This window comes from Drosophila arizonae, chromosome 2 (assembly GCF_054131065.1).
Source record: "Drosophila arizonae isolate 15081-1271.41 chromosome 2, UAZ_ARI_1.0, whole genome shotgun sequence".
NCBI lineage: Eukaryota > Metazoa > Arthropoda > Insecta > Diptera > Drosophilidae > Drosophila > Drosophila arizonae.
In genome coordinates this window covers 5,210,965-5,355,143 of record NC_142922.1, presented here as the reverse complement: position 1 = coordinate 5,355,143, position 144,179 = coordinate 5,210,965, and the positions used below count along the sequence as shown (strand labels likewise).

General features: G+C 39.2%; 6 protein-coding genes across 8 annotated transcripts in view; 2 read left to right on the top strand and 4 right to left on the bottom strand.

Annotated features, from left to right (window-relative positions):
* The window catches only part of LOC149270231 (uricase-like), a 1,233-nt gene extending 350 nt beyond the window's left edge, over positions 1–883 (top strand). The window contains exons 1-2 of the mRNA XM_089468382.1: positions 1–188; positions 250–883. The exon at positions 1–188 is cut by the window's left edge and continues 350 nt beyond it. Coding sequence (XP_089324508.1) covers positions 1–188; positions 250–734 — 673 coding nt within the window. The 3' untranslated portion in view covers positions 735–883. The remainder of the gene's footprint in view (positions 189–249) is intronic.
* A 12,217-nt stretch (positions 884–13,100) lies between these two features.
* Positions 13,101–14,210, bottom strand: LOC108610103 (uncharacterized). The gene is made up of 2 exons (XM_018001949.2): positions 13,947–14,210; positions 13,101–13,892 (listed from the first exon to the last, which is right to left on the bottom strand). Exons 1-2 carry the CDS (start codon positions 14,071–14,073, stop codon positions 13,336–13,338), a joined length of 684 nt encoding a protein of 227 aa, XP_017857438.1. The 5' UTR covers positions 14,074–14,210; the 3' UTR covers positions 13,101–13,335.
* Positions 14,211–17,255: 3,045 nt separating this feature from the next.
* On the bottom strand, positions 17,256–18,278 carry LOC108610268 (uncharacterized). 2 transcript variants are annotated; one of them, XM_089469617.1, is made up of 4 exons: positions 18,143–18,278; positions 17,962–18,083; positions 17,720–17,899; positions 17,256–17,648 (listed from the first exon to the last, which is right to left on the bottom strand). In XM_089469617.1, exons 2-4 carry the CDS (start codon positions 18,028–18,030, stop codon positions 17,376–17,378), a joined length of 522 nt encoding a protein of 173 aa, XP_089325743.1. In that variant the 5' UTR covers positions 18,031–18,083; positions 18,143–18,278; the 3' UTR covers positions 17,256–17,375. The 2 variants fall into 2 exon arrangements, with proteins under 2 accessions (XP_089325743.1, XP_017857756.1); XM_018002267.2 differs by lacking the exon at positions 18,143–18,278 and having other exon boundaries at positions 17,962–18,127.
* A 32,384-nt stretch (positions 18,279–50,662) lies between these two features.
* Positions 50,663–143,261, bottom strand: timeout (circadian regulator timeout). The gene is made up of 18 exons (XM_018000229.2): positions 143,022–143,261; positions 142,627–142,950; positions 137,620–137,877; positions 137,222–137,541; positions 131,465–131,650; positions 126,840–126,963; positions 125,020–125,186; positions 116,471–116,648; positions 112,427–112,560; positions 112,267–112,347; positions 106,044–106,144; positions 57,715–57,801; positions 57,561–57,609; positions 56,820–56,961; positions 54,145–54,350; positions 53,741–53,829; positions 52,435–52,638; positions 50,663–52,376 (listed from the first exon to the last, which is right to left on the bottom strand). The coding sequence occupies exons 1-18, from the start codon at positions 143,121–143,123 to the stop codon at positions 50,740–50,742; spliced, it is 4,389 nt and encodes a 1,462-aa protein (XP_017855718.1). The 5' UTR covers positions 143,124–143,261; the 3' UTR covers positions 50,663–50,739.
* Positions 61,969–96,646, top strand: 2mit (leucine-rich repeat-containing protein 2mit). The gene is made up of 4 exons (XM_089462768.1): positions 61,969–62,168; positions 62,661–63,204; positions 83,094–84,773; positions 89,469–96,646. The coding sequence occupies exons 3-4, from the start codon at positions 83,871–83,873 to the stop codon at positions 91,917–91,919; spliced, it is 3,354 nt and encodes a 1,117-aa protein (XP_089318894.1). The 5' UTR covers positions 61,969–62,168; positions 62,661–63,204; positions 83,094–83,870; the 3' UTR covers positions 91,920–96,646.
* Positions 141,855–142,767, bottom strand: LOC149270230 (E3 ubiquitin-protein ligase RNF170). Of its 2 annotated transcripts, none has more exons than XM_089462769.1 (2): positions 142,627–142,767; positions 141,855–142,566 (listed from the first exon to the last, which is right to left on the bottom strand). In XM_089462769.1, the coding sequence occupies exon 2, from the start codon at positions 142,528–142,530 to the stop codon at positions 141,964–141,966; it is 567 nt and encodes a 188-aa protein (XP_089318895.1). In that variant the 5' UTR covers positions 142,531–142,566; positions 142,627–142,767; the 3' UTR covers positions 141,855–141,963. The 2 variants fall into 2 exon arrangements, with proteins under 2 accessions (XP_089318895.1, XP_089318896.1); XM_089462770.1 differs by having other exon boundaries at positions 141,855–142,538; positions 142,611–142,731.
* Positions 143,262–144,179: the final 918 nt, after the last annotated feature.

Sequence of the window (144,179 nt, the reverse complement as noted above, 5' to 3'; positions counted from 1 at the left end):
AACCTATTCTCACGTGGAGCAGGCTCACGTGCATGTCGAGGCGTATCCATGGCAGCGCATGGAACAGGAACACTGTCAAGTGAAGGACGGCGATTCACAGTCGAATTGCAGACGCCAGCTACACAACCACGCCTTCATCTTTACGCCCACGGCGATGCATTACTGCGATGTGATTATGTCCCAAAATGGTAGGCACACTTGACACACCCAAAGCGAAGATGAGCTCCTCTAAAACACTTTTTATTCCAGATCCCAAGCCAACTGTCATGAGTGGTATCAAGGACCTGCGCGTCCTGAAGACGACCCAATCCTCATTCGTGAACTTCGTGGACGACGAGTTCCGCACACTGGCAGATCAGCACGATCGCATCTTCAGCACCGTCGTGGAATGCTCCTGGGAGTATTCGGAGACGCAGTCCGTCGACTTTCTGCGCGCCTGGCAGAAGGTCAAGGACATTGTGCTGAGGAACTTTGCCGGCGATCCCAGCGTGGGCATCCCCTCGCCATCGGTCCAGCACACGCTGTATCTCAGCGAGAAGCAGGTGCTGGACGTGCTGCCACATGTGTCTGTGATCTCAATGACCATGCCCAACAAGCACTACTTCAACTTCGACACGAAACCCTTTCAAAAGCTGGTGCCAGGCGAGAACAACGAGGTCTTCATACCGATCGACAAGCCCCATGGCACCATCTATGCTCAGCTCTCGCGCAAGGACCTCAAAAGTCATCTGTGAAGGACATGTGAATTTGGCTAGAATACCAAAGAATGTGCTACTGTGAATTTATCTTCTATATTGTATATATCTTCTTCTATTTGTATATTTGTTATAACTGTTAACTGTGAAGCTATTAAATTTAATCACCAGCAATTGCTGCAATTGAATTTATTCAAATATTATACATAGACTATCAGCTATTCCATAAGAGAGTCATGGGATCGTATGACTATTCACATATGGATATTTAATGTATAAACTTTATGCAAATTTTGGTGATCGGCAAAAGTAGGCACTGCAGACTTTAAAAGTTATACAGTCGAGTTACGATAATTCAAAATGGCTGAATTTAAAATAATTAAATTGAATTTAATTAACTATACAATTTAAATAAACTAATAGCCACATCCATCCGTTCGTCTGTTTTATTCAACTGCAGAAGGACCAAGTAGTCGAGGTAGTCGCATGAGCAGGACGAGATATTAGGTAAATAACAGAGGAAGAGATGAAGAAATATAGAGTTTTAGTACATATATATTTATCCTCAGCATCCTGTATCTCAATATATCTTTACGAATATATATAAAAAAAAAAAAAAAAAAAAAAAAAAAACAAGTCAGAAGGCTCCAGTCGAGACTGCTCGACTAGGAGATACCCTGAGCCCTCCAAGCTGATATTCTAATCATTCTGCACTTCTTCTATGTAGACATGCACTTATAAGCACGCGCTCTGCTAACTGCGCAGTAAGCAGCGGCTGCGCTTGGGCTGCGCTGCTATGTGGGCAATATTATGACAATTTATTTGTTGAATAATTTCTTTTGTAGACGTACGATCTTTATGAAACTTTTCAGAACGTAATCATAACACAAGTCTTTAGTACTTGAAATGCGTTTTTTACAAATTGTGGGCGAAGGGGGCGTGGTATCCAAAATCTGTAAATTACAAAATCTTTGTGTCTATTAACTCTATATACTCTAAGTCTACAGGCTTAAAAGTGTTCAAACTAGGCTGAAAGAACCAAGTCGATTTTTCGATTATTCTCGATAAAACAAGTTATCGGACGAGTTATCGAACAAATAAAGCAAACTCGTACTTCCTATGGTATACACGAGTACGCATGCCAAATTACAGCTCTCTAGCTCTTATATCTTCTGAGATCCTTTTGCGGACGGACGGACGGACGGACGGAAGACGGACGGAAGACGGACAGGGCTATATCGACTCAGCTCTTTGTCCTGATCAAGAATATATATACTTTATGGGGTCTGCGATGATTCCTTCTACCTGTTACATACTTTTCACAAAACCATTCCTGATTCCTGATTCCATTTTGATTCCATCTACTAGACTAGAATAGAGTTGTTGTCAAGATCTCATATAAAGTTTTATTACAATTCATATATTAAGAATGTTATTTAAAAGTGTTAGTAAAACCTAAACTCTTCTTATTGTGTTTATTTCCAAAAATACATTTTCCTTAAAATGTTTGCTAAGCGTGTGCGTTAAGTAAATAAAATCTTACAGGGCATTCAACTCGAAAGGCATTCCAACACTCGCCTACAAAATACCCCATAAAATTGAGTTAGAAATTTTTAAAGATAAACTGTCTCTAGATTCAGTTTAAATATTTTAATCTCAGTTGAGAGATCAGTTGAGTACTTTATTACTTTAGTACCTTATCTACCCCTTGGCCATACCCCAACAAATATTTTTTTTTTCTCTTCCTATCTCTACGACATACTAAACTAACAAATACAAAAGTCCGGGTTCGTATTACCGTGCATTACTCACGGAGCGGTTTCCCAAAACATATTTTGCCCGAGTTGCTGAGAAATTATAAATTGCCCAGCAGCTGGAGCTGATAAGGTTAAGCCTATGAGTAACACCTCGTATTTCGTTTGGTTCTCAGAACTCTCACTGGGCATTGAAATCTCGTTGTTTGTTCTGTGAAATTAAAGACGACTATGATTTTGCTCTGATTGAATGCATAACATGAAAAGAAAAGCTTTCAGGTATTTTACCTAATTTTTTTTTAAATTTATTTTTCATTTCTTTTTTTGATTCAGTGAAAAGTTTGCGCCTCGCATTTTACCATAAATCTCCTAGGGGTCTGCCGGAGCAGCATATGTAGTGCGAGCGCCAGCACAAATCATATAAAAATGCAAATGTTGAGCTCACAATTTTGCTTCGATCTTTCGTTTAGGGGCATATAAAAGCCAGCAGTAAATTTCAAAAGTCAACTTCATGACCCGGAAAATTGCAAAATAAGCCAAAAGCTACCCTTCATTGTGGGGCCAGCGGGTTAGTGGGGTGCCGAGGCGAGCAGCTACCTGACCCACTGCCTCTAGTTTCCATTGACTACACATACATAAACATACACATACCCATGCATACGTTTATTTGAAATTCATCAAATTTTCATCATCATTGGTCGGGCCCAGGAAGTGCTGTCCAATCAGCAAAGGCAATCAACACTATTATTGTATCTAATCAAGGCACAGCCACAGAATTTGCAACTGTCGATTAGCTGGGTCCACTTGCACCCTATACAGTGAGCACTCCCCCACTCGTTGATATCTCCATTACGGATGTCAGCCACAAAACGAGCATCACGTAATCATGGGCATTTGTGTAAATGTGTGATTGAAGCTTGAGAATCTTTTCGAAATGACCTGAAGAATTTCTCTCTTTGATTATATATTGTATATTGGGATTTATCAACAAATATAGGCATAACCATAAACTGATGTGTTTATAGAGATTTTATGACTTATTTTATATTATTTATGAATTTGAAATTGAATTTTGAGAAAAAAAAAACTGGTTTTCTATTCGCGTTGTTCATTTAGTAGAGAGCTGAATAAAATACAAATTTGAAGGGGAATTTTTTGATGAGCTGGAATAATACTTTAATATATGTATTATTAACATTAATGTTTATATACATTGGATATTAAACCCATTTAATTTTACAAATTCTTCAAAATGTATATTTTTTTTTTTTTTTTTTTTTTTTTTTTTTTTTTTTGTATCTTAAAAGTATAAATTTAAAATATTTAAATGGATATTTCAAATTGAATTGAAAGTGGTTTCTGTGGGTCTCAAAAAATCTTTGGCCTAGCTTGCCTTTATTTGAATATGTATAGAAATTTAATGCAAAATTTAATTGAATACAAAATACGCAAAGGAATATTTTTATTTAACTAAATTTAACTATTGTTGTCCATTAGTTTTTTTTTTTTATATATTTTATATATCATAAATTATAATTTTTAATATTATATTATTATTATTATATGATATATATATTACTTTATTTATATATTATTTTAATTATTATATTTATAATGTTTTCTTCTACTATTTTTATATGTGTCACTCACCTTAGATTGATTTATTCTCAAAGAAATTAATTTAAATGTTAGGGTTAGCCCTACCCACACGCTAACCACATCTGTTTCGTTTCACTTCTCTTCACATGTTCTTGAACCATATAGATAACATTTATGATGTTTTATGAATGGGCTGGTATGCTTCTGTTGTTTATAAAACAAATTCCAAGCCCATTAAAAAATATATATAAATACGCCTGCGCAAGCTATGTTTATCAATTGTCTGTCGGCAGTCTACATAGCCTATTAAAACTATCTTGATCTCGTCTGTATTATAATAATACTTATGAGAGGTTATACAAAATAATATACATAATATTCATTCGGTGCTACTCAAATGGATTTTATTTATGTTATTATCCTATGTAAATGTAATAGCGAAATGTTTTTAAAAACTTTACAGAGAGTGGGCACAACTTTGCTGTTGTTAGCTTTCATATTCAAGACTTTTCCATTTCCCATTTTCCATTTGCGATTGCCGTCTGTTGCTGCTGCGAGTGGCCACAGTTTACGCACAAATAGCCAAGGCATCTCTTCCGAGCCAGCTACGAGTGCTGTATATATAATCAGTGTTTACTTTCTATCTGGGCCAGGAGCTCGCATAAAACTTGGAAGTTAGTTAATGTGCCTTACCTTCGAGTTGATCTATGTAACGGAACTCAAGGGTCACACAAAACTACACTCGGGCAGAGTTCTGGGACAGGTTTAGTTGTTGGTTTGTTTATGCGCTGCTGGCAGTAAATTCCACTTGAAGGCCAAGCCAGCTCAGCTGGCAGTCGTTGGCAATACAGTAAACACGTGTATCATACAGAGGCACATTTTAGCTATCGTTCATATGTTAATGTTTGTGCATTAGGCTAGAAAGGTGGAGCCTCTTTAGCTGCCTCTAATTAAAAGCCGCAAACGAACCCATACACACACACACACACGCACACAGGTGTATGTTGTACAATTTAACACTGTCACGCATCGTTTCGTGTGGGCTTTTGTGCTTCGACCTTTTTGGCCAAAAGGTAAGGCTAATCACTGAGGGATCCAGGCATTCACTTAACGACTGCTCACATAACCCTCAGCACTCAGCTCTCGGCCCTCAGTCCTCAGTGTCGTCCCCTCCACAATAGCTACAATTAGACTAATGAAAACCGCATTGGAGCTCTGTAATTTGATGTCTAGCTTTCGCAGAGTCTGAGACATCTCAACCCACTCCCTCTCCCGTCGTTTTTTGGGGCCATTTGTTTATTCTCTGTCGGAGTTTGGCTTTTGCCAATTAAAATAAATTATTATACAATTTACTCAGAGAAGGCAATGCCTGACGAGAACTTAACACAATTACGCACAGATTTATAGCGTTTTTAGACAGCAACAATAACAAATGCAAAAAAAAAGAAAAGAGAAAAAAGAAAAGAGAAAACATTTTCCACGGCAATGGCCACAAATTCCGCTGTTGCTCTTGCCTTCTGGGACAGGCAAATTGTGAAATACGAAATGCGAAATATAATGAAATGCTTTCAGCAATCGATGACAGACAGACGGACAGACATGCAGACATACACACACACACACACACACACAGACTGATAGACAAACGATTGTCTGTCTCCTGTGCTGTCTGCCATTTGCGAAATGCATTGCATTTGGCTTTCAAATATTTTTCCATACCCTGTGCACACACAGCTGAAATAAATGTAATATTGTAGAGGCATACCTGATGTAGACCGAATATTGAGCAGTCTGATAAACTCGTAAAAACATAAATATTTTCGCGAGTAGGTTCATTTCTCTCATTTTCTCTGTCAATCGAAGTGGGTGGAGCCTTTCATTTAGTGTTGATGAATTTATCGATAACTTTTGCTTTTATATATTGAATTTGTAATTGAATTTATGGTGGTCGTTTGAGTACGCTTTCAGTTTAATTAATTTAAATTTTATTAATTGAATCCTGCTTTACTTTTTTATAATTGAATTTTAGGTGCTTGAGAATGCTTTCTAATGAATAACTGTAAGCCTCGTTAAAATCAATTTATTTTAATTTTAATAATAGATTTTGATTTAGCTCTTGAATATGTGTAAGAGTAAACACATTGAGTTATATTTTAATTTTTATAATGAAAGAGTTTTTTTTTTTGACTCGACTTTCTATTTAAAAAATTTGTTTGTCTAACTATATTTTTTTTTCCTTTTTATACCCTGAACCCATTGAAAATGGGAAATCAGGGTATAATGGTTTTGTTGAAATGTATGTAACAGGCAGAAGGAGGCGTGGCAGACCCCACAAAGTATATATATTCTTGATCAGGGTGACGAGCTGAGTTGATTTGGCCCTGTCCGTCTGTCTGTCTGTCCGTCTGTCCGTCTGTCCGTCTGTCCGTCTGTCCGTCTGTCCGTATGTTTGAACGCGTCGATTTCCGAAGATATAAGAGCTAGAGACTTCAAATTTTTTGTAAAATGTTCGTAATTACAGCGCGGATATCGAGTTTATCATTAAAATTCGATAACTCATCCCGATCTTTTTTTATCGATGAAAAACCTTATCGAAAACCAGTTATAAAATTATATCTTCTACACCATTATTGCTAGAGTCTCCAAATTTTTAATGTATGCTTATATGCAATTTATACAATTTCGGTTTTTGTTAAAATTTACCCCCCACCTCTAAATTCACCCCCTCACCCCCACTTTTGTAAAACGCGTATTTCAAATACTAGAGACTTGTGCTTTGGCAATTAAATGCATATTCATGTTATAATCATAATCTGAAAGTTTCATGAAGATCGTACGTCCACAAAAAAAGTTATTAAACAATTAAGTTCTCATAGTAAGCGCACACTGCAGCCCATGCGTGTTTATGCGTGGGTGCTTGTATGTGTATGTGTTTGTGTATGTGTGTGTGTTTCTTGTGTAAGCTGAAAGACGCGAAAAATTATTGAAATAGCTAGCACTCCAAGGGTTCAGGGGATCTCGTAGTCGAGCAGTCTCGACTAGAGCTTTCTTACTTGTTTCAATTTTGTTTATTTTAATTCTTAAGAATTATTTACTCATTTGCGACAATGTTTATTATACATTTTTAGATCACAGGCTATTGCTCTATTATAGACTAGAGGGTATTTACCAATCTAGCAGTTTTAAGTGTCTTAACTGAGCACTTCATCTTCTCTTTTGCTGCTTAAAACATTTGAAAACATTTTGTACTCATTGCCTGCGACAATGATGCCCATTTTGATGGATTAAAAGTTAAATAGCTCTCGCAGACACCCCGGGGAGTACGAAAAATCGAGACAATGGACCAGACGCCCGTTGCTTGATTTCCATGCGAAAAAAAAGAAAAGAAACAAAAAAAAAAAAAAAAAAAAAAACAAATAAGTTGACCCAGCAAATTTTGTTGAAAGCTCAACTCGTTTGCCATTCAAGGTCAAGTTGAAATAAAGAGAAGCAGCTGTCACAAGCAGGCGAAAAAATTAAATGAGAATATTTAAACATAAATAAATGTGTATGTACATATATATGTGGCATAGTGCTAAAGCATTGGGTCAATATTTAAATATATATGTATGCCAGTGCTAGCACATGTTACTCTGAAGCGTGCAGAGTTTGCTTTAGGATTGTTTGGCTCTTTGTGGACCTCAATTGCCTGTGGATGCGTGTCTGCTCAACTGTTTTGGGGCGGGGCTCAGTGGCCATGGCTAATGTACGCTGTGCAATGACTTTTGGCCATGGCCAATGGCCATGTTGCAGTGGCTCAGAGTTGGCATTGTCCTCGAGTGCGTGCGTATGCGGGCAGCCATTGACTGTGGCGCCGGCCAGTTTTAATTGGATAACACGAGCTGCGTTGACTGGCGGCTAATTGCTGAGCATTAGGCTGCACATTGGGCCGGCGGCGGCAGCGCCAGGGTCTCGCCTGGCCCTGTCAGTTAGCCCTGTCATTAGCCCTATTGCCAATTGAGGCAGTCAAGTTTTGGCAGAACAGCAGCAGCAGCAGCGGCAGCAGCTGCTCTCGGACAATATGCAAACATTTTTAAGAGTTTAAAGCAATGCGCGCTGGCTGCAAAGTTTAAGCACTGTCAACGCTGCAGCCCAACTCGGCAAAGTGACAAAAACTTTTGCGGTGATAAGCGTCAAGTTGCGCTGCTGACTCCCAGAGTCGCTCGCTGTTATGCCCATAACTGTAGGGTCTATCCTGCATACAAGCATGCAACAGTATTCGTTTTTTTTTAAATACCCTGCAGACAATGGAATCGAAAGGGTGTACAAAAATTGTTGCCTTAAACATATTATATATGGAGAAATTAAATAAATAAATAAATAACAGACTACTGTTTAAGAGTATAGATTTATCGATTATTGATTGATCGATATATATCGATACATTTACCTTATAGATTACAAGCTTCAGTAGTAAATAATATAATATAGTGAACATTAAATGAAGTTTTGCGTAATAATGCATGTAAATAATCGATCGATTTACTTTAAATGTTATCGATTATTATTGTGTAAAAGTACCTATCGATTTGTTTATCTTATAATGACGATCTTTTTTGTTTGTATTATTCGGTAAGAAAATAAATGTGGGTATATATTGAAATGTATGAGGTTAATCGATAAATATCGATATAGCATTCGAAATTTTTGTTTACATTTTGCGGTTTACATAAGCTAAAAAAAAATAAATAAATGTTCGATTCATTGTTTATAAATCGCAAATTAAATATAAGTTCACTATAATTTGGTGTATATCGATAAACATTGATTTAACACCGCACACATGAGACTTTAGAAAGCATTAGACTTTATAAGCTTCTGCTGTCGAATGTTGTATTCATGCTTACAAGTCCCACATAGCAGTATTTATTAGATGGTTATCGATATAGCGTAACAAGCACTTGGACACATTTTACATCTCCCTTATCATACTTGTTTGTAGTCCATTCACAAACTTATAGACAGTAGAGCTCTTTCTTCACAGCCATACATCCAGGGCATATCTTAGTCGATTATCATGCTGCTTGATTTTCCTTTGTTGCCATACTTTGTTTCTTTTACATTTATTTTAGCTTCCGCATTTGAGCCAACTTGTTACTCAACTAGTACTTACAAGGATGCGACTCGACGTCATTGTCAACGTCATAGTTTTGCCAGCTACTCTCTCGCTCGCTCCCCCTCTCTCTCTCTCTCTCTTGTTCGCTCTGTCTGTCTGCCTCTAACCATTGGCATGTCGACGGCCCTTCGTTGCTGGCTTTTGCATCTGTTTTTGTCGTCATATCAGTTTTCGTCTGAATAGACACGTTATCTATACACAATATGGCTTAAAGTGAGCCGGCTGGCCGCACTAAGGTGTCAGCTCTGTGCCCAGAAATGCGAGCTGAGCGCTGAGAGTTGAGAGCTCCAACTTGTTTGTATGTAGGTGTATGTAGGTGTGTGTGTGTGTGTTGGTGTGAGTGTATATACACCAGATTTTGCATGTTTTGAATGATATACTCAGCCGCAGCTCGTTAGCCGAGTGTGCGAGTGTGTGAGTGTGTGAGTGTGTGAGTGTGTGGCATGCATTGTGGCACAATTCTTTTGTATTTTCTTGCTCAGACGTACATTGTGTCGACACAATCTATTGCATTTCTTCGGCTCCTGCGACTCGCAGGGCCACGGACTCCTGCTGCTGCCTGGGGCTTTCGTTTTTTTCTTTTTGTGTGCCATTTGAGGCATCAACTTTTGCTCGCTTGCCTTTTGCCACAGCAATTATCAAGCAGCAAGTTTATAGACTCTTGCGGCTGCTCGTTAGCCACATTTGTTTGCATGAGCCGAGGCAAATCTAAATTAAAGCACTTAACACCTGTATAACGCAATTTAATTGAAATTGCACAGCCCCACTCGACTAGAGCAATTTATTATTGCCAAATGGCAGCAACAACAGCAACAGCAGCTTCGACTATAAATTTGATTTGCAGCCAGCAATTGGAGAGAATTGCTGCTGCTCACAGTTCAAGTTGAAAGTTGCAAGTTTCCAGTCTCATTGGGCACTTGGTACTGTACTCACACAGAGGCATAAATAATGCATGTCTGATAAATTAAACAATATATAGTGGAGCAGCCATTAGTTATGCATAATGTATACGCCATGTGCGCCAGACTTCAACACCCGCAGAGGATGCGGCAGAGGACGGGACGGACGACAAGCGACAAATGCCACGCCCGAAAAGCGGAAACGGAAACGTGCATAGTGCATGGCAGTTGCACAAATGCCACAGCACAGTGCAGGATACATTATAAAATGGCTGCCAATAGCTGCTTTTTGAGCTATTAGAAAAAAAAAAAAACAAAAAATACTTTAAAGATGTTCGGCAACCAGTTGAGGCAGTGGTGGCTCGTCATGGAACTGCAAATCAAATAGTCTTGTATACAAAGTATAATGCCTGCTATCACACTTAACTGATCTAATTACAGTTGGCAGCAGCTCCGCCTCCGCTTTAGCACCGCCAGCGCTTCATAACCGAGGCAGACAATGGCTCGTCATTAGGGGTAGCCAGCATAGGAAACCGCCCCTGGTGGTTCGGTGGCGCAGTGCAAACACAACTGTAATTATGTAATGCATAAAGGCCACATTTACCGTTGCGCCAGCCAGCCATCTGCCATTCGGTCCATCCGCTGCCCCCGGCCTTCCCTCGTCTACTCGGTCCACTTGCAAAATGTCGACAGATGCTATAATTGAAATGAAAATTACTGCAGCTGCCAAAGTCAAAATGTTGCAGTTGACAGCAGCTAAGCTGTCGCTTCCCATGGAAGTGGGCGTGGCATTGGCTATGGCAAATGGTCTGGTGAATGCGACAAGATGTTGCATGATATTGCTGCGAGCCCCTGCTCCCCTCCCAGATGATGCAGCAGTCGAGCAGCCGAGCAGCCGAGGCGGGACAACTTTGACTGTAATTACGCATACGTCACGTTGCCAAACTGCATAACTTGGGCAAAAATGGCTGTCAAAGCTCATGTAATTTTCGACTTAAAAATTGCCAAACATACTCACACACACACTTGGACCTTCACACACACACACACTCTCTTCAGTTCTGGTAAAGCAATTTGCTTGCGCTTTGTTGTGCAGCCAGCGGAAGATTTTAATGACGTTTGCTGCTGCTCTTGCTCCTGCTGCTGTTGCTGCAGCTCGTGTTGCTGCTGCTGCTGTTGATAGTGGAGAGGAGCTCACTTAATTTTCTCATTGACTGCTTAAATTTTAAGTTGAAATTGCCAAAACTTGCTATCAAGTGGCATATCAAGACGTTGCTTAATTATAAAATTATAGACAATTACAGTTATATTTATATATGATATATTTTCTCTCATTCTCTTATATATAGTAGTATATAAGCTGATTCATATTTATATAGAGAAATATTTTCATTCACGACAACAATTTTCATTTTTGTTTTTAAGTCTTGGCAACTTTATTATTATCGCTCAAGCTGTGGAGCCCACCTGAAAGCAGCAGGCGAGCAAACTTAAAGATAACCCAATTTGCATCCTTTATGAAAACTTTTAGCTGAGCATAAGGCTGGCCATTCTTACTAACATGTGGTTGCCATTGTGGGTGGGGAGGTGGTGGAGCGGTTGCATGATTGGTGTTACGGCTTAAGTTCCGATAAATTTAATGGAATTTAAAAGTCGTCAATCAGCAGAGGCGAAGCCGAAGCCGCAGCCTGGGCAAGTGCTCATTTTTAATGCATTTCATACACAGGCACACACACCTTACACCTCACACACACACACACGCATACATGGGCACAGTTAAGCTGCAACAATGAAAGTGAAAAAAACAGCCTCGCAGGACGCAGCCTTCGCCGAGTGACTTTGCACTGGCCGCCAGCAAGGATTTCATAGCATTCCTATAATTAATGATAAATATCGCACGGAGAGCACATGCCGTTCCATTGCCGTCAGACGGCAGACGGATCGAGTCGCCGCCAAAAGGATTCACACTGGAATGACAAATGGTGGACGCCACCGGCCGCATATTAATTGTTAACCGCGACTGCCATTCGCAGGGATGAACGACTAATTACACAGCCTGTTAACAGCTGCCCAGCTGAAAGTAACTCAATTCGATTCTCTTAAGCCGAAAGCCAAAGTTCATTGATTAAGTATTGTCTACAAATCAATTTGATTTGATTCGATTATATAGATATCAATTTTGGCTTAAAAGTTGTATGAACATAAAGTTATAGCATATGTATTTCAAAGGTAGAAAATATATTTTACATTCTCTTTAAATGTCTCTTTAAATGTCTGCAAATGCATATCATATATTGTATATATCTGTTCAGCATAATAGCAATGTATGTTTTCAGATTGATTAAAATGAATAAAATAGGCTGAATTTTTGTTGGAAAATGTGATTTCAGTCTTTCTTTTCTGAAGAATATAATAATATCTGGGCTTAACAGAATTTATTAAATTTAATCACGATTGTCTCTGATCTCTACTCTCTATTCTCGCTCTCTCTCTCTCTCTCTCTCTCTCTAAAACTTCTTTTTCTCTCTTACTCTCTCTTTCTCTCTATCTATCTCTCTTTCTTTCTTTAATAAAAGGACATAACTATCTCTGTTTAGTTATTTCTTGGTTCTTTACTCCGTCCTTTATGTCTTTTGCATCAACTGTCTCTACCCTTCTCTTTCTCTCTTGCTCACTATCTCTTTCATTTTAACAATCTGGTTACTCATCTTCCATCTTCCATCTTGTTCGTTAATATCTCTCTTCTCACCTCTCGTCTTCCCTCTTTGATTATTAATCTATTCGCTTTTTCTCCCTCCCTGTTTATTAAGCTTATCTCTCTTCATCTCTCTCCCTCTCTCTCTCTCACCCTCTCTCTCCCTCTCTCACCCTCTCTCTCACTCTCTTTCTCTCTATTTCTTGCTCCCACTGTGTCTCTTCTTGTCTTTTTCTGTCTTTCCCTCACTGAATCTCCCTCAAAGTAAAATTCTAAGCCTTAATCCGTTATACAATTTGACAATTTTTTTTTTTTTTTTTTAACCAATATGCGTTTATTTTTATACTCCAAACTATTCACAATATATTTAGCTAAACAAAGTAAAACAATAATATTTTGGAACAACCCACAGAATTCGCCTAACGATTTGAATTTATGAGGAGTTTTGGCCAGAGCCCTAGTAAAAACCATTTAACAAGCTCAAATATTTCGATGCAGAGCCCCCCACACAAGCAGTAGATGCGACCCAGCCGAGTGCCTAATCCGTGCTGGGTGATATGCACGTCCAGAGGTACAGCATGCCAGCGGCGCAGGCTAGTTGGAACCACTGCAGATACTTGATCCACGACATGGACCGGCGATACTCGAGGTGCATGCGCTGCACGGTCACCGCGAGGTTGCGCTCGACCACGCGCAGGCCGGCGAAGCGCACCTCCTCGAAGTTGTGCACGGCGAACCAAATGGGATAGTGCTGGTGCTCGAGATAGAGGCCCGAGGGGCGGGCCACGTCGCCCGGCTGGGCGACGATGTTGGCATCGTCCGCGCCGGCGTTGGGCCCCTCGCCCAGAAACGGAATGATGTCCTCGTGCAGCAGCAGCCGGCGCATGCAGCACGGACAACGGGACAGCACGCGGCTGTGCAGATCGCCCCAGAGGCAGGTCCAGCAGAAGAGGTGTCCGCAAATGGTAATCACCCCAGCGCGCACATAGTCCTGGCACACATTGCAGAAGTACGGGGCCAACAGGTGATTCCTGCGCCGCCGGCGTATTTCTGGAATGGTTGCCACCTGCTGCTCATCCTCGGGATTGGGCTCGTCTGCTTGGAGTACAGAGGATTGGAGTCTGAGTGGCAAGGCCTAACGTGTCTCACCTGCATCTCCTGCCGTCGAGTCGGCGTCGTCTGTGCGCGCCAAATCAAAGTTATCGTAGAAGAAGTCCACAAAATTCTGTTCATTTTCCATCCAGTTGGCCACATCGTCTCGTTCTTGAAAATCCATTTTGTTTCGACTTTTTCGATTTCGTTACACCTATCCGCAGACTCGGAGTAAAATGTGTAAAAATTGATTTTGTTGTATATGAACTTGTGTGTAAATAAAGTAAAACTACTTGGATGGAAGAATCTACAAAACACAAGGAAACTAAGTGGGAGACTCGATTGATTGATATGCATACTACGTGAGGGTTGTCGCATTCCATCAAGTGTAGTCCGTGCTTGCTGGGGCTGCCTTGGCTCACAGTCAGCTGCAATTAGACAGGAGCCGTCGCTGTCGCCGTCAGGCCTCATAAATTGCAGCCTCCTGCCCGCTGCTGCTTGACAGGACGCGCGTCCTTTTGGAGGAGGCGCAAAAATCGGAGCTCAGCTCGGACACTGTCTGACATATGGCAGTGTAATTTATGCATACAATGAACCAATGCAATGCGCTGGCTGTGGCAAATGCCACAGATTCATTTTGCATTCCCATCGGCGGCCTCGCAGTTGACCCTTTGTAGCTGCGTTCAAATTTACGCGCTGCGGCTGCCAATTTCGTTTGTCTCTCTCTATCTGTGTGTGTGTGTGTGTGTGTGTAAATTGTGCTTGTTGGCATTGAATGGCCGTGGTTATTGCACTGTCGAATCGATTGCCTCAGCAAACCATCCATACACACATTATTGACCCACATCGCATGTTCGTTTTACATCATTTAAATAAATAAAACATCGAAATTAACAGTGCGTGCAAACAATCATTAAACTCTTCTCCCTCACAACAATGGCTGTGCACTCAACTGTGGCTTTACAACTATTTATATGTTAGCATAAGGGCATTCAGTTTCCTCACAGTTGGCGTACAAATATATAAGAAATTTACAGAAAAAATAATATATATATATATAAAGAGGGTAAACTTAAGCAAAAATTACTTTAAGTTTAACTACTATTTATGTAAGATTTATTTTCTATTTTTGTACTCAATTGAGTTGTATATTTACTTAGTGTAAAAATGAATGTTCAACTTTAAGTTTTTGTTTATATGTACAAGAAAGTGTATGAATACTTGCATTACCTCTTAAATGGGTAGATATAATTAACTAGAAATAATAATTTAATTTTATGCAATTGAATTATTTGTTTCATTTCATCATCAAATGGAAATTCAATTAAAATCCATAAATGTTTTTAGCACTTTCAATTTTATTTAATTAATTAACTTATTTCACTTCATTTTTAGCATTCTCAATTTTAGTTAATAAATAAATTTAATTAATTAATTTATTTATTTTTTATTTATTTTTTTTTTTTTTTTTCAATTAACTTCATTAAAAATATGTTTTCTTGTTTTCAAACAAATATAAAAAACAAATTTTTTATTTTTTATTTTTTCCCGATATGAAAAAATAATATTTATAGAGCATTATATACATTTATTCCTTTTAATTCCTATATATATAGAAATTGAATTGCATTGACATTAAATATGTATATGTATTTTATTCTCTTTTAATATATAAAAAAAAAAAAAATTATTAAAGTGTTTTCTCGATTTGTTTTCTTTGAATTTACTTTTTTATTTTAATTAGTATTATGAAGATAATTCCCACATAAAGAGCAAAAAACTGTATCGTCATTTGACATTTAATTACCTTGCCATAAATCGTTTGAAATGCACAAATATTTGCATTCATTTGAATTATGAAATTTTAAATTGCATTTAATTTAAATGAAATCAAAATTTGTATTTAATAAAAGCAAGTGTAATTATAACGTGTTAATGCGCGGAGCATAATTAAAAATGTTATCAGTTACCGTGGCATGACTTTTCACGGCATTTGGCAGGTGGTCGCGGATAGAGTTGAGTGTGGTGCGCCGTGGTGCACTGTGGTGCGGTGTGGTGCCGGCAGCTGTGCACGCCAGTGGCTAGTGGCACTCGCTGTTAGTTTTTATTGGCTTCATTTGGCATTTGATGGCCAACGAGCACTGAACACCGAGCGTCCAACCAACCAGCCGGTCATATGTGGTGCAGTCAGCTTGATGGTTGTTTTTGTGGTTGCGGGTGTGTGTGTGTGTTGCTAGACGAGTGAAGACTCGTTATTTGCATACAAATGGCATTTAGACTCGTAATACACTGCGTATACGCAATAAAAGTGTTAAGCACTAAAGCAGCAACAACAAAAACAAGAACAACAACAGGGACAACCGCATGGGCTGCCCATTAAATGCAACAATAAATTGCGTATACGCAACGAATGGGTCCGCGACTCGACATCCGGAATCGACTGTCATGGCATGCCCGAAATTTAATTAGTTGGCATTTAACATTCAGCATTTTGCAGCTGATGTTTTTATAGATGTTGCTGTTGTTGTTGTTGCTCATTTTCCGTCCAATGGCATTCGCTGCTTTTGGGCATTTCATTCATTCGACTTGTGTTGTTGTTTTCATTTCTTTCCCTTTTTATTTTTATTTTTCAGTTAATTAAACGCACGCAAACATTTCGACGTTCTAAATTATACGCAATTAAATTTGAAATTACTTTCGAGTGAGTTCTGCTCGCGGCAATAACTTAACTGGAAATTTAACTGCAAGCCCCGCTGCCGCTGCTGCCGCTGCTGCTGCTGCTGCTGCTGCCAAATGTCACATTTGATGTGGCCCCTTTCCGAGAAGTCAGTCGACCATTTGCGTAATTGGCCAACGCCTATGGCAACTTGCCTTTAACTTTTCCGGCTGGCAAGTTTCAGGTATCTTTAAGTTGATATTCTGCACCGTAACCTTGTTTGTCTCGCTATGAGAATTGCACTGTCTGCGCACTTCATTATGCATTAGACGAAAAACAAGGCAAGTGAAAACATTGCAGTCGAGCTTAAGCAACTGCACAATACTCTAGCACAGGTCTAGAGTCAGCTGTGAGACCTGGCGATTCTAGCACATAGATAATAATATTTACAAGCCATATATATAAAGGAAATATACCTGTTTCGCATGCCCAGCGAATGGTTAATAACAATTCCTGTACTTCCAATACTTTTTTCTTAAGCTACCTTAACCTTGTACTTACTCCAATGAGTTTGATTAGAAAATTGACTAAGATGACTAGATAAATGTTGCAGATAGCTGGACATATAATATAGAAATATCATATACCTAATATGCAGTACATATTGCTCAACGAGCCGTCAAGGCCAGAGCTGGAGTCATGTTAATGTAGTCTTATATATGGAATATATTCAAATCTTCAGCACAGTCTTTTTTATGCTCAAACGATATGAAAATACTTATACATATATATGTATATGCTTAACAATCAATTTGTAATAGGCGCCCATTCTACGGTAGGGATACTTTGCTGGGCTCTTGGGTAAAATCGGGCAAGTTATTGATTGCAAGAGCGATCAGCATCACTAAAACCAAGGCGACTGTTAGCAATACAATTGTTAACACAAAAGACACCAGTGTTATCATGCGACACTTGAGTTCGAAGGGTGTATATAGGTCTAGGATGTTGACCGACTCCTCTCCGGCTACCATGTACTGCGTCTTGATCACCGTCGAGAGCGCAATGATATTGGCCAGAATCAGGAAGATGAGCATGGAAATGAGCTAAATGAATGCAAGTCAAGTGAAGGTATACTAAAATGGCGATCTCTGGAAGTTGATATTCGAGTACAAACCACATAGCGTATGTGCCGCCTGGGCACCGCAAAGTGCGAATTAAATAGCCAAGGACTCAGTCCGTAGAGGATGCAAGTGTAGCCGGTGCTCGCGCTGATGGACTGCCGCACCAGCTGCTCAAAGCTCGATGAAGTGGGCAACACGTGGCCAAACACTGCTGCATTCAGTATGCAGATCACCTGTCGGCTATAACGATGAGTATTGGGAGCAACTACATAGAGATATGGTTAGGCAGACCCACCGCTGTTATAAGCAAAACAATCCCCACCACATGCTTCTTGGTGAGCGTATTCAGAAGCCGATGGGCCATTGACCGTGAATTTAGTTCTTTTTAATATTTATGTAAATATATTATTTTAACATCTAAAAGAGTGAAAAGTCGAAGTAATAATTGCCAATGAATATATTCGAAATATACATACATATATATAAAGGAAAGCGAATCAAGGAGTGATTACCCGCTTGGTATGTGAGAACTCGCAGAATGACGGTGGATCTTCGATAGTTACATTAATGCTGGAAAGTATTCTATATAATATAATTCTATATAATATAATATATCTTGAATCTTTGGCATATTAAACATTGAACTTTGAGTTTTTATAGCTTTGAGAAAGTTTATGGGTGGATGATAGGATATATGTGCATATAGACCATCTTTAGAAAGGCGTATATCAGCTGTATATAGTATCTATGTCATGTGCTACATTAATAAAGAAGAGCCTTTATCTAAATAAGCCTAGGAGTACTAACAGCACTTACTCAGAAATCAGTTTCATAGCAATATTTAGCAATATTTGCTATGTTTATATCAATCTTCGATTCATCTGCATTCAATTTGTGCTAATGAAATACAGGCTACATGTACATATATATTTGAAGTTTTCCGCTTTCTCTATGGGTAGATTTGATGGCATTTCATTCGATTTGATGCCCCTCTTATCTTATCGTGCCATATAAATGAGTTCTATTCAGAGTTTTGCTATTTGTGCAACTATTATTGAAAACTGTGAAGCTCGAGCGAGCCGTGGCCAGCCTACTCTATTGGCTGGTATTTATATAATCATTCAAAGCAAATTGAAATTTTCTTTTTGGCATTGAGGGCACTTATCTAACGGGCGCAGGCATGCTGGCTCCAGCTCTTGCTGCTGCAGCTCAGACTGTGGCTATGGCTGTTGCTGTTGCTGTGGCTCTGGCCTCATCCGCATGAGGAGCGATGCCGGCAACCAGCGCTAATTCATCAACAGTAAAGGCAATTTAGATACTCATCTAACCGGATATCGACAGGCAGTCAGGCAACCGGAGAGCGAGACAGCCGGGAAGACAGAACGAGACAGCTGGAGACAGAGAGCGGAGCTGGGAGTGCTCCACTGGCAGCAGGAGGCCAAGTGAGCTGATACCGATACTGATACCCTTGTCCTTGTTTGCGGCGGCAACGAGGCGAGATGAGGCGAGGTGAGGCGAGGCGGGGTCTGGGCTCTGTGAGTCCTGCAGACAGAGTTTCATAAAATATTGATAGACGTGAAGTTGGCAGCGCATACTCGCTTCCTGTTCGTGTCTGCCGCAGCCATAAATAATTTGCTGTAAATGCAATCGTGGGGTTACATGGCGCGTAACCGAAACAGAAGTGTGGGTGCAGGTGAGCGAGCAGGCAGCAGCCAGCAGGAAGAAGGAGGCAAGCAGGAGGCTGCCTGGCTGCCTGGCTGCCTGGCTGCCTAGCTGCCTGGCTGCCTAGCTGGCTGGCTAGCTGGCTGTAACAACGTGATGCTAATGGGAAGGCGGCGCTCGGTGCGAAAGTGTTTTATATGAATTATTCGCTGGGAGCCAATTGGGAGCCACGTTTACGAGCACAATTGAAACTCAACACCGTCGTTGGCCATCGAACGGGCGCTCCTCGATTTGCTGCCTGTCGAAATGCTGTAATTTGTTGTAACTGAATGTGGGTGGCACCGCAAGTGCGTGTGTGTGTGTGGGTGTGTGTGTGTGTTGGTGTGTATCTCTGCTGGCGCTTTTTAATAGCTGCTCGCTCGCTGCGCTGCCAGCGACTGTTGCTGCTTATTATTGCTGCTGTTATTGTATCGAGTACAGCCAACCGCCCCCCGCCACCCCTTGTCGCCCACGGCTGAGCGTGCTGCATGGTAATGTGTATTTAATGACGCCATATCATGTACAAGCTGGAGCATAATGCTGGCCATAACTGGAACCCGGGCCCGCTATCCTCAATGGCCCCCACCTCCACAGCCCAAAAAGCTAATGTCCAGCTGCTTCTCACACTCCTGCGACTCCTGCGACTCCTGCCACCCCGGTTACTCTGGCCGGCTGGTGCCAATAAAGCAGGCGGGTGCGCCTGCTGCTACGCATTTCGAATTTTTCACTTTTATACATCTCGTTTTTAATATTTTTTCAAGTGGCCCCCATTAAACGCGGAGCGCTGGCTTAATCGACGCTTCGCTCCACTGTCATATTTACCTGATGTAACGACGCTAATAGCATTAAGGGATTATTTATAGCTGCCCCAACGAGTCTTCTACATCAAGTAATCCCATCTAATTGTGGTCAAGTCTGCATGCAGTTCGCTCTCTACTGAAGTGCTGCATTATTTACATAGAGCTCTCGCCTTAACGAGTTGATGTTTGCTTTCGATTTGTGTGGCTTACGTCGCCCCCTCAGCTGTGCCTGGCCAATTATACAAAATTTTTAAGGCAACAATCGTTTTTAATGGCCATCGGAACTGTGGGTGGCCCTGCTGGCGGTTGGGGAGAGCATAGAAAATAGCATGGGTTGCATGCCTGATTGCCTTGCGGCAGGATACTTGACTTGGCCTGGACGCTTAAGCAGATTGAAACAATCTCCGGTGTGTTTAAGTGTGTGTGTGGGGGAGGGAGGTGTCAGCTGAAAGCTTTAGCTGCTGTTAAAGCGAAGAGGAAATGCTTTTTCTTATGCGCTCGTCGTCGACTACGCCCCCACTTCACTTGTCAGCCGGATAATTTATAATGAAACTTCCTTATTGACATTGGCAGGCGGTGCAAAATGGCGGCTCTGGCACTTCCGCTGCATTGATTTTTGGCTGTCATGCATGCAGCTTGGCTGACAATTGGCATAAATTATGAACAGCAGCAGCAGCAGGAGCAGCAGCATCAGGAGCAGGAGGAGATTTTGCCGCTGAAATTGAAAATTACGGGGCAGGCTAAGTGGAGCGGGCAGCGGACGTCGCTTGAGTCAAGTAAATAACAATCAAAATCACTTTCGACCCCCAGACGATTTATTTGGAGGGACTGAGACAGTATTAGAGCAGCACAGGAGGCAGAGTCGCCGGAGACATCTGAAGGCATCTGGAATCACAACTATGAGGCCTTAATCGCTAGGGCCAGCCTCATCGCCGTCGTCAGATCGTCAGAGGTTTTGATTTATTGCTATTTTATTTGCGCATATCCTTATTTGCCTTGTGTCGACTTAGGAAACAGCCATGCCTGCCTTCAGTCCGCAGTTCGCAGTCCTTAGCCGCTCGTCTGTCAGCTGCGACGGCCTAAGGCTATTTTATTGTTCGATAAGTTATCAGCGGTCGAGCAAACAAGCAGCCGAGCAAAAGCAAACGTTGCGGCTAAAACTTGACTGAGTCGACATGCCGGACTCCGACTCTTACTCCGACTCTTACTCCGACTCTAACTCTGACTCTGACTCTTGGGCAGGCATTGGGACTCGAGCTGGGACTGGGACTGGCTCTCACGATATCATAATTTCACTCGCTCTGAAAGTAACTATGTTTATGTTTTGTACGAGCTGCCTGCCTGTCACAATGCTCTGCGGCGCATAAATCTAAATTAAATGCCTTTTGAGCACAGCAAAAAAATGAGAGAATTGATCGGACAGACAACGAATAGTAGTTACCCTTTGGATAGAGTAAATGTAAGCTGTATGGAAAAGTGCAGAGGTCGAGGTTAAAAGTGTTAGAAATAGACAGAGAAGAAATAAGAGAGGAGAGAATGAGGTGCGATAGGAGTAGAGAAGAGAGCTAAGATAAGATGTTAAACATGACCGCATGCGGATGGGGCAGGAATCGAAACGCCAGCTGAGCTTCATGAACTAAGCTTACATACGATTACTGCAAAAGAATTATAAAGCGGAATTAATATATCAAATGAAATTTTATAATCATCGCAATATAGTAGATATATATATTTATAAAAATTATATATATGTATTTATATATATGTCAAATATCAACTATGTATAATATTTTGCCAGCCTTTACTCTCATATATTACCATCTAAAACATTTTGCTTTATATATGTGCTCTTCTTACAACTCTCTCAAACCACAATACCCCACACAAGTGCCCCACAGACTGTAGAGTATCTGTGAAAGCCTTCAGCACGTTGTCACTCGCTGTGTGAAAAAGGACATGGACTTGGTCTCTGACTCGGACTCCGAGTTGGACTCGCAGTCGGAGTCGAAGGCGGCCACACCCACGCGTGATGGGCAGTGTTTGGGCGCGGGCAGCGCAAATAAATATTAATCATTGTGTAATAATTTTCTGCTGTCAGCTAAATTTAAGCAAAGTATTCATAATCCACAAGTGAAAAACCACTTTTGACAAATCGTTTTGTGCGTCTTCCGCATGCTTAGGGCAACAGCAGCTGGTCGAAGAAGCGAAAAGGAAAAATAAGGAAGAAAAAGGAAAGTAAAAGAAAATACACTTTTAAAGTTGGCAAAGCTGATTTGATTGCCCGAATTGTATTTCACACATTTGGAAAGGACCCCTTGGCAGCAGCAGGAGCAGCAACAGGAGCACGAGCAGGAGCAAGTCCTTTGCGGCGGTTGCCAAGCAAATGGGTTTGCAATAATGAAAATGTATTAAAGGCCGATACCTTTGTGCGCAGCGACGTCTCTCTAACTCGTTTGGGTCAAACGAATATGTTGTGTTTATGCAGGACGACGGTCGATGGGGGCGTGGCTGGGCAGGCCAGACATTGTCCGTGCGGTTGCCGCTGGCTGTTGGCATTCGATGCACGTAGCGCATTGTTTGAATTTCATGGCGACTTTATGAGTTTTGTAATCAAACAAAGCCACGCACACACACGTTGATGACGTTGTTATTGCTGCTGCCACTGCTGCTGCTGTTGTTGTTGTTAATGCTGCTGTTGTTGTTGTTGTTGTTGTTGGCTTAACCTGCACATTAATATGTCAGCTGCTTGCAGACGGCATATTTGGGCCAGCTTGGCGCTTGTTAATGCTAATGAGGTACGCCGAGCAATCAAATATTAATGCCAGAGACTTGGCAACGCCGTCGACTTTAGTTGCAGCAGCAGCAGGAGCAGAGACAAGAGCAGCAGCAGCAGAGATAGCAGCAGGAGCAGCAGGAGCAGAGGCGGTAGCAGCAGCCGCCACTTACGGTGTCTGCTGGAAATATTTTATTGCATACTTTTGGGCGCAGACATTACCTGCGCGAGGTAGGCGTGGCACACGCAAAAAGAAGAAGTAAAACAACAACTAAGCAAACGTCGGTCGACAATGTGATTTATTTGTGCTGCAGCACTTAAAAACTAGACGTACACACAATGCCGGCCACACCCCCATCGACACGGCGTGTGGGCGTTCGACTGGAGTTCGTAAATTGAAAGGCATTGCCGGAGTGCCGTTCCAGGACTTAGTCAACAGACGTGCGGGCAAACAAAGGCTGCCCTGGCCAGAAATTAACTAAGCAACAGTCGCTGGCCACTATGAAAAAAAGAGAAAGAGAAGGGGAATGAGAAGGGGGAAAAAACTAACAGAAATAAAGAGAAAATAGAGAAAAGGAAAACATTTTCAGCCACTCCAACCCGTCCCACAGAGAGAAAGAGAGAGAGAGTGCAAATAGCTGGATGGATGGTCCTTTGCATGCCGGCAAGGAGCATGTCCTGCGGCTCTATCGGTGACCATCTATTGAAGGCCTGCTCAAAAGCATTAAATAAATATTTGCTTGCCTCTGCAGGAATTTTTACAGCACGTACCCACTAAACGCATAAAGCACAACAATGCTGAGCATAACACGCAACACACCCACACACACACACACATACACAAAAACATTGATATATGTATATTTTGTAAATATCATATCATCAGCAGTTTTCTATAGAGTCCTCATTGGTCGGCTTTTTGGGGTTGACTCTCCGTTGGACAGTTCAGTGTTTACCATTTATTTTTGATTTGGGTATTTAAGGTGCGGACGGACAGGACTGTAATATATGTGCGCGTGTGTGTGTGTGTGTGGGTGCGAGCGTGCGTAAGGCACGCTGAGCGCGTTGGCCGTGTGTATTCAGGGCAGGGTATTCACCAGGGTGTTGACAGCTTAAGTGACATTTGGCAGCTCGAGCATATCTAATATCTAATAAATTGTGACAAGCCAAATGTAGAAAAATGTTGGCCAAGCACAAATCAATATGCAGTTAAGCAAATAGCCAAGGCTCTAAAGCATTCTTGGATAGCTAACATAGATGGTGTGAATGGAAGTACATTGGCATATATATGTATGTATATATACATATATAGCAAATATAATTGTCACACAACGTTTTATCGATATCTATATACATATGTGTGAAAGTCAGTGTTGTATAATTCGCTTGAGTGGGATCTTAGGCAACACTAAAGTGGAGCTCGATGAGCGTGATGGACTGACGTGGCAGGAATAAAAACCCATATTGAGAGAAATTAATACTGACATTAATACTGACTTTTAATACTGACATGAAATGATCTACTTTAAAAACTTAAAAGAAAATCTTTACTAAGCACTTTATATAGGGCTGTCCATATTGAACGGACCTATCTGGCAACAATACAAGGTTGCCCATATAGGACGGGACCATGTTTTTTTTTTAAGTCAAAATACAACACAATATTTCTTTGTTGACTAGAAAATCATTTTAAATGGTTCAAGTAGTGTTCAGGCACTAACATAAGGATTGCAAGCATGATCAATTCGTCAAGAATACTAACAATTATCAAATTTGTATTTGTACATGTGCGATATGTATGGACTCTCAAGATAGACAGATGAACTGTGGCCCTTGCAATCGTAGCAATAAGGATTTAAGGGTTCAGCCCTTATATACTTGAGTCTGGGTATAAATCAAATACAAAACTAAACATAGTTAAGTGTTTTCGTTCAAGTAGATTTATTGACATCACTTTTTGAATGTGATATCTCTCAAATAGCCGCCTTGAGTCTGTGCGGGTATTGTGTCCTTCTCTGTCAAAAGATACAGGTTTACCAGAAGAGTTCGTCGAATATGGACAGCACTGCATATACATTTTTATTTATTACACGTTTACTTAACAATTTCATATTTTTTATATCACCACTGCTCTATGCATACATGCCAAAACCAAAATATACCAAAGTTATTATGCAAGAATTTTAAATAAGATGCGTCACTCTTGGGATCAACTCCCAATTCAGCATTTCAATCATCACAGTAAAATGTATGCTGTCTGTCCATGCAGTAATTTGCTAAATTATTGCCACTAAAAGTAGTTTTAATTTCCAACACCTCATTTATTTAATAATCTATTATTCAATTTGCGTGATAATTGTTTCGTTTATGCGAATCGCAGTTGGGTTTTACAGTCAGCAAAAACGTGAGGACAAAAGCATTTGAAATTGATGTTATTATATACATAATTGGCAAAGCATATCTAATCAATACCAGCACACATACATGGATGCAGTCACATAAATATATATCTATAAACATATGTCGCAACAATAACAAAATGGTCTCGGCGTGCCAAACATTTGAATTTGAAATAATTAACTCGCATGCTAATTAGTTGCATTATCAATATAAAGCGCATTATTGACATTAGTTGCTGCTGTTGTCGTTGTTGTTGTTGCTGTGTCATGACAGCAACATGAAATTGACCTTAAAGACTGGCACAGTTGGCTTTTAGTGTCAAAACGTTGCGCTAATGGCTATTTATGGCAGACATAGATATATTCATATACGATGAATAACAAGTCATCAAAAGCGCAATATCAGCAAGTGCGCGGCAAGTGCAATGAAGGACCTCAACATAAATCATCCAGCACACCCACAGACACACACACACACACACACACATGTGCTCACAAGTGTCGCCTGGTGCCTTGGCATGAGTTGAATAAATTTATTGTTGTGCATTATGTTGCCTAGATCGCAGCTCCTTCATGTGCACACACACACACACATACAAACACACATACAATATATATTACGTATGCGTAATAAAAAAATGTCCATTATGAATATGAAATGCATTGCATTTAACCATGGCAACGAGGCGGCCGCCTGCTAAATAGATGGCTCGCAAAGTGTAAATAATGCCAAACCGCGACTCACTTCATAGGTATGCATATTAATTGGTGTGAGTGTTGGTGTGTATGTGTTTGGGTGTGGGTGTGGGTGTGCCACATCCCCTGGCAGGCTAATCGCCGACAGCCTACACCAAATAAACTCAAAAACTAATGGCGCAAAAACAGAGTCTATGAATAAATCACAGCAGATTAACTCGCAAATTATGCGAAAAGGGATAAGAGTGCTCTCCCACTTACCCCTTCGCTCTCTCATCTACTCCCCCACGCTATCTGTGTTTCGGTGTCAGATCCTAAACAAATATGCGGCAGAAGCTAAACCCAATGCCCCAAACACAAAACATATTCCGAGCTACACTCAAATACAAACAGTTCATGTTCGCATATACATATATATGCATAAAATCGCATCGATTTGCATAGGTTGATATTCGGGTTTGAGCATAAGACAAAATACTGAAAAGCTAGTCGGGAAAGCTGAGCGCTTTAAATTTATGCAAATTATTGATTTATAATAAATAAATAAAGTAAAATGAAAGTATAGTAAATAAAGTAAAGTCCTGAATGGCTTAAATGGAAAACAGGATATGTGCAAGTCCAACTCTGCACAATTGTTTAAGTAGAGTATAGAGCCAGTCGAGTATGCTGAACTCTTCAGAGATGGAAGACGGGGAAACTTCTCAAGAATTGCTTATATTAAATACAGAGTCGAGAATGCTCTACTTCAGCTTAGAGTAGGTAAAATTATTAACAATTTAGCTACATATGCAACTACTCATGAAAAACAGGGTATGTGCTATCTGATCATGCTCAACGCTTTATAAGTTCAAAGAGAGATCGTGTGATAGTCGCTCATAAATAGAAAACGTAGCTTTTGCTAGTCGAGCAAGACCAGCCCTCCTGAGTTGCTTAAATGGCTAACAGGATATGTGTTAGTCGAGCATACTCCACTTTTCAGAATAGCTTAAGGCATATAAATAAGTCAATCATGCCTAGCTCTACCAGAGTTACTTAAATGGGAAAAAGGGCATGTGCTAGTCTAGCATGCCTAGCTCTCTGATCTTGATCGATTAAAAGAATGGGTATATGATACTCCAGCATGCCCAGCTCTTCAGAGTTTACCAAAGTTAAAACAGAGTATGCGTTAGTCTAGCATGACCTACTGGATAGCTGGAATGGAAATCAGTGTATATCTTAGTCGAGCATACTCAACTCAACAGAGCCACTAAACTGTAAAATATGTAATCTTCTCGCCGAGCATAACTCAATTTTCACAGTTGTAAGCAGGGGCATGAGCTAGTCGTGCATTCCCTACTCTACAGCGCCGCTCTAGTAGAAAACAGCCTAACTGGTAGTCGAGCATACCCCACTCTATGCTGCAATTCGTCGCCTTTTGTTTGTCTGATGATAAAACTTTGTCATTTTTCTGCCAGAGAGCACTCAAAAATTTTCGCTTGCTTCGAGTGCCACATGGCGTATGCGTAATTTTTGCATTTTCATGGCTCCGCCTGTCATGTTCCGCTCGTTGTGTACACAATTTCGAGTGCTCGTTTAGTTTTTAGCCAAACTATTTTTGCTCTCTATATCTCGCTTTCTCTCCCCCTCGCACTCTCTACATATATGTATATAAATTTCGAATTTGCAATTTATGCAAATTTTAATTGCTTTCGAAATTTATGAGCCTGCTAGAATATTCGATATGCTCGCATGTATCGATGTATCGATGATTAAGCAAAGCAATTGCTTGTTTATTGCATATGACCGACATAATTAATTAAAATAATTTAAAGGCAAACAAATGTGAGCTCCCAGAGCTTATTTACTTTTTGTAGAGTTTTTCTTTGAGCTCAAGTTTTAGGTTTAATATTAAAATGAGCTCAAAAGTAAATAAGGCTAAGTATAAGAATATATGTGTATATATGTATATGTGTATATCTGTTTAGCTGTAAATGTTAATTTATATCTGCTTGTCTCGCCGAGAAGCAGTCATAAGTCATGTGCCAAGTTTCTGAGCTGATTCAAAAAAGTCATTCCAAAGATTTGTCATCAACGTGGAGCAGCCTTTCGAGCTCAACTGTTTGGCTTATTGACATCCCAAATAAAATGTTATTAATGTTCGCTCAACAGGGTCAATAACTGCGCTAATTTATGTCAAGCGTGAGATATTAAGGCAGATATTGAATGACGATTGGTTTTTTAATGGCTTTCGCTTTTATTTATGTTGCGCTGCATGCACTCTTAACGGTTTTGGCTTAACAGGGGAGATGCTCATCTATTTATATAACGGCTCTCATCTTGATTTAGCTCTCGTTGGGCAGTCTGGCGAGTTAAATGACTGCAATTATCGGGGCATTGTCAACGTGAACTCGCATTTTTATAGTTCATATATGAACTCGAAAAAAAAAAAACAGTTAAGAGCTCCATAAATTGCGTCGCTTGGCAAAATAAATTCCCTTTCGCGTTGCCAAAACTTGTTAAAATCTCTCAATTTTGATCAGAATTTTTCGTGCTGTGGGGGGCGTGGCTGGCAGCTGGCAAATGTTATGCATTTGCAATATATTTTATGTGCATCGATTTCTGCTATATTGGCAAAATAAGAAATTGTTTTTGATCTAAATTTTTTGCTGCTGCTGCTACGACTCCTGCTGCTCCTGCTGCTCCTGCTCCTGCTGCTGCTGCTATTGCTGCTGGCAAAGGAAGTCATAAATAAGCCAGCAACTGACGCTGACTGGACAATCAAGCCCGCGTCTTCATTGTCCTGCTGCCCATTCTTGTTGATGCGCACTTTTTGCTGACTTCAATGCGGGGCGTGGCCTTTTCTGCTTGCATCTGCGGCAATTTTGCCCCCCCAACCCTCAACTCTCCAGCCAATTCGCCCGCATTGTGAGCAAATCAAGTTATTACGCCCAGGGCCATAGATGGGTGTGCATGTGTGTGTGTGCGTTTGTGTGTGAGGGGGTCACATATGGCGCGCATAAATAGTTTCGGCATTTTCTATTTTCCATTGACTTTGTCGCGCCAGCCATGCGGCAGTTGGGGCCAGCTACAAAGTTTCTTTATGCGCTTTCCATGAACATTTCGTGGCAGGTTTATGTATTTAATGGACTTTCCACAAGTTTTTGTTGTTCTTTTGGCTGTTCTTTTTCTCTGCTTTTCTTTGCATTTCTTTTCTTTTCATTTCGTCCTGCTGTTGCGCCAGCATAACAGCTACAACAACAATAACAACAATGTGAATGTGGATGTTGATGACGAAGTCGCATTATGTCCATTCGCAAAAAGTTTTGTGTCGCCAGCATTTATAACCGTTCCAGCGTCCATTTTGATTATTAGCTGGCCACAAATGCACAGCGGGCGAGAGAGAGAGAGGGATAGTGGAAGAGTGGGAGTGGGAGAAGGCATACGCCTTCGCTTGCATTTTTGGTAACGGCACATGACGCATTTTATTATTCAATTATTTTCCAGACAGACAACTCGCAAAGCAACTCATTGGCTCCGGGCTAAATCTGTGGCGCCAACTCACCCATAAACAGTTGAATGCTAGAGTTCAACGCAGCAGCAGCTGCCCTTTAACTGGGCCTCTTTCAATCAGCCAGTCGCTAAATTTGCACAAAGCCCGAGGCGCTGCTCTTGACATTTCGCCTGCAAAAGGTTCAGGGCCAAGCGCTCGGCTCGACTCGACTCGAGCTCAGCTCGGCTCTGAAAGCCAGTCAAACAAATATGTTGCCTGAAAGGGTTTTCAGTCTAAAAAAAACACAGCTCAATGCCAAAGTTCACACAAAGAGCGTGTGCTATGCATTAAGATGGCCCAGAGGATTGCAGCCGCCATTAACCTGAACAGAACGAAGCACAGAATAAATAAACTAAAACATGTTTACATCTTGCGTGCAACGGGGCGTATTAGTAGTGTGCATAAAAATTGAATGCCCATTGAGCAGTTGCAGCAAACAACTCAAACTGGGCGTGGCCCAACATAAATCTTAAAGATGCCACTGCAAAAACTTGGCCAGCCTCGAGACAGCTCCAGAGTCGCTCCGACTGCCCGCCTGCCCCCTGCCCCCTGCCTCCTGCCTCCTGCACGCCTGTCAGATACTTTGACTTTGCCGCCCTTTGCCTGGCAGCTGTAATAAAGTGTTGTCATGCATTCCGTGCAAACAGTATATCATATTTGCAGCACCAGCAGCAGCACCAGCAACACCAGCGAGTGGCAAAAGTTCTTTATATATCATTGGAACGCAGGGAATAGCACTGCATAAGCACTTTATGATGGGGCTGAAAACAAGTTGTACGAACAGAAAAAAAAAAAAGTAAATAAAAAAATATTGGAGTAAAAGTACGAAATTGTTAAAACTTCATTTAAAGTGTGTAAAGTGGGAAAACAAATAAATTTTACTTCGCCAAAAAGGATGCAACTTGACTAATTAAGGATTTCATTATAGCAAGTTTATGCTATACAGCCAGTCCGCAGACCCGGCTTTGCACTGATTCTCATGATGGTAAGAAATGCGTAATGAGTTGATTTAGTTTGCCAGCTCTATTTTGAAAGTGAACATAACACTTGAAAATGGTATTATACCTAAAAATATCTATGAATTTTTATGAATAACTGTCGTCTTGCAAGACTTTTTCTCAGTTTTTAATGATGATTCTATATAATGATATATTTGTGATACCCTCATTTGGAAACTATTTCTAGAAAATGTAGATTTTTCTGTTATAATGTTATACTCTAAAGGAAACTAATTACTCATAATAGAATCTTTAGTTTTGTAATCCATTTAACACAATCAAACGAGCCTTACTTTTTTATATAATAGTACAGATAGACTACTAAACATAAAAATATTAAATATGCAAACTGACTTGATCTTAAGTATGGGAAAACTTTTGACTGTTCTTTGCAAAACTGAATGCAATAGAGTATTGTCTTCTTCTACTGTTTTTGAATTCTTATATTCTTATATTTTTATATTTTTATATAATTGCATTCTTATATTCTCATATACTTTCATCCTAAAATTCATATATTCTTATACTCTTATATTCTTATACTCTTATGCTCTTATATTTTTATACCCTGAACCCATTTTCAATGGGAAATCAGGGTATAATGGTTTTGTTGAAATGTATGTAACAGGGAGAAGGAGGCGTGGCAGACCCCACAAAGTATATATATTCTTGATCAGGGTGACGAGCTGAGTTGATTTGGCCCTGTCCGTCTGTCTGTCCGTCTGTCCGTCTGTCCGTCTGTCCGTATGTAAGAACGCGTCGATTTCAGAAGATATAAGAGCTAGAGACTTCAAATTTTTTTTAAAATGTCCGTAATTACAGCGCGCATATCAAGTTTATCATTAAAATTCGATAACTCATCCCGATCTTTTTTTATCGATAAAAAACCTTATCGAAAACCAGTTATAAAATTATATCTTCTACACCTTTATTGCTAGAGTCTCCAAATTTTTAATGTATGCTTATATGCAATTTATACAATTTCGGTTTTTGTTAAAATTTACCCCCCACCCTTAAATTCACCCCCTCACCCTCACTTTTGTAAAAAGCGTATTTCAAATACTAGAGACTTGTGCTTTGGCAATTACATGCATATCCATGTTATAATCATAATCTGAAAGTTTCATGAAGATCGTACGTCCATAAAAAAAGTTATTAAACAATTAAGTTCTCATAGTAAGCGCACACTGCAGCCCATGCGTGTTTATGCGTGGGTGCTTGTGTGTGTATGTGTTTGTGTATGTGTGTGTGTATGTGTTTGTGTATGTGTGTGTGTATGTGTATGTGTGTGTATGCGTCTGTGTATGTATGCGTGTGTGTGTGTGTGTATGTGTGTCTGTATGCGTGTGTGTATATGTATGCCTGTGTGTGTGTGCGTGTTTCTTGTGTAAGCTGAAAGACGCGAAAAATTATTGAAATATCTATTGCTCCAAGGGTTCAGGGGATCTCGTAGTCGAGCAGTCTCGACTAGAGCTTTCTTACTTGTTATACTCTTATATTCTTATATGCTCATATTCTTATATTCTTATATTCTTATAGTCTTATAGTCTTATATTCTTATACTCTTATACTCTTATATTCTTATACTATTATACTCTTATGCTCCTATATTCTTATATTCATATATTCTTTTATTCTTATACTCTTATATTCTTGAATTCCTATATTGCTATACTCCAATATATTTTTATTTTCCTGCATTCCTGTATAGTCTTCCATCGAAGCTTCACCGTACTTGTATAGTAGGTCTTGTCAGTATTCAACTTTCGAGTCTCATCAAGGCTGGCAGACGTTAAACCAAATGCCATTAAATTTGTATGCTTAAACGGAGGTGAAGTCTTTTTTGGGCTGTAGTTGTAGTTGTTGTTGTTGTTTTTGTTGTGGCTGCAACTGCTGCAGCTACAGCTACAGCTACAGTTACAGCTAATGCAACTGCTGCCGCAGCTGCTGCTACTGCTGCTTCTTCTTCTTCTGCTGTTGCTGTTGCTGCTGCTGCTGCTGCTGCTGCGGTTGCTGCACTTGTCTGTCTCACACTTAACATCCGCCTCGAATGTTCCTGTCTGTCGCCAATTTGATTTGTTATTGTTTGCGAGCTGACTGCAAAGCCAACACGTCTGTCCGCCAGGCCGCATGTCCGACCGGGTGACTGTCTGTCTGTCTGTCTGTCTATCACTCACTTGGCAAACATTTTATGGCGCTTAATTGCTGCAATTGTCCACAGATTTCCAAAGTGAAAGAGATAGGCAAATAGCTAAAGTGCCAGACGCTTGGCTGGTCGAGATAAGTGAAAACCATGTGAGCTGAAGTCGAATTGAAAGCAGTTGACAAAATTGAATGATATCCAGGCATTAAAAGCCCATCAGGTTTAAGTGGAATGCAGAGGAATGAGTATATTAGAGTAAATAGAGCTTGGGTAATGAAAGAAATACTGTTGGTGTATCTAAGGATATATATTTGATATGAATATAATAATATAATATGGATATATATTATATAATAATAATAATAATATAATATGCAGATAAAGAAGGAAATTTGTTGTGGTATATCTAAGGATATATATGTATATACATAGCATAGTATATGGAGATAATAAAAGAAATACTTTTGGAAAGGAATATTTGTGACCCTATATGGAATGAGAGAATGAAGAAAATACTTTCGGCATATCAAGACGTATATATATGATATATATATATATATATGTATTACAGCATATAGAGTTTAATTCAGAAATTAAACACGTTTGATATATCTCAAAGTATATATAAATATATATCAATATATATATAGATATGAGTACATTATTATACTATGGACCTAATGAGAGAAATACTTCTGGTATTTCGATATATGAGCATATTAGAGCATACAGAGCTTAACTAAGAAAAGAAATGCTTTTCTTAAATCTCAAGTAAACATTTTCATCTCAGTCTTGGGGCCAAGCAACTGCCTACTTAATTTTAGATGAAAACAGTTTATTTCTTCTTTTTTTGGCTAACATAATTAAATGTTGGGTAAAGTGAGTGCATCAACAGTTGACTGAACAGCGAGCGCGCTGGTCATTCAAAACAAATGCGAAATTGATGAGCTAGGCGAATGACAGTCCATGACACGCCCACCTCGCCAATTCCATTACAAGCCGAACGTGCTGTCCTCATCAACAACAACAGCAGCAGCAGAAGCAGCAGCGAAAGCAGCGACAGCAGCAACAACATCATCAACAGCATCAGCATCAGCATCAACATCATTATGACGTTTGCATAATGAACACGCGGCGAACTGTGTTCGATAAATTGTCGAAATTCGTTTTGACTAAAAGTCAATAAAAGTCCACTTAAGGCTTCATTGTTGTCCGCAGCCGGAACTCGAAGCAGATCCAAGGGAGCAATGGCTACAAGTTGTCCACTGAATGTTGCTGCTGTCGTTGCTGTTGCTGTTGCTGCTGCTGCTGCTGCTGTGCATAAAAATTGTTTTTTAATGCGCGCACATCAATAGTCAAGCCAAATAGTCCGCAGCAAATTTAACTACCAACATTTTGTTGCTCACTTCTCGCTCTGTTTCGCTGCCATAAAAAACACAAGCAAAGGCAAGCAGGGGTTGGCTTGGGGCCAGCTTGGGGGTGGCTTTTAGCACCTAGGCCGGACAGCAGCAGCAACAGCCGCAGCTACAGCTCTGACAGCTACAATAAGAGTGCTCTCAACTCTGGCTGACATTAACATAGTTTCTAGCTAGTTTTCGTTCAGGTTTAGCCGTCGTTTTTTCTGCTTTGGCATGCACGAGCCGAGCCCTTTTTTGTTTGAAATTAGCTTACGAAACCTTTTAGGGCTGGGGCTTGTTTTGGCCAGACAAACAATAAATTTAACTTGGCTTTCACTTTGTTAAGAGCGATGCGCAGCTCATTAGCCATGTACTCGTATACCTTTAACCGGCTAATGCGACTTTAACAACAAGTTTTTGGCAGCTCAAACTTTGCCTGCTGCCAGCTGAGGCAGGGGCAGGGGCAGAGGCAGGGGCTGGCAGTAGCAGGAGGCGTAGCTGACTGTAGACTGTTGCTGCGCATAGTAGCAGCTCGCATGAGTGTGCGTGTGTGTGTGTGTGAGTGTGGCTAATTAGAACACATTTCTTCAATTTAACCTGAACAACCCGAGCTGACAAAAGGAGCCAAACAGCAGCCAGCCGAGGGTGAGGGTGGGGGCGAGGGCAATGAAGCTTGAGTTCGATTTAATGAAACACATTACGCAGCAAAGTGGAAGTTGTGCGTATGAGTGCAGGGGTGGGTGTGTGTGTGTGTGGGAGTGAGAGAGGGCGAGAGAGTGGGAGGGATGTTGGCATTCATACAGCATGCGCATTTTTGTTAAATCATTTCCAATGAAAACGCTTAAAACTTTTCGCATGAATGTTATTGTTGCTGATGCTGATGCTGCTGCTGCTGCTCTTATCGTTGTTGTTGTTGAATTTGACAAATATTTATGCTAATAAAAGTGCCAACAGTTTTGGCTTGGCAACATTCGAACTTTGTTGTTGCTGCTGCTGCTGCTGCTGCTGGGCCACGTGTGTGGCAGAAACTTTCCGTGTTTCGTTGCCTGAAAGGGTTGAGCGGGTGGGATGTGGGGTGCCGGATGCGGGCCGGGTGCTTGGGTTGTTTTTGGTGGTTTCAACTATCGTTGAAGGCTTAACGACCACTTAGAGCACCACAGCGCTGTGGTGCGTGATTATGCACTTTCAGTTTTAGCACGGCTTTAACCAGATGAACATATGTGGCTCGACCTTGTAATCCCTTTATGTAGTTTCGAAGCTTTGGCTCGATTGCCGTTAGTTGGCATTGCGGCATGGTCTAGTAAATATAATTTATTTTATTTTTTAGTTTTTAGAGCTGCTGCTGAAGTTAATTTTTGCCATTTATAGTTTCTTCTCGATAAAGAAATATATAAAATTTTAAAAAAGCTTTCACCTTTCTCTCTCTCTTTCCCCCTCTCCCACATTTCTTTTGTAGTTCTATACATACCCATATATTTCTTATCAATCAACGAATTTAATTGCCTATCCTTAATTCCAACCTGGCTCTTTTATACGTTTTCTTAAGTTGACATAATTTTCAGCTAAAGTTGAATTCCTTACCACAGTTGAATTTTACTGCAGTTTCTTTCATTATCACATAGCTGAAGATTATTTTGAGAATACTTTGTACTTTGCTTATTCAACTAAACATTTAGGATTATAAACAGATATGATCCAAATGGATGCATCTCTTATTCAGACCCAGTGTTCCTCAGTACGATATTCATTGCAGAGGGCTATCTCTCATCTCTATCTTCATAATACACAATCTTTCTCTCTCTCTCTCCCTGTGTCAACTCTACAAGTTCCCTCTCACTTTCACACAGATTCACGCGCTACTCTCTCGTTAAATTTCTCTTATTCTTTCTCTCTCATTCCTTGCATCTCTCTATTATCTCCTCCACTGGATTATCATACAATGTAATTTAAAGAGATTTGAGATTCACATATCGATTCACATTTCGGCACTGGCGTTTGTCATTCGTCAACATCAAAGTCTGCTGATGGCTGCTTGGCCATGCTTTTAACTTGCCTCAATTAGAATTGCCAGAGGGCCAACAGCGACTTCCGGCCGAGTCGAGACTTCGAGACTCGAGAATCGAGAGCCGCCAGCCATAGCCATAGCCACAGCCACAGCCACAGCCAGGCGGACCGAATTTGACTTTATTAAATTAACGTTTCATGTTCGTTTAATGAACAAAGTAAAGACGAAAATAATGATGCAGTTAGTTAGCCCAGAGGGGGTGGCTGACTGTGCGTGCGAGACGAGACGAGTGGAGCAGTGTGGGGGAGGTGTTGCGGGGGCTGAAGTAAACGTGTCGCTTACACGAAAACAAAAGACGGCAAAGGCGAAAAATGCCGCAAGATGTTGCCGCATTTTGTTGCGTTGGCAGCGACGTCGACGTCGACGCACGGCGAACGGCGAACGGCGCACGGCGTAGCGCGTTGCTGCGGCTTTTTGCGTAACAAGCCACTCTAATGACAATATTGGCACTTACAACAATAACAACAGCAGCCGCAAAACAGCGACGGTAACGGGACGCCCCAAACTCTGGGCGCTGAAGCTGGCCAACAACAACAGCAACAGCAACAGCCCGAACAACAACAAGAACCGTAATAATTTTTGTGGTTATTACCAAGATTACAACAGGCAACAACCAAGGCAATGGCAATGGTAATGGCAATACACACACACATACAGACACAGATACATACACTCAGACGTTAGCTAAAACATGTCGCACACAGGCATGTTGACACACAGGCATACCTACACACACACACACACACACACATATATACACATATGTATGTGGCAACATTTATGGTCTGCTTAGAATTGACGGCGCTTAGCAGACGCCGTGCCAGCATCGGTCCGGGGGGAGAGACTTCAAGGCGCAATGTTTTCATTTTTAATGAAAGCACGTAAAATGCGAAAAAGTCTCGCACACAGTCACACACATGTGTGTGTGTGTGTGTGTTGGCTGGCATTCATAGATTTGCTTTAATTATAATTCTAGACGCGTTTATCACATCAACAACAAAACAAAGCACGCACACACACACACATTGGCATTTTTTTTGGCAGCAGTTCAACTGTGTACTTGTACTTGAAATATTATACACTCACACACACACACACACACACATGCACACATGTACACAATGTGCTCTAATGCGTGCGTGTGTGCCCACAAAATGTGTTTTTCATCAGCTAAGCCAACATAAAAACTAACAGACACAGACACACACACACACACACACACACACACACATACACTCATTTGCCTGGCAAACAAATTTCTGTTTGCCATTTTTAAATATTGTCTGTATCCCAGCAATTTTTCAATTTACTATACGTTTTATTATCGCATCGTGTATTAAATTCCCGATTCTTGTGCATTCGCCAAATATTTGTTGCCCCAAAAACTCGCAAATATTTTAATATTTGAATATTTTGTTAGCAAATATTGAAAAGTATATTAGGAAATTGATGGGAAATGGAATGCGTCGATAATTGAATAGCTGCCGCATTCCAGATAGTTTCTGCTCCATGTGGCATTCGGGCTTAAGGTATGTGCTCTTCGAGCATTTATAGTTTGCATATTTCCACTTACCATCGCATTTATTTACTTTTGGGCAAATTTGTTTTTTTTTTTTCCGTTGGCTTTTGTTGTTTTTCAAGTATTGTTGCGTGTGCTTTGTATGTGCCTCAAATATTTATGAAATGTACTTAAAATTCTTGATGGCATCATTTTTCAAATCATATTAAAGCATTCCATGTAAAGCAGGATGAAGCTGGACCAAAAGCTGGCATAAACAATTTCAGGTTTTTCGCTTGTTGAATGTGAAATTTAAGATTATAGGCTAAAAAGAGAATGTGTGGCATTTTAGAGATAATAGAAACTGTTTTACATTTGAGAATAAACTAAACAATTGCGTAGAAAATTTTATATTGCATACTTTTAAGGGCATGCAACATGGGAATTTAAATGCGCACAAATTACAAAATTAGAGTAAGATCTTTAAGTATATAAAATTCTTTTATTTTTGTAGGGCTTTATAAATTTTTTCCCCCGTAAATTCTAATGAATCAATTTCCATATTGTAAAAATATATATATATTTAAGTAGCAAAGACAATGTGCTCAAAAATATCAAACACAACACTTTGTATACAGTAAATTGATTAAAAATAAAGTGTCCTATATAAATTAAATAATTAAAAAAAAAAAAATTCTTTATTCTTGGCTCAGTTAAAAAGGATTTTATTTTTTTAAAGAATTTAATACATACAATGTAAAATATCTGTGCAATACACCTTTAGTGATGGAATATAGGACCAACTTTCATGCTGGTATCAATTAGACTCAGAGATAGTATTCTATCTATCAACCTAATAGTTGACCCAATCATTTCAAATTCCAAATGTATTCCCTTTTTAAGGTCTGTTCCTAGAGGTGTCTAAACCTGTATCTTCGATTGTACCTGCGAGCTTGTATAGTAAAATGTGACAGCAAGGATCGTTAGTCTGGTATTAAAGCAGCTTTGAGTAGATCATCAAAATTACAAATAGTACAGCTGTAACTAGATCTCCATTTTATCATAATAAAATTGTTCTTAGTCATATTCTATTATAATTTGCCCTAGTTGCCAGAACTTATGCAAAAAATATGTTACTTTTAAATTTAAATTATTTAAAATTGTTAATATTATCTCACGACTCTAGAGCTCATAAAAAGCATATATCTGAAATTTGATTTACTTACTTTAAGAATGAATAAAATTTTCCTAAGACTTTACGGCCTCTGAATAGTTGAAACAATTTTTTATAAACCAGTTTATGTATGAAACTTTTGGCTTCTTCATTGAACTTCACTCCAGTGGGTGCAATCCGAAACTTTTATAACAGAGATTTATCGAGATTGCATGCTAAATGAATCCATCTCTTACTAGAACCGAACAGAACTCGACAAATTTCAAAATATTTGCTTGGGTTTAAGATATTTTCGGATATTTATAAGAGAAGTTAATATTGAAATTAACATTTAAATTTCTGAAATCTAGAAGCAAATTCAAGAAATTTAAATGTTAATTACAATATTAATTTGTCTTAAAAATATTCGAAAATTTGTTAACCGTGCTGAGTCATGCCTTTAGCTGCATAATAAATGAAAACAAAAACAAGAATTTTCCATTGCCTCCAATATCACGTAAACAAATTTATCAAATGGATATCTCGAATTCTCTTGGTATAAACTCTGGTTACAGTTGGTTAGCATTGACTGCAAATACTAACATCAGGTAATAGAGTTTTTAAAATGAACATTTTAGCTGCTAATTAGAATAGCCGGCAGCTAAGCAGCTTATTTCCCCTGCACCTTGCATAAAATATGATTAATTATGCGAGCTTTGTGTATTTTATTAAAATTTGTATTCGTTGTTGTTTATATGTTTTATTTGTTGTGTGGCTTATTTAAATGTGTGGGCATATGCCAGGGCGAGCGAATAATCCCAATTAAGCTCACTCTGAAACTAAAAGCAGCTGGCGGCATCGGCTATGAAGGCCACATGAGTCGCTGCTTAACGTAGACAATATATTATGTATTTTGGATTTGGGGGAGAGTTTAGCAAATTGTTATAGTACCTACAGGGATATCTGAGGTGAGACCTTGACGACCAACACAGCAGAGCAGAGCCGAGCACAGCAACAGCTGGGTCAATGGCATGTCAAAAGGTTAATACTCCGACTAAAATAGAAAGATAAATACAATGGCTGCCAGGAAAGGGCATATGAGATATGCAGATATAGATGTAGATGTATGTGTGAGCATGGAAGATAATATTTATTTGATGTTTCCGTTATCATTGACAACAGCAACAGCACACACAGACACAGAGAGGGAGGGAGAAAGAGAGAGACAGAGAGTCTCGAGTGGTGCAGTCAGCAGACAGAATGAGAGGGAGAGAGAGAGAGGAGCAGCACTCCAAGTCCTTTGGCAGTGCATTTGCCCGTCTGTGCTTGGGCATGCAATAATCTAATGTGTAAATACATATGAATTGTAAATGTGGGCGTGGCGCATGCAATATGTTACATGCCACTAAAAGAGGCGCACAGCCAAAGTGCCAGCTGAAAAGGCAAACGGCAAAAGGCAAATGGCAAATGGCAAAAGATTTGCCTTCAGCTGCTAGATGAAGTTTTGCCTAGTTGCTTTTATTGCCTGAATAGCTTCATCTGGTTGCATGCCAACAATTGCCGGCGAGCGGCTAGACGCCGGCACGTGCACTTGACTGTGGGCCCGGACAAAGCGCGACGACAGCTACACACATAGGCGAGGAGATGCCAGCGTCGCCAAAAAGTCAATAATAATAGGTTTGAAAGCGAGCGAGGACGAGCGCAAGCAAAAAGAAACTACGCAGACAAATTCGTTTGAGAAGGGTTAAGGAATGTAATAATACTTAAAAAAAAAAGAAAAAAATTGAAATTCGACGCTGCCAAAGGCGTATCAAACGACAACAACAACGAAGATGAAGCGAGACTAGAGGCTCAACGAAAAAGTACAATGCGTGCGGCTCGACACGGGGCGTATGACTTATATTCAAAGTTGTCGTAAGCCGTTCAACGATCTCGGCGCTGCCTGCTGGGCACGTCTTTGGCTGTTAGTGCTTGCTGCTTGACTTTTAAGTGGTATTTACTCATGTTGCTGCCAAACCAACCACCCCCCACCCGCACAGCCGATCCCTAACCCTCCCGCATCCACATATGCTGGCCGTGTTGTGTTGCAGTCAGTTCGCTTCGATTTGTCATTTGGCTGCCAGACAGACAGACGAGCGAGTGAACGAGCAAAGGAGTGAGCGAGACAGCAGCTTTCAATTCTTTGCATACTTTTGTGTGTTGAATTCGAATTCAATTTCTGATGCTGAAAGGTTTTTAATCTTGTTTTCTGCCCACCCAACCGCCAACACCTTCAGCTCAATTTAAGGCAACTCTTCCAGCTGTTGTTGTTGTTGTTCTTGCTGGCCTAAAGCAACCCTCGTTATATTGGCCGGCCAGTTGATTAGCTCAACCAGCCCTTGGCCTTGTGGCTGGCTGTTTGCATAGCTGAGCGGAAAAGTCTGTTCGAGTAAAATGTTTTAAATAAATGAAAGGGCCTATTCATTGCCAGGGCTTGATTAGGTGCAGCTTTCATTCATATACACCTGACAAGGCATGCATATAACACCTGCCTAACTGTGACATGTCCGAAAATATTCAAGCATTTTAATTGCATTTCTTTTTTCTTCAATTTTTTGTCACGTGTTTCACAAGCGGATTAAAATCTGCCAAAGGGCGTTTGTCTTTGTTTTATTCTATTTTGCTCTGCGAACTGTTGCGCGATTTTTGGATTTTTGGATTTTTAATTGATTTTTGAACAGTGGCACGAAATTTGTGACGATTCGCGTGACATGCGTCCGGGCTTCAACAAAAAATGCCAATGCATTTTTAGCATTTTTACGAGAGGGAGAGAGACAGAGAGAGCGAGATGAAACCGAAAAAGCAGAAAGAAAAATAAAAGTGAAAGTAAAACAAGAATTTCCAGCAGAACATTTTTTCGGTAGCACCAAAAAATGCTCTAGCCGTGCGTGTGTGAGTGCGTGCGTGTGCGTGTGTGAGTGTGTGTACGTATGTGCCGTTAGTCTGTGCACGCATTTTGCAAATTTACCACAAAGCAACCCAGAATCCAGCCACAGCGCCAGCTCTCAGCTCACAGCTCTCCGCACCGGCAACGGCAACGACTCAGGCTTTGGTGTAGATTATAAAAGTAAACCGAGGGCCACGTAGCAAAGGGATATAAAGCGTAAACTCACGCACACATTGCGAACAATAAAATAACACACAACAAAAAAAAAGAGGAAACAAATCAAAAAAAAAAAAAAAAAGCGAGAGCTGCGTCCACGTAACGTTTCAACTGAGAAAAAAAAAACAGTGAGCGAAAAAAATCACACGCACCCGAAATAAAACACATTAAAAATGGCAAACAAAATGGCGGACATATTTCTCGCAGGCGTCTGCAGAATGCCGAAAGGTAAACTGCTGCTGCCTGCCTCCTGCTGCCTCCTGCTGGGCGCACGCGAAAGAGCTCTGCCAAATTTCCACATTTGTTTAGTGCTTAATGCCAGCCGCTTTGCATGCCAAACAGGTGCTATGTAACTTATCAGATTGGCCCGCAAAGCAACACGGAATGAAACTGATTTATGTACTAGCGAATGCCAGTGAAAAATGCCCAAATTGTGACTGCCATTGCGTTTGTCGCTCTTTCATACATAAACCCTGGAGTAAGAGCAGGAGAGAAGTAGAGAGAGAGAGAGAGGAGTGAAATATGAATTCTGAATTTGGTTTTGGTATGACATATATGATGACATGACGTACTACAATTCATAGAACATTATTATCAAATATTATCCAAATTTATAGGAAATAGAGGGCGAGGAAGAGATATGGGGAGAAAGGGTGACATAGTGAAATGAAGAAGTAGGCAGTTATGTATAAACATTTATTATCGTTTAGAAAGTGGAAGAGAGTGAGGAATATAGAGAGATAGAGGGCGAGATAAGGAGGGAGAGAGAGAGAGAGAAAGAAAGAGAGACAGCGAGGGAGAATGAGACAGATGAAGGAAGATAGGTTGCCCAATACATATCAGCATATCGTTAGCCTTTTCCCCATCATAATGTTTAAGGGAGATAAAGAGAGAGACAGAAAATAGAGAGGGAGAGAGAAAAACAAGAACAGATAGAGAGAGGGAGAGAGGAATAAAGATATACATTGAAATAAAATAAATTATACAGTTACCAGAGTATAATCGAATTGTTTCATAATCAGGAAAGAGAGAGAGGGGAAAAGATATAGACAAACACGAAATTAAGAGACATAAAGAATATTATGGAAGGAAAGAAAGTGCCCTATTGTAATATTATAGTATAAGGATCTAATAGCTTTTTAATTGGAAAAAATGAGACAACGAAGGAGATAAATTAATATGCTGAAAAGGCTACATTTTAGTTATATCTGGAAGATATTTTATAATATACACATATATTGTGGGGTAATTATGAATGAAAACTTTAACATAAGGAGAGAGAAGAGAGGAAAAAGAGAGTATATATCAACTGCAGCTAATAATAGAATTTTGTATACATACTTCCCACCTCACGCTTTCCCACTGCAGGGTATCTAGCACTATTCAAGCCCTGGCACCTCGCCTACTTCACTTTATTTCACTTTGCTTTTAACTGAAGATCTTAAGCAATCCAGACAGGCAATGCCGCATTGGTTGCGTCTGCCCAGACACCTGTGTGGTCCATTCACCTGCGCCACTCAGCCCTCCCTTCCCTCGCACTCCACTCTGCCAGTCACTGCGAGCTGCAACTGCGATATTTGCCATCGATTTAATAAATAAGCCTGTAAACAGACAAATAAAAACCAGACACTGATGGCGCCAACGTAATTTTGGTTTATAGTCGCGGATCTGTTAATGCGCTGGCTGCTCGTCGCCTGTTCCTCCCCTTGACCACGCCCCCCTTCCCCCGTATCAGCATCATGAGAGACGCCCATAAATAAAAACCAACGAGGCTTGAATTTTGCATGCATTTCATTCAGTTTTAAAGTTTTTTTCTTCCATTTTCGCTACCAGCGAGAAAAAGCGCGTGAAAATTGCCTCCGTATAAATAATGGGCGCCAATGGAGCACCGCCAGGAGCAGCACCGCCCACAGTGTGTGCCGCTGCATTATAGTGTTTACTGTTGCAATTGCCTGTAGTTATTTATGACTCCGCAAACACTTATGCGAGGCTCTATTAACAAATCGTTAGCAGAACTAACAGAGCTGCCCACATTTTATATACCCTATCAAAAGTGAACTTGAATTATTCACTTTTGTGGCTTTGATATGGTTTATATATCTTATATGTTATACATATTATTTATAGAACTATATGCTAAATTCTTTTTAGTTTGATCGTTTTCTTTCTGACTCTCTGCCTTCCTGTTGTCCTCTCTTTGTGTCGACATTTTAAGTTCTGACTCACTCTCCCTCCCTTGGTCACTCGTCTTGTATCCATGTATATGTATGCCATTGTCTCCCTCTCTTTCTTTCTCTCTCTCTCTCTCTCTCTCTCTCTCTCTCTCTCTCTTGCTATATGTGTTCAAACTTTTTCTTAAATAATATCTATATCTTTGTCCCTCTCTGTTTTAATAATTTCTTCTCGGTGTGTAGATATTTTCCTTTTTTTTCTCTCTCTCTCTCTCTCTGTCGCTCTCTCTCTCTCTCCCTCTCCCTCTTTGTCACTCTTTTTTTGTATGCCACTCTCTTTTTCGCTCTATGTCTATCTCTCTATCTCTATCTTAATCTTACTTACTACTCTCTCTCCTTGTCTCTCTCTCTCTCTCACTCTATTCTAGATTTCTGTGTTTCTCAATCCATCGCTCTTCTTTATCTGTCTCTCTCTCCTGTTCTGTCTCTCTCTCTCTCTCCCTCGCTCTCTCTTTCTCCTTCTCTCTCTCTTCACCCACTATCTTAGCCTTTTTAATGTGTATTTGCTATTCACTGCTCTAGCAGTTTGCTTTACTCCAATTGCCATTTGGGAGCTGCGCCAAAAGTTGAAAAGGTTTCATGCAAATAACTATGCCAAGCAAAAAGGTTTCATTCAGTTAACTATGCCAAGCGAAAAGGCCCAAGGAATTATGTTAACTATTTAAGTTGAATGCTGTACAAACTTTATTTTAAGTTAAGATCATATTCTTGGCATTCTTTATAGCCAGGCCAGAGCACGCCCACTCCCACTCCCACCCCCATTCCCTGCCCACACGCAAAGTGGCTGCAATTTCGTTGGCAGTGACCAAAAAGCCCAAAGCACAGAGACAAAAGCCAAAAACTTTCTTTCTGGAGCGCCGCATGAGGCAAATCATCGAAATTGTTAGCTCCACGCTTTTGGCCACATTCAGCATGGCAGACCACATTTTGGCTCTAATAAATCCAGACAAAGGCTGCCTTTTGGCAAGCACAAATTTATGGCCGACGCAAACTTGGCGATTTGTTCGGGCTTATAATTCACGCTTTAATTGGTTAAGTCAGTGGGCGCTGAGAGGAGCCCAAAAACAGTTGCGATTTATTTATTGGACCTTAAATGTAAAATATTTGGCGCAAAATCAAAAGATGCGTCCATGCTAAATCATATGAGTTATTTATGTGGCCGATGCAGCCAACGCCAGCCCAGACACTTGGCTAATTATGGTTGGCCAGGACCGGCAGGAAGCTGGCATTAAGCGCTCCATATAGGCTCCCTAAGCCTTGGCTACAATCAGCTCTGCGCCTGCTGCTGTCAGCTCAAGAAATTCTCCCCCAGGGCACAGCGCACAACAATACCAATTAGTCGGCTTTGCGTCTCCGCTGTCCAGGCCAGGCCAAGTCTCAACCCTCATCACAGCCCCAACAGTAAACGTCCACAAAATGTTGCTTAAGCCGCTTCAAAGAATTAGACTTCCAGGGTGCTAGAAAAGAACTAAACAAATTTGTATTTAAAGCCAATTTCTGTGAGAGTGCAAACAGACATTCAATTTAAAGCAACTGAGGGATAGAACTTTGAATCCATTCAGAGTAGCCTCTGAGAACATAAAGATAGCTTCATTTCTTTCTATAACTAATGTATGTAATTTAGAAATCAATATGATTCATGCTTTTGGATTTCAGGTATTTATTAGAGTTTATAATAAAATCATGATAATAATATTGTTTTCTGTTTATAATAATTTTTGATGAGTTTCAAAGTGACGAAAACTACTGAAGCAGCAGAGCCTGGGATGTCAAAGGGCAACTCGAATATGGCAATATGGAGATAAAATAAAAGAGGTAATCCAAAAGTAACTCGAGAGAATATACTATTATTCTCATCCAGAAGACGTCTGTGGACTGTACCCCAAGGATCTGCTAAGCCACGCACTAGAACTAGGAGAATTCTGGCCTGGTGAACATAAATATATGGATATATATATAAATATTTATATACCAGTATATCCACCAAAATTTGATTTAATCTTTACAAAAGCTCTTTGTTTTATTGTAATATTTTAATATTTATTTATTATGTATTTTCCTTACATTTCCTAAATATAGTATTTAAATACTATTCAACAATCCTTAAAATAACAAAACATACCCTATAAAGCCAAATTCTGACTGACTATTCGTAATATTTCCTGTCTTTTGTCATTTATATGCGTAGAAAATGGATTGGATCATAACTTAGTTAAATGAAACTGTACAACATTTTAATTAAGTTAACTCTACATAGCTGCAAAGCAACTTTGTAGTTGTTCATTCTGCTCAATTCCGCACGGATTTCAGTTTTCAACACTTGAAAAATAAATCTAATTTTTTTCTCTTTGTTTTACTTGGATTTGGCTGCGAAGGCGGTAAAAATGAAATGTTTTTGTCACAGCACAAAGTCGGCAAAGGTTGTTGTTATATATATTTTTTTTTTCTCGCACACAAGTGTTTTCTTTAGCGCTCTGTCTCCTACTCTCTCTCTCTCTCTCTCTCTCTCTTTCTCTCTTACACACAGAGAGACTCTCTCTTAGTGCTTATCGCACGTCAAAGACGCTTTTTGTCTTTGCCCAAATCTGCTTCAATTTGAGCTCTGCTTTGACTTCGGGTAGCGTGTAAAAAGTTCTGTTGTATAAACATTGTGTGATTGTTAGAAAAACATGTGCCGCTGGCATACAAAAACAGTCACACACACACCCACATACACCCACACATACACACATCCAAATGGAGACAAAGACAAACTCATCAAATAGCGCCATCTTCTGCATATGCGAATGTCCTGAAACGCCTTTACCTCTGCCTCTGCCGCTGTCTCTACCTCTGCCTCTGCTTCTTCCTCTGCTTCTGCCTCTGCATCTTCCTCCATCTACTTTTGCTCCGCTTCTTCTCATACTCATTGTGCTTTATGACGAAAAATCGCATATTTTTTCTGCACTGTGTATCCAACTCATTGAGTGTACGTGTACGTCTATGCGTGTGTGTGTGTGTGTTGATATAAACTCGCTTTTATAGTCCTCAGATTAGGTTAATCCTTTCGCTGTTTGCCATTGAGATCTCTGACGGCCTTTTGTTCTAATGATGAGCGCATCGTTAAGGCGCGTGTGAAAAGCCCGGCTATAACTCTTTTAGCCCCCCCCCCCCTGCTTGTTGGCCTAATGAAAGCAGTTACAGTTCATCCGCACACACACACACACACATGCAGCTTTGGTGTGCTTAATGAATTCGGGCTGCTGGCTGGCTGGAGGAGAAGGAAAAAAAAAGAAGAGGAAATCAGCTCAAGACTTGATAATCAAGTTGACGGAGGCAGTTGCCGCGTTCGCCTGCTGTCAACTTCAGCTTGCCGCGTGGCCTTTTGTATGGCAGCCCACCCTCTTGCCACCCCGCCCCCATCGCAATCCACACCTCTACAGCTTGAGCAGAGTTCAACATAATTTACGACGTATTAAGCGATTTTAAACATAAACTTGTTTTTGTTGCTACATTTCTTTTTGCTCAGATAGGCCGCCAGATAAAAAGGTGTGGCACCCAAACACACACACACACACACACATACACCTATACACTCTGTAGTACGTATGCAGTTGACATGTGCGTTGATGTTGATTAAATTAATGAAATAAATTATGAGTAGCGTCGCGTCGTCTTTTTTAAATTGAGTGTGAGCCATCTTGAAATTAATAAAGTGACTGACTGGGCGTGGCGGGAGGTGTAGCTGAACGTATGTGTGTGTGTGCATGTGTGCAGCCATTTTTGTGTCTTGCGTGTACTTTTTTAATTTCGCATAAAAATAAATAAAGTGTTTAAGCCAGCGACGACGACGACGACGACGACGACGACGATGAGCTGTCTGACGTGGGTGACGTTGTCTGGGCACCTGATTTATGCCGGGCCATAGATGAGCTTGTAACGGCATTATGCATGCCACAATTTATGCACGTGCTTAACGCGATATGCATTTCATTACGCATACGCCACATTGGCCAAGCAACGAGCGAGTGCACACAAGAAGCAGAGCAGTCTGAAAGCTGATGAAGTTTTGAGTTATGAATAGAGAGAGGCAGACAGAGAGCGTGAGAGAGAACTCAGTTTGTGCTACACAGTAATTGAAATGTTTTTAGCTAAGCTGGAATATTCCAATAGAAGAAGCCAGAGAAGGTAATTCACATTTTCAATCTCACTTTCTATAGGCTTTGGGTTATGCTGCCTAATTGGATCTTTATTTTACATTCCTTCCATCTTTCCACAATCAATCGTACACGATATTCCCATTTGCTGCAAAAATTGGCTCGATAAGAGAACTGTCACAATGGGTTTTCAGGCCGGAATTGTTGCTGTGGTTGTTGTTGTTGTTGTCCTGTCGAGAAATGCAATAAAAACGCATGACGAGAATGCAGGCCGTTTACAGTGCGTAACCCCAACAACAGCAATGACAATCATCTACAGTGGCTGCAATGCAATGCGACTAAGTACGACTTACCACGCCCCCAACCCTGCCAGCCCTGTTGTCTCCGTGCAGGACAATGCCTCCGCCTCCTGCTCTGGGGAGGCAGGTCAACAAATTTTGAATGCTGCAGCCGTGTCAGGGCAAACGCAAGCTGGACATGAACAGTAATGGATGCAATGCAATGTGCAATGTGCAGAGTGCAGAGTGCAGAGTGCAATGGGCAGTGTGCAGTGTGCTACTGCTGCAGGAGAACAATAACAGCAATGCCAGTTGCATCAACAAAAGCCACCAAATTAGCCGACATACATACGCGCCTCTCACAAAAGACTTTGCTGAATGTCCTGCCTATGGCTACGTTCGAGGCTCCCACACAATGGAGCTCTACAAATTGTAAGCTAACATTACAGAGATATAGACGGAGACAGCGAGAGAGAGAGAGAGGGAGAGAGAGAGAGAGTGAGAGGCATAGCGAGAGAAGAGTTGAAGCCAAATGTCAGATATCCTTTAACTGGCAGACAGCTTGAACCGCAGTCTGTTGACTGACTTTTGTAACCTGCTCAGCAGCACCTGCCCGGGACAGGTGTATGCGTGTGTGTGCGTGTATGTTTGTGTCTGCCGCATTTTCGAACATCCCAACAAAGTGTTTTACCTCGCACCATAAAAAGTCACAGCTGCCACTGTCACTGGCAAGGCCCAAAACTGAATGTACTCGAAAAAGCAGAAATAGTTGACATTTGAGCTGTTCTTGGCATAAATGTATAAATAAATGATGGAATCAGTTATTCTAAAAATACGTATATGTTTATATGCGAATATTTACAATGTTAATGTTCAAGTCTTCATTAACAATTTTAGCTTTCAAGCTATTAAAATGTCAAACCAGATGGATTATATGAAATCTGAGTATTTTTTAAAGGAAGTACAGCAGTAAATATGAATGATGAAAGAATGGAAGAACAGACGGATGGTCTTAGAGGCGGACAGGTGGACAGCCGGACGGAAAATGGATGGACGGAGAGAAGGACGGATAAACTGATAGAAGGATGGACGAATCAATAGACGAAATGAAGGACGAATGAATCAAAGAAAGGAAGGAGAAATGAACAAACGTCTGGATACTTGAATGGACAGACGGAAGGACGGCCAGAGGATGGAAGACGAGATAGACGAATAAAAGTACAGTTATCTCGCCGCCCTGATCAAAAATATACATACCATATGCAGTCTGCCACGCCTTCTATTATCTGGATGATGAAACGACAGAAAGACGAAAGCATGAAAATATGGAGAAACGTATAGACGGATTGGGATTTTAAGAGAGAGACGGGTGAATAGAAGCACAGATAGCCCGTCGCCCTGATTAAGATAAGATGAGTATCAATAAAGTACAGTAGAATCCGGTTATAACTACTCTGCCTAGAGCGTCCGCACGGTTAATTCGACGAAAATTCTATTCAAACTTATATGAGCAAGCTTATACGGTTGATGCGGCTTCCGGGTACACCGTCGTTATAACCGGACTCTACTGTACTTTATTGATACTCATTTTGTACTGCACAGGAAAAAGTGCACTCAGTTTCAGAATGAATGATTCAAGTGCCCTTTTGGATGCATCCATGCAGATGTCTAGACCTACAATTCACAATTCACTGAGATCGATAATGAACTCCTTTAAGTTTAATCTCTACAATACAACGAATCAGAACAACACCTTTCGTATTTATGCCCTAGTTTCATGACATAATTGTAGTCTCACTTATGCCATTATAGCATCTGAGCTTTCTATTGGTTCACACTCCCTCTCCCTCCCTCCCAGATCAAATTTGGTAACATTCATTAGCCTTTGTTGTTGAAATTCACATTGGCCATCGTTTCTAATCAATGTCCACATCGTATGGAATGCAATATGCCAATCAAGTCGTAACTGTTCAATTGGCCATCCTTGCAGCTGGTTAGCTGAGAGTGCAGCGCAGAGTATTGAGTCTATACTGAGGAGGGGGAAACAACAATTTCAATTAATTCTCAGCGCGTTATGCAACTGCAGTGTGACATTTATTCAATAGCAAAATCAGAGTTCCAAGTTAATTACATTCTAGAAATCATTATTCCCATCAACGCCGTCGTCGTCGTCGTCATCGATGATGGCCAGACGACGTCGCTTGGCCGGCTCGGTGCTGGCTGGCTTCTTGCGTGCCAGAAAATTGATATCCTCGTCGTCGGTGTCGGGCTCATCGCGTTGTTGGCCATCCTCCTGCTCATTGTCGCTGCGTGGGCGTTTGTTTGTCTTGTAAGCAGGCATGGCGCCAGCATCATCGTTGTCGCTATCCGAGTCAATTACATTAGCACGACGTGTGCGCTGCAAGGATGACGAGGCGACACTCGCGGAGGCGGAGGCGGAGGAGAAGTTTGCCTTGATTGTGTTATTCGCCTGCAATGTGGCATTCTCTTTGTCATGCTCCGACTCGGCTGGCTGCTCTCGCTCTTGCTCTTGCTCCTCCTCTTCGAGCTCTAGCAGCCGCGCCCTAAAGCCCTCCGAATTGAACTCGAGTGCATCATCCTGCTCGCCCGGCTCCAGCCCATCTGTTGCCGGCTGGCTCGCCTCATCGAGAACCATATCCTTCAATTTGATTTTAGTGGCGCGTTTAGCTTTCAATTGTTCAAATAAATCATCCGTGTTTGGCTTGCCAGCCAGCTCCTGCTTCTGCTCCTGCTCCCTCTTCTTTTCCTTCTCCTGCTTCCGCACCGTTTGAGCTATCCGTTGTGTCTCCTGCTCTGCATCGGACTCCTCGCTGGACACATCAGGCTGTCGCCTTCTGCGTGCCAATTTGCGCGCTATTTCATTGACTTCCTCCTCGTCCGAGGAGTCCTTTTGTTGCAGCTTAGCTTTCGCTTTGCCCTTCTTGGAGCGCTTGCCCTTGGCCCTTGCTGGCGGCTTGCGCTGCTCGGCCTCGTCGTCGCTTTTGTTGAACATCAGGCTGTCCAGCTTGCGCTGTTGTTGTTGCTGAACTGATATATTCTGAGCCGCCGCCTGCTGGCGCTGCCTGCTGCGCTTATCCAAGTAGTCCTCCTCCTCCTCGTCCTCCTGCTCGCTGTCGCCCGCTGGCTGGGACTCCTCCTCGCTGTCGTTATCAGGCTCGACCTCCTCGCCGGCTACAATCTTGGCGCGCAGCTTCAGATCTGCCGCATTGAGATAAGTGGGTATGCGCCAATAGCTCTCCATGCCCACAATGGGCGGCTGCATGCCCAGGGCAACGAGCACCTTCTGAAAGTCTGCCTGCTCCATGGCAGCCTTTTGGCTATCGAGTAGCGGCAGCAGCGGCACACCATCATCGTCTTCGCCCGCCTCCTCGGCATCCTCGCTGGCATCTTCCAGGCACTCCCTGAGCCAGTCCAGCGCCTCTGCATCCACCTGGGCGATCAGAGCGCGCACAGTGCCCACATCCAAGGGCGTGCGCACACGAACTCGTGGCTTGGATTTGGACTTGGCCTTTGCCCTAGGCAGTGGCTCGCCAAATGTTGGTTCCTCCATGTAATCCTCCTGCTCCTGCTCCGACTCCTCGTCGCTAACGCCGCCCTCCTGCTTTTTAGCTAGCTTCCGCTTGCCCTTGCTCGCCTTGGCTGGCAGTATCTCCGACTTGTCCGCAATCAGATGCAGCTGCACCATTCGCTTCAGTATCTGCTGCTTGTTCCGCCGCTCACCAAACGCATCCACAATGCGCTGCAGGCAGTCTAGGTAGAGAGACAAGGGTAAGTTTTAATTGAAAGTGGGCGGCAGGAAATGACGCACCTGGCTCCAGGCGATGCTGATCGTATAAGCCGCTCAGCTCCTCATCCTCCTCCGGCTGCCACAGATTCTTGCCACCCAGCGCCGCCTTCGTCGATCGCTTTGTGGGCGCCTTGAAGAGCAGCCCCATTTCCTTCAGCTTCTTTAGCACGCCGCGTCGTGTGCGTGTCTTGTCTACCAAATTGTCCAGAATCCAATCAATCACATCTGAAAGCACACAAAGCACACACGCACACTCGACTAGATTAAAGCTGTTGCTTTGCTTTTTTGTGGTGTTAACTGGTTTCTGTTTTCTATTATTTTTTTTTTTTCTCTATATACTCTAGTGGAGGGTCTATTGGCTATGTGATATGAAATGAAATATTATGTACACATATTTATTAATCAAATAATATATTATTATGATGTACACATAAATATTATTAAAATCATATATACATATATATTTTTTGACCATTATATCTAGATATTCAACTGTCCATATATAAGATTTAATCTCTGTCTAGAAGTTTTTCATTAATCTATCTATTTTTTACCTATGTATTTCGTATCTGTCTTGGAATAAATTTATTATTATCAAAGTATAGAACTTTCATGAACTTTAAAATGTTATAAAAGTTATAAAGTAGAATCCGATTATATCATTGTTCAAGATACCGTCCTTATACCCGGAAAACGCTATAAACGTATAAATTTGTATGGAACACAATTTCCTTAACATAACCGTACGGACGCTATAAGCGGTGTCCTTATAGCATGATCCTACTGTAATTCAAATTTTTAGATTTTCATATAGGTAAACTGTTACCTTTACTTATTTCTCTATAGACTAGACTATTGAAAAGAATATACCAAATGAGATATATTATAGAGTATAGTATATAGACAGTATCTTAAAAATATACTCTCATTTTCCCTCTCTCATTCTACAAAGCAATTTATATATTTCTTTCTATTTAAAAAAATCTTTACTAATCATTTTAGTTTAGGTAAATGTTTTTTATATAAACCAGATATTTTAATAGAATAATTCTTGATTCTTCAATCAGAAACTATCACATCCAATCCCATTAAAAATATATCATCTTTATAAGCCATTTCTATTGTCCCTCTCACACATCATCAAGGGTATTTATCTTTCGACAACATGCACGTCACTATTCAATTTTGTTTTCTGTTTGGCCGTCTTTTTGTGTCCCGCTCTTGTGCCTCGAACGTTTTGATTGCTTTCATTCATTTAGCGTAAATTGGGTTTTAATTTACAGGCTGGGGCAGTTGTGGCCCCTGGTCGAGTATTTGTCATAGTTACCCTTATCGGTTTCGGGATTCCGTTGATTCTCCTCGAACAGGAAGCGCAGCTCCATCTCCTGCTCCTCGCTCCAGGCGCCCTTGGTGCCGCTGCAAAAACCGAAATGAATGGAAGGCTACAGAACAAGTTCTTCAAACTGGACGCCCAGCATCATTTATCAACTGTTGCCAGCCCCCCTCCCAGTTCCCAGTCCCTCCTAGACCGACTGACGACCAAAACTAGTCGCAGCAGCTAAACGACAGGCGCAGACAGCCTCAGCCAACGACTCAGTCAATCATGTGCCCATTGTGCTGATGGGCCTTTAACCCCAATGTGACAGTGCCACCAAGGCAGAGTCCCCTGTGCCCCGTTGGCCCTTGGCCCTTTGGCCCTTTGGCCCGCCCATCTAGTCTACCACTACTCACGCTTCATAGGCATCACAATAGCCCGTCTCGAGCTCGTTGGCCTCCCGTACGGTCTTGTAAAATAATAACTCTGCATAGATTTTTGGATTAGTTGGTGCCACTTCGACAAATTTGCGGACCACATAGATGCCCAGGCGGCGCAGCTCCTCCTGATGGGCGTCACGTTCCACGCTGAAGACTTGTTGAAAGATCCGAAACAGCTTCGCCTGTGTAGCAGAAAGAGGGAGATAGAGAAAAATACAAACAGAGACAGATAGAGAGAGAGAGAGATGAGAAGACAACGAACGTCACTTCATATTTAAATGAAAAGTGCCGACAAAGACACTAGCCACAAGTCGAAAGCTTTTGCCCTGCTGTCCTTCAGGGGGGTGACGGGGGCGTGAGGCGACTGCTATCCTGCGGTTGTCGCCTGCGGTTCGGTGCCTGTGGCTGCTGCCAAAGCAAGATATCATTTGCAGTCGGCAAAAGTTTATAAATGCTTGCATACCCCTAACCCAAGGCACACCCTATGCCGCCCTCTGCTCCGCATTGTGTATCGTTGTTCGCCCCGGCTGGAAGTCTCCCATTCCAGCCGTATTTGAAATTTAATTTATCCTATGATTGCGCAGACCCATTAGTGGTTTTGACTTTGCATATGATGCCACTCTTGCTTAGCCCTGCCTCAGCCAGCTCCAGCAAGACATCTGATGGACACTGGACATGTCTCCCCTCACAGCAGCCGAGAACAGACAGCAGACAGCAGACAGCAGATAGCAGACTGCAGAGCCGGCTAAGCTGGCAGAAGGGGTATGCAGAGCCAGGCTGAAGCCAACTCATTCCATATGTCTGACGCTATTCGGTTCACATAATGCGCCATTTGTTGGCTACTTCGGTGATCAGGCGCATATCGCTTACAAAATACAGCTTAAGCTGCCAGCCAGTCAGTTATATAATGTTGCCTCTGAGGGCTCACGACCGACGCCTGGCGTTGAATGTGATTTATGAACTCTGCTCAAAGAAAAGTTTAATTGCCAGCCGTGAAAAGCAGCAGCAGCCAACGCGCACAAAAGAGCCATACAATATATATATATATGTATATAGAGAAAAATATCTAACAAAAAATAAAATAAAAAACTTCTTTTAGAAATTCGAATAGCAAAATACTCTAAAAATAAAAGTAATGAGAAAATTTTAACTCTTTAGATTAGATACACAAAAGTTAATGACAATATCTATCACGAAAGAGCGGAATCGATTTACATCGAGAGAAATCGAGCTATATCGAGAGATTTATTTATTTAAGAGCTAACAGCAGAGGTCTTTAGCTCTGGAGATCTATACATTAAGATATATTCATTAATATAGAGAGGTATCGACTTATGTTGAGAGAAATTAATTTGTATTGATAAAATTAGATTTATATCGAGAGAAATCGATTGAGAGAAATAAGTATATTTAAAACGAGAGAAATTTAATTCTATCACTAGAAATTAATTGATATTGAGAGAAATTCATTTGTATCGACAGATATCTATTGATATCTATATAAATCTAATCGATTTATATTGCAAGAAAATAACGATATCGAGAGAAATAAATTTATATCGAGGAAAATAGACATAAATCAAATATAAGCGAATTATATTTTAAATTATATCGATATGAATAATTTTATATCACGAAAAAAATATATTTTTCCAGACATATATATACATATACGTTCTAGAAATAAACAGTTAATAAATTGATATGAATTGAGTGAGTTTCACTTTAAAATTTTAATGTAGTTTCAATTTTAACTGAAATTGAACTGAAATAGATTGAGTATGGTAGTATATAGATAGTATAGTATTAACTTTTGAAGGGAACTCTATATGAATACGCCAGCAACTTATCCCATACCAAATGTTATATACGTAATTACATTACAATATATACTCTACCTGCTTATCATCTATATCCAATGCACTCTGACTACATTAGAACCCACTCTAATATATATTGGAATATATTTTCGAGAAACCCGCACGTTTTCTCAACAGCTGCTCGAGCGACATCGGCACGCTAAATACCCAGCACACCCTAACTTGTGTTGGCAACACAAACAGGCATATTTAAATGCTTAATTTCCGTGCCGCTCAGCCGCTTACTCCCACTACGGCGACACGCGGCAGTGGCTGAAAAGTAAAACGCAAGCAATGCTGAGGGGCTCAAGGCAGCGCGTAAAGGGCTTAAAAAGTTCAAATTCCAGCTGACAGCAGAAGGGCTTCGAAATGGGACAAACAAGCACCCAAAGTGGGCGGAGCAGCGACTGTTGTGGCAACTCGTTGAAAAATACAAAGAAGGCGCAGTAAATATCGTTTGTGGTTGCCACAAATAGAAAAAAGGTTCGCTTAATTTGTACAAATTACCATAAAAACGAAGCCACTGAGCGGAGCAGATGACGAAAATAAAAACCGGGCGCCTGCGAGCTAGACTGGCAACGGGCAACGGGCAACGGCCAACTCGAGACTAGAGACTGCAGACCGTGGAGTCTGGAGAGTCCCCTGCTGAGCCGCAGAGCGCTTTTTTGCATTTGACTTTGATTTATGTGCCAAGAGCTGCGTCTCGGCGCAAAAACTGAATTAAAAGCAGCAGGCAGCAGGCAGCAGCCGGCAGACAGCAGGCGGCAGTTCTTAAACAGTTGGTTCACTCACCTGGTAGAGCATGCCCGGACAGGAGCATCCGTATGCGATGCGATGCAATATGGTGACAGCCGCCTTGAGCGCTCGCGTCGGTATCTGGGCCCAGTCCGTCAGGACGATAGTGCAGGCACGCACGATCTTCGGATGCAGCAGTCTGTGTGTGTGTGTGTTTGTGTGTGTGTGTGTGTGTGTGGAGGGGATTGATTTAAGCAAGAAAATATTAAATCCATAATGAGATGAGACACCAATTAAATTATGCAAAATTAAGCTAATTATGATTTGAACGCTTAGCCGCAGCGAAAACTTTCCAAAACATTTCCAAAAGCAACAATAATAACGGCACAATTTAAATACAAGCCGCAGCGCCATTAAATAATATAATTGTTGTTGTTGTTGTTGTTGCTGTTTGTGGGCATTTAGAAGTACAACCACTCCCCTCCCCGCACACCGCACACCAACACTCGGCAGCTGTGCGCGCGGCATTCAAGTTTTTGGCATTCATAAAACTTTGGGCACAAGTAATTTCTGACGCTAATCCTTAATTAGTAGCCACGAGCTGTGCGTTGCCACTTGCTTTCTGCCTTTCAATTAAAATTACAATTACAATTTTCAGCACGACCATCAATGAAACTTTTCAAATAACACCAATAAAATGTGGCCACAAAAAAACAAAAAAAAGAATGGGAATAGAAATTGGCCTGCGGCTGGGACTGAATGGAATTTGGGAGACATTTGTGGCCATTGCTAATTTACCTGCGAGCGAAATCCTCAAATTTGAACGTTTTCTCCGTAAGTCCATTATCTGTTTTAGAAATGGGAAGAGGACATGGGGCAGCAGACGTAACACCCAAATGCCATTAGTTGCGAAAACATTTGTCGTATATTCACACAGTTTTTCAACACTTGCCTGGCTCGCCAAACTCCTCGTTCTCCACATCCTCCTCGCTGGCATTGTCCTCATTCTCATTCTCGTTCGGCTCATCTGCGGCTTCAACTGCAAAAGAAATCAAAATTTAATTAAATGAAATCATACATCTTTTGTATAATATAGAATGAGTGATATACCCTAGAATTATGACAGAAAGATGATAGAACACAGATACATATACAGATACAGATACAGATACAGATACAGATACAGATACAGATACAGATACAGATACAGATACAGATACAGATACAGATACAGATACAGATACAGATACAGATACAGATACAGATACAGATACAGATACAGATACAGATACAGATACAGATACAGATACAGATACAGATACATATACAGATGTAGATAGAGATTCAGATGCAGATACAGATATAGATACAGATACAGATACAGATACAGATACAGATACAGATACAGATACAGATACAGATACAGATACAGATACAGATACAGATACAGATACAGATACAGATACAGATACAGATACAGATACAGATACAGATACAGATACAGATACAGATACAGATACAGATACAGATACAGATACAGATACAGATACAGATACAGATACAGATACAGATACAGATACAGATACAGATACAGATACAGATACAGATACAGATACAGATACAGATACAGATACAGATACAGATACAGACATCCCAGTTATCAACTTATTCCGGTCTAGTGTCGTGGAGCATTAAGACAGCCGGCGCTAATTGAGACTACAGCCCCACTTATAGATGGGGATGCGCCCTGTTAATGACTCACTTCAGTTGTGAATCATTATTTGAGTGGCTTGGGTCCACCTCAAATGAATTTGTTCTGATTTAAGTCAGAACAACAAGCGCTTGGCAAATGGCCATTAACAATAATTACGACTGCAGCAATGCACAAACAAGTGCACTCCAAATACACTCCACACACACACACACACACACACACACACACACACACACACACACACACACACACACACACACACACACACACACACACACACACACACACACACACACACACACACACACACACACACACACACACACACACACACACACACACACACACACACACACACACACAGGCACAGCCACACGCACACAGTTACAACAAAGAAAAATGTGGCGTATGTTGGAGGCAAACTATGAGATACTCTCTGCATTATTAAAGAGTTTTGTATGCAGACTTTGCTCTAATATTTTCAGCGTTTATTTGGAAGGCCAAAAATTATAATACATTTTTCTTTTTTTTTTAGTTTTGGTTTATAAATATTTATTTTAATGTGTTAAATACATTGTTTGTTCTTTTTTTCTCCTTTTCTTTTTTAAGCTATAACTTTATTTAAAAAGTCATTTAAAGAAAATAATAATCGACAGCAGGAAAAATATTGTTTTATATCAAGTCTGGGATATCTTTGAACTATAATTAATAATCATTATCCAATCATATTTCTTTTAATTCCAAGAGTCCCTAAAATTTCCTCTCACACTAATCACATAAAGCAAATCCCACAGAAAACCGTTCCGACCTTTTAAACTCAATTAAGGTTTAATATTTGTAGAAAAAAAATATATAACTCAAATACCCAGTATACCTACACTATCCCACATTGGGGCATAGGGTATAAAATGCAAAGCTTGTGAAGAGCGCACTACACATCAAGTGGAGTAGAAGCAGCTCAAAGGGATGCTAGCAGGGCTATAGAGAAATAAGAGAGCGGGAGGGATAAAAAAAGGGGGAGAACGGGAGCGAGAGAGAGTGAGGGAGCCGGGATCTAAACAGTGCAACAATGCAATACAACAATTTGCATGCCAACTGAGGCGGATGCCAACTGCAGGTATGCAGCAGCCGGGCACTGTTACAGGTGTGGCTGCCATTGCTGCCAGCTGAAGCTGAAGCTGAAGCAGCAGCAGCAGCGCCATAAAATGGCAACAAACCCCCAAAAAAATGGCCCTCTGTTGCAAGTACAAGTTACAACTTCATTATGCAGTTGCGCTGTGCGCCAGCAGCGAGAACGCAACCTGCAGCGTGTGTCGCTATATTAACATCTTGAATGTGCACAGCGCCAGACAGCGTGAGTAAGAGAGAGAGAGAGAGGGAAAGAGTGAGAGTGTAGGGTTGGGCGCCAGCTACATTGCTGTGCCCCATCATTAAAATACAATTTTCTGTGTCAGGTTCAAGCTGCGACAGCGACAGCGAGATACGGTGACAACGTGCATGCCTAAAGGACGCCAGGACCTAAGGACAAACGGCACTGAAACGATATTAGTGCATGTCCTTTTCGGGGCTGCCTTTGCCTTTGTTGCTGAACCGGCAAAACAGCAAACCCGGCACCAGGCACCAGTCGCCGGTCACCAGTTACCAGTTGCCAGTCACCAGCAGGCAGCAGGAACCGGGAACCAGGGAGCAGGGACCAGAGACCAGGCGAACAACAAGGCCATTAAACATGAACCTCGTTACGGCGTCAATTTTGATGTTGTTGTTCACGTTGCTTTTGTTGTTGTTGCTTAGCTTTTGTTTGCGCCCTGCACTTGCTGGCCACACTTAATGACTTTTATGCACACACACATACACACAAACACACACCCACTCGAACCTACCTGACCTTGTCTAACTCTCGTGCACTGAGAGAATACTAAAGTAATGCTAAACACAGCTAGCTCATGGTATGAATAGAAGAAAATTAAAATATTATATGATTTTTTTTTTCCAATTGAAATTATATGTAAATTGAAAATTGTCTAATAAAATTCAGCAAATTATTAAATGATAAACATTGTAAACCGATGACACCGATGCTCAAGAGACCGTCGTTATTTCCGGAACACGATATAGCTATATAAATTTGCCCAGCTAAATTTGTCTGGTTTTGTGTATACACAAAAATGATATGTATTTTGGCTTGTGTAAAATTAGAACAAATTTTCATCAAATGTAGCAGAAAACTTGTTTACTAAATTATACGAATTATTAATATAAAAAAATGTAGAGATGAATATTTGATTCCAAAAACCAAAATAGACTTTATAAAAAATGTTATGGTATATAAAAAAAAAATAAAAGTTAAGCCAAAATATTAAAACATTTTTTTTTTTTTTTTTTTGTAATAGACATAAATATATAGTTCAGATCTGCGTTTTATAAAAAGTGAAAATTACGGTATTTTTGTTTACTAAATTCTTTCTCTTAAACAAAGACCAGAGTATGACTCTGACAGGCCCAAAGGCGAATATCTTGAGAGATAAATGATTGACAATATTTAAGAACATTCCATTCGAATAGTCCTTAGCTCTTGGACAAGCTGCAGCATGCTCACACATCCTGATCCTTTATAGGGTATACCAAGCTATAACTTCAAAAATAACTAAGCTAATTCTAACCATCAAAAATGCTCTCTCTGTTCAACTCATTCTTCGAGTGTATGTGCTGCAGTTACTGCAGTTGTTGCTGCTACTCCTGCCACTCCTGCTGCCGCTACTGCTGCTGCTGGCTGTGGCAAACGTGCTGCTTGTTGGGTTTGTGGTCTGCAGCAGACAGAGTTGTCCGCTCACACCATTGATAAGGACTATTTTTCGGCAGCAATTAATTTGAAGTTTAACACGCAGCATTGAGACTGACCAGGCGAGCCCCACCCACGCCCCCTGGCCGGCCATGGCAAACAAATGCGAGGCACAAGTGAAACATTATTACATAATGTGGTTTGTCTGCCAGAGGCCAGCAGGCGACAACAGCCAAAGTCAATGAGGCAGTCGGCCAGGTGCTCTGCTGATGTGGCCTAAGCTGTCCCGATTGTCTACGCAAAGCTGCTACTTAAGCAACTGCTTCTGTGTGTGCTTGTGTGTTTGTTTGCATTAGTGTTAGTGTTTGTGTTTGTGTTTGTGTGGACAGGACATAATCCTGGCGCACCACATGCGTGCGACTGCAAACAGTCGACTTCAAGGACTACCCAAATGCAAACAGGTGATGACAACGGCGACAGCAGCGATAAGCGAAAATAATAATAACAAAACAAGCCAGAGAAAGCGCCAAGGAGACACACACTCGCCGAGAGAGCGAGAGAGAGAGAGGGAGAGAGTGGGAGGTCTATTCAGTAAGATAGCCCAGAAGTCTCTCTCTCTCTCGCTCTCTACATCTGACGCAGGCGCACAAACATATTCGAAATTCGAACTAGCGACTCGCAGGAGTCGTGCCAGCTTAAAAGCAAGCGCTGGCCGCATGCTAAGCTCAGTCTAGTGCTGTATCCGTGAGCGGCAAGGACACGCGTGCAGTGCCTGCGAACAGTTCCAAAAAGTGACTAACAAAAGTGAGGCTCAGCGCTTAAATGGCCTAAAGCCAATTACGAGTGTCAAAAAAAAAAAAAAAACAACAACAAAGAATACAATTAAAAAAAACAAAAATAAACAAAGAAAAACGTAAATATATATAACTCAGAGCAAATGCTGGCCACATGCTAAATGCGTGTGTGTGCGAGTGTCTGTGTCTGTGTATGTGTGTGTGTGTGTGCTTTGTTATGATGCCCGAGCTTGTTGTTGCGTGTGGCAGGCAGCTGCAGACGTCAAACTTTTTGGCAGACATCAGGGCGTCAAGGAAGCTGTGTGACTTTTGTTGCTATGGCCCGCACAGGATGTGCGGCAGCAGCAGCTGAAGGACTCAGCTGGCGATGTTTTCGTTTAGTCATTCATAAATTTATATAGCATACTTCTGTGCGCTGCTAGTTTCATTTCTCCTCCTGCTTCTTCTCTTTTATCTGTTCACAAGTTTTTCCTGCATGCCAGAGACACAAAAGCATAAATATATTAAGTTTGAGCTCAAAAGCAAAAGTTTCCTTGATACATTTCTATTAAGTTTAAATAAGTTTATTTTTATTAAATTTGATTTAAACTCTCTTACAAATATTTCTCTAGTTTAGATAGCTGCAAACCGAAATTTATGACTCTGCTCTGTTCAAATAGAACATTCAATTTAAATGCAAGCTGCATCAAACTGTAGTGCTTCAACTGTGAAAACAAACCGAGGAACAAAATAAATTAAAGTCCAAAGAAAACAAACAAAAAGCAACGAACGCTGTAGCAAGCCAAAACAAACCGAAAAGCAAAACAAAAGCGTAAAGCGCAAAGCGAAATTTAAACGTCTGTATATTAATCAGTGGCTGTCGCCCCGTGGACAGCCTCAGCTTCGAGCTTCGCTCTTCAAGCCTCAAGCTTCCTGCTGGACACCAGGACAACTTATCACCGAGGATTTGGAAGCGGCGAGTGCAAAGCCGCTTAGAGGCGAGGGACGTCGCTGCGCTGGCCCCCAAAGGAAAACGCTAATCAACGGCCACAGCGACCAGACGACAGACACAGCTTCTGCTACTGGCCACGCCCCCTTTAGCTGTACCAACAGCAGCAGCTAGAAGAAGCAGCTCAAACATCGCCTCATTTGGCCACTGCGGATTATGTTAATTAGGTAATTTTTGCTTTGATTGCGCGTACCTTGAATTCGTGACACAGACACAGACAGACACACACACACCCACACACACACACACCCTATCACACTTCATCCGCCCTCGCTTGGGGCCTGTCCACGTCGCTTACATATTTATGAAATTTTCATGTAAATCTCGCTAATTCATGCACATTTTGGAGCTGCTGCTCCGCCCCCCTCTTCTTGTTCCTTCTGCTACGGCTACTGCTGCTGCTCCTGCTCCTGTTATATATCCTGTCGCTGTTTTTGTTTTGTTTTTTGTATGTCTTAATTGCAACATAATTTTCTTTTTTCCTTGTCCGTTTGCATTGTTCAGAAAGAATTGAAAACAAATGTCAGACGAACAACACAACAACAAAAATGAAAGGGAAAACATAATTAAAACGCGCAGCAAAAGTTTATGCGTAAATTAGAAAAGTTCTCAAGTGATTTTTTATTTAAAATTATATTTTCATATTTGTCTTTGCTTTTCTACCTGACTTTTATGTAAGTAAATTTCAAAATATTTTGAGCAGAGCAAAGAATGCATGTTTTATTAGAAAAGTTCTGAAAGCAGCTAGAAACATACAGAAGACGGAAAATATAGAGATAGATAAATAGAAGATCGAGTATGGAAGAGAGAAAATAGAAGAAGGGAGGCAAAAGAGAGAAACTTAAACCGAATATAGAAGGGCGAAGGAAAAAAAGAAAATATACTCTAGGAAAGGGTAGATATGATATGATAGATATATAGAATATGCTAGATAGTAGAGAAAGAAAGTTATGAGATATAGAAGATAGAAGATGAGGAATAGAAAATGGAGAATGTACGATGGCAGATAGAACTTAAAAGATAAAAAAATAGAATAGTGGAGAATAGAAGAGATATATCAGAAGATATGCGGCAGAGCGAGAAAGAAAACGTTTAGAAAATAAAATAAAAACAGAATATAATACAAAAGATACAAAATACTAAGCAAATGAAAGAGGGAGACAGATAATTAAAGATAATCCCAGATTCGAGTTCCATATAAATAATGCTAGCCTCAATATTTATCAATCCCAAAAGCTCTTTAGAGCTTACAAACCAAAAATCTATCATAAAATTTCAGCTTATTTCACTTGAATAGAAAATAGTAAAACACGTCAAATGGAAACTGTTATTATTTGATTTAATCAACGCCATTCGAAATAATAATATTATTCAATTTGAATCCAAAGATATTAAGTGCAATGAACGAGTTTATTTAGAGAAATCAAAAGGCCGCAGGCAATCAAATGCGCAATTTGATTAATTAAGCAACTATGAATGCCACACACACACACACAGAGAGAGAGAAACAGGCAGCTTCACAGGTTCAAGAGAAAACTAAAACAAACATTTTGTGCGCATATGTAGGCAGTGAAAAGTTTTACTTGTCGATAATTGAATTATAAAATTAGCAAGATTCAATTGGGAATTACGAGGGTCAATTCACAAATGTGAAGCCAACTCGATTCTAGGCAGCAGCTGAATTGTAACAAAACATTTATGCAGAGCGAGACCTTTATGCCCACTTGCCAACTACAACAATCGGATTGGCCAACTCTGTAAGTTGGCTTACGACAAAGTCAATGCTAATGCAATATTGTTCTCTAGGCCATGATTACTTCACTTGGCTTATTAGATAAGAACTCAAAGCAAAGCGGACAGTTGCTGTGGACATTCTAGGCAATAATCGATAAAAATCGATAACTTATTTGATTATTTCTCCGCTTAAAGTTATTACAAATAAAAATGTAGTTGCATCCTCATCCATTCAACAAAAAAAAAAACTACAAAGCGAAACATATCAAACTATCGATACATATCGATACATTATACATTTTGCTGTTTTGTAAAACCAATTGACTAAAAGTTTTATAAAGAAATTTTAAGTAATACCAAAGAATATACACTATTATCAAAAGATATCAGATAGCTTATATAAATAACAAATTGATAGAGATATTTTATCTATAACCTACTTAACAAAAACTTATCGATATTATTATTTGTATCTTTAGATTTATTATCTATAATCTAGACAACAGTAATTTATCGATCATATTTGGCAACTAGTATTATTCACGACAATAATTCATCACAAATATATTTCCACATCTCAGAAAAATCCAACCACATTATCTGCCTCAATTTCTCTACACAAAGGAGAGTACTTAAAAGTCACCATGGAATGCACACAAACTAAAAATTAAATTCCAGTTGGATTTAGCTGAGACGGAGCCATAGATACAGTCTACATAGTTTGGGCACAGCAAAAATCTTTTGAAAAAATAAATAAAAATAAAAACGAAAACTTTTTATGCAGCTGCTGCAGCAGAGAAACAAACGAAGCGAATTAGTTTCATAGTTGTTGTTGCTGTTGTTGTTATTGTTGCGACTCAGTCTGGCTGCCGTTCAGTTCAGTTTATGATTTTCAATTTAATTTTATTGATTTTGGAATTGTTTGTGCGCTGCTATATAAAATTCATGTGCACACAAACAGCACAAACAAATGAAGAATGCAAAGCTGCTTTGTGATAAAAAGCACAAATACGAAAATATGAAAATCAAATGAAATGAAACGATGAATATCCTCTGGGCATATTATTTATGTATGACAGCAGAGGAGACAACAAACAGCATGAGTGAGCCAGAAAAAGGGAGAGATAGAGAGAGAGAGAGAGAGAGAGAGAGAGAGAGAGTGATGCAGAGGGAGATATTCGATGGCAGATAAAGCAATATTCATTTGGCATTGTATGTGGCAGAGGCGAAAAGTTATAAAGTCCAAGCGCTTGAGCCAATTAAGGTAGTCACAATGTCTAATTAGATGGCAACAACGCAGATGGGCAGATAACGCACACTTACACGCACATGCCCATGCCCCCCGCCCTCCGTCGTTGCCCTATTACGGTTGTCTTCTAGATGAACTCAATTAAACATGCCCGGGCGTTGGCCAAGTGCCTCTTAAAGAGCAGCCAAAGCGGCCGCAACATGGCGTATGAGTAATACGACAGCGCACGCACACAAGCTCGCCCAATTGCCCCAACGTCTGAGACAAACACAAAGCCAAGCAACAGTCCCCACTTGAGCTACATTGTTTACGGTTAGAGCGGAGGGCTGCGACTCCTGCTCCCGCACCCGCACCCGCCACTGCTTCAACTCCTGCAATCCGTGAGCATCGAGTTATATGTACATAACAATCAAAATCGTTAGCTCTTACCCACTTGGAGCAGAGTGGGCGAAGTGGGCGGCGTGGGCGACCTGGCCAGGCAGCTAGTTGAGCAAATGTACAGCCAGTCGTAAGGTAGCATATAATCAAATATTTTTATACACTTCCCCCTGCTCCTGTGTGTGGCTTGGCAAGGTAAGCACAAAGCTCAGGGGAGTAGAGCCGCGGGTAGGGTAGAGCCGGCAACCGGCAACCGCAGCTACCCACCCACATGCAGAGGGGGTGCGTGGCACAATTTGCATATTTATGAAGAAGCAGCACCCGCACCCAACTGCAAGACGCTTTAAGCTGCCTCAAATTGAAAAACGCGTTCAAGATACAAATGCAAATGGGCAACTCGCAGGAGGAGCAACAATAATCTGCGCTGATTTACGATTTGCAGGCGCGAAATAGACACAGACGTCGAGCTGATGTCGAGAATAGGCCGTTTAAGCAGACAATTTGCGTGCGCAATTTGCAGTTCATGGGCGGCACACGCACCCCCCCCCCCCCCCCCCCCCCCCCCCAACCCCAAGCCCACAACATTTTTGCAACAAAATAGCGAAAGAGCAGAAGGAAAGAGAGAGAGAAAGCGCAAATAAAACACAGATTTTGATCTCCAGTTCGCCGAATCGCAAGCTCAAATACCAAAATGAAAATGTGTTTCATTTTCTTTATTTCCTTTTGGTGGAGGGCAACATGAAATATGCACAGCCAGCAGAAAAACAGGCGATAGATTTTTGAGGCGACCATGAAGCATTGGCGCTTGATCCGATTCATAACAGAAATTGCGCTCAAATTTTTGCAATAACTGTAAAACAAAACAAAATCTACTTTATTTGCAATTTATTTAGCAGAGGCAAATGTTTTATTTTTTATGCGAAATTTTCTTTTGTTTTTTTTTTTTCGCATATTTTCATTCAGCAGAAATTGTAAATTTACTTTCGGAAAATGCACTCGACATGCAGCAAACACATGCAGCAAATTGTGGCTCTATTTGCAAACATCGTTATTCATAAGAGTTCACTTAGAGAAATTGTCAACGACTTTTGTTTAGAGTGAAAATATTGACTAAGATTTTTCTTGTGAAAGTTTTCAATTGAGCTGAGCTTAAATTTAAATTGTGTATTTATTTCATTTTTTTTATTTTTTATTTTTCAGCTAAAAAATGAGAAAGATTTAGATTTACATAAGTTCACTGAGAGAAGGAGAGAGATAGAGAGAGTATACTTGCACATAGTTCTCAGATAAATTAAATAAAAGAGGGAGAGATAGAGAGAATAGACTTTTACTTAGGTCCTAGATTAATTGAAGACTCTGCCACAATTTCCTCTTAGTATTAACAGCTTAAAGCTTTCGCATTTCTCACAGTGTATTTTAAAAATATAGCACAATTACCAATGCCAACTGAGGTGCCATAGGAAGACCGAACAAAACACTAAGAATGGTTAGCCAAAGCTCAAGCAGACTTCAAATAATTGTCTGTCTCACTCTCCCTCCCTCACTCTCTCTTTCTTCCTCTCTCTCTGCTCGCCCTGCCTTGCTTAGGTATAATGCAAATGGCTTGCCATAAAGGAAAGCAGGACGCACGCTGGCAAATCTCACGTTAATGCCTAATCCCTGACATTAAAGTGTTGCGCCAACAAAGTGATTTGTTGTAGACAAAGCGACCGCGCACTATGGAGCTGCCATGCCACAGAGAGACACAGAGACATCGAGACAGACACGCAGACAGACAGACAGACAGAGATACGGCACAATGGGGCACAACGAGGCATTGCAAATAATCTTTGCAGTAAATACGCAACAACAAAGCAGCAGCAGCAGCAACAACAACAACAACAAAATGGCATAGAATGTGTCTGGGGATCATTATTTGCGCAAGTGGGAAACAAAACGTAGGCAAAAAGCTAGCCCAACCCCAGCAAAAATGTCGCACATGACTGCGACGAATGCGTGTGCGTGTGCGTGAGCGTGTGTATGCGAGTGTGCGTGTGTGCGCGTGCCAGCGTGTATTTGAATGTGTAATTTAAGCATTAGAGCTGCGAAAAAAAAAAACCTGAACTCAGAGAAGCAGCAAGAAGTAACAGCAGCAACAGCAGCAGCAGCAGCAGGAAACCGAAGCCAACACAGGCTAAAGCACACACACACGCACACACATACACACACATGAAAACGAAAATTGAATAAATTATGCGTGTCATCACATGCCGCCAGCTGAAGGGGCGGCTGCGGCTCCTGCTGCTGTTCCTGCTCCTGCTGCTCCTGCTGATGTTGTGGCTGGAGCAAAGGCAAGTTCTTGCCACCGCCAGCCTAGCCCGGCAATTTGTGCTGCAAAGCAGACAGCGACAACAACAACAGCAACAACAGCAAGCAGAACATGCAACACGACATTTAATTAAGCATTTTGTATTCATCGGAAATGTCATAAAAATGTAGAAACAGCCGCGTTACGAGCGCTTGTGCGGCGCTAGCGGCAAAGCAGACAATACGCTCACACACACACACACACACATATATATATATGTGCTTTTGTGTGTGTGTGCGTGTTTGCGCGCTTTATGTTCCATTTAATTGGGCAGAAGAATCAACTGCAATGCAGCAATTGCACAATTGACAAAACCGCATTAGAGACTAGCGTGCATTATGTTCATTTCAAATAGAAATGTGTAACAATTGAAGTTTATAATTATATGCACTTTATTTTGTATTTCAATGTGAATCACTGTGAAGTTAGCGCAAGAAAGAAAAATCTAAACCATTGAATACAGCATTAACTCAATGATTTGGTATTTTCTTAAACACAAGCATGCTAGATTTCCCTTTATACTATTTCACAGAATATTCTTATCAATTTTCCATAAATTTTTAATGAGATATTTCATATAATTTAGCTTTATTTATTTATTTATTTTTTTTAATGTTTTTTATTTTTTTTTTTTAATGTTTTTAAAATATATGAATATTTCTTTTACATTTATTAACAATTGTAACACTATATTTTATGTAATATTAATATGTAAATAAAATATACTATTAAAATATTTTTTTATTTACATATGCTTGATAGAATATTAATATATTTTTTATATTATCATTTAATATTAAAAAAAAAAATATATCTATATATATTATATATATATATATATATATATATATATATATATATTATATATATATATATATATTATATATATTATATAGATGAGGAATATATATATATAATATAGATGTATATATATATATATATTTATTTACGTTTTAAATATATTTTTTAGATTTTTAATAATATAAAAAATATGTTCAATTATTTTTCAATAATATTTATTTATTGAATATATTTGTTTTGATTATAATTTAAAGCATATTATAATACATATTATTACATTGCAAATATTTTTTTTTTATGTATAAACATATTTTTAAATATTTAATTTTATATTAATATAACAAAATTCAATTTCTTTCAAAACTTGAAATTTAAGGAAACAAACAGCGAACCGTCATAGATATTTCACATTTTCATTTTTCTATATTTATTATTTATGTATCAAAAAAAACCTAGAGATTAATTGAAACTGAATGAAAACAAATGTACAAAAAATAATTGGATTTCACCTTGGGCAAATAATATGCCTTGAGAATATTGCATTACATTTGACAAACATCATTTCTTTACTCGATTAAAAAACCTGTTAAGTTCAATTTGACATTTAATAAGAAAACAGTATAAAAATATAACAAAATAAAGCATAAAATTTTACGTCAACTTTGACAAGAAACTATCCAACGCTACAAGCGCCCCAGAGCAGAACATTTAAATATATATATGAAAGTAAAATCAAATATTACATGAAAATCCAGCTGAAAAGTTCGTTTAAAGTGAAATTCGAGACGGAAACTTTTGGCAGCCAGCGAAAAAAAATATATATCAATTTAAATGGGAAACTATGCGATTTCGCTGTGCGGTCAAGAGTCTTCACTGGAGCAGCCACGAGCTGAACTGTTTTTGCCCAACAGTCTCTATCATAAAACATAAATTGATAATTTATTTATATAGCCTGGAACGTTGCGGTTCACTCTGTGGCTGTGGCTGTTGCTGTTGCTGTCGCAACCTAAACGTAAAGTCACGTAGCTCAGTGGAGCGACCCCTCAGGAGAGAAATAGTGAAAATATGCAAAGCAAGGCGGGGGGAAGAGGGCAGAGCTGAGGCAGAGTCGGGGCTGAGTCTGAGGCTGAGGCTATGCGGGTCGCTGCGTGGGCGTCTCTGACGTATCCCATTTCAAGGTTCAATTGCAAAAGGCGAAATGCAAAAACAAAAAAAGCAAATATGTAGATAGTATATATATACTCGATATATATATGTATGTGTATATAAAATAGCTAACCAAATGCCAATATCCTTGAAAGTGGCAAACAATAAGGGCTCCAGCGACGCAAAGCACTAAACAAAGATTTTGGTTGCATACACACACACACACGCATACACACATAGAAACCTCTAGATATACGACTATTTGTTTGCCTGTGTAGTTAGCCTTGAAAATATTTAGTTGGCACTCAGCGTTGCGTTGCGTATACGCATAGTTAGCCCGCCATCATGAAGGCGACATTCACAGGGCACCTATGAGACATCAAGGTGTGTAGGTGTGAGCGGGCGTATATATGTATATGTGTGTGTGCTGAGTGTTAGTTTCAAGCCAGCACTTTGACATTGATTTTTTCTTCTCTTTTTTTGTGATATCCTACTTGCAGCTGCCTTGATGCTGTTTATGTTTATGTTCTCGACTTGACTTTCAGTGCTCCACACACACACACACACGCACACATACACGCCACACACACGCACTTAGCTAAGGTAACGGTACCAGTGGCATCATCATTTGGTATTCAACGTAGCATTAAGGTCAGGATATCTGGGATTTATAAGTTTTGTCAGCAGTTTTCGCTTTCACATCCTTTTCTCTGCTTATTTATGCAGGTCAAAGGGCGCTGCTGGGCAGTGTTTTGCACTTTGCCACATCATAACCGGCAGCTGTTCGAGAGCCCAGTCACTTATTATTTATGCATCGAAATTAAATGCCACGAAAAAAAGAAGAAAATGCTCGGCAAGCCAAAACGAATTTAATACATCAACATTTGCGGCTCGAAATATTCAACATGTTTGCTTTATTCTTCGTGCGATCCTCGCTTAAATTGCTTAACGCTACGTCTAGCGGTGGGGGTGGAGTAAAAAGTTATATGCCACGCCCACACAGAATGGCGCACGGCTGCCTGCACTTTCGACACTTTGCGCCTCACGGCCAAACGGTTATGGCTTATAATGAAAGCCGAGCACAAAAAATAAGGAAAAACCAAGAGAAAATTTGGAGTGAGGAGGCAGTGAGGGGCGTGGGCGTGGGCATGTGCGTGGCGTGAGTGGGTGCTCTGCGGCAGCTGTGTGGGCGAGCGGCACAACAAATTAAAAACTTGGACGCAAGGCAAAATGTTTTCCCATTAAAATATGAAAAATTGCGCAATAAGTTTGCCTTGGCCCAAAGCATTTAAAAAATATGCAAAACAGCCAACGAACTATTCCTTTGCTAAAGCCAAAATTATGAATTATATCTGAAGTATTCTATGAAAAAAAAAAAAAAAAAAAAAAGCATATTCTCCTTATATAGCAAATGAATGAAAGCTTTTCTATTTAAGCCAGCCGCCTTTCATTTCATTTTTAAAGACAAAGATTGAATTGCCGCTTAGGGGCTGAGGCTGAGGAGAGTGTGTTCATTCAATAAGCACAATTCACTATTATATAATATGCTATGATGGTAGAACTATTACTGAGCTAAAAGCTGAGTGCTAAAACACAGCTGATTCCTACCTAAGAAATGGACAAAAAATCATTTTATTTTAATTCCTGTGGTATTAAGCAAGCTTTTCTAGGAAACTACAATTATGGTTCTCTGTTCAAGAAGAGAATTACAAAGCTGGCAGCAGAATCAAATTTCAGCAATCGATTCGAGTTTAAAATTCAACATGATTTAACAACATACAAGGAGAACATGAGCAAACATGCATTATTTTCCATCATATTTTCATCGCTCCCTTTCAGTTCTTTTACATTTACAATGAAGTAATTCAAAGATGCTTGCCTCCCAGGCGGTGGTCACCCACATATCATATCATTTGATGAGTTAACTGTACCTCTCTTGATCTTTCTCCAACGGCCTTTAGGCCGTTTCTATCAAAAGACATAGGGTTGCCAAATTCTTTCGACGAATATCGACAACCCTGTATTGGTGTAAGGCTGAGAGCTTGCATAGCATAGCATTCGCGAGAGTTCGCATGTTGTCTGCAAGCTTCTCATTTACAGTTTCAAATTCTCCTATGAGGGAGAGAGAGAGAGAGAGAGAAAGAGAGAGATACATATACAGGAGGAGAGATACTCAAAGGTAGCTATTTATACCATGAGAGAGAGAGACAGAGAGAGAGATACGCAAAGGTAGCTGTTTGCTGAACATAGTTTTAATAGATGTGAGAGAAAGAGCAAGAGAGATAGAGAGAGATAATGAGACATTTGGCTAAACATACTTCCGAGAGTTGCTGAGGGAGAGAAATGGTCATTCTGGAAAGCCAACCGACTGGAAATTTTTTTCTTGAAGGCAGTTGTCAAAGATTAAAATGAGAATGGAGCAGACGAAATGGGCATAAATCCGACATATAGCATATGATGTAATGGGATTATTCAATGCTCATTCAGTACGTCAAACGGATTCTGAAGAGGGTATATTCTTGTAATTGAAATTGATAGATTAATAAATCAAGTTATATGAGTAATGTGTACAACAAAAATTCTGCATAGAATGCAGCAATAAACAAAACCTATTTAATTTTCTTTAAATATATATAGAGGAGCTCAGCTCAAGCAGGACACATTCGAACGTACCTAAATCACTTCAACCTCAAGTTACTGTTTACTCTGAAGCTCCAACTTGAGCCATAAATACTTGTGTTCGTTGAGGCAGAAGGACAGGCGCACCAGCCACAACTTAAGTATGCCTTCTGTGCGCCTAGCTGATCTTAAATCAGGAGCGACTCTTCGGCGGGTCAGAGACACGTCCAGTCATAACGAGCTAGTGGAGCTAATTGCTGGGGCAATCCTCCATCGGCGGGGAGCGTAAGACGCAGAGAAAGGCAGAAATTACCGACATATATCATGGGGCTAATGCTTAAGGCGAACGAACCCTTGCTTGCCTCTGTCGCTAACTTTGCGTGTTGAACTTGTGATTTCCGCCACATTAATTTCAATTTCAACATAAAAAGACGCCCACGAGGAGCGAATCAGCACGGCCCAGGTTGGAGCCGGGGCCAGTTGAGGACACGGCGCATTTGGTAAATGCCTTAATGGCCTAATTTTTGTTTTCATGCCCGAAGACTGCGCGGAGCAGGAGCTCAAAAAAAATACGACAGTTATGCGTGTAATATTTTTTATATATATATATATACTTTTTTTTGTGAGGGGCAAATGGAAATTATCATTGAAGCTGGGAGCTGGGCGCGGAGAGCTGGCAGCATTTGGGCGCTGGCAATTTTAAGGGTTCAACGGCAGCGCTTGTGGGCCATGAAATGATGTCGTAAATATTTAAAGTTTGCGGTCTGCCGGAAGGCAAAGCCTGCAAAGGCTGCCTCTGGGGGAGCTCCTCTCCCTCTCTCTCTCTCTCTCCACTGCCCTTACAATAATTTGATACTTGAAAAATGGGGCATAATGTGCGTTAATGTTAATGGCGCGTATTACTGACAAGTGCCTGGCTGATAAATGTTTGCAGAGCAATTGAATGCCGAAACAGATGTGCTAATTTTCAGCCCAGTGCTGGGGGACGACCTCAATCTGGTACAGTTGATTCAGTGCAATCAAAACTTGGCCCCTCATATCGATAGCAAAACTTGTTAACAAAGCAACAAACGCTTGACAACTCTGTGGGGCAACGGAAGCAGCTGCCCCACGGCTATGAAAATTAAAAGAGACCAAATGCCAAAAGTTAGCCAAAGGAGCACACGACACACAACAATGGCACAGCCCCCAAATAAAACAAAAGCCGAAGCAAGCAACAACAGAAACAAAATATATAAAAAGAAGCAAACAAAACAAAACGCAGCCAACGTTGACAACCAGCATCAAAATAACAAGCCAAATGTGCAGTGCGGCTGCGAGTGCTGATGATGGTGGTGGTGGTGCTTGGGTGGTTCAAGTGGCGCCACTATGCGGCTGCAGGTACTATAAACACAAAAATCCAATAGTGCCCCATAGAAACTGAGCATAGGATATGATAGGATAGACAGCTAGCTGGGATGGATAGATAAAAATATAAAATAGATGGGATAGATATAGAAGATTGGATAGATAGTATAGATGAGATAGTTAGGATAGATAGACAAGGCAAATTGATGTGACTTTATAATAAATTTGTGTGTGATCTAGCTAGATATGATAGGATAGCTAGATAGAAATATAGAATTAATAGGATATGCAAGCACTATAAGCACAAAATTCCAATCATGGCCTTTAAAAAGTGGGCATAAGCTATAAATAGATGTACAGATGGGATAGAGAGAGAGCGAGAGAGAGAGAAGGAGAGAGAGAGACAGAGAAATATAGAATAAACAGGATATAGAATAGATATATAGAATAAATAGGATATAGGATATATATTAAAGATTGGATAGATTGGGTAGTTAGTATAGTTGGGATATATAGGCAATGCAAAGTAATGGTATAGAAGTAAAAGTTTCAGCTTGAAGATTAAAGTCCAAAGCTTTGCAACACACAGAAAAGATATACTTAAGTAATACATTTAAATCATTTTTTTTTTTACATTTTTTGTTAATATTTAATATTTGTTTTTGTTTTTTTTTTATGTTTCATATATTTTATTTATTTATTTATTTATTTATTTATTATTTTATTTATTTTCTTACAATTTATTTATTGAGGCTTTATGTCTTAGAACACATTATACCCAAGCTGGGAATATTTTCCAGGGTATACCAAATCATAGTACCTTGGTCTTATTTTGGTTAAGCGTTTTGATTGTTTTGTGGTGCAACGCATGGCAACCCAAGGAACAAAGGCGCAAAGCAGCAGAGCAGCCAAGTTGACGACACAAAAACACACAGCACAGCACACACACACACACACACACATATGTAGAGCACTCTCAGTGTGTGCGTGGGCTAAAATATTTTTTCTCGTTTTGGGCAGTGCCTGCAATGTGAAACCACTTGAAGAGCAATCCGAGTTATTGATTTTGCACTAGCCACAGATTTTTCATCTTTCTTTCTTTTTCATTTTTCTTGCTCTTTGGCCATGTTGTGGGAGTAGCGCAAGAAGTTGGCTTAAAGCAAGCGACTAACGGCTTTAACTATCAAACCACGCACACTCGCACTTGGGGCTGCTGTCGCTGTGGTAGCTAAACTGCTTAGCGCTTCCACTCATATCTCTGAGGCTGACAATTTGGAGCACATAATGCTAGTTGTTCAGCCGTTTGTCAAATGTTTGTGGATGTGTGCGTATGTGTGTGTGTATGTGTGTGTGTGTGTGCGTGGGCCTAATCTGGCAATCAGGTCAGTCCAAATGCCAGAATGGCCATCTGAAGCAGACACGTATCACAGATTTAATGGCCGGGGCACAGGCAATTTGGCAAATTATTAGAAAATCATTGTGCCACTTTATGTGGCAGGCTAGAAAATATATGACAGAGTGACACCAGTTGAGCAGGCGCCACAGCAGCAGCAGCAGCAGCCGTCGCTCGCGGCCAACTGTTAGAGGTCAAGCTGTCAAAATCATTTGGCCAAAATGCAATTTATGCTGTACAATCAGATTCCTACTCGAGTTGAGTGCTGATTATTGTGCAGTGCATAGGCTGATGACAAACAACAATAACAACAACAACAACCATAATAGTAGATGCCGCATTATTGAAAAACTTTTGCAATTTCATAAAAAGCTTTGTCAATCCAGCAAGGGGTTAAAACTGCGAGTAAAACAATAAAACTTAATGTTGCCCCATTCGAGGCCAGACAGCCAGTCCACAATTTTTTATTAAAATATCTCTTTTTTTTTTTTTTTTTTTTTTGTGTGTTTTGTCTGATTTTGAGTTAGCAAAATGAAGCCAGAGACGAAACCAACTGGAAAACATTCAAAGAAAAAATAGTCAAATGGAACAAATAAAAGGGGAAAGAAGAAGAGAGTAAAAGTAAAAGTCGAAGTTTTTATGCTCTTTAAAACGCAGCAGTCTGAAAGGAAGCTTATAACAAATTTCAGAATTCAATGGGTTATATTATGAATGTAAAATTTGACAAAAAATTAAAAAACTAAAAAAAAAAAAAAAAAAAAAAAATGTAATAAAAAAAAATAGCAAAATAAAAATAAATTATTTAATAAATAGTTGCAGAAAATAATAAACCAAAAATCTATAGAATTTTGCGCATTAGACCTATATATTATATTACATACATACACTAGAATTCATATACTAAGTCCGTAGAACATATACTACAGAATATTTAACTCATACGGATCAAAGACATCGTCTTCTATAGCTTCCACATTTCAAGCCCAATATTCATAATATAACCTCTAGCAGAGTATAAGGGACCCCTAACATAAGAGCCTCTGCGGCTCTTTTCCACAGCCTTGGGCGATTTTTCACTACACATTTTAACAAATAAAAGCAGCACACAACAACAACAAAAAGCAGCAACAAAAACAAAAACAAAACAAAAATGTAAGGAAAAATCAAACATGAAAATCTACACACAAATAAAACAATAAAATCCCCACACACATAGAGTGAGAGCCCAAGCAGCAGCTCAAGCAGAAGCAGAGAAGGCAGCACAAGTTTATTACGAATTTTACTTATGTGTTTTTGCTTTGGCTTGCCCCACCGTAGCGCGGGTTTGGGTTTGGTGGTTGGCTGGCAGCGCGTTTAGCCACAGGGCATTAATAAAGACAACAACTGGGCGGCGATGGCGACGGCGACGGCGACCTCAAGTTGCCAGCATATAAGTCATAAGTAAAAGTTCCCAAAAACGTTTTCTGCTCCACTCCTTGGCAAATTGGCGCAACTTGTGAAATATGAGAATTAAGCCAGAGTCGTTTCTCATCGTAAAGGCAGATATATATCACATTATTATTATTATTGTTATTATCAAAAAGTATTTTTAATGGCAGCTTTAGGGCGCTAGATAATTAAAGGTTTAGCTTTTATAGCTTGATGAGCAATAAAGATTTGGCTTACATTTCACTTTATTATGGTCTCTTTTGCATCAAAAGCATATATTTAAAACTAAACAATTTTTTAAATTCCTGGTCGAAGCTCTGCTAGTTTTTCTATAGATTCATATCAACTCCATGGTAAAATATCCTTTGTTTCTTCATGGTTATTCTATATACAATTCTATATATCTTTTAAGTAAAAAATACCATACACACCAATACACACGCACACACACTCATGCTCGCATATGTGTCGCCGTCCAATTGACAATCATTTCGCCCAAAAAAAAAAAGTTTAATTTAAAAACTTTTATGTGCACTGCAAGGGCAAAAAATTCCAGACAAAAACAGCGCCCATTGGCTATGCAAAAAAAAAAAAAAAAAAAAAAAAAAAAAAAAAAAAAAAAAAAAAAAATGCCCAAAGAGAGGGAATATCGTAAAGGCTGGCAAATTGTTTGCAAAGTGTTGGACACTTTGCTTAAAGATTTCACTGGCAGTTTAAGAGCCACGAGCTCAACTGAAAGTGACAAACTCGCACGTCCTGCCAATGTTGACATTGACACAGATGCAGCCAGCTGCAGGACGAGGGCCGCAGGGCGCAGGACGTGGGCTACAGCTGCACAGCTGCAGTAGAGATCCAATGAAGTTGCTGGCATTGAATGCATGTCAGAACCAACGGGCGGCAGACAGCATAAAACTTTCACAAAGCGGAAGTTTATTAAAACAGCAGCTCAGGGTAAAAGAAAACGGTGGAAAGGAAAAAAAAAAGAGGAAGAAGAAGCAAGCTCATGCATGACAAATAAGCTGGCAGGAAAGGAGTATGCGAGAGTCATAGATACTCAGCACAAGGCAAATAAGTAGCTAGAAATATTAAGCAGATATGTATTACAGATACTATGCTAATGGAATATCCAGAATTTCCAAAATTTTAAGTAGAATTAGACAATAAGAGCTCAGATGTGAGGCGTTTAGAGAGTATTAATTTTATTCTGATATGAAATGGGATTTGTAAATTATTGTTGGCATCCCATTAAGCCCTCCTCTCATAGAATAATTTTAGATTTTCACATAACTCCAAAAACTATGGTCATATGCAAAAAATATTTGTTGTGATCATTTAAAGGCGTATCAGCTGCTTATATACTAAATTTCATATACCTAGCAGCCATAGATCCTGAGATCGATGAGGTTAGTTAAGACTATATTATATGGGCGCAAAGAGAAGTAGATAGAAGTGATGAAAACTATAGCAAATGTACAATCAAATATATTTTCTATGATTTTCTGTGTCTGCCTTGTCTTATCACTTTCAATATACCCTTTCTATATGCAGAAATCCTAGGGTATTCAAATGCGCATTACAATGAATGCAAAGGTGGTCACACTGTGAGTAAACTAACTGAGTAAGAATCCAGCAGTCACTGCATTTTTACTTGAAATGCAAATACATACAATGCACACACACACACATACACACACACACCATAAGCAGATACGAAACACTCCATTATGTATGGACCAGACGGGGGCAAAGATACAATTTTGTATTTTGTTGTGCAATTGAGCGAGCAACTGCAGCAGGAAACTGTGTGGAAAAGTATCGCAAGCAGCAGACAGCCAGGAGGCACTCAATGAGCAATGCATCGAGCGACAGCGTTGTCCTTGCCATCAAATGCCATTTGCATGCTGCTGCAGTAGCTGAGCCAACTGATAAAGCCGTGTTGCAGCCACGTACCACGACGCATGCTGCCGCTGCCACTGCTCCTGCTGCTGCTACTCGACTGGGCTGGGACTCGGCTAAATTCCTATAAAATAAATCGTTGACGTATGGCAGCTGCATGCTGCCTGCAGAATCCAATTTCAGTGTCCTGGATTTTTATTAAAGCAACAATTTATAATATATACTTGAACAGAGAGAGAGAGAGAGTAACAAAGAGACAGAGAGATAGAGGGAGAGCGAGATTCAGCTAGGCAGCATCTTATCTAATCCAAAGGCTCCTGTGCCTTGCCGGTTCCAGTCTCCTGCCATGGCACAAAGGGCTGCACTTTAAATGTGCTGCGTCGGCAGCCATTTGTTTGCCTTTTGTGCTGTGCATTTGATTAACTGGCTGAAAACTAAGGCAAGCTGAAGGCCAAATGCGAGCTGCTTAGCGCATAAATATTCGAATTTCCTTCGGGCAGGGGGATGGGGGCCAGCTTGGTAATGCTCAATCATAAACGACAGACGAGGCAAGAGCGTAATATATAATCCACGTATAGATGCCATAGCAATTCGCAAATTATTTTCAAGCTGGCATTAAATAAACTGACAAACGCAGGAAACAGCCGGCAAAAAAAAAAAAAAAACCAGGAAAATATAAATAAATAAAAACCAAAAAACAAGCAGCGTCCCCTGACTGTTGACTCCAGCGGGGCTTCGACTGGGTTCGGCTGTGGGCAGGGGAGGAGCAGCAGCAGGGGCAGACAGTCAGACAGACAGCCGTCCTTGGCCATGTTGTTTTAGCTGCTGCTGATATTGCTGTTACATATTTGTTGTTGGTTTGCTGCTGTTTCTTCTTCTTCACTTCTATTTATTTTTTTTAAATCGAATCTCATGTCAACTGACTTGTGTACATCATCTATTTGTCTGGCTGTCCATCTGTCTCACTGTCTGGCGTTAAAAGGGGGGGCGCTCTCTGTGGGGCGTTCTCATTTTTTTCTAATTTTTTATTTTTTTTTTTTTTTTTTTCAAGTCTGTCGCTTAACGTATGGCCTATATTCTGCTGTTGCGTAAGCAAACGACAAGTGAAATGAAATGCCAGCTCCTTGATGGCATTTGTCAATAAATTTCATGTGATGCCTATAAATTTGTAGACACACTTGGGTGTGGGTGTCTGTGTGAGGGTGCATTTATGTCTATGTGTGTGTATTGCTTGTAGTAGAAACATCAACATTTATAGACTTAACCATTCTACATAAAAAAGCATATGCATATGTAAATAGAAATGCTTATGCTGAAATAATATCGTACTTCATGACCTGAAGGCAAATGAGTCTGGGAAACAAATTAGGTTTAAAAAGTTAACGTTAAATCTCAACATAAATCAAGTGCTTAACTATTTCGTATGCACATAATATAATGTCCTACTACTAATGATATATGATACGATCAACTTGTTTATGATTAGATATAATGTCAATAATAGTTAATATGATATATATACGAATATGATTTAAACGTTAAAAAAAAAATTAGCTAAGGATAGACACAAAAACAGCTTTATCAATACTATATTACATTATAAAAATAAAAAAAATAAAATAAAAATAAATAAATAATTAAGTAAATAAATAAATTAATTATTTACAATAAATTTTATATGATTAGATACAACTTTTACGATCAACTACAGCTACAATAAATAAATAAATAATTAAATAAATAATTAAGTAAATAAATAAATTAATTATTTACAATAAATTTTATATGATTAGATACAACTTTTACGATCAACTACAGCTACAACGAAATTATATTCTATTGCTAAAAAAATTTTTAGTAGAATACATTTTATATGATTAGATATAGTTTTGATCAAGAAATAGCTAAGAATACCTACACACACACACACAGACACACACATCTACAGCTGTATCAAAACTAAACAGATATCTCTGAGGTTCACACTCCATCATCTACATAAACACAACGCAGTCTCTCACATCTCTGAGCAATTTGTAGATTAAGAACTTCCATATGCCCCACATGTATGAGCGACAATTCGCATATTACGGCCCCAAACTGCCATTTTGGGTAGCGCAGTGAATTGGCAATTTTGACTTTAAGTAGACATTGACAAATTAATTTTTGGGCAGATTGTCCTAACAGCAAAAACAAAAAAAAAAAAAAAAAAAACAAAAAACATGGGAGAAGGGATCCAGGCGTACATTCTGGGGCATCATTACGACGACAAGGAGTAAATCAAATTTGCGTCGCTTTCGGCCCGGAGGGTTTGTCTGTTGACAGTTGCTGGTTATGCAGTGGATTTCCTGTCGCTCGTCTGCAACGGAAATGAAATGACCCAGTTAAATGATTTATAGCACACACACACGCACACACACACGCACACACTAAAATACATATGCCAAGGCATGCGGCTGACACGCGGTCAGAAAAGGTGCCTCATGTGGCAAGGGGGCTCACGACCCGGCTGAAACTGCCGCTGCAACCCCTCCGCGCACAGCCAGGCCAAATTATGGCTGGCTGTTAAGCGTGTTGAAATTATAATTTCATTAGCTGCAATCAACATAAAAATAACACTTAAGCCAAAGTGCCAAAGCGCTTTCAAGTCGTAAAGCTCGAGCGCAAATTAAAAAGAAACAGGGACGAAAACAACAACAAAAGGAGAAAAGGTATGAGCAAACGAGAAAGTGAGAATGTGTAGCCAGCGAGTAATCAAAGACGGAATACCCTTACTTTAAAAAAGGAATCATAGAAGATGTGAAAGTAGCAAAAAAAGGGGAAGAAAAAGGAAAGGAATAAAAAGTAGAGAGCGAGAATAAAATAAGGAAGCTTGAAGAGAGAAGGTAGAGAAAAGTGAAGAGCAAATATAGAAGAGATAAGGGAATATAGGGAAGAGAGAAGCAAAGTGTAGAGAAGAGTGAAAGGAGAAGGTTTAAAAGGAAAAAGAGAATGAAATTATAGAGAAGAGTGAAAGGAGAAGGTAAAAACACGAGTAGAGAGAAGAAAGGAGTGAGCAAAGAAAAGTGAGAAAAAAGAAGACAGAAGACAAAAAAAATAGAAGAGATAATCTACAGGGGCGATGAAAGTAGAGAGAAGAAAGAAAAGAGAAGAGGACAAGGAGGGTAGAGGGAGACAATAGAGGTAGAGAAAGATGAGAGAATTAAAGAGAAGCGATAAGACATAGTATACGAGAGATAAGAGAACAAAGAAGACAGCAATAAGACAACAGAAATGTATAGAGGAAAGGAAAAGCAGAATATGAAGAGACAAAGAGACAGAAAGATAAGCTAAGATCTCCTATAGACACATATGTTATACATGTTATTTTTTTTTTATATAGCTCGATTTATATACATATTTATTTAAATATATATCACGCTTACCGCTCAGTGTTACATCTTTCACTAAGTATTCAAAATACCCTTTGCCCTGGCATTCATAGAGCAAACAAATGCAAAATCAAGTGCAGACACAAAGCGAATGCTCAGCAAATTATAAAGAAGTTTGCCTTTTTTACCTCTGTTCTTTTTTTCACTTCGCATTTTGCATTCAAGCAGCAGCAGCCCACAACAACAATAACAACAACAACAACAACACGTACAACAATGACAATTGCAATAACAAACGTAATTACAATTATTTTCTTTTTTTCTGCTTGTTGCTTGTTTCATTACAGATTTTAAGCACGCGATGATGCCAGGGGAACAATCAACGTTGTAATGCGACAACAGACAACTGCAACAACAACAACACCAACAAAAGCTAAGGCAACGATGCGCGATTTTTAATTGACATTTGTTGAAGTTGAGCAGCGTTTTGTGCAGCAATTAGCCAAAAAAAAAAAAAAAAAAGACCGAGGTGAAACAGGTGAAACGGGAAAGTGTAAAAGGGCGTACGAAAGGGGAGAGAGAGCAAAGCGAAACAATTGAAAAAGCTGATGACCAAGCGGATATTTAATTAAAAATTCAGCATATTTAGCAGTCAGCGCTGAAAAGTAGGCAACCATTTTTCCTTTTTCTTTGGGGCTCTCCCGCTTTCGCTCTGAAACAATGGCCGTGGCGCCGCACCGGAAGTCCATGCGTACGGCAAAGCTGTCAAACCGTTGACAGTTGTCACATGGTCCAGCACGTGACGAACAAGCCAAAGGACGACAGAGAAAGCCGAGAAATAGGCGCCCTGCTGTACGTGAGTGCATGAATGTATAAATAAATGGCAGGCAAATGAATGAAACGTCCAAAACGTTGCCCATATTCGACAAATTTTAGACGCGGCGCTAAACGTTCGCACGTACAGCGCATAAATTTCAAGTGAAATTAAAGGCCGGTCCTAACAGAGGGAGAGAGGGGGAGAAAACTGGAAAACGAGCATAAAAAGAGAAGGAAAACTAGCGCCAAATAAAGGAGGCGGCCTTCTAAGCAACAGCCACGCCCACACTCACAGCCCACCCGGAAAGATGCTGCTCGGGCTGTGGCTCTGCTTGGCCCTGCTGCTGTGCAGCGCCCAGGCATTATCCTTGACGAATGCTGCCGCCGAGCAGGAGGAGCGCAAGCTGTCGCTGGCGCAGCATCTCAGCTTTCAAGGCGTGCGCCGCATGCTGCGCGATGAGCACGCCCCGGCCCACTATAAGGCCGAGCTGCGCTACCAGCACAAGCGCGAGACGCAGCCGCGCGAGAAACGCGAAACGTCAGGCGCTGCGCTGCTGAATCTGACGCGCCAAGGGCTCAGCGTCTACGATAGCCAGCAGAACTTTCAGGGCCAGTTCGAGCTGGTGCATCGCCTCGATCTCAGTCACAATCGGCTGAGCAGCCTGCAGCTGCAGAACTTCACACGGCTGCAGCAGCTGCACGCCTGCAACAATTCGCTGACGGCGCTGCCCGCTCTCAGCGCGTCGCTGGTCACACTGGATCTCTCGGGCAACAGGCTGAGCCGGCTCTCGGGCAGCTTCTTCGAGCAGCGCATGCCGCAGCTGAAGCAACTGAATCTGGCGCACAATCAGCTCGACGGCGCCATCGATCGCCAGGCATTCTACAATCTAGTGGGTCTGGAAACGCTGCTGCTCAGCTGGAACAACATCACGGACATCGACTACGAAACCTTCCTGGCGCTGCCCAATCTGCAGCATCTGGATCTATCGCACAATCGCCTGAGCGGCTCAGCCATACGCGCTCTCCAGGGCATACCCGATCTGGTTAGCCTATCGATTGCCCACAATCCGCAGGTGGGCGCCGCCATGCAGGAGTTCGTCGCCTCCTGGAGCCTCAAGGAGCTGGACGCCAGCGGCACGGGCCTCTGCCAGGTGCCCGCCGCCCTGGCCCAATCCGTGCGCACGCTCAAGCTGTCGCACAACTGGCTGCAGGTAAGCGACGTGTGAACGTAATCAATGAATTAGTGAAACCATCAGGCACAGCCTCCTGTCTTCTCCTCTTTATTTCTCTCTCCCTCAACCTATCTCCCTCCCTCTCTCGGTGTGTGTGCACGCAATGAACCGCAATTTTTACGCTTTTGTCGGCAATTAACGGCACATTCGCAGCAGCAACCAACCAACCCACACACACACACACACACACAGACGCACACAGGCACAGTTTTTCTTTAGCCGCGTCTGAGTTGCCCCTCTGCTGCCATTAATTAGCATCTGTTTTGCGGTCCTTGCCGACTCAGCTCGACTCGGCGCTCGAGTGGGCCTCTGGCTCGACTCCGATTACCCACGCACGCAGCTATCCACCCGGGCATATGATTTACACTTTGTTATTTTTAAATTTACGCCGCCATTTTGTTGTTGCCACTCGACTCGCACATCCGGCTCACACTCCGGCTCCGGCTCTGGCTCCGGCTCCCCGTTCCGGCAACGGGCCAATGTGCCTCGCATTCCATTTTGTCGCCGAGCTCTAAAATTATTTTCCAGCGCAGAAAAGGAAATTTTACACATAAATATTATTGATTAGAATGTGGAAGTATTTGGCCATATTTTATGCTGTAATTGATATGTCAGCCATATCTTGAAGTCAAATGATAAGAAATGACGCACTTAGCCCTTGGCTGCAATCCCATGGAGTTTATTTATCAATAAATTTTATTAGAAGTCTTTTACGCCTTCTGCTCAAAGGGGAGACTTCATTATATTGTATAAGAGTTTTTTTGTGTAAAAAATATATTTTGTTTCTGTTATGTAAAATAATTTGCTTTATGTGTAATTAGATTATTTCATATAAAATATATTTATTAAATTTTATATGTTGATAAATTTAGATAAATATGTATTATATATTTGTATATATATTTATTTGTCATTTATGTGCAAATTATTTTATATAACATTTATTTATCACTTTGTATCTTTTATCAAAGTATTAAATATAAAATATATTTAATTATATTTTATGCAATATATTTTGCTTTATGTTTTGAAATTGGCAATAAGTACAGAGTCTTAAGCTACTTTCTGCTACTTTCAATCTCTAGTTCCCCTTCTTGAACTTAGTTTCCGTAATATGTATATGTATATGTGTATGTGCGGTAGGTAAAACATGTCTAAAAGCTTTTCAAGACTTCTGCTATTAGTGCCTTTCGTAAGCCCATTAAAATTGTTGTTAACTTTATTCAAGCTGCTCTGCGCTCTGCGCTCTGCACTGCGCTGCTATTTAGACAGCTCTTAGTCGGGCACTTAGTCAGTACTAGAGCATAATTAAAATCACAATGCGGCCACACACACACACACACACACAAAGCAAGCGTTAAGTGCACTTCGCACTTTCCACAAATGCCAGCGAAAACAATGCAAAATATAATAAATTAAATAGCCTCGCACTGTCCCTGACTGACGGCCGGACAGACGCGTTAAGCTGGCGATTAGCGTTCACAATGAGTGGCAAGCAAAAAGACAGCATTCGGCTGGCAGCTGACTTCAGTCAGAGGGTTGCGCATTTTCAGAAAAGCCAAATGCTAAACAAAAGATTGGCGAACTCCTAAATACCCTAGCGGGAAGTCAAAGTGTTGACTGGTAGAAGATAATAGAAGACTGCTAGGCAATATTGATTTAGTAAAGTTTTTAAAAGTAGGAATTTTCGGAGCGTAATTTACCATCATCTACGATCATCTCCAAGAATCATTACAAAAACGTTTGAGCGACGACATTTTTCATTGAACTCAGATAATATAAGGAAAGAGGCTCTGAAGAGCAATGCAGGTTATATAGATATCTTTCTTAATACATCATATATGTTGCCATGACTTCTTATAGTTAGTAAATTGAGCTGGTAATCTTACATTCCTCAATGCTCTATCTGCTGATGAGATAACATGATCATGATAAGGGACATCAATAGAGATCTGCTATTTTTATAGAAGAAGAAATATTATTTTCTATTTAAAAGACGTTGCCTTGCAGAGCGTAAAAAAAATCACTTGGGTAAACATTTTTTTTTTTTTTTTTATCGCAAAGCAGATTAAATAAAATAATATTAAATATATAAAAATATATACCGGAGAATCCTAATAACTCGAAATAACAAGTTGTTTTTTTATTTACACAGAAATTTAATTCATCGAGAATTATTGAGAACACAATTCATTGAATAGAATTTATTTTCTATTGGATTTTTCACGACTCGAATTAACTAAAAATACTAATCATTAAACACACGAAATAAATAAAGTATGTATGTATGAAAAGAGTCCTCACTCTGAATAGTTGAAATAATAAAGAAACAAATGGAAATTATCATAAGCTCAAACAAAAAAGAAATATACAGCTCTTTGGCATTATTCTATACATTTATAAATAATTAGGCAAGTCAGCGAGTCATAGACCTTTACACATTGACCTGACCTGCAGCAGAAATATGAGAAAGTATAACGATAAAATGATTTATGACAAAAACAACTAAATTCAGCCCGTTTTGCATTAGCAGCACAAAGGACGGTCTCAGCCGTTTAGGGGCTTCGTTCGGGTATTAACTAAGCTCCAACAGGCTCGAGTACATATACAAAAACAAATGCGGCTTATAAATTGCTGTTGCTACTGCTCCTGCCCCTGCTCCTGCTGCTCCTGCTGCTGCTGCTCCTGCTGCTGCTGTCGTCGATTATGGCAAATGCCATAAAAGGTGCAAAAATGCCATTCGTAAGCTGCGAAAGGAGGACAAAAGTAGAGGCTAAGCAGGCAAAAGGCGCACGCTCGACGCTGGGCATTAATAAAATAAGGATAATTGGCATAAGCATAATCACGTTTAAGCCAACAGCCAGCGAGCAGCTGAGACGCGCCAAGACAGTAGACAGCCCAGCTAGTTGCAATTGCTTTGTGCTCCCTTGCAGCGCCACTCTCCCTATCTCACTCTCACTTACTGCCTCTCTCGCTCTCTTTTGTTGCCTGGCAGCAGGCATTTTAATTTGTCTGCCATTGCCTGCTCCTGCTTCTGCTACTGCTGCCACTGCCTTTTATCGCTAGTCAACACGCAGCCTTTTCATGGCAAATTATGGCGTTTAGAGACGACGTCTTCCACAGCCAAAGCTTCCGCCCGTCTGCGGCAACTGCGCCCGAAGGGCATCGACAGCAGCAGCAGCAGCAGCAGCAGCAGGAGTAACGGCTGTTCGGTTGGTCGCCCGTCTGAGCCGTCTGACTGGCTTCGTGCCTGTCGCTTGTTTCATTTAATGAGTCGCGTCTATGTTTACTTTTTGGCCCCAGACGAGGCACTGCTCGGGGCTAAGGCAACACCAGGCAGCCAGTCAGCTAGCAGCTATCAAAAAAGGGGCAAGCTGGCATCCGACCAGCCTTTGAAGTAATTATAGCGGCTGATTCAAGTTAATTTTTAAACAATGTCAGCAAGTCACTCGCCTCTCACACTGATCAAATTTCCAAGACTCAACTGAAAGTTCGTTAAAGCTTAGCCTCGCACAGATTTATACCTAACGGACACTCTCGTTGCCCTTTCTTTGAGGGCAAACAAAGAGAATGGAAAGGAAAGTAAAAGGGAAAACCAAGTGGTTAGCAAAGTGTGTGGAGAGAGAAAATGCAAGAGCTTGCGCTCTGCAAATGTTTTTACTAGAAAAACTTGCTTAAAATATTTTGTGCATTTTTTTGAACTAATACTTGCCATAGAGAATCAAAGTTCTGACCTTAAGAGGAATCTAAAGAAATTTGAGACTTTGTAGAATACCACCCTTATCCAATCCTGCATATGCTGACATTTTCATTAATCATGCCTCCACTGTTTGATCTCCACCCACTCCACTCTAGTCGCCCAGCCATACCCCTTCATTGAACTTCCATGACCATATTTCTAGCAAATATAATTAGTGTCATTAATTAGAGCATATTAGAACTGACATCATAGGTATTCTCACGTAGAGTGTTAACATTATGAAAATTTTAACGAATTTACACTTTCTATGATAATAATTTCAATTAAAATCTATTTGCTATTTTCAAGCACCTAAGCATACTGTCAATTAATAAAATATGCAAATTGTCAAAAGTAATAATACTAAGAAATAAATAAAACAAAAAATCATAAACATACAAAAAATTAAATAAATATAATAAAAATATAAAGAAATATATATAAATAAAAATAAATAAATAAATATATAGATAAGAAATGAATAAAAATAAATACATAATAATAAATATACAAAAATAACAATAATAATAAATATATAAATGAAAACAAAATAACAAAAAAATATATATATAAATACAAAAAAAAAAAAAAAAAAAAAAAAAAATTTTAAATAAATAAATATATACAAAAAAATAATAACAATAAAAAAAAATATATTCAAAAATAATAATAATAGTAAATCTAAAAAAAATTATTATATATCTAAAAAACAACATATTTACGATTTATGCATTTAAGATCTAAAATACACAAACTTCTTTAATTACTTGAGTTAAATTAAATATAGTTTCCACAATAAATTCTTCACTTTTTGCACAATTTGTTTCACACACTCTAGCTTTAATTGAACCAAACCTATCTACCCCATGCCACTTATAAGCAAGCATATCACCTATGCAAATCTTTTCATATATTCCCTGCTCTTGCATTTGCAGTCCATCAACTGCGGCGACCTGGACAGCTACCCGCTGCTGCAGTACCTGGATCTGTCGTACTCGCACGTGGCACAGTTGGAGGACGATGCACTGGGTCGGCTGGAGCTGCTCGAGCTGCTGTTCCTCGATCACAATAGCCTGATGCATGTGCCGAACAGTCTGCCCACCTCGCTGGAGCATCTGTTTCTGCAGCACAACAGCATCATGGAGCTGCAGCCGCAGGCATTCGCTGGCCTCAAGAATCTGAAGACCCTGGATCTGTCCAACAATCGCTTGATGTTCCTGCCGGCACTGCCACTGCCCCAGCTGCTCACGCTCAATCTGCAGTCGGCGGGCATTGAGTCCGTTAGTCAGGCGATTGTGCACACGCTGCCCCAGCTGCGCGATCTCCTGCTGGAGGACAATCCCGTGCGGTGCAGCGATTTGCTGGGCATTGCCGAATGGGCCAGTCCCTGTCGCAGTGTCGATTTGGGCCGCACCATGGGCCGCATCGATCTGAAGCGACGCTACGTGCAGCTGGCCAACTTTTACGAGAGCTTCAGCCCAGCGTGCGGGGGCGTGGCAAATGAACTGGCCACCGGAGACGAGGAGGCTGTGCAGCAGCTGGCCAAATCAATGCCGCCCACTTGCGGCATAGCAGCGACAACAACAATGCCAACAACGATGCCAAAAGTGCACAAGTCAAAGGCAGCAGCAACAACAGCAACAGCAGCAGCTCACCCAAATGCAATGCAATCAAGCGGCAACAACATCGCGCTGCTAACCACAAAAACTTTAGGGCCAGCTGAAACGACTTCGTTAGCTCAACTGCAGCGCCAACAAATGCCTGGCATGCCAACCGAAATAATAACAACAACAGCAGCAGCAACAGCAGCAACAACAGCAGCAACCGCCACAGCCATTGGCGTGCCAAGTTTGCAGCGCGCTGCCAAACGCACAAGCATTTTGGCAAGCAGCTCAACAACGTCGCCAGCAACAACAACAACGGTAACGGCAACAGCAGCAGCAGCAGAGGGAGCGCCGGCTAGACTGGCCAAGCCAACAAACATTAGCAATGTTGCTGCGGTGCCACAAACAATTTTGGCGCTTATAAGCTCTGACATGGCAAACAAACAAAAACTGGCCAAGAGTGTATTAAAAGAGACAGCAACAGCAGCAACTACAACAGCAACAGCAGCAACTACAAGAGCAACATCAACAACCATTGCTCAGGAGGCAAAGCCGATGCATAAACATGCCACGCTGCAGCTGCATATTAAAGATCGTCATCTAATTGGAACGCCGCTGCTGATGCACAAGGGCGACAACCTGCTGATAGATGCGGAGCAATTGCTGCTGCCCGGAACGGCAACTGTGGCGGATGCGGAAACATTGGCTGCCAGCCAGCGGCAGGAAGCGACTGATAAGCGACAAGCGGAAGCAATAAAGGGCGACACAAAGGCGACTGGAGCTCATGCCGAGCAGCAGCAGCAGCAGCAGCAGCAGCTGGAGCTGGAGCATGCCAAGCTGAAGAAGAAGCAGAAGCCCTCGCTGAGCATTAAGAAGATGACCTACAGCACCAAGCATGCAGCAGCAACAACTACAACAACAACAACAACAACTGAAGCAACAACAGCAACATCCACGCGGCCACAGCATCAACACAGCAGCGTCAACACGCCGAACGCATTTAAGCAGGAGCTGAGCACATTCGCCCAGCTGAAGGCGTTTGTGGAGCTCAAGACGGAAGCCTCCAAGTCCGCCCAGCTGCTGGCCACGCGCCTTCACCCACAGCAGAGCCTGAATGGCAGCCATCCCGGCCTGATGCTGCTGCTCGTCTGCATCCTGGTGATTGTCCTGCTCGCCGGCCTCGCGCACGTCTATCGCTGTGAGCTGCCCTGGCAGCGTGGACCGCGCGCCGGACACCAGCGACCGCATCACCAGCGCCAGCTCAATGAGAACGACGATGTGCACAGCTTTCTGCATTATCAGGGCTCCGGCCAGACGGATCCGGCACGTTTGAGCGCCTGGCATCACAGCACCAGGCGCGAGGCGCCCTACAGCTCCCCGCTGCACAATCTGCAGGCGCGTGAGCTGCAGCGCGAGCAGCAGAAGCTGCAGTTCTACAGCGCTTCTCTAGCGGACAGCTCCGCCAGTGGCAGTGGCAGTGGCAGCGGTTGCTCCTCCGGCAGCAGTCGCAGCAGTCTCCATTCGCCCAGCAACGAGGACAGCTACTACATAGAGATGGCGCCCAGCAGTCCCATGGCTGCGGCCGGCGGCATGCCCCATCTGCCCATGGAGCTGCTGGGCAACAGCAACAGACGCAGCAGCAGCAGCAGCACACATAGAGCTGCGGCTGCTGCCCCACAGCTGGGCAGTGGCCAGACGTCCACGTCGACGTCAGCGTCAACGCTGCGCTCGATGAGCAGCAAGCTGATGGCGCCCAGCACACGCCGGCTGGGCATCTGGTGACAAACCGTTTTTGGACAGCGACAATACGCAACACTCCAGTGAATCAAGGGCAAATAAACAAACACACACACACACACACAAAACACATATATACATATATATAGAAAAGATTCTGCATAGTTTTAAGCCACAGCCCGCAGCTAACGGGCCAAAATGAGTCATAAACCAAAGAGGAAGCAGCAGCATAGAAATAGATATATACATATATACACATACATCTTTATATACATATACTGGGTATATATATTTATTTATATATATCTATGTACATATATATATATATATATATTTATGTTCGCCAAGTCTCGTTTGATTTATGGCTCATCGTGGCCACACACGTGGCAGGCATCTTAGTGTCTAGGTTAGCAGCAACAATTTGTCATAAAGTTTCGTTACGTATACGCCGCGTGCAGCGGCCAGCAGCCAAATAGCCAAGAGCAGCCAAATAGCCACCGCCAGCTACATTTTATGGGCCATCAGGCAACACCCACCTCACCAGCCCCAGCTCCTGCCCCCTCACACCATCAACCATTCGCAACAAGGCCCTCGATTTGATGTCCATCTTGTGGTTGTATTTGGGTCAGTTTACACCAGGGCTAAAGCCCCAACTTGAGTATCTGTGTGAGCTTAAGTGTGTGCGTGTGTGTGTGTTGGTCAGTTAACTTTATATGTGTGCATAAGTGGCTGTCCGTTGGCCAAGATTAAGTGCTTTGATAGTCATGCATATAAAAATGAAATATATCGATAAAGTATTAAATAACAATTTAGTTTATGGCCAAAAGTCAGCTGCTAAAGGCTCGAGCCGTTCCAATCGGCCATAACGAGCTCCGCCAAAAGGAAAAGTCTCAATTTGCTGGTGCTGTTAATTGTGAGCAGATGTCCAGATCAAGCGGCAATTTCCATAATTTCACCAGGAACATTTTTATGTGCTTTGGATAGCCCCATTTGTAATGCGAGGAGGAGCTCGGAAGTAGCGACGATTTTCCATATGTTCTCTTTAAAAATTAATACAAATTTTTTATTTTTTTTAACATTTTAATATCTTCTAGATACTTTCTTTATGTCTGCAGATACTCTTCAATTTTGAAATATTTGTCATGCTTTTCAAGTAAATATAAATTATGCTACAAGGCAATAATATTCTTTAAATTCACGCAACTTTTTTACAGCACTAAACTCGTTTTCATAGATACTTTTTCAATCCCTGAGATACTTAATAATTTTGAGATACTTTTAATATACTCTTACTCTTCTGATATACTCTTAATATGAGTACTGAAAACAATGAAACTAACTCCTTTTCATAAATATATATTTATATATAACAGATACGTTTTTTTGCCTGCAAAAACTATAGATACTTTTCATATTTATGAGATGGTTATTTGTGCCATACGATACTTTTAACTGCTGTACTGTAAGTACTCTGAGAGTCACAGTATATTCCATTCGTATATTCTTAAAAGCAAAGAATCTCCTTCAAATTCACAATAAAAATCCTAGTTCATCCTACAGATACTTTTGCACGCCCTTTTTGAGATACTTTTCAATATTATTTATATACAACACAATAACAAATATATTCTCTTAAAAACATGAATTACTTTTTTTAAACATTTATAAATCTCACAGATACTTTTCTTATCAAATTGGCAGAAACTTCTCATATATATGAGATATTTGAATGTACCACAAGATGCTTTAGAGCCGCAGTTTAAATTTGTACAGTTTCATTCAATTGTCACGGCATATAAGTAAAACTATTCTTATTCGTTTCTCAGATACTATTACTTTACCTTGAGATACTTTCATGTTGCATGATGTCTCTTTTCATATAAATCAACAAATTTCGATTTACTTTATATTTATTTTTAAGTTCAAATTCTCTCAATTCTATTTCTGTGTAGGAAGCAAACAACACTTATTAAACTTTAAGAGACGAAACTCTTCACTCCTTTATGCTTTGGCATTCCTTCGTGCTCTATATTGGCACTTGAAAACTACTAACTAAGGCTCTGACTAGTGGAGCATGCGGACTAAGTAATTACAAAATGTTGGGCAACCAAGTGGATGGGGGGAAAGTGTAAAACGCATTTAGCTCTCACTCGAAATAAAACTCTTGATAGATTTTCATCTTCAGGCAACGACGCTCTTTGCTAATGGACTTTAAAAGTCAACTGCTTCAGCAGATCTTTAACCCACTTTGAACAATTTAATGAAAATTTCGACTCGACTCGACGTGGCTTGGCTCGTCTGGGCCGGACTTGAGCCTGGAGCAACAAGCACACTTGGTCCAGAAAGAAAACTCCTTTAGGATATATTTGATTTCTGTTTTGTATTGACACCCTTAAGAGCTGCCCGGGCAATTGCTTTGTACAACCTCGTGCGGCACCCCATTTACTGTTATTTGGCACTTGTCGATTCATTCGACAGCCGCCCTCTTGGCCTCAATTTATAAATTGACCAAGAGAGCATATGGTGTAAATCCAGCCAAATGGGCAGACGACTAATCCGCCACAGCAAATGTGAGATGTTGTAAAACTATTTGAAAGATATGTGAAAAATGGCAATGTGCGGAGCATGGAGCACACACGCCTTGCTCTGGCCTTGCTCTGGCCAGGGCTGGGCCGACATCAAAATAATGTGCCAGCAAATCAAATTACAAGCAACGACTTCATGAGGGCGACTCCGGCACAAGCGGGCGCGGGTTGGGGGTGCAACACAACAATTACATTAAGACACGATAAAAAGTTGTGCAACAATCTTGTGCGAGCCGCAGACGGGGGCGGCAAAAGGGGGAGCGAAAGCCACAGTCATTGCACAGTTTTTCAACTTTTTGTGGCTTTGTAATTGGAATACACAAGAAGAACACAAGAGCCGCAGCAACAGGAAGATAGATAAAGATGCGGATACAAATGTATCTGGGGGTTTGGGCACAGTTTGAGCTACAAGCAGCAGCAGCAGCAGCAGCAGCAACAGCAACAGCAGCGGCAACGGCAATGGAAGGCGTTCAAGCGTTTCGTCTCAAGCAATTCAGAAGGATTTATTTTTGGCCACAAAAGCGAAATGTGAAGCAAAGCGGGCTAACAACAATTAAAGTAATGCTGACCAACAAACTACGGAGAACGGACTACGGACAACGGACTCTGGACTCTGGACACTGGACTCCGGACTTCGGGCTCCGGTTCAGGGGATTAGGGCAAAAATAAGCAAGAATTGCGTTGAACGCACAAAATCTTAATTAAGGAAGTTCCAACTTCCAACTTCCAAGTGGGCAAGTGTCAGGCAGGCGGACAGATGGGCAGACAGACGAACGGACAGACATCCCCTTTTTTATATACGGCAATTTCTGCCAGTAAAGCAGAAAAACTGGACTACAATGAAGGCGGCCCATTGTCAAATTTAATGAAGGTTTTCTCTTGCTTATGACATGCGCAGCTGGCCAAGATTTACTTGCGAAAACTTTTCAGTTTCGTGCGAGCAGAAAATTGTCGCCAGGCAGCAACAACAACAACTCAAATGAGTTAATTCGATATTTGACACTTTTTGGGTCACATTCCGGGCGCCAGTACAGCACTGTGGAAAGTTAATAAAGAGACGCTGTCCGGCCCATAATTATTTGCCTGCTAAATGGTTGTAGCTGGCCATCAAGTGGGGCAGTGGTAAAGCGATTTGGCCAAGTTAAGTTGCCTTGGCTGTGCGCATAAATAAAGCCGCATAATTGCACATGGCCAGAAATGTAAAACAATCCGGAACAAAACATCAGACAGACAACATGAACACACAATAATTAAACTTAATTGCGCTGTACATATAAATAAACAACAAGAAAAACATGAGAAACAAAGGCAAGCAGAAAGAGAAAAACAAAGTTTGCAATATTAAATATGCATATAAAATATTCTGTGTTTAAATAAATACTAGGATACAAGTAAAATACAATAAACAAAAAAATTAAAAATGAAAAATTAAACAGCGCAGATTTGCATTTAATTTTGCGCATTTTACAAAACCACAAAAACTAATTGCCAAATATTTGATGTAGCCGTAAAAACATATAAATATTTAAAACACAATCTATAATATATATAGGATTATATATACATATATACATAAATATATATGTATATGTAAACAGTGAGAAAACATGACAAGAGTTCTAGCTTAGAGCAGTGCAAATACAAAAGAAAAAAAAAAAGGAATATTAAACAAATAATTCTATTTACACAGTTTCAATATTTATTCATTTTAGACAAACGCCACGCCCACAACATGGCCAGCCCAGTTCTGTATGCAAAAAAAAATTAACATAAATGCGTGCGCGTATTTTGTAAATAAGTAGTTGACCGCAGCTAATTATAAACATTATTATTATTATGATTATTATTATTATTGTGTAGTATTAGCTCTTCGAAAATTGAAACGTTTGCCAACACTGGTGCGAGGCGTTCTTAGATCAAATCAAATCAATAACAGTTAATACAATTTAAAAACCGAAAAACAAAAGCGAAAATTAAGTAAATTATTTCAAGAATTTAAAAACAAAAACAAAATATAAGTATTTAATGTATTATGAAATTAGCTTTAAGTGTGAGAAAATTTGCAGAGAAGTCGAGGCAACAAGAACACTGCATGAGTGCGTGCTTCTCAACACTGGCAATTTTCGAAATGGCAGACAACTGTGAAATGCGAAATAAAAATTGAAAATTATTTAATTTAAAAAAATATATGTGAATTTTATTTTATTTAAGGGAAAAGTGAAATGGAATAAATGGATAAAGTTGGGTAGTCAAGCGATGATAGGGGTTAACAGGTATTGAAAAGCGAATACATTCTTTTGGTTATATTATATTTGTATTACTATTTAACTGGAAGACAGCTGTCATGAGCTTATATAACTTAAGGATCTGTAACATCATAACTAGATGAAATCTAAGAAACATATTTATCTCAGCGCAACAGAAGAATCACTCGTAAAAGAAGAACAATCACTCTTAAAATAAAAGATCGTCTTATTGAAAACAAGGATCTCGTTAAAATATATGTAACAGGCAAAAGTATGCACGACAAACCCCATCAGGTATATATACATATGTTCTTGATCGGTGCAACGTGCTGAGTCCCTAACCGTCAGTCTCTCCATTCGTCTCTCTACACACACACTTGATTTTTCTACACACTTGATTTTTCTCCAACTTCTAACTTCTCTCATGACCTACACTCATTTACTTTAAATTCATTTTAAATGTTTTCTATTTAAAATATTTATTTAACATAAGCAGTTTGAGCTGTCTAAAACAATTTCTAGTTTCATAAATTAGATGAAACTGCTTAAATGCGTTACTTGAATGTATTTAAAAGACGCAAAACAGTTTTGTCAAAGCTCTAGCATTCAATTATGTTCAATTGACAGCACAAATTAACATTTTGAGTGGTTCAAGGAGAAGCAACAACTGACAAGGAACAAAGATTAGAGCAAATGCACAAGGGCAATAAAAATAAATGTTGAATTAGTGAGGCATGAGACAGTTAGACAAACGAAATGTGCATAAAAGCTAAGCGAAAAGGCCAATAATGGTATAAGCACACATGTGGCCATATGTATATATATATATACATATATATATAATCATTGGTTAAGTCAGGTCAAAAGCAAAACAAGTCGATGAACAATTTTATTTCAAATCCAATTATTTCGCATCGAACTGCAATCAAATGATTGCGTTCAGCAACAGGAAACACGCAACGCTGTGTGTGTGTGTGTGTGTGTGTGTGTGTGTGTGTGTGTGAATTGCTGCGCTCGACAAACGATGCTGTGCAAATTGCCGACAAAATGAAAGTCAATTGGTTTTTTTTCTCGGTTCGCCTTCGGCATGTTGCTTTTCCTGTTGTTCTTGGCTGGGCCACAACACGTCAAGAATATGTGTGCGTGTGTGTAGGTGTGTGACTGTGTCTGGTCAGAGCTGTAAGGCATTCAATATTGCACCATCAACGAACGCGACATTCAATATTATTAAAATTCACATCCATTTACGGCCCGTTGGAGGACAGCAAATGTCAAACAAAATATGCTCAACGGTTGCGCATAAAAAGGTTAATGAGAAAATAACAAACGAAAACAGAGCTGATGAAGAAGAAGGCTAATAAAAATAAAATATGACACAAGTCAAATATGAGAGCTTAGGGGTTCGAAGTGGACAGCTCAATTTGCTTCCTGATATTTGTTTTATTTTGAGCAAGAATTTGCGTGAAGTACAGAAATATTATTAAGGTATACTGCAAATACTAATATATATATATATTTTTTTTTTTAAATATTTAATAAAAATATTTAGCAGAACTAAAAAGGTTAACAAACCGAATTTTAAGCCCATTTAAGCCAATTCAATTAGCTTAAAATTGAAAAGAATAAATCTCATTAGGCAACTTTCTCTTTGACTCTTCCACATAAAAAAGGCAAAGGAAATAATTAAAAATCTCCTCTGCCGCTCAGCTTTTGCAGAGTTAAGGAATTGGCCGATCCGCAGAGAATTAAATGAAATGAACCTCTCCGAAAGTTTCGGCAAATGTATAAAAGGTCCTGTAGCCTCTGCAGCCATTGAACTGTTAATTTTAATTTTTATTCAATTTACAGCCAGAGCAATTCAAGGCGAACTATTCAAATGGCTGCACAGCACAGGCTACGCTCACATACACACATATATATGTGTGAGTGTGTGTGTGTGCATGAAAAAATGTTGTCTAATTGATTACGAAGCTGTGCAGCCAAATGGCGCTCCATTAGCAGCCGCCAAGCGGGTGGAAACAACAAATGGAAAAGCAAAACTCAAGCTTACGTCATTTGCCTCTGTTTTATATATATATATATATACACACCTATATATATGTATATATAAATATGCAAACAATTTTTGTGGCTGTTTGAGCGAGCGTGTGTCACACACACACTCTCAACTGTAAATTGCATTCATATTTAATGCAGCGCTGCTGGCGGCGCGGCCAAAAGCATCGACGCATTACGTATACGCAACGTAGTGCTCCATTGGGACACATTGCTTAATTTCTGTGCAGCCCAAATGCATGAAGGCAGGCAACCGTGTGTGACACAAACACACACACACACAGACAGGCACACACACGCACGTGGAGTGAGAGACACATGCATATATACATAAAAGCAAATGTCAAATGTGAAGAGCGCCATTCCACAAGCAACAACAAAAAAATGAGAAAAGCGAATTCGCATTACGTATACGAAAACTTCTTCTTTTTGCTACAAAAAAGTACAACACACACTCACACACACCCACTCACACACACACACACACTGTTGGGGCGGTAACGATTTCATTTCATGGTTTTGCACTCGTTATGACTTTTGCCCCACGCTGCCCCCGGCCCAGCCCCCTCGCTTCGCGCTTTGCTTGCTTTTTATTGTCGCCCAGTTGCGCCGTTGCGTCCCCAAAGTGTGCATCGTTTTATGTTTACTATAGGTAAAATACAGCCACACATTGCCCCCTTGCACCACGCCCACCACCACTCAAGCAACTACTTCGACAAATTTTATTTAAACACCGCCCACACGAAACGACATTGGGACACCAAGTTTTGTTTTTCAATTTAAACTTTAAACTTCACATGTTTTTCCATTCTCATTTCGCTTTTCGTTTTTTTTTTTTTTTCGCTTTGCAACATTATTCGAAATGTCATCGCCGCCAGCTGTGGCCAGTTCTCTAGAGAAATGCAGCAAGGTGTTTGCACGTTCTTTTTTTTTTTTTTTTTTTTTTTTTTTTTTTTATACCTGTCGAGCAGGTGAGCCTGGTGAATTGTGTTCACAAGTTTTTGTGTGCGCCGCAAAGTTAAAGAAAACAATTTTTGGCCACATTAAATATTAAATCATGTTTAAATTAGTTTAAACAAATTATGAGATGAAGAACGATGGAGAAAAAAAGATAGAGAGAGAGAGAGAGAGAGAGGAAGAGAGAGAGTAGAGTAACGTAATAAATGAAATGTGTATATTCATTATGCATACATCGTATATATAGTTAAAAAAGAAATTTTGAAAGAAAAAAATCTAAAAATGGTTGCAAAATATGTAGAATATTTCATTACAAAATTCTTAGATAAAATATTAAATCTTTTAGACTTCGTAAACGAGACATACATTTATCATCAGTTGCGAAGAATTTATAGCTTGGAGAGTATTATATATGTATAATATATATAAGCACACATACATATATACATATGTATATACAGGCAATTACATTAAACTTTCAAGTCCACAGACTTTGTGGTTCTCGAGATACACTACATGCAAACCGACAGACATCACAAAGCATATCCCTCCGATCAAGACAAATATGTATATAAGAAAATATATATAAAATATATAAGTTTATATAGGCCGCAGTTCGCTTAATAGTTATAGGATTATAAATTTTACTGAACTGTGATGCAGTCTTTCGAAATATTACCTGTAATTAAACAGCTTGTCGATAAGTACATAGGATAACCACAGTTGACCGTACCCATGATATGCAAAACCAAGAATCTGCTGCAAACGGCAGCCTGCTATATAAACGATTGGCAGCCCACAGCACCCGAGCATTGAATGCAGTGTTCAGTGAGACTTCTCATCGAATCAAATTCGACTTCAAACTGTCTCGACAAAATTAATCAAAATTAATCGAGTGCATGCGCATACGAGTGTGGGTATTTGAGTATATATTGAATTTAGAAGAGCGATCGAGCCAGTGCACTCTCACTTATATACTCCCAACTTTCCCTTAAGCAATCTCAGCTAAATATCACAGATCATTTTGGAACTTCAATTAAGGCAAGCGGTGCTGTTTTAGTTTTTTACTCCCCATAGAGAAGATTTATCTCTATAGGACCATTTGCTGGTTTTTATAGAATACATAATGGCAGCCTCTGCCTATATTGCATCATATCATTTTAAATTTTTTTATGTGTTCACGGCTTAAAATATTTAAATAGATATCAACAGAAAATCCGAAAAAAAGATCACGAATTTGTGGAAAATACATTTAGAAAATATCTGCGAAAATGATTAAGTTCATCGGAATAAAAAAAGAACAAGCACAAAGGAATAAAAAAACTTGATTGAAATTTATAGAAACAATCTATAGAAGCAAAACAAAGAAGAATATATGCATAAAAAAAAACTTTATATGTGTATATGTATATCAAATGTATATATTACAAATAAAAATTGAGCATATAATACATTTAGCAAACACTTCAGTAATTCGAGTGCTATATGAATGTAATATTATATAGTTGAATAAATCTGGCATAAACAAACATTTTTTAAAATATCTAAATATTGACTCCAAAATACATGTAATATATTCCCATCTATATATAACTTTATTTATTTATAATCTAGCCTACGCTTTGTCTGAAGTATCATTTTAACTTGCTCAACCCTATGAACTGCCCATTCCTTATAAATTTGATGCCCAGGCAATTAGCAAACCAAATCATTTAAAGGTGCTTGTTGACATAATTAAGGCATTGATTGCCAGAGTTTATACACACACACCCATACACACACACACAAAGACCATGGCACACAGAGACCCTTAAACCGAAGATCATAAACAAATTGTAGCTATTAAAAGCCAAAAGGGAACGACATAAACTTGGTAGCGGCTGAAAGCCAGCTGAGAGGCAAATCAGTGACAAGCCAGCGCCAGTTCGTGTCACCTAATTGAGTAAGTATGCTAGCCGGACTTGCTGAATGGTATCCTTGCTATCCTTTATACAGACACACACGCACACAGACTCGTATATATATGCAAGCGAGTAAGTGGCTTTAGCTTTAGCTGCGGCTTCCTTACCAACTGTGGCAACAGCAGCAGTTGAAGCTGTGTCAGTTGCAAATGTACTAAGTGTGCGTATGTATGTGTGTGTGTGTGTTTGTGTTGCGAGTGTGTTCCGTGTATATTTTATTTGTTTTTATTGTATTTTATTCGCTTTTTTGCCCAGCAACACGCGCTCTCTTCTGTTGTTCTTGGTGAGTTTTGTTGTTGTTGTTGTTGTTTTTGTTTTTATTTGTGTTCATAACATAAACTTTGTATTTTTATTCGAGACAAACGACTACAGAGCTAAAGGACACCACTGGCTGGGCAGGACAACGAGGCGACCAACTTGTTTGCGCTGCGAAATCTGTTAAGAGCTTGCCTTCACATATACACGCACATCCACATATACATATATATCTATCTGTATGTATATTCAACACGCTGCTGTCTGCCTTTAACACTCTGCACTTTTTGCTTTACCACTTGAGTGGATTTTTGTGTTACTTCTATATATATATATATATATATATCTTCTTTTTTTTGGTTTTGGCTGCTGATTTGAGAGAAGTTTGAGCGCGGGCTGAGGGGATTATCATCATTTATTATGCGCGCCACAAATCGAAGTCAGGAAAGCAACTTGATTAAGATTTAACTAAGCGTACGGCTCGTCTGGCTTGGACCTTAACAAACATTCATATTCAATTCAATTGAAATGGTAAAGAAAATGGAAATTCAAAATGAAACAATGCAAAACTCACTCACACACACACACACACACTGACACACACACGACAATGAGCATAAATAATTTTAAATGCCAATTCAATTTTTTATTTGCCTTGTGCTGAGCAAATAAAAAAGGGAAGAAAAAATCGCCAAATAGACACGCGCAATAAATTGAAATAATAATAATAAAAAAAAAAAAATTGTTAATTAAACGAAAACCACTCGCCACATGCAACACGCAGCGTACACCATGCACCGTGCACCATGCAACATGCAGCATACAGCATACAGCATGCAGTTTGTGGTCGCTGGTAATTAATAAAATCCCAGACTGAACCGCTCAAAGGACACTTTGGGGAGCTGGCGACGCAACGCCGGCCCAGGCATCGCATTAGCTGCAACATTTAATATTTGTATTATTCAAATACCCTAGAGCATTCCACAAACATTTTATGTTTATTGGCTTTAAATATTTGTCAACTGTCTGCACTGAAAGTAAAGCTGAATGAATCCTCTGATACTTTTATGCAATATCACGCGCCAAGTTTGAATAGTTTGAGAGAGTATTTGTTCATTATAAAAAATAATATTTTGTATATTTTTAAAATATTGTATATATAGGGATTGATGCAATAAATATTCTCGATACTTGTGAGTTGAATATTTATCAAATAATGTTTATACATATAAATAAATATTTACAAATATATATATTTATATATCCATATATTTAAATGTTTATATTTATATAAAAATTCAATTCTCACTTTTAACTATTGATTTTTTTCATTAAAAAAAATTTAATTTAAAAACATTTTCTGAATACGCTCCAACTTTTCATGCAAGTGGGCATTCCCCATTCAAAACCACCTCTCTAATAAGAATTGCTGCCTTTTTTATACGCAACACACACCACGCACACACACACTCACACACATGCATGCATATTTGGCATTTTTTTTAGACTGGTTAACTGTCAACCGACCATCAATCTATTGGCTGGCCCCGGGGCGTTAAGCTGGCCAGCAAATCCCCAGCGTGGCGGCTAGAAGGAGGTGCGCTTTACGTCTGGGGCTTAACGAGCTCAAAAGCTTCAAACAATGGCGCAGACACAATAAAGGGTTTGCAACGCTTTGAGCTAAACGTGTTCCCTTTCATCTGGACACCGGGACAAAAGATGGACATGGAGTATATCAGCGCTTCCAGCTACAGACAAACCGATTGAGCGACAGAGAGACAGCAGACAACAGACAGGAGCAAGAACAGCAGCAGCAGCAGCAGCAGCTGAACTAGTTTAAACTACTTCAGGGTAGACGCACTCGCGCCTTTATTAACGTACTCAATATTCAAATAACGCATCGAATTACTGCCAATGGCTTTAAGATATGCAAATGAATAAAAGAAGAGGAAAACATTATGAAGAGAAGATTATGAAGAGAAAATATGTTAAAGAGCGGAAAAAGTTTACTAATTTGCAAGAATCTAAGCATAAATAGCTGGTAACAGCGTTCAATTATGAGAATCGCAGAGAAGGGCGATGTTTCAGTATAATTTCTAATAAAAAATTTCTCATGTAAAATACACTCATGTGGGGGCAATTGTGACAACATAGATTCACATTAAAAGCAGATTTCCTCAGGGCGTGAATATAGCACATATAAATGTATAAAAATGTAATATTTAAAATAAAAACAACTTTCCAAACTTTTGCGCAAAAACTAAAATCATAAATTACATTAAAAAAAAAAAAAAAAAGTTATATGTATTTATATATACATATATATAAGGAATAAAGATAATCTGCAAGGTGCAGCAAAGCTGGAAACTTTGCCGTTGCCAAGGTCTTTTCACTCCGCAATGCCCATTAGCCCCTAAAAAGTATTATCTGTGTATGACTAGCTGCTGCATATGTGCTCATATTTTAGCAGGAAAGCAAAAAAAAAAAAAAAAAAAAAAAAAAGGAAGAAAAACTAGCAGCAGCAGAAGAAGAAAAGAGGAAAACTGTCAGCCATGGTTGTGTTCTAAAACGCTTGTCAGAAACTTTTCCAGTGCGCTGCAAGGTGCATCGACAGCGATAAGTCATATAGAATATATATGTATATATATATAGTATTATAAGGGATACATACATATATGTATTTATGTATATAGAAAGCTGTGAGAGTGGCAGGTGCCAACGTTGAGTTGCAAATAGAATGAAAAAGTTTGATATGTACATATATAATAAATGGAAAATCACTTGAAAATAGAAAAGTCATGTTGGCATACGAAATGCGTAAGCCAAAGCTAAATATTGCCTTGAGCTGAGCTGAAAAATAAAAAAATAAATAAATAGCGAATGTTGCCTAGAAAACTTCACATCGAATGAAGCGACAAACGCAAACAACAAATTTTACAGCCCAATGCACTTGGCAGAGCATTCAGCGCGTTCAACAACAAAAAAAACAAATACGCGAAAAAAAAAAAAAACAATTACGCATTTAATATATTTTCATTTGGCAGAGCAGAGACGCTTTTGACTACCGAATTAAGGAGTAAAAGGGAGCAGGAAATTGGGGATAGGGCACAGGAGACTGGCTGCAGGAGCCGCTGTTGGTTGGCCAGTCGTCCTGTGATGCCATTTTTTACTTTTAATGAAGCGCAAGAATTTCAGCTGGATAATTTGTTAAGCGCAGGACAGCCAAAAGGCAAAAAGCCAAAAGGAGCCAAAGCGCACATAAAATAACTAAGAAACTTGCAATCAAGTCGCTACCAACTTCATAATACCCGTTCACGGTTAAAAAACAGCTGAAATATGGAGAAAGACGAATGACTTAGCTTATAGATCTAGATGTACGGTCAATATGAATATGAGAACTATATCAGCTATGAAACTCTGGTTACTTGACTTGCCACGCCCACATTAGCTTAGATCAATCTTTAAAGAATGTCAAGAGCAAATCGATTTTTGAGTAATTAGCCCAAGACCTACCTTTCAATCAGATCGAGCAAAAAACAGAATATGTATAAAGCCAATATACTCTACACACATCACAGGCGAGTATATATATATATATAAACTTAGAGCAGCAGCAGGCACAGTGCAACAAGGCTACAGACAGGCTGAGAGAGAAGAGAAAGAAGGCAGGAAGAAGCACAGAAAGAGACAGTCAGACATTCAGGGAGAAAGCGAGAGTGAGCGAGAGAGTAAGTAAGACATTGCAGAAACTTTACGCTATAATTTGGCTTATTTCAAGCCAACAAATTTATAGAGTCCAAATGCAAAATGGAGCGCTACAATTAGCCGAGAGAGAGAGGGAGAGAGATAGATAACAGACATATGCAGCGAGAGAGCAAGACAGAGAGAAAGAGAGGGCGGGAGAGGGGAAGGGGGAGCCTGCAAGATAAATGACACGCAAATGCCAAGTGGCAGATTTTCATTTTTAATTAAAAGCCCAACCAGCATGTCGCTTCATAATGCATTACAATAAAACATAATTAACAAGCTGAAATCGAGCCGAGCTGAACCGGACTTGGTTACGCTCAGTCAGCCCCACCTAAAAATACACATAAGCACACCTACACTCACCTGTTGTAATGTTGTGCATGAAAATCTCGCGTAGCAGCAACAATTCATCCTCCGGTGCTGCGGTATATGAACCAAAGACATCCTCCTCTGGCCAAACTTCCCTGCGAAATGCAATTTATAATAATAATATAATAATGGAATAAGAAATTTGACTACATTACAAATGGGTATAGATAAATATATGAGTGTAAATATATTTAAATATATAAATGCAAATAATTGTATATAAGAATCTTAAGCTTTAAATTTAAGTTACTTTAGAGATTGAAATTTAATTTCGAAGGTAAGCAAGCTTAGCATAAAAAAATATATGCCTAAGAAAGTGTCGAATCAAGAATTTTAAATGGCTTTAAATATTGAAAACTAGATTATTTAGCCCAAAGCTGGGAATCGCTTGAAAATACATTATTAAAAATATATGTAAATATATTTTTTTTTAAATAGACAAAAATTAATAATATTTATTATTTATTAACTAAATTAATATTATAATAATAAAAAATATATTTAAAAAAATTTGTTGTAAAATTTAATTTTATTATATATATAACTACGCTTATAAAAACACAAAAAAGCTTGTATTTAACTTATAATACATATATTTTTATATTCTTAAACAATTTATATTTTGTAGGTACACAAAATAAAAATATATGAATATGCCATTTAATATTATTTTTAAATTTATTTTTAAGCACATATAAATGTAAATATTTATATAATTTTGTATACATTTGAGCTATGCTTCCACGCATATACAAATATATAAGAAATATTAATTACTTTATTAAGTCAAGCCTGCATACAAATACCAAATACCATCAATTAAATCAGATGCTGAATATCAGAAGGATAATGATGATGAATATATTAAGTAAATATTCATGTATATATGCATGTATAAATGAATATATACTCAGTGCAAAGCAATTAAGGCAAAAACATAATTTATCAACTACTTTCCACAATACAAGAGGCAGAAGAGTCTGCCGAAACATAGCTGCTGCATCAATCCAATTAAAAACTCGCTCTAAAAGCACACATGATAAAGTCGACCTTAAGCCATGGCCTATATCCCAGCAGCAACAACAGCAATTACAACAACAATAGCAATTTTTTTTTAATGACAATAACCAGCGTGCACATCATGTTGCACGCTGCGTACGCTGGACATGCAACAAGCGGAGCTTTTAGCTTTCACAAAATGAAATTGATGCGCTTAAAATTGCGTTAAAATTTCTCGTGTTGCACACACACACAGAAAGAGAAAGAGAGAGAGAGAGAAAGAGACACATACACACGCACAACAAATAGAAAGCTGCTCCACTGGCAATGGCAGTTGCTTGCATCACATCGTAGCTGCCGCACCGTGTTGCACTTGGGACCGCATTTTTGGTGCAGCACACAAATAATCCTTGCGTGTTGCAGTTGCATGTGTGTGTGTGTGGGTGTAGGTGTGCGAGTGTGGGTGTGTCTGCTGCATACACCAGTTGCAGGCTTTGCAACGTTGTCGTTGCTGTTAATTTAATATTTGGCAGCAGCTTAATATCCAACTACGCACGCAGTTAGAAACCGAGTAGAACAGAGAGAGGGATAGAGTGAGAGGGAGGCAGGGAGAGAGAGAGAGAGAGAGAGAGCGAGCGAGAGCGAGAGATTTATCGACTTGCAACATGCTTTGCATCGTTTGCTGCCTCTCCACTCATATCGTTAGCAAGCAGCCAGCGTGGCAGCTGCTGTGGGACCAATTCAGTTGGCTGCCGTTTCGCCGCGTTATGTTCTGCTACTGATAGCGCAACTTATGTTTGCCACCGTCAAGCGCCAATAAATTGAAAGACATGCCACACACAAACACACAAACGAATTCACACAGCCACACACACACACACACACAGTTACCGTGCTCTGCCCTCATAAAAAGTATTTGGTGTACATTTTGCATAATAAATAGTTTTCGGGTTTTGGCCAACTGCTAATTGCCGTTGGCCCTGCATCAGGAGTTCATTGGTAACTTATGCCACACCCACACACACACATTATATTTAAATATATTTAATGCACAACTTTTGCACTTGCATCCTGGCTAATTAGCAACGGAACTGGGCACCAAATATGGTTAATTATACAATTCAGGTGAATCGAATGTGGGTTATTTGCGGAATATCGGGCCAATGTGGGAATGACAATGTGGTTCACACGAATACCAATTGCAATCAATAATGCTTGCTATTATAGCGTAAGGTTATACATATATAATGCATATAAGAGGATATATAATAATACTACTGATGTGGTTTCTACTTGGATAAGTCAATAAACCACGCAGAACGCACAGCTGCAACAAAAGGGTATATAAGTATGTATATTAATCCACATTGAGGATACAGGGACTACAGTGTATTATACCTAAAATTTGCAAAACATAAAATATTTTCAGTTTTATGTGTAACTTTCTTACTTTTTATATTTACTTTAATCATATTTGTGTAATATATAGATAATCAGAACATTTAGTATTATTTCATTCTGGGTTATTTATATTCTTGAGATTATAAGGATTAAAGTCCGAATGATACTTCCAACTCCCTCTTTATGCACTATAAACTAGAAATGATCTAATTAAGCATACTTAAATAATTTTTGTATTTTTCTGAGTCCATAAATTTTGCAATAATTAATTTCTATACAGCATTGCTTTTTTCATATTTACTTGACTATTGAATGTATTTTGAGCATATTTTACTGTAGCAATATATATGTTACATAGTAATACACTTCAGCTCCGATAATTCGAAATGGCAAGGAAATCATTTTTTTTTTTTTTTTCGATTTACACAGAAATTTAAACAATCGAGAATTATCCAGAACGAACTATTTTCAAGGGTAAAGAATTCTTTACGATTTATCGCGATTTTTGATTTAGCGGTGTACAAATAGATCGAGACTCGACTGTATCATAATATATTCTGTGTTAATTATAATAATTTAAGAATTTGTTTAGCTAAAAAATAAAATTGAAAGGAATAAGTAGAGTCAATTTATACCACTTTTAGTTTGTATATAATTTTTTTGGCATGTTTTGATTTATTTAATTTTAACTCAAGTTATAGTGACTTTATAAATAAAGCTATACCAAAGACTATATTTTTAGTAACAAAAAAATAATATTAATAATAATACACACAACACAGTAAGAAAAAAATTCCCTTTCGAATATTGCATAGCCCGCGTTGTATTCGATCTTAAGTTATTGCCACATAACTTGATAAATTGGCTAAACATGCTCTACAAGCCAGCTTAAAAGCTTTAAATGCAAAGCAGCGACTGTCAACATTGCAACATTGCTAAATAAGCGAAGCAGCTGCAGCAACAGTAACAGAAGGAGCTGCAGGAGCACCAGCAATGGAAACAACAACAGCAGACGCTGCTGAACATAAGCTTAGTTAAGAGGCAACTGGGCAAATGCTCCGTTGTCTTCGTTTGGTTGGGTGGCGGGTCTGGGCCAAGCATAGCCGACTGCGAGTTGCAGCTTAAATGAAGTTTGAATAAACATTTTGCGCATTTACTTCACTTAAAAGTTTTTCAAGCTGACATTCCAGTGCTCGGCGCTGCCATTAAACCCGCCGCCGGGCGAGAGCAGCAAAAACCAAAACGTTTTCAGTTTCTATTTTATTTTCGTTCCTCTTTTTTTACGCTCCCTTTTATTTGGTTATTAAAATGGGGAGGAAAAAAAAAATATATATATATGCATGGAGTATGACTTGGCAAGTATCTAAAATGTTGGCAGCCGCACACAGACTCGGGATCTTGGGGTCTTGGGGGCAAGGGCACTACCACTAGCTGGCACTTACATGCCAGGCCAGACACATATGCAAGCAGACCATTCGCTTGAGCGTGTGTGTGTGCGTGTGTGTGGGCCACACTCTAGTTTATTTTCAATATTTTGTTTACCCAAAAATTCTTCTCGAAGGCAGCAAAAAACATTTACAGCACAACAACTCCCCCTCGACCTCAAGTGCGAAAAAGTTGCAGACAAAAGGCAACCGAGTGGGTGCTGTGGGTGCAGCGGGTGCAGCGGGTGCAGCGGGTGCGCTTTCAGGGTCTATGCATATCGCATTTTAATTTATTAGCACAAAAAGCGTCTAGACCTTTTTAAGCTGCTACTGCAGCAGCAACAGCAGCAAAGGCAGCAGCAGCAGCACCATCAACAACAACAACAACAACAACTGCCAACTGCCGCTTCATACATTTTAATGCAACAATTTCTTTGGCAACAATTAAAATGCACATAAATTTAAATGAAGCATTACAATGGCAACATTGCGTATACGCCATGTAAAGCACACGACAATGCAAACGGCTAGACAATCAACAGAATCTTTCGTTCTATTGTTCCGTTTCAATACAAGTATATACAACTGCGTATTTTAATTTGAAATCAAGACAGTTGCTAGACTAGCTGAATACTCTGTAGGTAGCATAACAGCAATGGAGTGATTAAGCTGGGATAGGGGAACAAATATTTGGATAAGGTGCGAAAGTAAATTGACTGAAAATCAATATATATCGATTTTAATCGATATTTATAAATTTTAGTCAGTTGAATTTATATTTATCGATTTTAGCTCATATTTATCCATTTGGAGCTTACAAATATTTGGATTAGATGGAAAAGTAATCAAATATATAGCCGACTGAAAACTAATATTTATCGATTTAATCGACATTTATCAGTTTGGATCCTTATTTATTGAGTTAAAACTCTATTTATCTATTTTAACTCATATTTATCAATTTTAATTGACATTTATTGATTTTCAAATATATTTGTTCATATTAAAGTAATGTATCGATTATTGGCTACATTTATCGATTGTACTCACATTGATATATTGAAATTTATTTTAATCGTTTGTATTCTACACTTATGAATCGTAAACTTAGCTAATTGATAGTAATTGGCATTATCGATGGTAATCGATATTAAAAATGTTGAAGAAATAGAAAGCGAACGTTAATTTTGGAACGATGTGTGAAAATTTGACATAATTTGATAAAGAAACTGTATTCTATCTATTTATATTATAAATAAGTTTTCATTTCATTCTTCATTACAGTGCCATCTGCATATTTCGTAGGTACAAGGAGTATAAATTAGTCATACTACCAATTACTGTCATCTAATTGGACGCTCAACAATTGTTGCGTTGTTTCAAACAGCATGATTTTCGCAATTTAATCCCCGGCGTGCAGCAGGTGGAAAGTTTTAATGATATTTGATAAATAAATGACTTGGAAATATTTAAGCAACATTTCGATAGCTGCTGTCTGACGACAAATACAACGACGATGACGACAACGGCCTTTGACAGCGAGGACAGCTCGCATCTTGTGTGGGCGGCTGGAGGGAGTCGAAACACGGTTAAAATGTTGACGCGAAAGATGATAAATTATTTATCTTCACGTAATTTTCCCAGCACAAACAATAAACATTGATAGAGAGAGAAAGAGAAGGAGAGAGTGAGAGTGTGAGAGTAAGAGTGAGGGAGGCTTAACATAATTGAGCTGGCAATTAAATCGAAAGGCTGCTCGCCTTGAACTCAACGGTGGTGCGGAGCAACCAAGAGCCAACCAAAGCCACTGACAGAGTTGATGGCGCATAATGAGGAGCAGAAACAGAAGCAGCAGCAGCAGCAAGAGCTGAACAACGAATTCCGTGCCCTGGCTGCTATTATCTGTCAGAGCAGCCAGAGCCACCTGGGCAGTTGAGTCCCCGTTGCGTGGCTACCTTCGCAATAAATGAAAACTATTTAATTTAAGCACAACCAACAGACAGACAGACAGACAGAAAGAGAGCGGGTGACAGGGACAAGGACAGTTTGTGCCAGAAAATCGCTGCACAAAAATATGAAATTCGCATTAAACGAAAAAAAAGAAGACGAAGAAGCAAAAAACGCATAAAAAGGATATTCGAAAGCAGGAAAAGCTCTGCCAAAAATAAGCACAACAATGGCCAAGCGACCCAGGCAGCTGCCACATTTTCTTTTTACCTGACTTAATTTATTATGTGAATTTTCTTTTGTGCCCGGCAAGCGCTGACGCACAATGGCGGCCAACAGTCAATGTCAAGTTATTAAAGGTAGAAATTTTCCAAAGGATTACGGCTGTGCTGGAGCTTGTTGCTCAATTTGAAGGACACGGACACAGCGCAAGTAAGGACACTCACCTGGCAGCACGCAGCAGGGCAATCGCCGACTCCAATTTAGCGTTGCGCAGCAATTTATTTATGCGCATCATGCAGTCCTCGCTGCAAGCATAAAAAGGATATATATATATATTGCATTTTAAAAAGGATTCCCCTCTCATATACATGAATGCTAACTCACCGTTGATCGTCAATGGACTTCTCCAAGGTGGCATCAAAGGGCAGCGGCTGCTGCTCCTCCGCCAACTGCAGCTCTGTGGCCAGCAGCAAACTCACCTCCGATGCCATTTCAGCCCATTTGGTGGCAAGCTCTTCCTGTTAAAGAGGGTATAAAAAAGTAGAAGAGCTTTAAAATATATAAAAATAAGTCAATATTCTTAACTCTATAAAATTTCGTCTGTTGCAGCTGCCTTGTTGGCCTCCATGTTGGAGAAATGCTAATTGACTGATATAATATATAATTTAAAAAAAAAAACATAAAACAAGATGTCTCCATCTTCAATTTAACTGTTCCTTTTCATTATCAGATACAAAGCTGTATAGGATATACATATAAAGTATATGCAGAAAGTTTCCTCGCATACTTTTTTTTTATAAGACTTGAAATGTATTAAGATTCTGTTAGATTTGTATAGGCTTAAATATTAGTGATGCATATATATTGCTATTTATTTATCATATATTGTTATCTATTCTCTAATTAGTTTGTCTAAGTGTTCAATGGAACTCAGTTTAGATTATAAACTATATATACTTAAATTACTGAATGAAGGAATTTTTATGAGAAACTTTGTGTTATCAATTATAAATGTCTAAAATGCTGAGTAAAACTTGGCTTCATGAATCAGTATACAAACTATATATACCACAAAAACTCGATTATATGAAACTTTTCTTTGCTATGACAAACTTTGTGTTATCTATTATAAATATCTAAATATGTTGAAAGTTTAAACTCAGTTTTATGAAACACTATACAAACTATGAAAAAGTATACATCATAAAAACTCATTTATATGAAACTGTATATAGCAGACTTTTCATTTTGCATTCCTCACAGCTTTAATTAATCACAATAAAGTATCTCATAAAAATATCTATAAAAATTCTATATCCATTTATGAAAAAATTTTCAAATTAAAAAAAAAAAAAATCTCTTTGATTTGCTTTTATAAGCCGCTTCTTTTCATACCGAAATTATTTTGTATATTTAAAGTCGATTAGACAAATTAATAATATAGATAATGCTTTTTTCATACATTAATTATTATACATTTATTATAGTTGACTTTATCAATGAAAAGCTAAAAATATGCTTATTCTTGTCTCTCTCAATATAAAATCCAAAAAAATGCAACAACAAAAATGTGAAACAGCTGCTGTAAAACACAAAACATTATAGATATTATAAAAAAGGGAATTCAATTACATTTAAAATGTCATAAATGCAAAGCTTAAATAGTGGAGAATAGAGAGCTGAACCACTAGATACCCTACAGAAACTTGATATGGAATACTACTACTATTTACAAAAAGGAACCAAACAATTATATTTATATAATAAAAAAAACATATGTATGTCAAATGAAATTGAAAACTAAGCAAAGAGTCTTAATGGGAATGAATATATATTTTTAAACGGTATATTTTCATATGAATATTTTAATGTATTATAACATTTTTGTTGCTGTTGGCAGTATTTGTTGGCCTGGTGTTAACATGTTCTTATCGAGCATGTTAACAATATATGCACTATGTCGATAGCAAGGCTATTCGCATATTTTCAAATTGTAATCCCATAAATATATATAATATTTACATATATATTTATATACCATATGTAAATGCGCAAAGCCAACTGAGAGATTTTCATTTATTTTGAACACATTTTGCCATTGTTTTATTTATATATATATATAAATATATGTAATTTTTATTTATTTTATTTTGGCTTGTTATTCTCTTTTTTCTCTACTTTTTTCATGATATTTTAACAACATTTATAGAAAACTGAGCGGACAAAAGCTGTTCAATATTTGTGAATTCGTGCGTTTAACTTGTTTGTTGGTGCTTTAACAAATGTCGCACACACACATTTCACAAATTAATTGACGCACAAAATATGTCTATGTGTGTATGTGTATGTGTGGACGTGTGTGCGTACAACAATTGTTACAAGGCACAAGAAAAAGCTTGCATGGACTGTACAAATAAATATGTCAGAAATTAGCACAATTGTTGTTTTCCTTTTTTCATTTTTTTTTTTTTTTCGTGTAAAAAAAAGGTACAAACTAAAGTCCATCCACGCCGTTCGAATCACACAAAATGGCGGCAACAGAACCGCACAAAGCCTTGGCGCAACTGAGGTTTGCAGTGTGTGGATGGCGGTTGGCTAGCTGTATGGAGACTGCAGAAAAACGGCTCTGGCCGGAAATCACGCTCGACGGCGCTTGCAACGCGTCAAAGTGTTTAAAAAACACAGCAGCAAAAAAAGAAGGAATATAAAAACCATGGCACTAGCTGAGTTTATTATGCATGCAAGCAAAACAAAATACAAGCAGCCATAAAGCAACACATAGTAAAAAGTGTTGTTAAAGCGCGAATTCTCGGGATAATTGCTAAGTTCTCTAAGAGTTTTGCGAGCTTTAAATTTAATTATGAATGACATAAAATATAAACAATATTATATAGTATACTTATATGTGAAAATTTAAAAATATAATATAATATAGTACATAATCAATTAAAAGATTACTGGTTTAACTCTAAATGTGATTCCAAGAAAAAAAGAAAAACAAAGATCGCTGCTCCTAAATGTTTTTTGCTTAGCGGGTTCGTGTCTTAGATAATTTGTAGTTCGAGAGAGACGAAGATAGCTGTTGCTGAACGTAATTTTAGAGCGGCTCTGTGTCTTAGATCATTTCTAGATCGCTATTACACCATAAAATAGAGAGAGACAATTTTAGGTGTTGCTGAACGTTATTTTAGATCGAGTTTCTATTTAAGATCATTTCAAGCTCGTTATCACACTATAAAAGGGTGAGAGAGAGGGAGAGACAAAGATGGCTGTTGCTGAAAGCAATGTCAAGTGTTGCTGAGTGAGAGCGAGATAGATGAGGAAATGCATACAGGGACGTTATAGAAGTATAAAATAAAAAGTTGTAGAAGTATAAAATTTTAAGGGAAACTCAATAAAAACAAGACAGAAAACCGACCTCAATATTAGCTTTCTTACTATCTAAGATGTTGATACCAATTTTAATTGTCGCCAAAAAAAAATTTACTATGATATATAATCTATATAAATACATATACATCTTCAGACATTAAAAAAATTGTGCATGAGGATTGGCTAATTGATTCAGTGTATGGAAAGCTCTGAAAGAATAGTATAAACCCTTAGAAACTCTAAAGCCTCTAAAGCTAAAAATATTTGACGATCCGGATTACGGTCCTATTTACAGCATATTCAATAAAAATTTATTTATTTTTAAATTGTAAAGCAAAGTTGAGTGCACTGTTAATATGGATGGCTAAACAGAAAACAAAATAATAAATAATAAAATAAACGAAATAAAAGTCTAAAGTTATGTCCCCTCTTTATAAAGAACTTTTGCAAGCCCTGCAAGCTGAAAAGAGATTTTAAACTTATTTTTAATACACTGTGCAAAAGTTTGTAAACTTTAATTAACTTGGAAATATTTTCGAATCGAATCGTATAGAAGATTAATGTCAATTGGAGTGTGTATAGAGCACTCGGCACGCCATAATAAATAGTCGAAGTGACTAGAACATAAATAAATAGAGGCGAGGCCAGTAATTAAATGCAGCCAGCAGTCGCGGCGTTATCGTGACTTTATTTTATTTCACTTTTAACCATATTTTCAGTCAATTAAATTTCATGATCAAACCTATAAATCTGGCTCGCACTGCCCCCGACTTTATGCTAGACGACAATTGTTTTTGTGACCCCGCTCGCTGCTCGCTGCTCGCTGGCTGCTGGTCGCTTTTGCAGCTATTTGTTTTAAATTTTATTGGCAATTTAGAGAATATTTTATGGCGCACACAGCGGGCCAACCAGCGGCCAGCAGCTAACAGCCAACAGCCAGTGGCCAGTAGCCAATGCCCTGTGGGCAGCACCCGCAAGCCAAATAATGTCATTTAATGCAGCAATTTATTTATAAGCATTAAAGATGAATTCAATTTTCACCGACTTTCCACTCACCTCCGTTGGCTGTTGGGACGACTTGGACGGCTTGTTGGATGTCTGTTGCTTCTTCTTCTTCTTCCTTTTGCCAGCTGCCCCACGACGTTTGTCCTGAACAACGACTGCATCCTGACAGAAGCGCTCCATCATTTTAATAAACACATTTGCCGTATCCACCACGTCGCGCAGGAATACCCTGTGGACAAAAGCAGAGATTGGTTGGTTGGTTGGCTACTAAATCAAATTATTGCATACACATGCATTAATTCAATTAAGAAACTATATAAAATATATATGGATATATATATATATGTACCTACTGCATACTATATTTATAAATATATGAGGCCACACACGCTGGAAATTCAATTAAATGAGCCAATTGCATTTTATATGCACAACAATATTTTATCATATTTCTATTACAATACAACAACAACAAAATGTTTAAAATGAATCAATTTATTGATAAACAATTTAACTTGCCTATCAACCATAGAACGATGTAAGTTAATATATAGCAATTAAATAAGCAAGAAATTCTTCCAAAAATACACTCCCAAATAATATTAATCATGCCTTTAAGAACTTAATTAAGCGCATCTGATACCACAAAGCAGCTTAAAGTCAGGCCAAAACCAATCAAGGCAACATTTTCATATACAGCAGCTGCTCTTCCTCTCTCTCTCTCTCTCTCCCCCACTCCTCTCCACATTTATTGAAAATCATCGAGCACATTAAAACGGCCCAAGCAACCTTTTGCCTTAGCTTAACTAGCCCAACTCAATTCGAAGGATGTCGTTGACTGATGATGTGGCTGAAGCCGTTGCCTTTGGCCCTGTCAATGCCGATGACGCCTCCAATTAGCAAATTAACCTTAAAAGGGAAATTGCGAGGAAGCAGCAACGAAAAAAAATTGTGAAAGGCAACAAAATGCCAAAATCAGCTGCCGCATAGCCAGCAATAGCCAAAACTTTAGCATTGTTTTTAGTCAAAGCAAAAAAAAAATAAAAAATACAAAAATAAAGAAAAAGGAAAAAAATGTGAATAAAAAGCCAACGTCATTGTGCACGTCAATTTGTTAAAATGATTGATTGCCGTTTGAATAATGAAAATCGCGCGCGTCATAGAAAAGGACAATGCAAACAAGGCAAAATGAGGAATACCTCTCAATGATAGGCCATGGAATGCCCATTCATTTGCATACGCTCGCAATGGACAGAGCATTTGTCATGTAAAGAAGCTGGCATGGGCAGGAATCTCACCTATCTTGAGCTATCGATATATATCGTTGCCCCTAAATCATAAATAATATTTTCCAACATCAGGAGATATAATCTGCGTCTCGATGGAATGAAGTGCATGAGTATCTATTTTAAACATGTTAAATACATATGTAGATATAACTTACATATAATAAAATTTGTCCTATCAAAATATATTACATAATATTGATAGCCCCAGATAGTCTTGTTCCAGCTTCAATTTATTTTATTTTTAATTTTTTTTTTATTCTAATTGTCAAGAAAGTTTTATCGATAGCAATAATCGATTGCTCTGCGAACTCTTCGCTAATCCAAATAAATTTAGTCATTATCGATAAAAATATCGATACTGATAGCTATTGATCAACTTGTTGATAAATAATAGCAACCGATAAACCACTCGATACATTGAGGTCATAGTCTATTACCCTCTCTCAATGCAATTTACTCTAACAGCAATCAAGTGAATAATATATAAACTAACTCAGGAGTTCTTTCAAGTCTATACGTTACAGGGTATTTAAATTGCCAAATTACCAAACGACATAAAAAAAAATTATCGGATAAATGCGTTGAATGCGCGGCTATTGTTGAAATTCCCCTCAAACATGATTTTGCAATATTTGCATACGTGCGGGCATATCCTTGTGCACGGGGTCCTTTGGTGCGCTCTGTAATTGCTAGACCTGATCGATTCGTGGGGGCTCAGTTCGCAAATATAGCACATATAAATAGTGCAAATAGAGTAGAGATAGATATGTGCGTAGCCCGAACATACCCTGCATTGCAGACCTTGGAATTATTTGATTGAAGGGAGTAATATTATTTCTGTATTGATTTAAAGCACTCGTTTAGTTATTTATATATTCAGGTTTGCATAATACTATTTAATATGCTATAGTGCTCATCAATCTGCATATAATTATCAATAGTTAGGGTATCAGCAAGACGACGCTATTTGGTTGAAAAATTTATGCAGATTCATTGCGAATTTAAATAGAGCCCGCTAGAAACTCGCAGAATAATCCAAAATGCGGTCAATATGCCGCAGGACGAGCCTCGCAGTTTCTGTCAAGGGAAATGCATTTGTAATGAAATTGGTTGTCGGCACACACACACACACACACACACACACACACACACTCACACACAGAAAACACCCTTGCACACATACACACACACTCAGAGGACAGCCACACTTTGCCCAGAGGTAGCGTTAGGTACGCAGGAATTCAATGTAAAACTCTGTGAATATTTAGCCAATTAGCAAAGTCAAATATATCAAGGATTTTGTAATTGAACATAGTAGGTGTACGAGTAAATTAAAAACTAATTAAACAAATAACCTGTGGAAAATAAGATATATAATTATATTCTATGCATTTCTAAAATAAGCTTTTTTAAAGCCGAAACATATCCTGCATTTCATACAGGGTATATAACAGCCCAGCCACCCGCATTACTTTTCCATTTGTTTACTTAAAGTTTTCATTTAGTTAACATGATTTCGCTTTTAAATTGAAATTATTCCGCTTTTCGGGCAGTCCACTTTGGGTCATAGGTAACGCCCGCTATTCGCTGATAATTTGCTGCCTTTGCCTGTGCCAGATAACGTCGAAAAGTTGTGCTGTGCTGTACATTAAAAACAACCAATTGCATCGAATGTTCCGTTGATTATAGCAGCTCGCATAGAATGCAATCGATCCACAGCAATCGCTGCGCCTACCACAACACTGTCAATGGCTGCCGCAAGTGGCAAGTGGCAGCAAATGGCAGCAAGTGGAGCATGAAAATGAACGCCCCGTGTTTGGATGTTGAAATTAATGACATACGTGAAATTTTGTACTCATTAAGCGAGCATTAGTTCGCATTAGAGCTGTCGATAATTATCGATGTGTTGCGATTTATCATTTGGCATAACTAAATGCATTTATGCGAAGGCATACATGAAATTTAGGAGAGCAGTAAATGACATTTGAATTATAGAAAACTATCGATGTGTTGTCATTTATTAAAATTATGAGACACTTTAGCTATCGATAGTTATCGATTTGCAGTCAATTATAGATTAGACTAATTAAAACAATTCATAATATACATTTTAGCTGTCGATAATTATCGATTTGCTATAAATTATAATTTAGACTAGTTACAATGTATAAGATAAACAAATTCAATCTGACATTTTATGTGCTGTATTTAGTAAACATTTAACAGTTATTCACACTAAATCAGCAATTTGGAATTACACTTTAATTAAAACGCTTTCAGGCCCTTCAAGCGCAACTCAATCGTAAGCATATTCAGCATAATTATTAAACTCAAATAATCCTTAGGCAGGCTCTATATCAATATATTCACTGTTATCATGCTGATGACACCTGTATAACTGTGCCCCAAGCTAACTGCAGGGCCAAGCAGGGCGGGCGGGGCTGAGGGTGGCTGGTCGCATGTGCAACTGCTGCTATTTGCTGACCGCAAAGCCAAGCAACCGCAGTTTGTGGAATGTGGGTGTACTATACTGTGTGTGTGTGTGTGTGTGTGCAAATATGTATATATATAAATGTGTAGGTGCTTGTGAGGTAGCAGAACAAATTGCATGCCACACCAAAACAGTTTACAGCAGGTAACAAATCGATTTCAACTAAAACTCAGCGATGCGACAATCATGCCACTACAATAACACACACACACACATCGACACACACATACACTCGCACACACGCACTCAGTTGCAGCATAGCTCAAACTCATGTGTTGCCAAATGAGACAAAGATAAATCGTTAATAAATTATTTATAATTAATTTGTTATGCACGCGGCTTGTTGCTGCCACGGCTCCTGCTGCTGCTACTCCTGCTAATACTACTATTGCTGCTGCTGCTGCTGCTGCTGCTGCTGCTGCTGCTGTAACTGGCCATGCTTGATTTGATATTCGCGTTTACGCTGATTAAATGGACGACAGCAACAACAACAACAACAACAGCTGACAACAATGTTGGGCAGCGCATAGAATTAATTAGAAGACTTCGGGCGCAAACTGTGGTTTGGGTGGGCGCTGTGGAAAAGGGGTGGCTGAGTGGGTGTTTGGGGCGCGGCTTTGTTCATTGGGGCCAAGCTTGAGCGCATGTTGAATAAATGATAAAATGTAATTGCGCTCAGTAGCAGGGCAAATGGTTAGCGAGCTCGCTGCTCCCTGCCATAAGACGTTTATAATGAAAATATTATTAATTATGACAGCAACACAATAGCAGCAACAACAACAACAAAAACAACAACAGCAGCAACAACAAACACTCAACAATGAGTGATGGGCGCTGATTGCAGGCGGGCAAAACTCAAAGGCCGACCCACTTTCTGGCTCCCACTTTGTAAATGTGCCTCAGCTCATAAATAATTCATGCGAATGCCGAAAGGCTTCAATTTCTCTCAGGCACCCAAATTGCTCTGATTGCAGCACGAAAACGGCAACGGCACTTGCTTTTATCGCTAATTGCTAAGATTAATTGAATGCAATCTCTAAAATAGATTTGCATAATTTGCAACTTAATATTTAATCGATCCATCTAATTTTTGACAGCTGCAATTGCAACTGTTTTGAGTGTTAATAATAGCACTCAAATAAGATTAAGATGCAAACTAACATATACCCCACTATTATTAATGGTGGGCCATTTATCGTAGGTAGGGCTTACTTATTACTGGAATAATATTATCTACTCTATATGATCCATATTAGAGACTGCTTATATAGAATTCATATATGCATTTCAAAACTTCTCTTGCGCATCTCAGCTTTTTCCATCTCTGTAGAGCGTCCATATTAGAGACTTCTCATAAAGACATCTTATATGTTCTGCTCTTCTTTTCTTTATACCTGCTCTAATGATATTTCATTCTCTATCGGAACTATATTAAAGATATTAAATCTTATATGTATTTCATCTCTTCTGTGCCCATCTCATCTTTATCAATCTGTTCTCTTTTGCTTAATCTTTTCTTAATAACGTCAGAATAAACTTTGAGTTTGTTATAAGCATTTTTTAAATTTTTCATCTCCTGAAATCGATAACAATCGATCCAAATGTGTCGAATTTTAGAGCTTAACCTATAAATCTATGTGTAAGGATTTCCTTATGGTATTACAAATAATGTTCTATATACGGATACATCTATTTTTATCAAGATAGGAAAACCTGTTGTTAAGCACAATTTTAAATTGTATTTGCTAGTCAGGCACACCCAACAAAAACAATAATTCTTCTTAATCATTCTTCTTAATCATCCTTAGCTATATAGAGTTAACTCTAAATGAAACTACAGTCAGTTATGATAATAACTAAAATATACAATTGTAATCCTAATTATTGAAGAATTAAAAAAAAACTTGATTTAATAATACTCGTAACATTCTTAAATATTTCACCTTTAACTTTTAATCAGCTTTAGCATGAAGTCAGCTTTTGAGTAACTTAAAAGTGTATTTACTTATGTAAGTATATGTAGGCATCCAACTCTTATCCTCCCTTCACACATATACTAGTCAAAACTAAACCTAACCCAGCACAGTTCGTCCTTGTTGCGTCCGTCGTGTATTTCCCAACTGCATTTTCTCAATTGCCGCTCGCTGTCAATTTCCTGTTTGCGCGCTAAATTAATTTAGTCGGAGCTTTTGAGCGTGCCGACTGCATTGCAATCCATCTAATATCTGTCTGTATCTGTGTCCAGCTCTTCATCGAGACTGACTCATTGAACCCCAGCTATCATTGCCAGCAGATTGCCAGCGATTTGTGTGCGAAGCACACAGTGGAACGAACTGAGCAAATGGTGAAAATAAATATTTTTTATGACTGTAAAGTTTACGACTAAAAAAAATAAAATAGATATTAAAAGCCAAAAAATGAGATTAAATATTCTAATTTTATAGTGAAAAACGTAATAGTATTATTATTAAAATATATTATAGCTAAAATCTTCAGATTGTTTCACAGGTTTGAAGGCCCTTTGGAAAAATCCAATCTGCCTTTTATTTATTGATTTCTATTGGTCTGCATTATCTTTGCCAATTTCATTTATACATATAAATACATGTTAAATATTAAATGCAGCAACGAGAGTCAAGTCGAGAGCGAACCAATATTAATACCTAATACAGTTGCAACTCACAGGAGAGTTGAAGAAATACGATTGCGTTGTCTTTGCGTGCGACGGAGTAGAAGAAGGATGAGTGGAAGGTTCTGGTTGATGCAATTTGATGAATAACGACGCTGATTTCCCATGGTAGAGATTTGCATTTGTTTTAGTTTGATTTGCAGTCGTTGACTGTGTGTGACACAAAAACACACTTTCCAGTCATTTATTGCAGGTGGATCGGATCGACAGACTGCACCACATTGAGCCAGTTTGTTTGACAGACAAATTTGTGCATCCGCTTAGAAATGTGCAAGTGGAAAACGCTTTGCTGAAAATACACACACGCACACACATGCACACACATGCACACACATAGAGCAGCAGAGGCGAAAAATTGCAATTATCTAAATGGAATGGATTAGTTCGGGGGCCAACAAAGACAAAAACCTTCAAGAGTGCAAACTACGAAAATTTCGTCACAACTTAATGGCAATTGAAAGTGCTGGCACGCATTCGGTCCACAGCTAGATGCCGAGAGGTGCTGCTGCCCCTGCCCCAATCCATAGTCGAGTTATTTAGTGGAGTAACAGACCCAACCAACTGGCAGCGACCGTGTGCTGTGTTAATGAGCGCCGTGAGAGCGAGCTCAGTGCATGCCCACTGCGTGTGTAAGTAACTATGTAAATCAGTTATGGGGTAGATCCTACCTGCTGTCAGCTATGAACTTGCTAATTGAAATGCAGCCCTGGTACGAGCCCAAACCAAAATAGCAATACGAGTATTGCAAGGTCGACTGGAATATATCCTCTGCGAGAAACAAAAGTTTAGTAGTTTCTCGACTGCCCACTCTATAGATAAAATACAAAAGTTATCGTTGTCAAATCGATATTTATCGAAGATCAGGAAATGTAAATTCAACAGAATCGTAACAGCTTATTATGCTTGCATGTGAAGTTTGATAATTGTGCAGCGCTCTTTTGGCTGTAGGCCTAGAAGTTTTTATATGGATGAGTATATATTAGATGATATTTGGTTATACATGATGTTCAAGCGATTAATCGATTATGATGGAGAGTTGCTATGGTAGTTTATATAGAAGTGTTTATCATATATGTATACCATATCATATAGACTCATCCAGGCATCCATCTAGGCATGAGAAAAGCTGTGCAATCAATGTTTAATCAATATTTATCGAAGCTGAACATTTAAAAATGAATCAAACAAATCTTTTCTCTTCAGCTATGCTCTCAGAAGCTCATACTTAAATACATATATATTTTGTATTACACTATGTTCAATATCTATCGATATTTATTAAAGAGAAATAGTACATGTTTTTTAATATACTTCAAAAATCAACAATAGATATCAGATCTATTAACCCCATGCGGACGCTCACTTAACCTAGTGGACACCCCATTTCTTCAGTGTACAGGGTATACAAAACATGTGCTGCGTGCCAGAATCTCGCTCACATCGACCGACCAAAGCCAACCTAATCCACCCAACTCTGCGAGCTGGCAAATTCTATAATTTTAATGCCAGAGCACGCGTGCAGCACATGCTTGTAAAATCAATTAAAGTTTTCGCTGGCTGTCGAAATTCAAAGCGCAACTAGTTCATTTGTTGTTGTTGTTGTTGTTGTTGTTGTGAATGCACACACACCCGCAGACACACATGCACACACACGCACACACACACAGGGACAGACAGCTGCGCAAATAGCCAAACAAACATGCCAAGACTTAAGACAAAGGCATGCCGTCAAGACAAACAATGCCTGATTGTCGATTGGGTCGAAAGGTTTTAGCCAAGCACTCAGCTTCGAATGCCAGTTAGTAGCTGCATACATATTTTCGGCTTAGCAGCAGCTCCACTTGGTAATCCTATTAAGCGGCTGCTATCCACTGAGCGTGAGTGTGAGTGCGACTGCGACTGCGAGTGCGAGTGTGAGTGCGAGTGTCAGTGTGTTTGCCTTAGTTATTTGTGACCATCAAGGCTCAATCTCCCATCAAACATGCAACAGCAGGAGCAGCAGCAGGAGTAGTAGCAATCAGGCATGGGCGCCCGACGCCTCCTGCTGGCCGGCTGCCTGTCTGGCATGCCTTTCAAGTTATTTCCAATATGCTTTAAGGGCTCACTGATAGTTATGTGCTTGGTTACTCACTTTGTGCTGTGCGCCTCATTGTAGTTCATTAACAAATGCAGTATTGTCTCCCTGTACTCCAGCACATAGCACACATTGTTCAATAACATATCGAACAGTCCACGCGCGTTGTCATCATCCTTCAGCTTCTGCAGGGCCAGCAAGCTCTGCAGCAATTCACGGAATGTCTTTAATTAAGAAATAGGAAAAAAAATATACGTGAGAAATATCTAAGAATACACATATATATCTATATAAATTTATATCCTTAGAGCATTAATGTGTTTGTCAACCATTTAAGACATCTGGAGCATGCTGGCAAGTGTGAAATGCATTTGCAATTAGTTGAGCGCAAACAATTCAATTCAATAAGAAATTTATAGATAAATACTACAAATTATTTAACAACCTATTCGTCATGAATGTATAAATGTTTTAAATTTTGATTTACAGCAAATTGCTTTTAACTCCGAAATTGTTTCTAGATACTTAAATCAAAATGAAATCGATTTATATAATTTAATATGAATAATGCACTAATATGTATTATTCTTGTTCATGTAATGTGTTGTTGTTCATATTAAAAAAAAAAGTAATCTAATGATAATTTTCTATTTTACTAACATTCACTTCGAATTTTTATTTAAAAAAAAAAATTATTACTCTTCGATTCCATTTTAACAGCAGCATTGGCACTTTATTTCTTTATGGCAATTGAAGAATTAATTTAACTTTTGATTTCTTAATAAAACCAAATTGCTTTGTTCTCACACCATGAGCCATAAGACAGAAGAAAGGAATGAATAAGAATTTTCTCATTTACTTCTAAGCCAAGTAAAATACTTTATAAATTTAAATTTAAAAAAAAAGGAAGAGGAAATTCAATCAAGCTTTAAAATAAATCTAAGCACTGTGGGTGTAAAACGTGAGAAATGTAATATTGGTAAAAAAAAAATACGTGACGTTAGATAGCAATAAAGTTGAGATGGTAGGGCAAGTAAACTGCATTAATCTGCCAAGAGGGATCTGCGAACATGTGCACTAAGATAACTTTGACCTACATTTAGGTTAATTGAGGTTATTTGAGAGTCAAATCTGTTATCATTTTGAAATAGTAAATAGAAAATAATCCACAATCTTAGGATTTACTAAATCACATATAGAAAAAACTGATGAAAGACTAAGATTTTATAACAAAAAGTTAAGAGAAATAATTTGAACAAGCTTGATATTAGAAAGTAGGAACAAAAAGAGATTAGAAAATAAATCAAAAATCCAATAGCCCTTTTCCCAGAAGTTTTTACAAACTGGCTTTAGCATTTCACCTACATAAGTATAATATTATACCGAAATTAATCTACTAAATCTTATCTTAATACCGCATAGAAACATTCGAGTAAATACCGATTATTCTTCAAGAATACTAAGCTTTAGTACCTAAATGCATGTTGGCATTTTCTATTTATTATTTATAGCAAAACATATGGAAATTTTCTATTGACGAGATTTCTGAAGAGGTTAAGCGCATCCATTATAATCTGCAGCTTATACAAAATATTGTTAAAGTACATGGATTTCAGCTTCAATTGGCACAACATAAGGCTTACATTGAGGTAGCCGAAGCAGTTGCCAGTTGCCAGTTACCAGTTGCCTAGTTGAAGTTGGCTTAAGTTTTAAGCCTTGATTCAGGAGAAGCGTTTCAGATTTTGCAAAGTGCACGCAGAAGTGCACTTACATAAGCAACGGCAAACAACGACAAGCTAATACACACACACACACACAGTGGTACACTCAACTCAGATTGAAGCTTAGCTTGCATGCATAGCATAGCATTTACTTACCAAAAGGGCCACATGCAGCCGCTTGGCCCAGAGACGCGCCTGCTTCTTGTCGCACAGAATCATGTCCATGTCATGTTGCATGCGTGTCAGTACCCAGTGGAAACATTGCACGCTCAGCGATTCACTGCAAAATGTGGTAGAAATATTATTAAAAAACAAAGAAGAACAAAGAAGAACTAAACTCAAATGCTATAGTCAAGAGTGATGGACTAGCTGATAGCCTAAGCCCAGCATAGAACGGCATTTAGACATACTAGCTTTGTGTATAAGTAAGAGAGTCTAAGGATTTACTAAGAATTTTTTTAAGGGCGAAATGTGTGCTCAAATTTTTAGCACATTATACTCAAAAACTTAGGCATCGAAAGCTTTTATATAAACATATATATAAACGGATAAACATATAGATAGATTTAGATACATAGATAGATAGATGCATAGCTAAAGAGATTGATTGATAAAAAGACAGAAGGAGAGATACAAATATAGATACATAGATAGATGGACAGATGCGTGGGTTAGATAGATAGACGAATAGAATACAAATATAGATATAGATACATTGCTGAATAGATAGATAGATATATATATATATATATATAGATAGATGGATGGATGATAGATCGATAAATCTAGATAGATTGATAGAGCAATAGATTGATAGATCGCAAGATTGATGGACAGACGGACAGATAGATAAATATATATACATATACATATATATAGATAGATAGATGATGGATAGAAATACAGATAGATATAAATATGTAGATAGATAAACATATGGATAGTCAGAAGCTGTCATATTAATACACTGTAGGTTGAGGTAACTCAATCAAGGTCAGGTAGGTCAAGCTTCTCCTTCTGCCCGTTACATGGGTAACCAATAAACTAATATAACCAATAAAAATGGCTTTGGTATATAAGGTAGATGAAAATGGGGAAAAACAAAGCTATCTTGTCTAAAAAACTAAAGACGAACGAATTCGAATTGGGAATTGAAGTGGACAGAGCAGCAGCAGCAACAGCAGGAGCAGGAGTCAGAGCAGGAGCAGGAGCCAAGCTAAGCAGGTAAATAGTTTGCCTTGTTGCACGTTGCAAGCTGGCAGTTTCTAGTTGCCAGTTGCCGGCTTTGCCGGTTGCAAGTTGAAGCACCGTGAAAAACTCATTAACAAAATTAATTTTTAAGTAGCGCTGCAAAATGAGTGGCAGCCCGAGCGGGCGTTGCCACAAGCCGCACCATGTTGTTGCTGCTGTTGCTGCTGCTGTTGCCGATGTCGCCGATGTTGTAAATGTTGCGGCTGCATTTGCCTGCAAATTGGCGAAATTAGCAGCGCGACGTCTGCTGCGACGGTCATTAAAGTTTGTTCACAATTGCAGAAGACGGGCAAGCAGCACTCGAAAGGCATTAAAATCAAATTAATTACAGTGGGCGACAGCAGCGAACTGCAACTCAACTCAACTCAAACTCAAACTCGAAGCAAATAAATAAATTATAAAATCAATAAAATTGTTAAACGGAAAGGAGCGAATGCAGCGGCAACAGCTGCACATTTCTTTTTTTCCGCCATTCAAACTTGATCAAAATCGAACTTAATTGCCTAAGCTAATTAATTATGCATATAAAATGGTAGACGCTAAAGTATAAATTTTGCTGTTTCCAAAAGCAGAAAATTTAAGTTTCATAATTCTATATGGTTTTGGTAGTTTTTAAAGTTTATCCGAATGTAACGAGCTTAAAATATTCTTGAAAAAGGAATAAGTAATAGGATTAAATTATAAATAGAATAGAATAAGGAATAGGGGATAGCACCATAGTAAAGTATCGATATTATTGCAGTTAAGTACCGATAGTTATATAGTTAAATACTGGTAGTTAACTATAGTTATATAGCGATAGATAACTATACTGAAGTATCGATACATAACTTAAAAATAACACTAGAAATTTTAAAAAATGAAAAAAAAAAAAAAACAAAACTAACTGAACTAAACTAATTTCATATGTCGATTAACAATATGATAATATTTTATTATCTCAAACGATATTAGCTGATCCTTTTTGCATTATATTAGCAATTCAGATAAAATATTTGTTTTTAAAGTTATCCGATTATAAATCTAAGTTGTAGTTCTACAATAATTTTATGGTTTATGCTTCGTATGAAAGAAAACTCTTGGCAACAAAGCTTTGCCGGAAAATGTGAGGTCAACGGCAAAGCCTAAACAAAGCTGAAAACTCGATTTCACTTTTTATTATAAATGCAATTCTTTATGTTGCTCTGTTTAATAGAGAGAGAGAGAGAGAGAAACAGAGGGAGGTAGACAGAAGTTTTGGCCACTTTAACGGTCATTCACTAGCTTTATATATAGTGAAAAATCAGTAGAAAATGACAGACGATAAGTAAGTTTGGTAAAGCAGCAGGCAGCGGCAAATTGCATTTGTGGAAATAAACAGAAAGTTTTAGACGCCAAGAAGTACATGTATTATATATATATATATATATATATATATATATATATAGCTATATATACATATATATGGGAAACAGCGAACGATAAGGAATGGTAAAAAATGAAAAATAGCAGCGGCAAAAACTTTGAATAGTGCGGCGGTACTTTCAGATTTTCCTTTTTTCTCTCTCTCTCTCTTTTTGAGGCGGGTTGGGAAAAGTTTGCAGCAACGGAATGACAACATTTTTGCAAAGCTTCATTGTTGTCATTCAGAAACTAATTTGAAAGTAACCAAAACAATTTTAAAGAAATTTCCCACCACACAGCACAACGAGCATTGGCCAAGCGAGCAACAAACAGCGAGAGAGAGCGAGAGAGAGAGAGAGAGAGAGCGAGAGAAAGCTAAAGAGTGAGCAGATGACAGGAAAATTTTATTAACAGCAAAGCTGTATAACAATAAAGTGCCCCAAAACCAGGGCCAAGGCGAGTGACCAGCGAAATGCTTCAAATAGTCAAGCGACAATTGGACTAAACACATACATATACATATATATATATATTGTATATATAGCTAAAAATAAAATACATATAGAATAAAGTATTGGGGCGGGATTTGTCGGCACCCACGCAGCTGTAAAGTGTGATAGGTCAGCGATTGTCGTCATCATTTTGATTTCTGCTTGTCGCTTCTTCTCTTTCAATGTTCGTCCGCACTGCCCCGCCCCAAAAGTAATCCAACAAAATGACAGGCAAATTGTCCTGAGGCCGGAGCAATGTCAAATTTTCAACATCAACTTTCTATTGCCAAGCAACTGAAACAATTTCGGTTCGAATCGAAATGCGGATTGTGCCACATGGAAATTGTTTAGGGGCCACAAGCTGCAACATCTACAAATTCTTTTGACTTTTGGAATAGTTGGTTGGAAAAGTATTTATTAGGCAGTTTAAGGGAACTGGAAGCATATTCCATTTACAGTTTGGGTGATTGAAAAAATTCGGATTTATTTGATGAGAAGCCATGCCAGTTGGCAAAATGAAAAGGCCAAAAATATATAAATTCGAGAAAATGGTTCAATATCGGAATGCAACTTTGTTCTGTAATACGGAGTTGAGTTGGGTGGGTTGTAATACGACGATGAGTTGCACAATTGTTTCTTTCTCTTTCTCTCTCTCTCTCTCTCTCTTTCTATCTATCTCTTTCATCTCTCAATTTGCTTTAGTCTTTCTTTCGCCAAATCTTCTTACTCTTACGCCCTCTCTGACTTTCTTTCCGTCTTTCTCTCTCTGTTGCTCTCTGGATCGGTCTTTCTCTCTCTCCCTTTCTCTCTCTCTCTCTCTCTCTCTCTCTGTCTCTCTCGCTTTCACTGTTTGTCTTTCTCTTGCTCTCTCCTTCCTCTTCTACTCATATATCTCTCTCTCTCCATTTCTCTTTATTCCACTGCAGTCCTCTCTTTCTCCCTCTGTCATTCGCATTCTGCCTATCTCATTCTGATTTCACATTCTGTCACTCTCCCTCTCTCCCTCTCTCTCAATTGTTCACTCTTCCTTTTTTTACCCTCTTTGCATCACATTCTTACTCATTCTCCCTACCTCATTCTAACTTCTCTTTCTCTTTTAATCCCTCTCTTCTTTCTCCATCTCGATGCATAGCTTAAATCCTTGCCTTCATCCCGTTCTCACAGTTCGATGTACGATTAACACCAACACCAATACAGCTTTAGTTTATAGTTCAGCACTTGCATTGTTGGGCAACTGGGTTAGAAAATAACAAATCGAGTTGGACCCGAGTAAATAAAAATCTCAACTACATATAGAGAACAGTGTGTGCAAAGTAATTTGATTAAAAGCCAACCCATAGAAAGTTCATCCAATCCAAAGATTTGCATATTCGCTGACGCGAACATTTTGAAGTTGACCACTTGGTTGGCTTTTCATTACTGAGTGGATGCAACTCGGCTCGTTCATCAAAGTCATCAGTTGCTCCTCTATCAACTATCTCTCTCTCTCTCTCTCTCTCACTCGACAACAGTGTCTAAGTGTTTGGTTTATGGGCATTATCAAAATCATTGGCAATTAATTTGAACGCTTTAGTGGGGCACAGCTCATAGTGTGTAACGAAGTCACATGCTCACACACACACTTTCAAACACACACACACTCGCACACTTACTTACCTGACTAGCTGCAATTGTAGTCCACTCAAACGATTGAACTCCATGAAAAATCGTATGGCCCACAATAGATAAGAGTCATCGTGACTCGCCGAGCCGGCATTGCGTTCCAGGACACGTCGCACCTGCCGCACGAGCGTATTGTAAGCGGAGCGCAGCACCTCAATGCAATATTCGCGCAGGCACAGTCTGCAATGGAGAGGAAAGCAACGCAGAGGAATCAAATGAAAAATGATTATACCACAATAATATTGATTGAATGCCACTGCCAGTGCCACAAATACATACACATAAATACATACGTAACTATGCTACACGTAAAATGCAGTTCTTAGCCCGACTTGACTTAGTCAATTTAGTTTTCATTTAATTTAAATTCCAATTTTTCAAGCATTTTTTAAACGCATTGCAGCTAATCGAAATGGCTAACATTTTCTTATCAAATTTCCAGGCAGTATAATTTAGATAATTTGATATAAATTCGAATTTAATGTATCAAAAAACCATATCAAGTTTTATTAGATATACTCAGGCTTAAATATTATTCAAAATATTTTGTAAATCAGTCCACATGTTTACAACATTTCTATATATTGTTGTTATTATCATTATTTATTTTTTTCTATATTTCAAATAATTTATATTTATTACTTCTGATTTAGTTTACATATATTTCATTTTATACAACTTTAAGCTTTTAATCATAAATCCATTTCTTTTTGTTCATTAGATTTTAAATAAATGTTAATATTTATTTATTAAATTTATTTATTTATTTTTATAAATATTTTTCTTATAAATATTTTTATTACTATTATTTTTTATTTTTATTATTTTTTGTTTTTATTATTCTTATTATTATTATTTTTATCATTTTTTTACTTTTATTTTAATTTTAATTTTTTTTTTTTAATATTAGTGGTTTATTTTTATTATTATTATTTTTTTTTTTTTGTTATTTTTTTTTTTGGTATTAATTGTTTTGTTTATTTATTTCAATCTGTTTCATTTTATTTATTTATTATTTATTCATTTTTTTTTTTTACATTTTAAAATTGCTCACAGATTTTGGTTATTTTTATACATGCTTCTTAAACGTGACTTTGCACAAAATACGCAATGTATCAAGCTATCGAAAGCTATAATAGCCAGCATCAAAGTCACTATAGAATCTTATACAAATGTTGCTCATGGTGCAATATGTGCATTCTTTTCAGGCCCCATTTTTTTCAGTGTCGGCATTGACAAGTGCTTGTACATAACAAACGGCAATTGGCAGCGTTTATGCAATAAATTTTCGCAGGCCAATTTATTTGAGTAAAGTGGGCCGTATAGGAGGCAGCTCCCAGCAGAAGCATTCATCTCCGAATCTGTGCAACTCAGGCTCTGACTCAGGCAACTGCCAACCGCAGGATAACTCAGGCAACGCAGGCGACGCAAAACAAAAAAACACAAAAGCAAAGAAAAAATGTTGCCGCCTGGCGGCTTATTGCAACATTGCAATACGCGTTGAGTGGCAACAAATTGTTGCATGTCGAGGGTCGACACGTGACATTGATGAACTTTGTCGGTGGCTTTGGGGCACGTGCTATGCCGAGTGCATCAAATGCTGGCCAAATGCATGGCCAATCTCGTTGTGGTAGCCAACTTATTGATGGGCTCTTTTGGCCAGCGAGCTGTCTAATCACAGTCGCCGTCGCGCCGACTGAGCGAGCAATTTATGGCTACCGAGCTGATTTGGATTTGCCAACAACGAGCGAGCCATAAAACAGGCCAGCAAAGAGCAGAAGTCAGCTGCCAGCCAAGCAGCCAGTGAGCCAGCTATGCAGCCACCCAGCCAGCTAGGCTAGGCCAGGCTAACAAGCAAAAGTGTTGGCCCACAATGCGGAAAGTGCTTGCACATTTGCTATGGCCAGCAGAACTCAGAGGTTCTGTCGTTGCCGTGGCGCCACGAAGATTACGCTGCCACTGCTGTATTTTTATCTTAGCTCGGCATTTTATGGTTGCAGGACGACAAATCGCAACAACAACAACAACTGCCAACTGCAGTTAACAATAGTCGAAAGGAAGATGCTCTAAAGGCTATGTAAAGACCTTCTTAAGGCTTATAATTACATCATAATTACTTTCATTTCTTTCATTATTCTGCTTTGAGAAAGCTTTAAGTAAGTTAAAACTTAAGCAGTTCATTTCTAAATCTTCACAATATATATTAATTTATTTCATCCGGATAATGCGAATGCTATTGTCTTAATTACGAAGTAATTACTTGATAATTGTGTTTTTAATTTGGAAAACGCCTTACTTAACTACTAAGTAATTACATAAAATTTTAATCATAAATTTGTGATAATCATATCTTATTCTAATTACATAAAATTACTATAAAAGTACTTAGTAATTAAAATTTGAAAATTGAGATAATATGGCAACTATAATAAATAAATCCTTAATTATTTAATTATTTGATAATTAAATATTTATCAGGGTTTTAATACTGAAAACACCTGAAATACTAACTAATTATATACAAATTTAGTCACTAATTTATAAAATAAAAGAATACTACAATAATTTAAAAAATATAAAAATAAATATAATATAATAATAATTCAAATAATATATTAAATTTATTATAATGAATAATTATGGGACAGTAGAATTATTAATTTAATAATTTAACAACGTAAATATCAAGTAATTTGATTATAATTTAGTTCTAAATAATCTGATTACATCAATATAAATTTTAACGTTATTGCAGAGTATTCAAATTATATATCTATCTGAAATTAGTTTAACAAAAAGATTGCTCCGCTTTAATAACCCCGCTGCGTTATAGAGTATAGTGGCAAATGCATTTGCCGAAGCCGAAACTCAAGCAACTCGGCTTATCCTGGGCAACGTTGGCGCATATCCTTTAAGTAGTTTGTTGGTTCGCAGAAAATCATAAAATAGCTGCACCTGGTGGCCATTAGGGAGTGCGGCGACAGCAAAGATGTTGGCCAACCGGCGCCTCGAAAATGGCCACATCTTTGTTTCGCTTGGCCCACTCAGCCAGAACCAGAGCCGAGGCAAGCCAACAAGCCAGCCAGCCCCAGCAGCCTTAAGCAACCTCAAGCAACCCAGCAACTCCGGCAGCCCCAGCAGCCAATATCGTTTGGCTGATTCTATAAGGAAAGGAAAGCCAACGAGGCAGCCATCGGGTGCGAGTTGTCTAAAAGGAAATGCCTTCATTTATTATTGAATATTATTTTATGCGCTCGCTCGACTCCGACTGCAGCGTAAAATCGAAAATCAATGACCGGAATGTGGCCTGCCAGTCGAACCATAACAATTCCGATGCTAATGGCAGACAACATCCATAGCTGCGCACAATAGGCAACAGCTAAAGTGCAGGAAGCTGCCGCAGACAAATGGAGGCTACTAAGTGCAAGATATTGTCCAATCTTCATCCAAATACATATACATACGTATATCTGTAGACCAAATACATTTATGACTCTTTTTGCTGACTCAGCGACTGACGGCCAGATTGATTTGCTGCGTAAATAAGGCACAAGCCCAACGTTAAAAATTAAGATTTTTTTTTGCAATATTTTCAACTTTTTCAAAAACAGTCGAGTCTCGATAATTTGTATAAAAATCGTGATAAAAAAAAAAAAAGATTGTCCCCTTGAAAAAAATTCGTTTTCGATAATCTCAAAAATTTGAATTTCTGAGCAAATAGAGAGAAAAACCTCTTCGTCATTTCAAATTATCGGGAGTCGACAAGCTCAGTAAAATAGATTAATTTTCCTAAAAATATATATTTATTTTTTTGTTAATACGAAAAGAACGTCATAAATAGTCCGAAAGACATTTCTTAAGCATAAGCATAAGCATAAGTAAGAATATTTTTTCAATATATATTATTTTTTGGTTAAATAAATTTAATTTTAGACTTAATTATTTTTAATTCATAAATATTCAGATCTTTTTATACCCTGAGCCCATTGAAAATGGGAAATCAGGGTATAATGGTTTTGTTAAAAGTATGTAACAGGCAGAAGGAGGCGTGGCAGACCCCACAAAGTATATATATTCTTGATCAGGGCGACGAGCTGAGTCGATTTGGCCCTGTCCGTCTGTCTGTCCGTCCGTCCGTCCGTCCGTCCGTTCGTCCGTATGTATGAACGCGTCGATTTCAGAAGATATAAGAGCTAGAGACTTTAAATTTTTTTTAAAATGTCCGTAATTACAGCGCGCATATCAAGTTTATCATTAAAAATCGATAACTCATCCCGATCTTTTTTTATCGATAAAAAACCTTATCGAAAATCAGTTATAAAATTATATCTTCTACGCCCTTATTGCTAGAGTCTCCAAATTTTTAATGTATGCTTATATGCAATTTATACAATTTCGATTTTTGTTAAAATTTACCCCCCACCCTTAAATTCACCCCCTCACCCTCACTTTTGTAAAAAGCGTATTTCAAATACTAGAGACTTGGGCTTTGGAATATACACACATATTCACCATATGATTACGCTCTAAAAGTTTCATTAAGATCGTATGTCTACAAAATTATTTAACAAATAAATTCTCATAATATTGCCCACACTGCAGAGCAGCCCAAGCGCAGTCGCTGCTTACTGCGCAGTTAGCAGAGCGCAGGCTTATGCGTGCGTGTGGATGCATGTGTATGTATGTGTGCATAAAAGAAGTGCAGAATGATTAGAATATCAGCTTGGAGGGTTCAGGGTATCTCCTAGTCGAGCAGTCTCGACTGGAGCTTTCTTACTTGTTTTTTTTTTTTTTATACCCTGAACCCATTGAAAATGGGAAATCAGGGTATAATGGTTTTGTTAAAAGTATGTAACAGGCAGAAGGAGGCGTGGCAGACCCCACAAAGTATATATATTCTTGATCGGGGCGACGAGCTGAGTCGATTTGGCCCTGTCCGTCTGTCTGTCCGTCCGTCCGTCCGTCCGTCCGTCCGTCCGTCCGTCCGTCCGTCCGTCCGTCCGTCCGTATGTATGAACGCGTCGATTTCAGAAGATATAAGAGCTAGAGACTTCAAATTTTTTTTTAAATGTTCGTAATTACAGCGCGCATATCAAGTTTATCATTAAAAATCGATAACTCATCCCGATCTTTTTTTATCGATAAAAAACCTTATAGAAACCCATTTATAAAATTATATCTTCTACACCCTTTTTGCTAGAGTCTCCAAATTTTTAATGTATACGTATATGCAATTTATACAATTTCGGTTTTTGTTAAAATTTACCCCCCACCCTTAAATTCACCCCCTCACCATCACTTTTGTAAAAAGCGTATTTCAAATACTAGAGACTTGGGCTTTGGAATATACACACATATTCACCATATGATTACGCTCTAAAAGTTTCATTAAGATCGTATGTCTACAAAAGAAATTATTTAACAAATAAATTCTCATAATTTTGCCCACACTGCAGCGCAGCCCAAGCGCAGTCGCTGCTTACTGCGCAGTTAGCAGAGCGCAGGCTTATGCGTGCGTGTGGATGCATGTGTATGTATGTGTGCATAAAAGAAGTGCAGAATGATTAGAATATCAGCTTGGAGGGTTCAGGGTATCTCCTAGTCGAGCAGTCTCGACTGGAGCTTTCTTACTTGTTTAATTATTGATTATATAAATCAAACTGAAATGGCTAAGCCAATTTTTTCGAGGTACTATACTGGTAATGTATATATGTATATCAATCCATAAAAATATCTATATCAAAGTCTTACCTGACAGTAAAAGCGCTACGTCGCGTCACCTGCGCCTCCTCCTTGATATGGCGATGGGATCGTTTCTGCGCCTGTTTGTCGCGATCAAAATCCATAGCCGAAACGCGCTGCAGCGGCTGATGGCAAATGATGTCCCGATCCGAAACGGATTTCATATTACGTATGACATAGGTGCCGCCGAAGCGAGAATGGCGACCGAGCGGCGGTCGGGCCTGTCGTCGAGCATGTTCACGACGTCGGGCGGCCAGCAACTCCTGCTGATCTCGTTGCTTCTCGCTGAGACTGCGCTGCAGCGAAGCATCCGCCAAAGACTCGGCGCTCTGACAAGAGAGAGAGAGAGAGAGAGAGAGAGATGGAGTGAGTGAGAGTTTAGCAAAGTAATTGCTAATGCGACTCACCTGTTCGCGATAGAGTAGGCAAATGATTTCGAGTCCGTGCAAATGAAATTGCTCCTCATCCGGCGAGGAGATTATGAAGAGCACCAGATCGAGCATGCCCGTTTGATGCAATGCCCAAATGACCTGATCATGCAAGCTGGCATCGTTATCCGCTCGACACTCGGCCTCCGGATTGGCTGGCACTTGGAGCACATTGCGCACCAGGACCAGGATGCGTTCAATCAACAAATTCTGCTCCTCGCTGCGTATGGCAAATGCCTGAAAAAGAGAAACAAACAGGAGAGGGGGGAAGTACATTAAAAGTCAAAATAATAAAGAGAATGTCTTGCGGCAAATCCCAGTGTTAGAATCTAAGCAGCAAATCCCGCGAGTCAACTTAAAATAATCAAATGAAATTAAATTAAATTAAATTGCAAATTTATGTAGCTCGACTGTAAAACGGATGCCCCGAAATAGGGGGGCCCCCGAGATGAACAGCGGCAGCGGCAGCCGAGTCGACGCAATGCTACCACAACAAAGTCAAGTTGAAATCAATTTGTGTCGGTCCAGGCGAGGCAACCCGGAGCAGGAGCAGAAGCAGGAGCAGCAGCAGAGGCAGAGGCAGCAGTTACTGCTGCTGGCTTACAAATAAATACAACTAATGCGGCTTTTGTGCCTACAAGCCAGCTGTGACTGCGACTCCTGCTCCTGCTCCTGCTCCTGCTCCTGCTCCTGCTCCTCTTCCTACATGCCAGCATGGACACAGCAACCGAAAAGCTCAGACCCAGCGCCTTACACAAAGGCCAAAGTTAATAATGACTTCCGCTTTTGGTTACCCTACGCAACAACAACATCGCCAGCAGCAGCAGCAGCGGCAGCGGCAAGCCCCTGGCCAATTCTCGCTCTCTCTTTGTCTCCCCCTGGCTGTCCACTTGACTGCCACACCAAGCCGCATACATCAAAGCGTGCAAGTCGAAGCCACGCAAATAAGGAAGTAAAGCATAAAAAGTCAGCTCGGGCAACCGACAGCCAAAGGCAGTCGAATCCAGCTCCAACCCAAGCGAATCAATCCACACAACCCACCCACTCACACATTCATTATCAACAACAACACCAACAGCTACAGAAAGACAGAAATTCGCTAGCATTTAACCTAAAAAAAAAAAACGTTCGCTAAAAAATACACACACAAAAAAATGAAAAAAAAATAAAAAAATCGGGCATAAAAATCTAAAGAAATCCTCTGGCGACTCTTTCGCTGGCTGCGCAGCACCATGAAAATCCTTTGGAATTGCTCCCCGGAGTGTTATGAATGTCGATTCAATCGGCTTTAAATGAATTTATTTCGCTCTGCCAGCACAAGTAGCGCTCAAGGGCAGGGCCAAGCGTGTATCTATGTGTGTGTTAGTGGGTGTATGTGTGTGTGTGTTCGTTGCCATGTTGCATCTACGATTATACAGCATCAGCAACATTTCTGTGCGGTTACTAAAAATTGAACCCCATCAATGCCCGATAATTGCCAATGGAACTCGCTAAGAGACCAGAGGCACAAGTTTTAACATTATATATACAGATATATGTATGTGTAAGTATGTATCATCATATATAACATTTCTTACATATACATAGTTATATATTTTTGCTATATTTCTGACCACATTGCATTGCGGTGCATATATGGCTTAACAGACAACATTTCTATAGCAAAGTATCTATTAATAAAAAGGATAAAAAACAAAAAAAAAAAAAAAAAAAAAAAAAAAAAAAAAAAAAAAAACTATAGAAAATTTGAGTATTTACTATGCATATAGCGTAATATAATTAAATCATATATATTGATAAAAAAAAAAAATTAATTCCCGAAATTTGCAATAATTTCACGTAATATTAATTAGTCAAGTGTTTAGCTTATTTGGATTGGCAGAAATTAATTTCAATTGATTTCAATTATTTAATTAAAATCATTAAATAATTTAAATTAGTCTAAAATTAATTAGTTCAGACATTTCAGGATATTTTCTATTAAAACACATAAAGATTAGTTGTACATGTACACCTATACATGTATGTATGTACGTACACATGTATATATGTATATCTTATTTAGGACTTTAGTATACATATTTACAATATCTACAGAAAATCTCTTGAAGCTATTAGCCAGCTCCTCACTGCCATCTTAACTTAATACACGTTCATTAAGTAATTTCAAACTTTTAAACATTTTTAATAACTGTGAAATTAAAATAAAAAATTTTATTGAATTAGGCTGCTAAGTCTTTTCCACAATTTTTCAGGCCACATTCGCAATTCCGTTAAAAAAAAATACGATTTTTACTTTCATTGCTTCCAAGAATTAAAGCGAATTCATTAGAATTCGTTTCGTTTATGAGTCAAACAAATGGTAATAAAGCCGATTGAAGAGAGCCAGGAAATGCGATCATAGAATCAGAGCTTTGATTGAATTGTGTGAGCTGTATACTCAGTATCTAAAAAAACTGCGAAGTACCTTCCAGCTGCAAGTAGAGAGAATTGTACACTTATGTCTGAAATCTTAAGGAAAAAAACTAAAAACTAATCACTTAGAGAAGTCATCAACCAAACAAAAAGAGTAAAGTTATTGAGAGTCCTTTTGCTTCCATGGTGTCAATTAAAAGTTCTCGGACTGAAAAGTTCATCGCCTTTGTTATTCAACATTAAAGATGCAAGTCAAATGATTTTTCTATTTCCTTTTTCCTTCTCCTACACAAAAGTCTTAAACGCAATCTTCCATCTGCTGGGTCTACTTAAGCGCCAGCCTCTGGCTAAAATGTGTGGGAGTTTTTCATTTGCTGATTCCTATTTTTCCTGCTTTTCTTTTTCTCCCTTACTTGGGAAATTCATTGTGTATTCATTTCGTATTTTTTTCGTTTTCTTTCTTTTTTTTTTTTTTTTTTTGGCTACAATTTAGCAATTGAAAACATTTCATGCTCAGACATATTCATCCACACAAAATACTACAAATTGTAAACAGAAATTTGCAGTTGTTTTTCTTGTTGTTGGTGGTGTTTGGGAGTTTGTGGTTTGCACCCACTGTGACACTGAGCATGTGGATGAAGCCTAGAAAAACCACAGATTTCTTTGCGTTTGATTTGAAGGTGCCTGCTGGCACTTGGCCCCACGCATTTCCCTTTTCACTTTTCTGTTTTGTTATTTTGTTATTTTCATCTCTATGCTGCAGACTGTTTATTAAATTCGACTTGTTGCGGTTTAGCCTTGGCGTCAAGCGAAAAAGTTTTGGGCGTCGATTTGATGTCATATAATTTTTGAACGAAATTAAATTTTATGCTCAGAGCATTTTCGTATTTTGAACACGTTTCGTCGAAGCAACTTCAAAGAACAGCCAAATTTAAAAACTCGCCTGATAATCAACAATCAAGGGTTACAGGAGGAAAAAAAGGAAGAGATAGATAAAGAAAGAGAGAGATGGGAAAGAAAAAATATCTAGCTGAATGAGTTTCAGCCATAGATGAAAAACAGATAGTAAATGAAGTTCAAATTAGTTATGAAACACACAAAGGAAGCTCAGGGAAAGAAGTCCAAAAGTCAGCCTCAGTGCCAGAAACACAAGCCAAAACAAGAATAGATTAAGCTAGCCGAATATGAAATGCACTTACAAATTGAGAATATTATGGACAATATTCAAATTATAATTGTAAGCCGTTTGATGTTGAAGACATCGAAGAAATCTCTTCAAATTTTAAGCCTATGCAAATCGCCATTGTTCATATAAGATCTATTTTCAATTTAATATACAGTTTACATAATTAACAATAATAGCCAGGATTAGGCCTAGAATTGTCTGGTTTAGGAAAAAAATTATTCTACAGATGGCAACTAAATCATACAGATGTTTAATCCAGCAACATCATCAGGAAGGCTAATCAAGTCCAATGAACACCTAACCGTAAAAAGTCTTTCAGCAATATCTACTACATAGAGCTCACACTGCTTAACAAATGGGGAATACCCCAAGCAGCTGGCATTTGCAAAATATTTTCCAACTTCATTCGCTGCTGGCAGCTGCACGAGAGCCATTAAAAAGTTCTTCCGCAGACCGCTGTTATATTAGGGCTCATGGTCGTCGTAAGGGTCTACATAAAAGATAACAGAGAAATAGTTGTGCAAATGCCAGAGAACGTTAATTGCCTGAGCCTCATTTAATTGGTATAATTAACAACGACAGAAACGACATATCAGATTCAACAACAACAACAACTACTACAGCAGGTTCTCCAAGAAGAGACTCTATTTAAATAAATAAAAAAAAAAAACAATTGCAACCAGATAACAATGAAGCGCAACTAACAAGGAGTTGAGTTCCACTTAAATCGGTCCGTCAGCATCTAGATACACGACATAAAGATAAAATATTATGATCACGATTAGAAGGCGTTGATAGATGGATGGGATGACAAAGGTGCGGCGTATTTGATACCGGGACACATCACGCAACAGTTGTTCCGGCAGTGGCTTGATGCGTGGCATCAGCTCCGGCGGCCGTTCAATGTACGCGCCCAAATACATCGATGTCTCTGGCACCGAGGTATACATGGCAATAGTTTCCGCAAAGTGACGATGCTGGGCGATTGACTTGCAGCGTGCAAAGCGTCCGTATGTATGATGTCCGTTCCGGCCGTAACTGACTGTGATCAGCGTATTGTTGCCGACACGCGACTGGCAGTACGGGCACTTGGCATAGCTGCCCTGCCAGGTGATCCACTTGCCGATGCAGTCGGTGCAGAAGACATGGCCACAGAAGGTGACACGTGGCAGACGAGCCGTGCGCATGCAAACCAAACAGGTGTAATAACGATTGTCGAAGGAATCATCCTCCTCTGTGTCGCTGCCGCTGTGGGAGCCGCCACCCGAGTTTCTTGCGCTTGCGTTCATAGTTGCTTCTGTTTTGCGTTAGTTTAGGTTCTTTAGCTTATAAACATACAGAATTTTCATACAGATATATCAAAACTCACAAGTTCATTAACTTACAATTTCCAATGCTTGTTTGAGCTTCTCAAACAGGGCCGCCCATATTTTATCCTTAGCAAAGGCTACTTTATAGCCCTGCAATATGTCGATGAGTTCAAGGAACACTTTACGCCCATGATTGTCACTGGGCGGCCCATCACGGTACAGCAGCAATGTCGGATTGGTCAATATGACCAGCAGACGTATCAACAGATCCGACAGCTCCGCGTCGTGCACATAGTCGGGCAGCATATAAACGAGATCCGTCTGCAGCACCTTGGCGCGTCCCAAATGCCGGCGATACTCATGATTGTCGAGATCGCGACGCAATATCCATATCAAGTGCTAAAATAAGGTGAAGCAATGTCATTTTACTTGCTCTAAATCTCTAAAAATCTGTATGTATTTTCATTTACCTTTAAACCTTCCGCTGCATCGGGCTCCGCTTGGTAGCGTTTGCCATCGCTGACACCCAAAGCTGCGCAGGTGGCATCTATGTCTGCCAATAGCACAGACATGACTTAAACACACACACACACTAACAAGTACACTTAATAAAATTAATTAATTATTTATTTCACAGGCACGCGCAAAACAAAACCCAATTTGCCGAAATTCGCGCGCAAAACTAAACCCGCAAAACAGCTGTTCGATCGTCTGGCAGCTCTGCTCACGATAACTGCTCACCGATATCGATAGTAACGCAAATTTGCTCACAGTGCGTCAAGTGGATTGTGTCTTGACTAAGCTCTAATATTCAATGCACATAAAACATACACATTGTATATATTTTTTTGCTGAATGATTTAAAGGAAAATGTTTTAAACAAGCAAGACTTATTCGAAATAATACATTTATGTAGACTAAATTAAACAATATTTCAAGTCTCTTGCTCAATAGCACGATCAGTCGGACGAACAGCAAGACGAGCATTGCACAAAACCAAATAAAATAACTTTAGCTTTTTTCCTTTATGAACAGAATATAAACAAATATAAAAAATATATAAATTTGACCATATATTATATGACCAGGTATAAGTCAGACAGCCGACCTATGCAAGTGCCAATGTAGTATATTGGAGTTGTTCTGCTTTAACTGCCATAACAAAAAGGCGTTCTCAATTCGATTCGATTGGAAAGTATCTGCTAACACACACACATACATGCACACACTCAAGCACACACAGACATGCACTCACTCACACACTGAGAGCTTGAGTGCATCTCAAGTAAAGCTTCCATTTCAGAGTTAAATGCAATTTCACGAGTCCAGCATGTGAAGCTGGAGTTTATTTGCGCAAAAAGGTGCCAAACAACTGAGGGAACATTTTAAATCTCTTTCAAGGATTTTCATTAAGCATTGAAGCAGCAAATTACACAAGCTCCAGCCAGCTGAATTATGCAATGGGACTTGAAAGTTTCTCCTGCAGCTGCTGAAGCTGAAGCTGAAGCTGCTGCGGCCAACATGAGAAAAAGCCAGATTAAATGCAAACAGAATTTGGCTATTGCACTATTTAACTACGATATGAAGAAATACGTTGTGCAAACAGGATATGCCGAGAGCACATCCTG

Coding starts and splice junctions, on each gene's coding strand:
- LOC108610268 (XM_089469617.1), bottom strand. CDS start 18,030: ATGGCCCATCGGCTTCTGAATACGCTCACCAAGAAGCATGTGGTGGGG. Junction 17,900..17,961: donor TTGTTTTGCTTATAACAGCG/GTGGGTCTGCCT, acceptor TATAGCCGACAG/GTGATCTGCATACTGAATGC. Junction 17,649..17,719: donor GGCGGCACATACGCTATGTG/GTTTGTACTCGA, acceptor GCATTCATTTAG/CTCATTTCCATGCTCATCTT.
- 2mit (XM_089462768.1), top strand. CDS start 83,871: ATGCTGCTCGGGCTGTGGCTCTGCTTGGCCCTGCTGCTGTGCAGCGCC. Junction 84,774..89,468: donor TGTCGCACAACTGGCTGCAG/GTAAGCGACGTG, acceptor TTGCATTTGCAG/TCCATCAACTGCGGCGACCT.
- LOC108610103 (XM_018001949.2), bottom strand. CDS start 14,073: ATGGATTTTCAAGAACGAGACGATGTGGCCAACTGGATGGAAAATGAA. Junction 13,893..13,946: donor CTCGACGGCAGGAGATGCAG/GTGAGACACGTT, acceptor TACTCCAAGCAG/ACGAGCCCAATCCCGAGGAT.
- LOC149270230 (XM_089462769.1), bottom strand. CDS start 142,530: ATGAACGCAAGCGCAAGAAACTCGGGTGGCGGCTCCCACAGCGGCAGC.
- timeout (XM_018000229.2), bottom strand. CDS start 143,123: ATGTCTGTGCTATTGGCAGACATAGATGCCACCTGCGCAGCTTTGGGT. Junction 137,878..142,626: donor TCAAACAAGCATTGGAAATT/GTAAGTTAATGA, acceptor TCTCTTTTTCAG/GCATTTGCCATACGCAGCGA. Junction 52,377..52,434: donor TCAGCATCGCCTGGAGCCAG/GTGCGTCATTTC, acceptor CTCTCTACCTAG/ACTGCCTGCAGCGCATTGTG.